General features: G+C 46.8%; 2 protein-coding genes and 1 non-coding gene across 9 annotated transcripts; all 3 read right to left on the minus strand.

Moving 5' to 3' along the window:
- Positions 1-396: 396 nt before the first annotated feature.
- tcaim (T cell activation inhibitor, mitochondrial) lies at positions 397-45,557 on the minus strand. 6 transcript variants are annotated; one of them, XM_070888993.1, is made up of 13 exons: positions 45,224-45,555; positions 34,064-34,315; positions 33,670-33,825; positions 33,045-33,369; positions 29,374-29,506; positions 23,817-23,958; positions 21,729-21,978; positions 20,401-20,523; positions 16,379-16,476; positions 9,065-9,156; positions 7,956-8,188; positions 5,708-5,839; positions 397-854 (listed from the first exon to the last, which is right to left on the minus strand). In XM_070888993.1, the coding sequence occupies exons 5-13, from the start codon at positions 29,467-29,469 to the stop codon at positions 632-634; spliced, it is 1,389 nt and encodes a 462-aa protein (XP_070745094.1). In that variant the 5' UTR covers positions 29,470-29,506; positions 33,045-33,369; positions 33,670-33,825; positions 34,064-34,315; positions 45,224-45,555; the 3' UTR covers positions 397-631. The 6 variants fall into 6 exon arrangements, with proteins under 6 accessions (XP_070745094.1, XP_070745099.1, XP_070745088.1 ...); XM_070888998.1 differs by lacking the exon at positions 34,064-34,315 and having other exon boundaries at positions 33,218-33,369; XM_070888987.1 differs by lacking the exon at positions 34,064-34,315 and having other exon boundaries at positions 33,060-33,369.
- Positions 28,662-28,822, minus strand: LOC139278527 (U1 spliceosomal RNA). The gene has a single exon (XR_011596291.1). It is a non-coding gene; the product is annotated as a U1 spliceosomal RNA (small nuclear RNA).
- A 1,618-nt stretch (positions 45,558-47,175) lies between the features above and the next one.
- Positions 47,176-81,737, minus strand: LOC139272910 (zinc transporter ZIP6-like). Of its 2 annotated transcripts, XM_070889023.1 has the most exons (11): positions 81,671-81,704; positions 80,255-80,309; positions 71,814-72,583; positions 70,084-70,252; positions 67,214-67,395; positions 63,731-63,901; positions 55,468-55,579; positions 54,359-54,742; positions 52,677-52,757; positions 51,740-51,930; positions 47,176-49,518 (listed from the first exon to the last, which is right to left on the minus strand). In XM_070889023.1, the coding sequence occupies exons 3-11, from the start codon at positions 72,579-72,581 to the stop codon at positions 49,366-49,368; spliced, it is 2,211 nt and encodes a 736-aa protein (XP_070745124.1). In that variant the 5' UTR covers positions 72,582-72,583; positions 80,255-80,309; positions 81,671-81,704; the 3' UTR covers positions 47,176-49,365. The 2 variants fall into 2 exon arrangements, with proteins under 2 accessions (XP_070745124.1, XP_070745115.1); XM_070889014.1 differs by lacking the exon at positions 80,255-80,309 and having other exon boundaries at positions 81,671-81,737.
- Between the last annotated feature and the right edge of the window lie 43,203 nt (positions 81,738-124,940).

Below are 124,940 nucleotides of genomic sequence, written 5' to 3' on the forward strand. Positions count from 1 at the left end.
CCCTAGAAGGACAAGGGCAGCAGGTTCATGGGAACATCATCACCTTCAAGTTACCCTCCAAGTCACACAACATCCTGACTTGGAAACATATCACCATTCCTTCATTGTCACTGGACCAAAATGACGGATCAGCACTGTGGGAGTACTTCATCACAAGGACTGCAGAGGCTCACCACCATCTTATAAAACGCAATAAGGAATGGGCAATAAATGCGGCCCTTGCCAGCGCACCCACATCCCAGGAATTAATTTTTTAAATCAGCACTGGCATAGACTAGTTGGGCTGAATTGCCTGTTTCTGTGTTGTAAATTCTCTGTAAATAAGTAGCAAGAACGCCAATAAAGCACCAGGTAGAAATGAGAGATGGATGAAGGAACTGGTGGGACCGCTCACACTTCGAGTTGGAGACTTATATATACATATAATTTTAATTGACACAAATTGAAATACAGTTTTCTTCTGGCAAGTGGGCTTTCCCAGTCCTGGATGTGAGCTACAGTTCCAAAAACACGCAGACACCCGGCCTCACACACGGGTTAGCTTCACGCAGTCACGCGGTACTGCCCTGTTCCAGCAGAGACTGCGAGGAATGTCAATGTTCCAGTCTCCTTTTCCCATTCCTCCCATTCACTATTTCCAGTCCCAGGGGATGCACAAGTCACCGTCCTGCAACACCGAATAAAAGTGTGATATACACAGGTGCATCCCTTGTAACTCGCTGATGTGGCCTTCAAGCAGTCTTTGACAGCACGTCACCATTTGTTGATTGGATACACTGGACTCCTTGTACAGTCTTTTGAGGCCAAACCTCTCTGTGCAACGGATGTTCAGTTTTTCCTGTTCCACTTCCAATCTAATAGGATAAAACAAAAATCCATTAAATTCTGGAGTAAAACATTGGGCCGGTTCTTGATAGAAAAATAATGCAGTGTTACGACGCATGCCGTTATTAATGCGCAAATCGGCCAACAACTTCAGGGGTTTAAGAGATACGCCGTGAGTTGTAAATCTCTGGAACTTGCTGGTCGATTTACTGTTTGCTTCGCACAAACGGCATCTCACCCTTAGCCTCCCTGTTATTTTAATCTCATTGGCTAAGGAGGTTAAGACTGTTGGTCCCGTCGTTCACTGAGGTCGCAGATACCCGGTTGCCCTCGCCGCGCTGGTATCAGCTCAAAAGTTACGCCGCAAAAGATCGTCGAGCTGAAGGGTGCAGGAAAAGCTCTAACTAATGGGGTCCCATCAAGATTATCATAGAAACTTACAGCACAGAAGGAGGCCATTAGGCTGTTGTGCCTGTGCTGGCTCTTAGAAAGAGCAGTCGTGCTTAGTCCCACATCCCCACATTTTATCCGTAACCCAGTAAGTTCCTCATCCTCGAGTACCTGTCCAACTCCCGTATAACATTATTTATGGAATCAGCTTCCACCACTTTTTCAGGTACAGCGTTCCAGAGCCCAACAACTCTCTGAGTGAAAAAATGTCTCCTCATCTCCAATGTTCCTTTAAACTGCACGGCCGCTCAGTAATGGGAGAGGTCCCACGCAGGCCCCTCACCAGCCTTTACGTTGTGAATACCGCGCATGCGCAGAAATTTAAGGGGATCATGCATTAAAAGAAACAGGTTGTGCAGAACAAAGTGCAGCTTACATTGCTCATCTCCCATCTTGATCGTTTGCCAAAGATTTTAAATCTATGACCTCTGGTTAATGACCCACTCGCCAGAGGAAATCATTTTTCTCCATCTACTCTATCAAAATTTCTCATCATCTTGAAAACCTCAATTATATCACCTCAACCTTCTCTGTTCCAAGGAGAACAGTCATAACCATTCCAATCTCTACTCATAACTGAGGTCCATCATTCCTGGATTTGGAATTTGGGCGATATGATGATTTTATTACACAATTATTTTACTATCTTTTTGCTATAGCCAGTAAATCCCTCTATTGTGCCCACAATAACTGTTGATGCCCATGAACTACAAGCAATTTGGAATTCATAAATGTTGGCCACCCTTAAGTTGGCCCAGTCAATGGTACTTTAGTCTTGTGTTGTGTAGGATTACAGGTCAAGGATTTAAAATAAAATGAAGATCCTATCAGGTATTGTTCTTCTTTACTGTATCCTTCAAGCACATAATTACATCATCCGACCGTACCCCATAGATCTCAAAATACACCCCCAACAATACAGGACCGCAATACAACCTGGGTCACATACACTGGCCTTGAAACAAAAGCGTTCACAAACACATCTTAAACAATAACAACTTGCATTTATATAATACCAGTAGCATCTTAAAATGTCCCAAGATGCTTTGCAGTAGCATTATCAAACAAAATTTGACACCAAACCAGATAAGGAGATATCAGGACAAGTGACCAAAAGCTTGATCAAAGGGGTAGGTTTTTAAGGAGCGCCTTAAAGGAGGAGGAGGTTAGAGAGGAGAGGTTTAGAGAGGGAATTCCAGAGCTTAGGGCCTAGGCAGCTGAAAGCATGGTCGTCATAGGTGGAACGATTAAATTAGATGATACACAAGAGGCCAGAATTAGAGGAGTGCAAAGGTCTTGGAGGATTGCAAGGCTGAAGGAGGTTACAGAGATAGGAAGGGGAGAGGCCTTGGAGGGATTTGAAAATAACGCTAAGAATTTTAAAATTGAGGCGCTGACAGATGGTCAGCCAATGTAGGTCAACGAGCACAGGGGGTGATGGGTGATCGGGACCTGCTGCAAGTTAGGATACAGGTTGCCGAGTTTTGGATGGGCTAAACTTTACGGAGGGTGGAGGATGGGAGGCCAGCCAGGAGAGTGTTGGAATAGTCGAGTCTGGAGTTAACATAGAAACATAGAAAATAGGTGCAGGAGCAGGCCATTCGGCCCTTTGAGCCTGCACCACCATTCAATATGATCATAAATGATCATGCAACTTCAGTACCCCATTCCTGCTTTCTCTCCATACCCCTTGATCCCTTTAGCTGTAAGAGCCACATCTAACTCCCTCTTGAATATATCTAACAAACTGGTCTCAACAACACTCTGCCGTAGAGAATTCCACAGGTTCACAATTCTCTGAGTGAAGAGTTTCTCCTCATCTTGGTCCTAAGTGGCTTACCCCTTATCCTTAGACTGTGACCCCTGGTTCTGGACTTCCCCAACATCAGGAACATTCTTCCTGCATCTAACCTGTCCAATCCCGTCAGAATTTTATATGTTTCTATGAGATTCCCTCTCATTCTAAATTCCAGTGAATATAAGCTGAGTCGATCCAGTCTTTCTTCATATGTCAGTCCTGCCATTCCGGGAATCAGTCTGGTGAACTTTCGCTGCACTCCCTCAATAGCAAGAATGTCCTTCCTCAGATTAGGAGACCAAAACTGCACACAATGCTCAAGGTGAGGCCTCACCAAGGCCCTGTACAACTGCAGTAAGACCTCCCTGCTCCTAAACTCAAATCCCCTCATTATGAAGGCCAGCATGCTATTTGCTTTCTTTACTGCCTGCTGTAACTGCATGCCAACCTTCAATGACTGATGTACCATGACACCAAGATCTCGTTGCACCACCCCTTTTACTAATCTGTCACCATTCAGATAATAATCTGCCTTCCTGTTTTTGCCACCAAAGTGGATAACCTCACACTTATCCACTTCGAAAAAAACAAAGTATTTGTTCAATTGGTCTGCCATTTCCTTGTTCCCCATTATGAATTCACCTGATTCTGACTGCAAGGGACCTACATTAGTCTTCACTAATCTTTGTCTCTTCACATATCTAAAGAAGCTTTTGCAGTCAGTTTTTATGTTCCCTGCAAGCTTACTCTCATACTCTATTTCCCCCCCCTAATTGAACCCTTATTCCTCCTCTGCTGAATTCTAAATTTCTTCCAGTCCTCAGGCTTACTGCTTTTTCGGGCAAATTTATATGCCTCTTCCTTGGATTTAACACCTTCCCTAATTTCCCTTGTTAGACACAGTTGAGCCAGCTTCCCTGTTATATTCTTACGCCTCACAGGGATGTACAATTGTTGTAGTTCATCCACGTGATATTTAAATGTCTGCAATTGCCTATCCACTGTCAACCCTTTAAGTATCATTCTCCAGTCTATCCTAGCCAATTCACGTCTCATACCATCGAAGTTTCCTTTCTTTAAGTTCAGGACCCTAGTCTCTGAATTAACTGTGTCACTCTCCATCTTAATGAAGAATTCTACCCTATTATGGTCACTCCTCCCCAAGGGGCCCCGCACGGCCAGATTGCTAATTAATCCTCTCTCGTTACACAACATCCAGTCTAGGATGGCCTGCTCTCTTGTTGGTTCTTCGACATATTGGTCTAGAAAACATCCCTTATACACTCCAGGAAATCCTCCTCCACAGTATTGCTACCAGTTTGGTTAGCCCAATCAATATGTAGATTAAAGTCACCCATGATAACTGCTGTACCCTTATTGCACGGGTCCCTAATTTCCTGTTTGATGCCATCACCAACCTCCCTACTACTGTTTGGTGGTCTATACACAACTCCCACTAACGTTTTCTGCCCTTTGGTGTTTCGCAGCTCTACCCATATAGATTCCACATCATCCACGTTAATGTCCTTCCTTACTATTGCGTTAATCTCCTCTTTAACCAGTAAGGATATCCCACCTCATTTTCCTTCCTGTCTGTCCTTCCTGAATATTGAATACCTCTGGATGTTGAGTTCCCAGCCTAGGTTACCTTGGAGCCATGTCCAGGCATGGATGGGGGTTTCAGCAGCAGAGAAGCTGAGGCAGAGTGGGGCGATGTTACAGAGGTGGAAGTAGGCACTCAAAAAAGCAACTGTGCATCTAAGTTTATTGATAGAGTTATTTTTATGATCTCCTTATGTTAGAAACAGTATGTTTATGACTCTTATTGTTTGCCCAAAGGACCACTTGAAACCATTGTTAGTGAGTGTGAGTAGGTAACACATGCAATCTTGTAACAAATACAAATTCATTACGCCCTGCAGATTTCTCAATCACCTTGTAAATGAATCTTGCTTTTGCCAAAGTACTGTATACAATGAGTGACAGCAATAATTCATTATCTGCTGCAGGATTGAGAAAATCTGCTAATTCAGCATCGATCAATGTTTCTGTGATATACAAATTAAAGTTTCCTTTTTGGGAGTACAAAACTAGGAGCCATAAATTTAAGACAGTCACTAATAAATTTAATAGGGAATTGAGGAGAAACCTCTTCACCCAGAGAGTGGTGAGAATGTGAAACTCGCTACCACAAGGAGTAGTTGAAGCGAATAGTAGATGCATTTAAGGGGAAGCTAGATAAGCATATTAGAGAGAAAGGATTAGAAGCATATGTTGATAGGGTGAGATGAAGTAAGGGTGAGAGGAGACTCTTGTGGAGCATAGACACCGGCATGGACCAGTTGGGCTGAATGGGCAGTTTCTGTGCTGTAAGTCTACGTAATTCTTTGTAAATTAATAAACAGGTTTCACACTTCTACTCTAATGAAAATAACATGTTTTGTTATGAACACAATTAAAATTGATTCACCGTAGTTTCCCAATACTTCACTGAATTAGTCTAATATGCAAAAGACATGCAAACAAGCAGTGCGTAAAAGCAGTGTCCTGTTTACATATGCCCGCTGCACTGGATTGGCTTCAGTTGCCGCCCTCTCATATGCCACGTAAACCAGATAAGAATCTGTTACTTACTCCTCCTCTCTTCTCAGGTAAGTCCTGGCTGTTTGTGCGTGGGCCAGAATAAACCATTGCAAGGCAGTGGGGTCGCACGTGATAGGCATACTCAGCTGGCCCGCTTTAAGGAGGCAGGGAGCAGAAGAGTCTCTGAAATGACAAAACAAAATCCTGTTAGCACATGCAATCGTTTCAAAGAATGGAGGAGCTGGAAGGAGAAGTAAAACCGTGTAACGCCCTTCGCAACCTCACGACGTCCCAAATTGCTATTACAGCGAATTAAGTACGTTTTTGAAGTGTAGCCACTGTTGTAATGTAGGAAACGTAGCAGCCAATTTGCACACAGCAAGTTCCCACGGACAGCAATGAGATGATGACCAGATAATCTGTTTTAGTGATGTTGATCGAAGGATAAATATTGGCCAGGACACCGAGGAGAACTCCCCTGCTCTTCTTTGAAATAGGATCTTTTATGTCCAACTCTCCTGCCTGTTAAACACCTCTCCCAAGTTTCGATTCCATTGACTACATGAAAAGATCGCTGGATAGAGATTGAGGGTAACATGACTGATTTTTCTCTCCTTTGCCAAAAAAGTATTGGGCCATGGATCAAACCTGGGGCCTATAAGTGTCAGCCATTGCTCAGTGGGTAGCACTCTTGCCTGTTAGTCAGAAACTTGAGCACATAATCTAGGCTGACACTCCCGGTGCAGTACTGAGGGAGTGCTGTTTGAGGTGCTGTCTTTCAGATGAGATGTTAAACTGAGGCCGTCTTTCGGATGAGACGTTAAATCGAGGCCCCATCTACCTTCTCAGTTGGATGTAAAAGATCCCATGGCACTATTCGAAGAAGAGCAAGGGAGTACTCCCTGGTGTCCTGACCAATATTTATCCCTCAACCGACATAACAAAAACAGATTATCTGGTCATTATCATATTGTTGTTTGTGGGAGTTTGCTGCCGCGTTTCCTACATTACAACAGTGACTACACTTCAATGGCTGTAAAACGCTTTGAGACGACCTGAGGTCATGAAAGATGCTATATAAATGCAAGTCTTTCTTTCTTTGTAATCTGCATGGCTATATCCCACATTGGAAACTGCGATTACAAATTGAGCTACTTAGGATATTTAAACATCAGTGTGTGAAACTAAACACAGAACAAGTGTTTGCTTTTCTTGTAAGAAGTTTCCGACCGGTGGAAGACAAGTTATCGGTTAGATAAACTAAACAAGCCTGGAGCTAAATGCAACATAAAGATCAAAGGACTGATTGGCCCCAATTATAGATTGGACTCCCCCCTTATAATATGGTCAGCCAAATCACCAATGGATCGTCCAGAGATTCCCCTTACCTTCTCTTCCCCAAACACACAAGAACCACATTCTACTGTGCTGCCATCGAGGAGTCCAATATACTAAGTGTACAGAATTAACTTGCAGCCAGCCACTTATAGATTGGGGGGAAAAGTTCCTGATTTAATGGGAAGGGGATAGAGTTGAAGTGCTGCTGGAGATGGACCCAACTGATAGGAGAGAGAGATGGGCTTTCCTCATTCCTATCTTGTGTCCTTATACTGCACATTATATACTGCTATAACCCTCAGATATATCTGCACTCCTCCAATTCTGGCCTCTTGAGCATTCCTGATTTTAATCGCTTCACATTGGTAACCGTACCTTCAGCTGCCGAGGCCCTAAGTTCTGGAATTCCTTCCCTAAACCTCTCTGCCTCTCTTTTCTCCTTTAAGACATTCCTTAAAGCCTACCTCTTTGATTAAGCTTTTAGTCATCTACCCTAATATCTCCTTATGTGGCTCAGTGTCAAATTTTACATAATAACACTCCTGTGAGGAGCCTTGGGATGTTTTACTATGTTAAAGGCGCTATAAAGCCACAACTTGTTGTTGTTACATCGGGGCTGAATGTGCAGAAACTCAGAGAGTTGCCCCTGCTGAGAAGGAAAAGGCACGATAGGAAGATAATTACAATAATCTGCAGGAGTCCTGCAGAAACACAAAGATAGTTTGAGTTCAATGCCTTGCTCTCATGTCTGCCCGATACTGCTTTATAGATCATCAAGATGGACCTGGCATAGGTGAGTTAGCTGGTGGGGTGGGTTTCGCATTCTGGGGTACTGTCAGGACCCTGGTTACAGCATTCCCATCTCCCTGTACAAGGGAACATTTTACGAGAGCTCGAGCAGCTTCACGTACATCTTTCAGTCACCCGTCGACCAGAGATAACTATTTTTGCAATCACTCACTTTTCTAGAATAATTTGCAGTCCTTTTAGACTCCGTGGGTGAAACAAAGGTCGACTGACGACCAAACTCTGATGAAAGGCCTTTAACATCCTGTAATAATCCTCTAGCATCATCGCTGGCTGCAGGTCTTCGTCATAAATTAACTCTACGTCTCCCAGAAGATAGCTGATCCTCTCTTCCAACATGGAAAGGTGGCTGTGAAGATCATAGTAGGTGGGCAACCTCTCCAACAGCTTCAAGTAATAACAGATTAAACATTTACTGCACTAATACTTGGTGCGTAACTCACACCGTAAACACTTTACAGATGCCTTTGTAACCTCCAGACTTGTCTATTCCAACGCACTCTTGGCTGGCCTCCCACCTTCCACTCTCTGCAAACTTCAGCTCGTCCAAAACTCGCACCAAGTCCCGCTCACTCATCACCCCTGTGCTCACTGACCTACATTGGCTCCCAGTCCAGCAACACATCGATTTTAAAATTCTCATCCTCGTGTTCAAATCCCTCCATGGCCTCGCCCCTCCCTATCTGTAACCTCCTCCAGCCCTATAACCCTCAGATCTTTGCGCTCCTCTAATTCTGGCCCCTTACACAGCCCGATTTTCATAACTCCATCATTGGCGGCCGTGCCTTCAGCTGCCTAGGCCCTAAGCTCTGGAATTCCCTCTCTAAACCTCTCCGCCTCTCTCTCTTTCCTCCTTCAAGATACTCCTTAAAATCTACCTCTTTGACCAAGCTTTTAGTCACCTACCCCAGTATTTCTATGTGGCTCGGTAACAAATTTTTGCCTGATAACCCTTCTCTGAAGCTCCTTGGGACGTTTTACTACATTAAAGGCACTACAAAAATGCAAGCTGTTACTTTTATCCCACAAACAGCAATGAGATGAAAGACCAGATCATCTGTTTTTTTAACGTCGGTTGGAGGACAGTATACTGTGAGTACACCCCACTGATGGTGAATTCCAGATCCTGCCAGTGCATTCTCTGACCACGAGCAAGACTAAAACGCTGACCAGATAAAACGATGTAATCATTTATGTCAATATATTGAACAATAAATGAACGCACTATCCTAAAATGTTTTCTTTACTATTTGTTTGACTTACTTTTGTCCAGTGATGATGGACATCTACTGTTCCCAGCATAATCTGTCCCGCAGCATTCATCCCTGAGTGATCAGCAAAGATTAGCGTGCATCCTGTGAAGAAAGCAGCCAAACCCAGGAAAAGAAATAAAAGGTTTGCTTCAACATTCATAATGTAGAAAATACATCACAGACTTTCATTTTCGATTGGTCAGATCCCATCTGGCGTATTGAGTTCTGGGAATGGCACCTCAGGAAGGATTATACTGGCCTTGGAGAGGGTGCAACGCAGATTCTCCACAATGGTACTGGGCTTTAAAAAGTTAAATTATGAGGACGGGTTGCATAGACTAGGCTTGTATTCCCTTGAGTTTAGAAGTTTAAGGGGTGATGAAGTATTTAAGATGATTAAAAGAGTTGATAGGGTAGATAGAGAAAAACTATTTCCTGTGGTGGGAGAGTCCAGAACAAGGGGACACAACCTTAAAATGAGAGCTAGGCCATTCAGGGATGATAAGAACTTTAAGAACATAAGAATTAGGAGCAGGAGTAGGCTGATCTTCGACCTCAACTCTACTTTCCTGCCCGATCCCCATATTCCTTGAATCCCCTAGAGTCCAAAAATCATTCTATCTCTATATAAATACAAGTTCTTTCCTTCTTCCCTTCTCAGCATTGAATATATTCAACGACTCAGCATTCACAGCTCTCTGGGGCAGGGAATTCCAAAGATTCACAACCCTCTAAGTGAAGAAATTCCTCCTCATCTCAGTCTTAAATGGCCGACCACTTATCCTGAGACTATGCCCCCGAGTTCTCGACTCTCCAGCCAGGGAAAACATCTACCCCGTCAATCCCCCTCAGAATCCTACCTGTTTCAATGAGATCACCTCTCATTCTTCTAAACTCCAGAGAGTATAGGCCCAATCTACTCAATCTCTCCTCATAGAACATAAGAAATAGGAGCAGGAATAGGCCATTTGGCCCCTTGAGCCTGCTCCGCCATTTAATAAGATCTTGGCTGATCTGATCATGGACTCAGCTCCACTTCCCTGCCCACTCCCCATAACTCTTTATTCCTTTATTGCTCAAAAATCTGTCTACCTCCGCGTTAAATATATTCAATGACCCAACCTCCACAGCTCTCTGGGGCAGAGAATTCCATAGATTTACAACCCTCTGAGAGAAGAAATTCCTCCTCATCTCAGTTTTAAATGGTCGGCCCCTTATTCTGAGACTGTGCCTCATAGGACAATCCTCTCATCCCAGGGATCAATCTAGTGAGCCTTCATTGCTCCACCTCTAAGGCATGTATGTCCTTTCTCAGATAAGGAGACCAAAATTGTACAGTACTCCAGGTGTGGTCTCACCAAAACCCTGAACAATTGTAGTAAGACTTCCTTACTCTTGTACTCCAACTGCCTTGTAATAAAGGCCAACATGCCATTTGCCTTCCTGATTGCTTGCTGTACCTGCCTGCTAGCATTCTGTGCTTCCTGTACGGACACCTAAACATCTCTGAACAACATGATGTCAGGAAACACTTCTTCACACAAAGGGTAGTGGAAATCTGGGCTCTCTCCCCCAAAAAGCTGTGGGTACTGGGGGGTCAATTGAAATTTTCAAGGCTGAGTTTGACATATATTTGTTGGGTAAGGGTATCGAGGGATATGAAGCTAAAGCAGCTAAATGGAGCTGAGGTACAGATCAAATGGTGGAACGGGCTCGAGGGGTTGAATGGCCTCTTGTTCCTCTTACAAAACAAAATTGATATAGCGTGCAGAAGAAAAGTTTATGAGAAAGGTAGGAAGCATGGTGAAGTAACACTTCAAATATTTTAGACAGTGGATACCACTGAGAAAATTAGACGTGGAAGGAGAAATTATAGCTTCAGGACAGTTTAGTGGAACAAAGGACAAAGCTGTGGCGAGGCAAAGGGAGCCAGCGATAGTCCATGTGGGAATTAATGATACTGGGAAGAACCAATATGAGATACTCAAAAATAGGCTTAGGCATAACTCAGAATGCCACAATTTATCTTTCAATTTCCAGTTAAGATGGCTAAGCCTATTGCTTCCACTGGTTGTCGAGTTAGTAATGAGAGCACAAATTTAAGATCATCGCATAAAAGGGGAGATTAGAAGAAACTACTTTACACACAAGGTGGTTAGAATGAGCAATTCTCTGCCACAACCCATTGTTAAATTAGCGTCCATCAATTCTTTTGAAAGGGAATTTGGAAAACTGCTTGAAAAAGAATATTGAAAGGTATGGGAGTGCACAGGAGTGCGAGATTAGACAAGAACTCATTGAATGGCGGTGCAGGCTCGAAGGGCCGAATGGCCTACTCCTGCACCTATTTTCTATGTTTCTAGATGGCACTAGTGCAGCAATCATGGGCCAAATGGCCTCTTTCTGTGCTGTGATGTTCTTTGATTCAATGCAATCTCCTGTAACATGCAGAAAAAGAGAAAAACCCAGTGCCAATTAGAGGGAAAAAAACTGAGAAATGCCTCTATGACCCCCTTGGGCGATCAAAATTAGTCCAGGAGACCACACTGGCCCTGATTTACAGTACAGGATACCCCCCGGCCTCTCGTACGAGGTGATCTCAGCCCCAGACACTTGTTTGTTAGTGGTAGGGAGTTGTTTTTGGCTGCAGGTAGCTGGCTGGCTGGCTGGATGAGTGCCAGTGGAAACGTCTTAGGATTCAGGTGGTCCTGTACCTTCTCATGCTGGATTTTAAGATTTCAACCTGTGCCCTGCCCAATGGTGCAGTGGCTGTTGGTTCTGCCCATGCCCCAACATATCTCTTGTTTAGAACCGCTCCAGTCAGGTTTCCAGCTTTGCCATAGCACTGAAACAGCCCTTATCATAGCTTGGAATCATAGAATCTCACAGCACAGAAGGCAGCTATTCGGCCCAGCGTGTCTGCACTGGCTCTTTGAAAAAGCCATCCAATTTGTTCTACTCTCCTGCTCTATCCCCCATAGCCCTGCAAATGTTTCCTTTTCAAGTATTTATCCGATTCTCTTTTGAAAGTTACTACTGAATCTGCTTCCACCGGCCTTTCAGGTGGTGTGTTCCAGATCATAACAACTCGCTGCATAAAAAAGTTTCTTCATGTCACCTCTGGTTCTTTTGCCAATCACCTTAAATCTGTGTCCTCTGGTTACCAACCAGTTTCGCTTTATTTACTCTATCAAAACCGTTCATGATTTTGAATACCTCTATCAAATCTCCCTTTAACCTTGTCAGCTCTATCAAAGTCACAACTGACATCCTGCGTGGCCATGATAAACTATCCCTCCACATCCTTCTCCACCTGTCTGCAGCCATTGGCACGGTTGACCACACCATGCTCCTCCAATGCCCCTTCTCTGTGATCCAGCTGGATGAGACTGCCCTCACTTGGTTCTATTCTTATCTATTCCAGTCATAGCCATCTCCAGCTGCTGGAGGCTTTTTCAACACGTGAGGGCAGACCTCTGGGCAGCAATCCAGGGATGCCCTGTTGTAACAGCACTCCCCAACTAACATCACCAGCAAGCTCAAGACGGACAAGAGAGCACGTTGCAAATTGGAGCCTAAGTCCTCTCCAACAGCATCTGAGCATTCACTAGGGATACGAGGCCTGATAACTCTGTCACTGCAGGTGCTTTCGGGCTTGCCACATGCTGTGGGTCTGCTGAGCAGTCATGCGCTGCTCCATAGTCACGGGCAGTGGACTCCTCCACAGTCACTGCCAGGCCTTGTAGGGGCTTGCCGCTGATTTAACGACAAGAGGATATGCCGGTACTATAGATAGCATCCATTTGAAATCAAAACTAGAAAATGTCGATGCCAGCATCTGCAGAAAGAGGACCAAATCCAAAGCGGCTGGGGAATGAGATGAGGGAAGCCTCCAGCCATCAGGTTCCTGCTCTGCCCCACCCCCCACCTGCTCCCCACCACTCCCCCACCTGCTCCCCCCACCCCCTAAAACCTGCTCCCCACACCCCCCCCAAAACCTGCTCCCCAAACCCCCCCACCCCCAAAACCTGCTCTCCACACCCCCCCACCTGCTCCCCACCCCCCACCCCAGAACCTGCTCCCCAAACCCCCACCACCTGCTCCCCACAACCCCCCCAAAACCTGCTCTCCACACACCCCCCACCTGCTCCCCACACCCCCCCCAAAACCTGCTCCCCACACCCCCCCCAAAACCTGCTCCCCAAACCGCCCCCCCACCTGCTCCCCACACCCCCCACCCCCAAAACCTGCTCCCCAACCTCCCCCCCACCTGCTCCTGCCCCCCCACCTGCTCCCCACGTCCCCCCAGCTGCTCCCCAACCCCCCCCACCTGCTCCCCAAACCCCCCCCACCTGCTCCCCACACCCCCCACCCCCAAAACCTGCTCCCCAAACCCCCCCACCTGCTCCCCACACCCCTCACCCCCAAAACCTGCTCCCCAACACCCCCCACCTGCTCCTGCCCCCCCCACCTGCTCCCCAACCCCCCCCCACCTGCTCCCCACCCCCCCCCCCAAAACCTGCTCCCCAAACCTCCCCCACCTGCTCTCCACACACCCCCCCCAAAACCTGCTCCACAAACCCCCCCACCTGCTCCCCACACCTCCCACCCCCAAAACCTGCTCTCCAAACCCCCCCCACCTGCTCCCCACACCCCCCACCCCCAAAACCTGCTCTCCAAACCCCCCCAAAACCTGCTCCCCAAACCCCCCCCACCTGCTCCCCACACCCCCACCCCCAAAACCTGCTCCCCAAACCCCCCCCAAAACCTGCTCCCCAAACCCCCCCCACCTGCTCCCCACAATCCCCACCCCCAAAACCTGCTCCCCAAACCCACCCCAAAACCTGCTCCCCAACACCCCCCCCCACCTGCTCCCCACACCCCCCACCCCCAAAACCTGCTCCCCAACCCCCCCACCCACCTGCTCCCCAAACTCCCCCCCACCTGCTCACCAAACCCCCCCACACGTGCTCCTGCCCCCCAACCTGCTCCCCAAACCCCCCCCAACCTGCTCCCCAAACCCCCCCCACCTGCTCCCCAAACCCCCCCACCTGCTCCCCACACCCCCCACCCCCAAAACCTGCTCCACAACCCCCCCACACCTGCTCCCCAAACCCCTCCCCTAACCTGCTCCCCAAACCCCCCCCACCTGCTCCCCAAACCCCCCCACACCTGCTCCTGCCCCCCAATCTGCTCCCCAAAACCCCCCAACCTGCTCCCCAAACCCCCCCCCACCTGCTCCCCAAACCCCCCCCACCTGCTCCCCAAACCCCCCCACCTGCTCCCCAAACCCCCCCCCCACCTGTTCCCCAAACCCCCCCACCTGCTCCCCAAACCCCCCCACACCTGCTCCTGCTCCCCAAACCCCCCCTCACCTGCTCCCCACAGCCCCCCACCTGCTCCCCAAACCCCCCCCCCACCTGCTCCTCACAGCCCCCCCACCTGCTCCCCAAACCCCCCCCCCACCTGCTCCCCACAGACCCCCCACCTGCTCCCCAAACCCCCCCCCCACCTGCTCCCCACAGACCCCCCACCTGCTCCCCAAACCCCCCCCCACCTGCTCCCCAAACCCCCCCACCTGCTCCCCACAGCCCCCCCACCTGCTCCCCACAGCCCCCCCACCTGATCCCCAAACCCCCCCCACTTGCTCCTGCCCCCCCATCTGCTCCCCAAACCCCCCCCCCAACTGCTCCCCAAACCCCCCCACCTGCTCCCCACAGACCCCCCACCTGCTCCCCAAACCCCCCCCCCCACCTGCTCCCCACAGCCCCCCCATCTGCTCCCCACAGCCCCCCCAACTGATCCCCAAACCCCCCCCCACTTGCTCCTGCCCCCCCATCTGCTCCCCAAACCCCCCCCCGCCTGCTCCCCAAACCTACCCAACCTGCTGCCCACACCCCCCAACCTGCTCCTGCCCCCCCCCCCACAGCCCCCCAGCCTGCTCCCCACACCCCCCAAACCTGCTCCTCCCCCCAAACCTGCTCCTCCCCCCCACCTGCTCTGTCCACACCATCTGCTCAACCTTCCAAGTGAATCCCGTTGGGTAAATATACTTGTTCTACAGCTTGCAATGGAAAGAGTGAGTGATGCCATGAGGTACTGCCTTCCTCAGTGTCACTGGAACCGAGTCTGCTTGTTGGGGATTCACTTCCAGTCACCAAATGATAAAATGATGCACCACATAAGGAGGCCATACAACCCATCGTGTCTGTGCCAGCTCTTTGAGAGAGCTATCCAATTAGTCCCACTCTCCTGCTCTTTCCCCACAACCCTGCAAATTTCTCCTTTTCAAGAAGAGGAAGATATGTTTAAATACCAGGTGCAAGACTCCCCTTCAAACAGAGCATATAAAGCAAGCAATATATGTTAGAATGGTGTGCTGGTATGTGTCTGAGCGAGTGATTGAGAGAGAGAGGGAAGATAGTAATAGGAGAAGGCCTTGCCGAACCCTCGGGCCTATTTTTCCATTCAATTAGATCATGACTGATCTGCACCTCAACTCCAAGGACCCGCCTTTGCTCCATATCCCTCGATATCCTTACCCAACACATATCTATCGATCTCAGTCTTGAAACTCCAACTGACCCCCAGAATCCATAGCCGTTTTAGGGGAAGAGAGCTCTTGATTTCCACTACCCTTGGCTCTAATTTTAAGATTACATCCCCTTATTCTGGACTCCCCCACCAAAGAAAATAGTTTATTAAATTCTACAAGAACAGACTGGATTCAAAACCCAAAGCCCCGTGGGCAAAGTAACATCGTGCGACGTCATTAAACTGAACAGCGTCAATGGAATATGGTTCAACATGGTGTGCGGAATGAGTTTTGTGTTTGGTTTCACTTGTGTGCCATTTATCTTTTGAGAGCAAGTGTTTATAAAACTGCAACAATTTGCATTTATATAGCGCCTTTAACGTAGTAAACATCCCAAAGGGACTTCACAGGAGTGTTATCAGATAAAGTTTGACACCAAACAACACAAGGTGATATTAGGACAGATGACCAAAGAGTATGGTTTTAAGGAGCGCCTTAAAGGAGGAAATAGAGATGAAACATAAGAAAAAGGAGCAGGAGTAGGCCATTCAGCCCTTCGAGCCTGCTCTGCCATTTGGGATGTCCAGCATGCTATCCTTATCCTCTAATCTAGAGAGGCCGAGAGATTTAGGTAGGGAATTCTAGAGGTTAGGGCCCAGGCAGCTGAAGGCATGGCCGCCAATGGTGGAGCAATTGAAACTGGGGATGCTTAAGAAGCTAGAATTAAGGGAGCGCAGAGATCTCAAGAGGGTTGTAGGGCTGGAGGAGATCATAGAGAAAAAGACAAACCTTGGATATTGTGCAATATTGGAGAGTTCTGCCGGGCAAAACGCGCCAGGCTGTGCAGCTGGCTACAACGGTAAGCTACTCCCCAACTTTTCTGCCACCTAAACCAAGAACAAAATTAAAATCAACGTAACCGTGCTAGATTTCAGTGTGCTAACGAGGATCAAGAAATATTCCTAAAACATGTTGGAACCCAATGTGATAAATAAAATTCATACAAATATTCTCGCATGTACAATATAGTGTCAGTGGGTAACACTCTCACCTCTGAGTCAGAAGGTTGTGGGTTCAAGTCCCATTCCAGAGACTTGAGCACACAAATCTAGGCTGACATTCCAGTGCAGTGCTGAGGGAGCGCTGCACTGTCAGAAGTGCCGTCTTTCGGATGAGACGTTAAACCCAGGCCCCGTCTGTCCTTTCGTGTGGATGTAACAGATCCCAATACACTATTTTGAAGGAGTTCTGCCCGGTGTCCTGGGACCAATATTTATCCCTCAGTCAACATCACAAAAAACAGATTACCTGGTCATTATCACATTACTATTTGTGGGAGCTTGCTGTGCGCAAATTGGCAGCCACGTTTCTCGTGTTATAACAGTGACTACACTTCGAAAATACTTCATTGACTGTAAAGCACTTATGACATCCTGAGGTTGTGAAAAGCGCTATATAAATGCAAGTTCTTTCCTTTTTTTAAAATTTATTTACCCTGACTGTACCTGGATTTATTTGTTTGGCTATCTACGAACTCAGACCATTAACGATTTTGTTCTGGATTTTACTGCTGCAATGAAAGAGCAGCTAAAATACCAGTCACCGGGACTAATCTGACAGACATCATTTTGAGCAAAACCTCGAGTGATGTTTAGTAAATGTGTGGGATTTACTGCTTGTGGTAACAACAACTTGTATTTATACAGCACCTTTAATGGAGTAGCTTCACAGGTGCATTATCAGATGAAGATTGGACACCGAGCTACAGAAGGAGATATTAGGGAAGGTGACCAAAAGCTTTGTCAAAGAGGTAAGTTTTAAGGAGCGAATTAAAAGAGGAAAGAGAGGTGGAGAGGCGGGGAGGTTTAGGGAGGGAACTCCAGAGCTTAGGGCCGAGGCAGTTGAAGGCACGGCCACCAATGGTGGGGCGATTAAAATCGGGGATGTGCAAGCGGCCAGAATTGGAGGAGCACAGAGATCTCGGAGGTTTTTGGGGATGGAGAAGGTTACAGACATGGAGGGGCGAGGCCATGGGCGGATTTGAAAACAAGGATCAGAATCTTAAAATTGAGTCACTGCTGGACTGGGAGCCAATGTTGGTCAGCGAGCACAGGGATGATGGGTGAGCGGGATTTGTTGCGCGTTAGTACACGGGCAACAGTTTTGGGTGAGCTCAAGTTTATGGAAGGTGGAAGATGGAAGACCAGCCAGGAGAGCGTTGGAATAGTCGAGTCTGGAGGTAATGAAAGCATGGGATGAAAGTTTCAACAGCAGATGGAGGGTGAGAAAGTTGGATCTCTAACCAGCGTACTAAGCTTAAATAAAGGAGACTATGAAGGTATGAGGGCAGAGTTGGCTAAAGTGGACTGGGAAACTAGATTAAAGTGTAGGACGGTTGATGAACAGTGGTGTACATTTTAGGAGATATTTCAAAACTCTCAAGAAAAATATATTCCAGTGAGGAGGAAAGGGTGTAAGAGAAAAGATAGCCATCAGTGGCTAACTAAAGAAATAAAGGACAGTATCCAATTAAAAACAAGGGCATACAAAGTGGCCAAAACTAGTGGGAGGACAGAAGACTGGGAAGCTTTTAAAAGCCAGCAAAGAACGACTAAAAAAATGATTAAGAAAGGGACGATAGACTATGAAAGTAAACTAGCACAAAATATAAAAACAGATAGCAAGAGTTTCTATAGGTATATAAAAAGGAAAAGGATGGCTAAAGTAAATGTTGGTCTCCTAGAGGACAAGACCGGGGAATTAGTAATGGGGAACAGGGAGATGGCAGAAACTCTGAACAAATATTTTGTATCAGTCTTTACGGTAGAGGACACTAACAATATTCCAACAATGGATAGTCTAGGCGCTACAGGGGGGAGGAACTTAACACAATCACAATCACTAAGGAGGTGGTACTCAGTAAGATAATGGGACTAAAAGCAGATAAATCCCCTGGACCTGATGGCTTGCATCCTAGGGTCTTAAGAGAAGTGGCGGCAGGGATTGTGGATGCATTGGTTGTAATTTACCAAAATTCCCTGGATTCTGGGGAGGTCCCAGCAGATTGGAAAACTGCAAATGTAATGCCCCTATTTAAAAAAGGAGGCAGACAAAAAGCAGGAAACTATAGACTAGTTAGGAAAATGTTGGAGTCCATTATTAAAAGAGCAGTAGCAGGACATTTGGAAAAGCAAAATTCGGTCAGGCAGAGTCAGCATGGATTTATGAAGGAGAAGTCATGTTTGACAAATTTGCTGGAGTTCTTTGAGGAGGTAATAAACAGGGTGGATAAAGGGGAACCAGTGGATGTGGTGTATTTGGACATCCAGAAGGCATTTGACAAGGTGTCACATAAAAGGTTCACAAGGTAAAAGTTCACGGGGTTGGGGGTAATATAGTAGCATGGATAGAGGATTGGTTAACTAACAGAAAACAGAGAGTCGGGATAAATGGTTCATTCTCTGTTTGGCAACCAGTAACTAGTGGGATGCCGCAGGGATCAGTGCTGGGACCCCAACTATTTACAATCTATATTAATGACTTGGAAGAAAGGACTGACTGTAACGTAGCCAAGTTTGCTGACAATACAAAGATGGGAGGAAAAGCAATGTGTGAGGAGGACACAAAAAATCTGCAAGAGGACATAGACAGGCTAAGTGAGTGGGCAAGAATTTGGCAGATGGAGTATAATGTTGGAAAGTGTGAGGTCATGCACCTTGGCAGAAAAAATCAAAGAGTAAGTTATTATTTAAATGGAGAAAGATTGCAAAGTGCCATAGTACAGCGGGACCTGGGGGTACTTGTTCATGAAACACAAAAGAATAGTATGAGGTACAGCAAGTGATCAGGAAGGCCAATGGTATCTTGGCCTTTATTGCAAAGGGGATGGAGTATAAAAGCAGGGAAGTCTTGCTACAGTTATACAGGGTATTGGTGAGGCCACACCTGGAATACTGCGTGCAGTTTTGGTTTCCATATTTACGAAAGGATATACTCGCTTTGGAGGCCGTTCAGAGAAGGTTCACTAGGTTGATTCCGGGGATGAGGGGGTTGACTTATGAGGCAAGGTTGAGTAGGTTGGGCCTCTACTCATTAGAATTCAGAAGAATGAGAGGTGATCTTATCGAAACGTATAAAATTATGAGGGGGCTCGACAAGGTAGATGCAGAGAGGATGTTTCCACTGATGGGGGAAACTAGAATTAGAGGACCTGATCTTAGAATAAGGGGCTACCCATTTAAAACAGAGATGAGGAGAAATTTCTTCTCTCAGAGGGCAGGAATTTGCTGCCTCAGAGAGCTGTGGAAGTTGGGACATTGAATAAATTTAAGACGGAAATAGACAGTTTCTTAAACGATAAGGGGATATAGGGTTATGGGGAGAGGGCGGGGAAGTGGAGCTGAGTCCATGATCAGATAAGCCATGATGTTGAATGGTGGAGCAGGCTCGAGGGGCCGTATGGCCTATTCCTGTTCCTATTTCTTATGTTCTTATGAGCTGAGGCAGTGGCGAAGACGGACGATGTTACGGAGATGGAAGTAGGTGGTTTTGGTGATGGAGAAGCTATGGGGTCAGAAGCTCTGCCGAGGTTGCGAATGGTCTGGTTCAACTTCGAGCCTGGCAAGTATTATCAATCGAACCTGCTGAAGAGATGGCCAAAAACACTGGGTGGAAACACTTTTACAGCTCACTCCTCTGACTCAGGATACAAAGCAATACCCTACTACTTAATGTTATGAAGATTCATTTAAAACTCTACAAATGATACACACTGATTTCTTGCATATTTTGATTCCTTTTAGCACCAGTACCTGATATCGGTTATTTCCAATTGCTGACATTGTTCCATTTTTAAGCGATTGAGTTCATCCCGCAGTGGAATACTGGCACTTAACTTCTCTGAGGCAACAGATCCATTTTTATGCAACCACGATCTGCAAAGTGATTATCAATATCAGTGGGTCAGTATTCCTGTCCTAATAGCATCACTCGTCTCCTCAAAGCTCATCCAGTCATTTGAAAATTAAAAACCATACAGCTGAAATAATCTTCTAATTCTGACCAAGTAAAGTTTAGGATTGCCCACCTCTACTGCAACATAAATTTCAGCTGACCACTAATCCAGCTCCACCAACCCTGTACAAGCACACATTTCACAATGTTACCAGGAGTAAATATATTCAGTACAATGACTGCTGATAACTTTATTCACAAAGTATAGAAATCTATGAATATTTTCCAATTTGCTTTTTCACTTCACAAAATGGGCAGAATAGCCTAACTTGGACAAGTCTAAAGTTATGAGAATTTCACTGCCTGAAAGGGTGGTGGAAGCAGATTCAACAGTAACTTTCAAATGGCAACTGGATATATTCTTGAAAAGGAAATACTGCAGGACTATGAGGAAAGAGCAGGGGGAGTTAAGACTAATTGGATAGCTCTTTCAAAGAGCCTGCACAGGCTCAATGGCCAAATGGCCTCCTTCTGTGCTGTCTGATTTCAAAAACATAGATATCGTTTTCCTTGCAGCCTGATCCATTAATTTTCAAGAACAGAGTAGTTAACTGGCAGCTAATAAGAAAGACTGTATATAGTGCCTTTCACGACCTCAGGACGTCCCAAATCGATTTACAGCCACTTTTGAGTTGTAGTCACTGTTGTAGGAAATGTGGCAGCCAATTTATGCACAGCAAGCTCCCACAAACAGCAATGTGATAATGACCAGATAATCTGTTTTAGTGATGTTGGTTGAGGGATATATATTGGCCAGGACACCAGAGAGAACTCCCCTTCTCTTCAAAAGAGTGCCATGGGATCTTTTACGTCAACCTGTTAGTGCAGGTGGGGCCTCGGTTTAATGTCTCATCTGAAAGACGGCACCTCCGACAGTGCAGCACTCGCTCAGTACTGCACTGGAGTGTCAGCGTAGATTAGGCGCTCAAGTCTCTGGAGTGGGACTTGAACCCATGACCTTCGAACTCAAAGACGGGAGTGTGACCCACTGAGCCACGGCTGGCACTTAGATGATTAGTTCAATGTTAACGATGTAATTACCCAGAACTACTTCTCACCAGTGCAATAATCACAGCTATTCACACGACTTAACTCCTGTAAAGTAGGAAGGAACAGTTTCTTGTACCGGAGTATAGGTTCCATACGGCGAGTGCAGTCTAGCTCTTCCTCTGGATCCCTGTAGCCAGTGAAGGCGTAGTAGGTCTTATCCCACCGGATAGGCCTGCTCAATGGAGTGCTCCCATTTTGATGATTCAGGCCCATGTCAACCTGTGAGTCCTGGACATGCTCAGTGGATAAATTGCAGGATTTCAAGATATTTACAACTGTACTGAGAAGGTCCTTGGTCTGGAGGGTGAAACTGACTGCTCGAAACCCTGAAACAAACAGTTGTTTTAATTGTTTCAGCTTAGTGTATCAGAAGAGGAAAATAAATGTTCATTAAACTTGTTTTCTGCATAAAGCAAACTTACTGCGATACAATGTGAGCACAGAAAGAGGCCATTTGGGCCCATTGTGCCTGTGCCAGCTCTTTAATAGAGCGATTCATTTGTCCCACTCCCCCGCTCTTTCCTCACAGCCCTGCAAATTTTTCAAGTATTTAGCCAGTTCTCTTTTGAAAGTTACTATTGAATCAGCTTCCACCACCCTTTCAGGCAGAGCATTCCAGATTACAACTGATGCACACAGAGAGGAAAAAAATCAACAATAAACTAGTGTTAGATAGCTAAAGCTGTGCTGCTACAATCACTCATTCACGCACTTCAAAAGTTCTGCAATTTGGTAGATCTCAAGGTAGTACACCCACATCCAGTAGAACAACAACAATCTAGCACCTTTAACGGTAAAACAGGAGCATTATCAAACAAAATTTGACTGAGCCACATAAGGAAATATCAAATCAGGTGACCAAAAGCTTGGTCAAAGAGGTAAATTTTAAGGAGCCTCTTAAAGAAGGAAAGAGAAGTAGAGAGGTGGAGAGGTTTAGAGAAGAAATTCTAGAGCTTAGGTCCCAGGCAGCTGAAGGCACGGCCGCCAATGGTGGAGCGATTAAAACCGGAGATGAGTGTAGAGATCTCTGAGAGTTGTAGAGCTGGAGGGGGTTACAGAGATAGGGAGGGGCGAGGTCTTGGAGGGATTTGAAAACAAAGATGAGAATTTTTAAATTGAAGCGTTGTCGGACCGAGAGCCAATGTAGGCCGACAAGCAGACTAACACGGTAATGCACCTCTCAGACTGCCAGTGACCCACTGCAAGGCAGTAAAGCACTTGCACATCACTACATCACTGTCACTGCTCTGCCGTCTCCCAGATTATACATCTCCGGTCTCCTGCCCCAGAGGAAGATACATAACTGCTGTAAACCATAGAAAATAGTAAATATGTAGTAGGATGGGCTAAGCATGAGAATAGAAAACATAATGAGTTTGGATTTAATGGCTTCAGCATCTTTAGTAAGCAAATAGTGTCCTGCTATAACAATAATGAAACAGGCTACTGTACATCAAAATGCAATTAAAAATAATGGCTTGAACCCTCACCCATGCTTTGTTACCTCTAGACTTGTCTATTGCTCTCTTGGCCGGTCTCCCATCTTCCACCCTCCGTAAACTTGTGCTTATCCAAATCTCTGCTGCCCGTATCCTAACTCGCATCAAGTCCCATTCACCCATCACCCCTAAGCTCGCTGACCCACATTAGCACCCAGTCCAGCAACGTCTCAATTTTAAAATCCTCATCCTTGTTTTCAAATCCCTTCATGTCCTCGCCCCTCCCTTTCTCTGTAGCCTCCTCCAGACCTACAACCTTCCGAGATCTCTGCACTCCTCCAACTCTTGCACATTCCTCATTTTAATCGTCCACCATTGGCAGCCATGCCTTCAACTGCCCGGGCCCTAAGCTGTGGATTTCCTTCCCTAAACCTCTCTGCCTCTCCCCCTCTTTTAAGATGCTCCTTAAAACCTAACTCACCTGTCCTGATACCTCCTTCTGTGGCTTGGTGTCAAAAATGTTTTTAATTAGATCGTTCCTGTGAAGTGCCATTGGGACATTTTGTGATGTTAAATGCGCTATATAAATGTAAGTTGTTGTTATTGTTGTTGAACTACAGTATATTGCAGAAAGTATCTGCCCTAAAATTTTGAATAACCCAGTTTAGTCACGTCAAGAAGAGTAACATTAGTGCGTGCAGCTCCCGCTGAAACATCACCCCCACCTGAAGCATTTACACATGGCTGGGGAGCGTTTGTATCTCTGACGTAGAAGGTGAGCTGGGTTGGGTGAAGGGGTCTGTGCCCGGGTCTCTGCATGCACTCCAAGTAGCTATTTAACCTCTTGAGGGAATTTTCATTCACTTCCTGCAAAAGCAAAACAATACGAGAAATACACGGATACTTTCTTACAGCTGTTTGCAGGAATCAGTCGAAAGCGCTTTGCGTCTGAATCATAGAATAGTACAGCACAGAAGGAGACCATTCAGCCCATCGAGTCTGCACCAGCTCTTTCGAAGTCTGACTCAAAGGATTCTATTGGTGGGACAATGGAAACTGATAGATGTACTTAAGCTGTTCCAATCATCATTAAATGCTGCTGTAGCCAGTACATCATTGTACTTTTATCTTACTAAATCTGGGATAAAGTATTTGACAAATTAAAACCCTCATCTCCAACTTGGATAAAGGCTCCACACAGACCATCACCATCCTTCACCACACATAAATGCCAAGGAATGACAAGACAACATGATCTTTGTCAGGACGTGTGATCAGCCCAGTCTGCATTTGATCAAATAGGATTCAAATCTCTCCATGTAGACCAGATTGAACTTGGGCTGCTTTCCATTGTTGTCTTTCACTTTGCTCATCCAAACAGTGTCACTGGTCATAGAGATTAACTCGAAGATAAAACTATGATCAAATTATCTCCCAATCTGAAACAAGATACACTGCAATAAAAATTAATCATTTCTGTCCATATTTCTGTCCTGGGCTTCTTAGAACATAAGAACATAGAATTAGGAACAGTAGTAGGCCATCTAGCCCCTCGAGCCTGCTACGCCATTCAACAAGATCATGGCTGATCTGGCCGTGGACTCAGCTCCACTTACCCGCCCGCTCTCCATAACCCTTAATTCCCTTATTTGTTAAAAATCTATCTATCTGTGACTTGAATACATTCAATGAGCTCACCTCAACTGCTTCCTTGGGCAGAGAATTCCACAGATTCACAACCCTCTGGGAGAAGAAATTCCTTCTCAACTCGGTTTTAAATTGGCTCCCCCGTATTTTGAGGCTGTATCCCCCAGTTCTAGTCTCCCCGACCAGTGGAAACAACCTCTCTGCCTCTATCTTGTCTATCCCTTTCATTATTTTAAATGTCTCTATAAGATCACCCCTCATCCGTCTGAACTCCAATGAGTAAAGACCCAGGCTACTCAATCTATCATCATAAGGTAACCCCCTCATCTCCGGAATCAACCTAGTGAATCGTCTCTGTACCCCCTCCAAAGCCAGTATATCCTTCCTTAAGGCGACCAAAACTGCACGCAGTACTCCAGGTGCGGCCTCACCAATACCCTATACAGTTGCAGAAGGACCTCCCTGCTTTTGTACTCCATCCCTCTCGCAATGAAGGCCAACATTCCATTCGCCTTCCTGATTACCTGCTGCACCTGCAAACTAACTTTTTGGGATTCATGCACAAGGACCCCCAGGTCCCTCTGCACCGCAGCATGTTGTAATTTCTCCCCATTCAAATAGTATTCCCTTTTTTGTTTTTTTTCCCAAGGTGGATGACCTCACACTTTCCGATATTTTATTCCATCTGCCAAACCTTAGCCCATTCGCTTAACCTATCTAAATCTCTTTGCAGCCTCTCTGTGTCCTCTACACAACCCGCTTTCCCACTAATCTTTGTGTCATCTGCAAATTTTGTTACACTACACTCTGTCCCCTCTTCCAGGTCATCTATGTATATTGTAAACAGTTGTGGTCCCAGCACCGATCCCTGTGGCACACCACTAACCACCGATTTCCAACCCGAAAAGGACCCATTTATCCCGACTCTCTGCTTTCTGTTAGCCAGCCAATTCTCTATCCATGCTAATACATTTCCACTGACCCCGCATACCTTTATCTTCTGCAGTAACCTTTTGTGTGGCACCTTATCGAATGCCTTTTGAAAATCTAAATACACCACATCCATCGGTACACCTCTATCCACCATGCTCGTTATATCCTCAAAGAATTCCAGTAAATTAGTTAAACATGATTTCCCCTTCATGAATCCATGTTGCGTCTGCTTGATTGCACTATTCCTATCTAGATGACCCGCTATTTCTTCCTTAATGATAGTTTCAAGCATTTTCCCCACTACAGATGTTAAACTAACCGGCCTATAGTTACCTGGCTTTTGTCTGCCCGCTTTTTTAAACAGAGGCGTTACATTAGCTGTTTTCCAATCCGCTGGTACCTCCCCAGAGTCCAGAGAATGTTGGCAGATTATAACGAATGCGTCTGTTATAACTGCCGCCATCTCTTTTAATACCCTGGGATGCATTTCATCAGGACCAGGGGACTTGTCTACCTTGAGTCCCATTAGCCTGTCCAGCACTACCCCCCTAGTGATAGTGATTGTCTCCAGGTCCTCCCTTCCCACATTCCTGTGACCAGCAATTTCTGGCATGGTTTCTGTGTCTTCCACTGTGAAGACCGAAGCAAAATAATTGTTTAAGGTTTCAGCCATTTCCACATTTCCCATTATTAAATTCCCCTTCTCATCTTCTAAGGGACCAACATTTACTTTAGTCACTCTTTTCCGTTTTATATATCTGTAAAAGCTTTTACTATCTGTTTTTATGTTTTGCGCAAGTTTACCTTCATAATCTATCTTTCCTTTCTTTATTGCTTTCTTACGTCATTCTTTGCTGTCGTTTAAAATTTTCCCAATCTTCTATTTTCCCACTTACCTTGGCCACCTTATACGCATTGGTTTTTAATTTGATACTCTCCTTAATTTCCCTGGTTATCCACGGCTGGTTATCCCTTCCCTTACCGCCCTTCTTTTTCATTGGAATATATTTTTGTTGAGCACTATGAAAGAGCTCCTTGAAAGTCCTCCACTGTTCCTCAATTGTGCCACCGTTTAGTCTGTGTTTCCAGTCTACTTTAGCCAACTCTGCCCTCATCCCACTGTACTCCCCTTTGTTTAAGCATAGTATGCTCGTTTGAGCCACTACTTCCTCACCCTCAATCTGTATTACAAATTCAACCATACTGTGATCACTCATTCCGAGAGGATCTTTTACTAGGAGATCGTTTATTATTCCTGTCTCATTACACAGGACCAGATCTAAGATAGCTTGCTCCCTTTAGGTTCTGTAACATACTGTTCTAAGAAACAATCCCGTATGCATTCTATGAATTCCTCCTCCAGGCTACCATGTGCGATTTGAGTTGACCAATCGATATGTAGGTTAAAATCCCTCATGATTACTGCCGTTCCTTTTTCACATGCCTCCATTATTTCCTTGATTATTGCCCACCCCACCATGAAGTTATTATTTGGGGGCCCACCCAGTGACTTTTTCCCCTTACTATCTCTAATCTCCACCCACAATGATTCAACATTTTGTTCATTAGAGCCAATATCATCTTTCACAACTGCTCTGATATCATCCTTTATTAACAGAGCTACCCCACCTCCTTTCCCTTCTTGTCTATCTTTCCGAATCGTCAGATACCCCTGTATGTTTAATTCCCAGTCTTGGCCATCCTGCAACCACGTTTCTGTAATGGCCACCAAATCATACCCATTTGTAATGATTTGTGCCGTCAACTCATTTACTTTACTTTGAATGCTGCGTGCGTTTAGGTAGTGTTTTAATAATAGTTTTTAATCCATGATTTTTAGTTTTGACCCCTCCTGCAGCCCCTTTACATTCAGTGGCCCTTTTTGTTTTTTGCCTTGGGTTTCTCTGCCCTCCACTTTTACTCATCTCCTTTCTGTCTTTTGCTTTTGTCTCCTTTTTGTTTCCCTCTGTCTCCCTGCATTGGTTCCCATCCCCCTGCCATATTAGTTTAACTCCCCCCCAACAGCACGAGCAAACACTCCCCCTAGGGCATTGGTTCCCATCCCCCTGCCACATTAGTTTAACTCCTCACCAACAGCACTAGCAAACACTCCCCCGCGGACATAGGTTCCCATCCCCCTGCCACATTAGTTTAACTCCTCACCAACAGCACTAGCAAACACTCCCCCGCGGACATAGGTTCCCATCCCCCTGCCATATTAGTTTAACTCCTCCAGCAGATTCAATAGTAATGTTCAAAAGGGAATTGGATAAATACTTGAAGGGGGGAAATTTGCAGGACTACGGGAAGAGAGCAGGGGAAGTGGGACTTTCAAAGAGCCGGCACAGGCACGATGGGCCGAATGGGCTCTTTCTGTGCTGTAAGATTCTATGATTGCTCTCAAACACAGGAGGCAGCTGCTCACCTGAGAGAGCAGTCCGACGTGGAACAATAAAATACGTATAGATGAGATAGATTATCACTCACAGACATACAAGAGAAACTTGAAGCACATGCAGTAGTTGCAGACCTGCCCAGAAGGATCAAAAAGGCACAGAGCTAGAACATGCCTGTGTAGCTTAAAGGAAAACCAAAGGTACATGCATTCCATCTGAAACAGCAACAGCATTTGGCTCATCAAGGCTGTACCGGCTCTTTGAAAGAGCTATCCAATTAATCCCACTCCCCTGCTCTTTTCCCATAGCCCTGCAAATTTTTCCTTTTTAAGTATTCATCCAATTCCCTTTTGAAAGTTATTATTGAATCTGCTTTCACTAATCTTTCAGGCAGTGCATTCCAGATTATAACAACTCGCTGTGGAAAACAACATTCTCCTCATCTCCCCTCTGGTCCCTTTGACAATTATCTTGAATCTGTATCCTCTGTTTACTGGGCCTCCTGCCACTGGAAACAGTTTCTACCCATTTACTTTATCAAAAACCTTCATAATTTTAAACACCTCTATTAAATCTGCCCTTAACCTTCTCTGCTCTGAGGAAAACAGCTTCTCTAAACTCGCCACAAATTTTGCAGTCGAATATCCCGCATTTGGGGACATCGCAGGAGTCAGCACACCCCAAGTGCAATGGGCTAGCCTCAGCCTGGGAGCACCCGCTGGGTGATCAGGGTTACTCCCCTGCCAGGTAAGCCACATAACTGAAGTCCTGCATCCCTGGTACCATTCTGAAAAGAATTTGCTTTTCTATAGCGCCTCTGATGGCCTCAGGACATCCCAAAGTGTTTACAGCCAATGAAGTACTTTTTTGAAGTGTAGTCATTGTTGTAAAGTAGGAAACATGGCAGCCAATTTGTGCACAGCAAGCTCCCACAAATAGCAATGTACCGATAATCTATTTTAGTGATGTTGGTTGAAGGATAAGTATTGGCCAGGACACCGGGAGAACACTCCTGCTCTTCTTCGAATAGTGCCGTGGGATCCACCTGAGAGGGCAGACGGGGCTTCGGTTTTACATCTCATCTGAAAGACGGCACCTCCGGCAGTGCAACACTCCCTCAGCACTGCACTGGAGTGTCAACCTAGAATTTTGTGCTCAAGGTCTCTGGAGTGGGACTTGAACCCACTGACGCAGAGGTGAGAGTGCTACACACTGAGCCACGGCTGACATCAGATTCTGGTAAACCTCTCCAAGGCGTTATTTATTTTTCAAACTCAGAAAGCTTGCCCAGTGCATCAGTACCTACCCTCTCTCTCGGATACTGGCCAAAGAAGTCTGGGTGTACAGCAAAGTAGAATGGTCTCAGTGCATTCACCGCCTCAGCCGCTGATAACGTTCTCATTTGGCAAATCTGTTGGTTGCCTCTTCCTACACAGAACCTGTTGTATAAAATGAAACGATTTGATCATTAACAGTGAATAGATTTCTATTACATCGTAAGATGTTTTCTCAATTTAGCCTGTGCAGTGGGTTGGACGACAACCCTAAGAATTTCTACAAACCATCTACAAGATGCACTGCAACAATTCACCAAGGCTTCTTTGACAACACTTCCCAAACCCATGACCTCTACCGTCTTGAAGGACAAGGGCAGCAGGCACGTGGGAACACCATCACCTCCAAGTTCACCTCCAAGTCACACACCATCCTGACTTGGAAATATATCGGCCATTCCTTCATCGTCACTGGGTTAAAATCCTGGAACTTTCTACCTGGCAATACTGTGGGAGTGCCTTCACTACATGGACTGCAGCGGTTCAAGAAAGCGAGTCACCACCACCTTCTCAAGGGCAATTAGGGATAGGCAATAAATGCTGCCCTTGCCAGTGACGCCCAGATCCCATGAATGAATTTTAAAAATTCTCAATGAAACTGATACCTCGGGTGGTATTTGGGGCAGTGGGAATAGTCACCACATTGTGCAAAGGACCAGAAATAGATAATCACATGAGGGAGAAAGGAGTAGAAGGTTATTCTGATAGGGTGAGATGAAGTAGGGTGGGAGGAGGCTGGTGTAGAGCATGAACATCAGCATGGACTAGTTGGGCTGAAAGACTGGTTTCTATGGGCCCGAAATTAACGGACATATCTCCCCCTAACCGCCCAAAAAATGCGATTTTGGTGAAAAAACACCTACATTCCAGCGACATACCGCTCGGCGGAATAGTCATCATTGACATACCGCCGAGCGGTATGCACACCGTCCGCCATGCAGAACCGCCCGCATACCGCCCAAAAAGTCCAATTTTCATGGCATACCACCAGAGCTGCATACCGTCCTGGAAAAGGTGGTTATATGCGGTTATGTGGGCGGGAATGGGCGGAGTGCTTGGAGCCGCCATTTTGAAATCGTAAACAGTCAGCTAAAGTAGCACCTCTGTATTTCTGAGCTGAACAGTGGCTTTACAGTGCAACTTACTGTGGAAAATGTATTTTTATTGGTACTGAGTAACTTATTAAGATCAAAGGCATTTTAGTTTTTTTTTCATTGAAAAATATTTTGAAGATTTAAAAAGAATGTGGCCTGTACTATCTCTGCCTGTATTGCTGACTACCTGTCTAATGGAGGATGGGCAGGTACTGTAGTACCTGCACATGCTCCAATCACCGACCTGGACCTTGACTCTCCTGTTCCAGCATGTGCTGCTCCCAAGAGAGGCGTGAGTCGGGGGCCAGAAGAGGCGAGGGCCCAGGGGCAGCACGGCCAGCCCACACTGCGATATGTGTGCGCACTAGGTCATTGCAGCAGAGCTGGTCTCCAGTCGTCTTGGTTAATCCTTGTTACTGGACCAAGACCTAGCTCTGTCAAGCCCGTGTGGCGGCTGGTGTGCAACGGTCACCACACGTTAAAAAAAAATCCAAGCACAGGCATCTTCCACCCTTCAAGATTTAGTTTGGACCTGGAATTTTAGGTCCATCATTGAAACACCTGTGAACTTTTTGACGTGGAAGCAAGTCATCCTCGGTTCAAGGGACTGCCTATGGTGATGATGATGATGATAATGGAGAATCCAGATGTAAGAAGGTTTATTGAGCAGAGTTATCAGGGTAATGGAGGACATCGCAGACTGATGTGGAGGAGGCCTTACCCGCAGAGGATTTTCAGGGAGAAGCGCTCATACTTGGACCTGACCGATCCACAGTGTGTTCGAAGGATGCACTTCCGAAGAGATCAATGAGATTTGCCAGCTCATTAAGGCAGACCTAAAACCCAGTACCACCAACATTACTGCACTCTCTGCGGCACTTTCCTTTTATGCATGTGGCTCTTTTCAGGCATCAGCTGGGGTCATATGCTGTATTTCTCAGTATGCTACTCATCAGTGCATTCGACAGGTAACCGAAGCACTGTATGCACGCCGGATGGAATTTATAAATTTCCCAATGACCAGGGAGGCACAGAGTGACAGGGCTTTGGGATTTGCACGCATTGCCGGCTTCCCCAAGGTACAGGGTGCTGTTGGCTGTACCCATATTGCCCTGTGAGCACCATTACAGGAGGCGGAGGTGTACCAAAACCGTAAGGGATTTCACTCCCTCAACGTGCAGCTCGTATGCGACCATACACAACGCATAATGGCAGTGAATGCCAACTTTCCAGGGAGCATCCATGATGTGCACATCTTACATGAGAGCACTGTGTCTGACCTGTTGAAGTATGAGCCTCAAGGTAAATGCTGGATGCTGGAGGACAAAGGGTACGGCCTCGCCACCTGGCACTTGACCCCCCCCTGCGGAACCCTCAGACAGAAGCTGAGCAACAATATAGTAAGAGCCATATAGCCACACGTAATATTATCGAAAAGACAATTGTAGCGCTGAAGCAGCACTTTTTGATGCTTAGACCATTCGGGTGGCAGGTTGCAGTATCTCGCTCAGCAGGTTGCTCAGTTCACAGTGGTGTGCTGCATGTGGCATAATTTAGCAATCATGCGGGGACAGAAATTGCCACAGGGGACTGCGGGACCACCTGAGAAGAGAGTGCAGGAGCTGGAGGAGGAAGAAGAGGATAATGAAGGGGAGGATGAGGAGGAGGAGCTTCCAGATGAACCCATGGCACCCCCCCTCCCCCCCCGCAACACCACAACAGAGGGCACGCGGAGCGTATGCCACTGCAAAATTGTTACGTCCACAGCTCATAAATGAACGTTTTTGCTTGAATGTGGAGAGCTGCTTTTTGGGACCCTGATGATCGTTACCCCTAAAGTTTGACACTGTACAAGAGTGCTTAAATTCAGTTCAAACCTTTATGTAAAAATCTCAAAAATATATAACAATTTTGAAACTTTGTAAAACTTATAACTATAAAACTGTTAACAACTTTAACAAAAATTTAACAACTTGAATAAACTTTTAAAAATCAAATTTGAATTATTAAATGAACAAGTACAAGAAAAGACCCTTTACTGTCCTCGACCTCGACCTCGACCGCGTGCTACAACACCCTTGGGACTATTCCCTCCTTCCACTTTCCCACTGCCTGAGCCTGGATCTCCCCGTGGTAGTACCAAGCCGACGTGCAGCACCGCACCTCGCGTTCTGTTGCTGTCATTGGTGGTCAGACATTGCAGGCGCATTAAATGGGGCCTCAGGAGAAACTCGTGATGTAGAAGGCACGGCTTCAGGGCTGGAGGATGCTGTCAGTTCCCCACTCTGAGGTGCTGTCGACCTGACTACTATGACACAGGGGAGTTCCGCGCCATGTTCCGATCCCGTCAATTGCCTCATGGCTTCGACGGAATCGGCGGTTCGCTCCATCGTGGTGATTAGATGCGACATATCCTCCACTCTGATAGAGCCGCCATGTTTGCGGCTATCGTAGCCATGGCCTTGAGCAGCTCTCGACCTATGTTGACGCTGCCCTGTGACAGACACACCATGTCCTGGTACACGCCTATCTGTTGTGCAGCAACCGACCTTTTCTGCACCAACCTCTGTCGCTGCGGCAAAGGCGCTGCAACACTGGGGGCGCGTTGCTGCACATGGCTTGGTCCCGCAGAATCAGAGGAGCCATGGGGGAATCCCCTGAATAAAGACTTGGTGGTGAAGAATGTTCCAGCTGGTGTATCTTCCTCCGTCTACACCCCCACCTCCACCTCCAACGGCTCCAAGATCAGCGGCTCTTCCTCTTCATCATCTCTGCCAGTGGTGAAGTCGGGAGAGGGCTGGGCGATGCCAGAGGTAGATGCAGTGGGTCTCTTGTCTGGTCTCTCTCTGGAGATGTGGTCTGAATCGACCGAGTCTGGAAGTACATAACAACATTTAAAAATGCTTGGCACCAGGGGAGGGGTCAGGGTTACATGAGTACATAGTACAGTGACTTAGCGCAGTCTTATTTAAATGTCCACCTCTGCTGTATTACATATCGCAGACAGATAATACACATATGCACTGTGTTACATACCCCCAACATTGCAGTACATCACATGAGGCCAACATTACAGTGCAATAAACTTACATTATATCAGGCCAACATTACAGTTACAGTTATGTCACATGACATGAGAGGACCGCAACATAGACTGGATTGTATTCAACTTACTATCCTGTGTGAGTGGGTCAGCTCCGATGACGGTGGTGGCACGGTTGCTATCCCCAACCAGGGACAGGGCACAGATCTCGATTTCAGTCAAAGGCTCTTGGGTTGTGGGTCCTCCCGCCGTACGCCGCTGATCGGCTGCTATTGCAGATGTCTCTTCTGCAGAAAGTGAAGTAAATGAAAGTAAACATCTTCAATCCATTTACCATCGCAGACACACAGGGTCACACACACACACACAATTAAAATACTGCGTTGATCCACTTGGCATTGCCTGAAAGCACGAATACATCGGCATAACCTTAAGATAAATAACATCATCTGTGTGACACTTGGAGATTTACATGGCACATGGTACATGGTACATGGCGGGTGCATAAATAAAATCATTACTTACTCTTGCGACCCTCACCAGGTCGTTCCACCTCTGACAGCACCTTTCCCCGGTGCGTACCGTGGTACTTGTGGAGGACACAGCCTCTCTGATCTCGTCCCATATCCTATCGTACTCCTTTGGGGGGGGGCGGGGGGCTTTCCACAACCACCCTTCGTTAGCTCGGAGTACCTCTCTGTGATATTCTCGAGAAGGGCCGGTAACTCCGTTTCGTCAAAGGCAGGCGTCCTCAACCTCCCGTTCTTTTCGACGTTCCTACGCTTTGACATTTATTTTAACATCTCCATTATATTTATGTGGTTATGATTTTTGTTTTGTAAAATATGTCTTATTATTGTTCAAACTGTAGAATTATGATGTTATGAATATTTTTTAACTCTGCAATGTGTTTTTAAAGTAACTGACCATCGACTAGCTTGCTGCTCCTTCTCACTCTCTCTCCCTCGACTTCAACTCACTGCACATGCACAGGGGACCCCTAACCCCGAAATCGCAGGTAAAACGCTTCTGTGAAAAAAATGGAGAAAAAGAATTGCGCGTGCGCAGTTCAGTGCCGCATCATCCATCGAAGAGAAAGTCGATCTGGATCAACGACTATGTTATTTACTGCCTGCTGCAGACCGCTGACATAAAAAAATCTACCAATTTTGTCCTCTTCGGTCTCGGCACACCGGCGGTTTGAAAAGACGCACCGCCGGCTTACTGCCGAGAAATGGGCAGACCTTATGTATTGACCAATTTCGGGCCCTATATAATCTATGTAAACACCGGTGGGTTGGAGATCCTGGATAGAATCTCGTCAGGGATGTGTGATATACCCAAGGGTGTTAAATGGAATTAGGAAATCAAATCTACAAGTGCTGACAGCCATTGAGACGAACTCAATAATTACAGGCAAGACCCTAAAATTAATTGCAAACAATTCAACGGGGTATTGATCTACATGAAAAAACAAATCAGGTTAGCAACAGGCCCGTGAGTCTAACACCAGTAACTGGCACAATCCATCATGAAGACAAAACTAGGAAGATTATACCATGTATGAAAATGGAAATCAACACTTCAGGAGCATATTCTTGACTTTTGTTATTTGTGGACCTGGTTTCTCGCTGGTAACTTTGGCTTTGTGGTGATGGCACCATCTGTGTGGCAATCTCTTTATCCAAACCTGAGCCAATAGGGTGCTAGGATATATTTATAGGACAATTGACTGAGAGACAAAGCATATTATTTTGTCCTTCTACAAGACCTTGGTCAGGCCTCAGTTAAAATACTGTGTTCACATGGTGGATGATATTGAGGCTTTGGAAAAGGTGCAGAGAAGGACCACAAGATTAATTCTGAGTTAGAAGCATCTTAGTTATCAAGGTAGGCTAAAAGAGATGGGCCTCTGCACTTTAGAGAAGCATAGACTTAGGAGGTGATTTGATTGAGATTTATAAAATGATGAAGGGATTAGATTGTGTTCAGTTGACAGTTTGTTGCAATTACATAGATTAGGGAGGACCAGGAGTCACAACTTTAAGTTGTATGAGACCAGATCTAGGTTAGATGTCAGGAGGTGGTTCTTTTCCCAGATAATAGCAGACCTCTGGAACAAGCTACTGTTTCGTGTGGTGGATGCAGACTCGCTGAATTCCTTCAAGCGAGAGCTGGACCTGTTTCTGGCTGGGGTGGAGATTATCTCTTACAGAAGGTAGGTACTGCATAGAATGATCCAGGTTAGAGTAATCGCCTTGACTAGTTTCGATCTCCTAGATGAGTCGTAGAAGAATTTCCTAGATATCCCCAGCCCACAAATTGGCCTGGGATTTTGCCTCTCCCAGGAGATGACATGCTTTTTGGGTGGGGAGTGGATGTATTGTGAAGGTATCACAATTGTGTGGGACAGGCCTGATAGACCAGAGGGTCTTTACCTGTCCATCATTGTTCATATGTCGTATGAAACCCAAGACTGATAGAGAGAGCGAGTGAGCAAGACAGTTGATGCTTCTGTACTTATAGAGAGGAACAGCCTTCAAGCACAATGCCGAGACCCCATTCGAGAGCTTTCTTCCCAGTGACATGCACTGGACTTTTCAGACTCCAGCACAGACGGAATGCTGAAGCCCACTTGAGGTGGCAGTTTGGCAGTTGGTCATTCCAGTATGTTATTGAAAAATGTTCCACTGCGCACCCCTCTCTTCTCAAACCTTGAACTCAGCTCTCGGTCCAGACCCTTGATAGTGAACCTCTAACCTGTAAAGTGTTTGTGATTACATTTTAGGTCAAACCTGAGGCCGGTCTACCTCATGATTTTCCATACTGGCTATTTAGCCTCTCTCTACATCCCAATTGACTTTAAATCAAAATTTCACAAAATACTCCAGCTCATTCTTTCCGAGGACTTCAAAACTGTGGAACTCATGAACCCTGTCTCCAGGGGGTAACAGTGGGGTCAGAGGGTAATAGTTGGGTCAGGGGTAATAGTGAGGACAGGGGGTAATCGCGGAGTCCGGGCGTAATCTCGGAGTCAGGGGGTAATCGCGGAGTCAGGGGGTAATAGTGGAGTCAGGGGGTAATCGTGGGATATGGGGTAATAGTGGAGTCGGGGGTAATCGCGCAGTCTGGGGGTAATCGCAGAGTCAGGGAGTAATCGCAGAGTCAGGGGGTAATCATGGGGTATGGGGTAATAGTGGAGTCAGGGGGTAATTGTGGGGTATGAGGTAATAGTGGAGTCAGGGGTAATAGTGGAGTCAGGGGGTAATCGCGGAGTCGGGATAATCGCGCAGTCAGGGGGTAATCGCAGAGTCGGGGTAATCGCAGTCAGGGGGTAATCGCGCAGTCAGGGGGTAATCGCGGAGTCAGGGGGTAATCATGGGGTATGGGGTAATAGTGGAGTCGGGGTAATCGCAGAGTCAGGGGGTAATCGCGGAGTCAGGGGGTAATCGCGGAGTCAGGGGGTAATCATGGGGTATGGGGTAATAGTGGAGTCAGGGGGTAATTGTGGGGTATGAGGTAATAGTGGAGTCAGGGGGTAATCGCAGAGTCGGGGTAATCGCAGTCAGGGGGTAATCGCGGAGTCAGGGGGTAATCGCGGAGTCAGGGGGTAATCATGGGGTAATAGTGGAGTCGGGGGGTAATCGTGGAGTCAGGGGGTAATCGCAGAGTCAGGGGGTAATCGCGGAGTCGGGGTAATCGCGCAGTCAGGGGATAATCGTGGGGTATGGGGTAATAGTGGAGTCAGGGGGTAATTGTGGGGTATGAGGTAATAGTGGAGTCAGGGGGTAATCGCGGAGTTGGGGTAATCGCAGTCAGGGGATAATCATGGGGTATGGGGTAACAGTGGAGTCAGGGGGTAATCGCAGAGTCGGGATAATCGCGCAGTCAGGGGGTAATCGCAGAGTCGGGGTAATCGCAGTCAGGGGGTAATCGCGGAGTCAGGGGGTAATCATGGGGTATGGGGTAATAGTGGAGTCGGGGTAATCGCAGAGTCAGGGGGTAATCGCGGAGTCAGGGGGTAATCGTGAGGTATGGGGTAATAGTGGAGTCAGGGAGTAATCGCAGAGTCAGGGGGTAATCACAGAGTCAGGGGGTAATCACGGAGTCAGGGGGTAATCGTGGGGTATGGGGTAATAGTGGAGTCAGGGGGTAATCGCGGAGTCGGGGTAATCGCGGAGTCGGGGTAATCGCGGAGTCGGGGTAATCGCAGAGTCAGGGGGTAATCGCAGAGTCGGGGTAATCGCAGAGTCAGGGGGTAATCGCGGAGTCGGGGTAATCGCGGAGTCAGGGGGTAATCGCAGAGTCGGGGTAATCGCAGAGTCGGGGGTAATCGCAGAGTCAGGGGGTAATCGCGGAGTCGGGGTAATCGCGGAGTCGGGGTAATCGCGGAGTCGGGGTAATCGCGGAGTCGGGGTAATCGCAGAGTCAGGGGGTAATCGCGGAGTCGGGGTAATCGCGGAGTCGGGGTAATCGCGGAGTCGGGGTAATCGCAGAGTCAGGGGGTAATCGCAGAGTCAGGGGGTAATCGCGGAGTCAGGGGGTAATCGCGGAGTCGGGGTAATCGCGGAGTCGGGGTAATCGCGGAGTCGGGGTAATCGCGGAGTCGGGGTAATCGCAGAGTCAGGGGGTAATCGCAGAGTCGGGGTAATCGCAGAGTCAGGGGGTAATCGCAGAGTTGGGGGTAATCGCAGAGTCAGGGGGTAATCGCGGAGTCGGGGTAATCGCGGAGTCGGGGTAATCGCGGAGTCAGGGGGTAATCGCGGAGTCGGGGTAATCGCGGAGTCGGGGTAATCGCGGAGTCAGGGGGTAATCGCAGAGTCAGGGGGTAATCGTGGGGTATGGGTTAATAGTGGAGTCAGGGGGTAATCGCAGAGTCAGGGGGTAATCGTGGGGTATGGGGTAATAGTGGAGTCAGGGGGTAATCGCGCAGTCAGGGGGTAATCGTGGGGTATGGGGTAATAGTGGAGTCAGGGGGTAATCGCGCAGTCAGGGGGTAATCGCGCAGTCAGGGGGTAATCGTGGGGTATGGGGTAATAATGGAGTCAGGGGGTAATCGCAGAGTCAGGGGGTAATCGTGGGGTATGGGGTAATAGTGGAGTCAGGGGGTAATCGCGCAGTAAGGGGGTAATCGCAGAGTCAGGAGGTAGCAGTGAGAGAGTGGAATCAGTGACTTCAGTGGAGTGTGATTTGAGCACAGTGAAGGCATCTGTTGCTGAGAGTTGAGACTGAGGGAGTTGGGCTGTGGGAGTTGGAATTACTTTTTTTGTCTGTTCCTTCTGCTGCTTCTTTTTTTTGTGCTTTCTTTGTAGATTCCTTGGAAAAATAAGGATGGCGAACCCCGGGTCCCAAAGGAAAGGACGACTCCAATGTGAGGTCTGCACCATGCACACCTTTAAGGTATCGTTACAAAGGATGTCAAAGTGAAGCATTGTGGGACCTTCACTTGCAGTAAATTTGTCCAGATTTTGTCTCCACAGCATGAGATCGTTTCCCTTAAGGAGAGGATTGAGCAATTGATGCTCTTGGTGTACTTTGACGACTTCCTGACTGTGACAAAAAGTAAGTCTTTATTGTCCGATATTGATAGCACCAGATCCCATACCACTTTGGATTCCCTTATTATTTCAAACAGGTATGCCCGGCTTTGTGATTTGGATAACACAACAGGCAGCAAGGTCAGCACCAGTGACACCGAACCTCAATGCTCACATCAGCATCTTGAAAAAGATAAGGGGAAGGCTGCAAAGTCCAAGAGGATGTCGTTTGAACAGCCAAGGAAGAGCAAGAGGCAAGAGGCAATCCTCATTGGGGACTCCATCATCAGGCACACAGACAGCACCCTATGTAGAGGTAAGGCTCTGTCGAGAGCAGTCTTCTATTTTCTAGGGGCCAAGGTCCAAGATCTCCAGTATTGTATGGATAAACTGATGAAAGGTGAGTGTAAAGATACTGTAGTAGGTTTACATATTGAAACTAACGATATAATGGATAGAAGCCACTTGTTTTTCAGGATTCCTACAAGAGCCTTATAGATGTCCTTCAGCAAAGGGATGAAAGGGTAGTAGTCTCCAGGCTGTTACCGGTCACGTCCAGGTCGATGGAGGGAACTAGCCAAATCGTGGGATTCAACATCGGGCTTCAGTACCTCTGCAAAAAGAAGTTTCACTTCATTGATAATTGGGAGGCGTTCGCTGGACAAGGTAAGTTATTTAGGAGGGACGGCCTCCATCTTAACTTCATGGGAGCAAAAAGGCTGACAGAGGGTGTTGAGCATACTTTCAGAAAGCATTTAAATTAATTCAGCTAGGGGATAGTGTTGATAAGTTCAAAGTTAGGCTTACTGCAGGTGATATCTATATAGATGCTAAGCATGAAGATGAACCAGGTAGGAAGCAAATAAGAATTAATAACTTTAAGAAATTAGATGGGAGACTTTTAAATTGCTTTTATGTAAATACAAGGAATGTTAGAAGCAAATTGTTAGAATTACAATCCTATGTTGTGTTGAAGAATTTAAACGTATTATGTATTTCTGAGACATGGCTAGATGGCAATGAAGGCACAGAAATTCACCTAAAGGGCTACAAGGGTTTCAGAAAAGATAGGGTAGGTCAAAGGGGAGGTGGGGTTGCAATTTTTATCAGTTAGACTCTAACAGCTAGAGAGAGACTTGATATTGCCTCATCAGGCTCAGCTGAAGCTATCTGGGTTCAAGTGGACCAAGCTCACGGGCAGGGACTAATTATTGATAATTGTTATAGGCCCCAGGTCAGACACTTGAACGTGATGAATTATTATGGAAACAGATCGCTGATGCTTTTAATATAAAATGTCATCTTTGTTCAGTGGGTGATTTTAATTTTCCTGGCAGTCAGTGGCACGATGGTTTAGCTGCTGTTGTTGTAGGAAGTGCAGCTGAAAAGTTTATTGAAAATAGTCAATACTGTTTCCTGACTCAACATGTTAATGAAGTAACTAGGGAAAATCATATATTGGATCTGGTGTTTAGTAGTGAGCCTGACCTCGTATCAGGCCTCCATTGAGAGTCAGAGAACTATCAAAGACTGTACTGGGCCACTGAAGGGAGCTCAAGAACAGGCTACAAATGATTCACTGAGTATGGCGGAAATATTAAATGAGTACTTTGCATTAGTATTCACCCTTGAAGATGATGCTCGAATATTAGAATTTAATAATACTAGTTTTATCAGCAACATTAATATAGATAAGCATATTGTTTTAGAAAGAATTAAGAACTTAAAAAAAGGTAGAGCAGCCGGGCCGGATGATATGCACCCAATGATTCCCCAGGAGATGGGACATGTGCAGTGCGAACCCCTGGCCTGTATGTTTAATAGCTCACTGCACCCTGGAATGGTTCCTACAGATTGGAAGGAGGCTAATGTAGTCCCCATTTTTAAAAAAGTGACAAGGCAGACCCAGGTAACTATAGGCCCATCAGTTTAACATCAGTAATAGGTAAGATGCTTGAATCATAAGGGATACAATATATGAATATGAATACTTGGATAGGGAGGGACATATTACATAAGAACATAAGAAATAGGAGCAGGAGTAGGCCATACGGCCCCTCGAGCCTGCTACGCCATTCAATAAGATCATGGCTGATCTGATCATGGACTCAGCTCCACTTCCCTGCCCGCTCCCCATAACCCCTTATCGTTGTAAGAAACTCTCTATTTCTGTCTTAAATTTATTCAATGTCCCAGCTTCCACAGCTCTCTGAGGCTGTAAATTCCACAGATTTACAACTCTCAGAGAAGAAATGTCTCATCTCTGTTTTAAATGGGCGGCCCCTTATTCTAAGATCATGCCCTTTCGTTCTAGTCTCCCCTATCAGTGGAAATATCCTCTCTGCATCCACCTTGTCAAGCCCCCTCATAATCTTATACGTTTCGATAAGATCACCTCTCATTCTTCTGAATTCCAATGAGTAGAGGCACAATCTACTCAACCTTTCCTCATAAGTCAACCCCCTCATCCCCGGAATCAACCCAGTGAACTTTCTCGGAACTGCCTCCAAAGCAAGTATATCCTTTCGTAAATATGGAAACCAAAACTGCACGCAGTATTCCAGGTGTGGCCTCACCAATACCTTATATAGCTGTAGCTTTCATACTTCATCCCCTTTGCAATAAAGGCCAAGATACTTCCTGATCACTTGCTGTACCTGCATACTATTCTTTTGTGTTTCATGCACAAGTACCCCCAGGTATTAGCGTATGTATTAGGGACACCCAACATGGATTCATAAAAAAGAGATCATGTCTCACAAATCTAATTGTATTTTTTGAAAAAAGTTACAAAGTTGGTGGATGAGGGAAGCCCAGTAGACATTGTCTACTTAGGTTTCCAAAAAGCTTTTGACAAGGTACCACATAAGAGGCTTCTCTATAAGATCGGAGCCTCTGGTATTAGCGGAAATATATCAAGCAGGATTCAGAACTCATCATCATAGGCAGTCTCTCGAAGCGAGGATGACTTGCTTCCATGCCAAAAAGGGATGAGTTCACAGGCGTTTCAATAAAGGACCTAATGTTCCAGATCCAGAACTACATTGTGAAGGGTGGAAGATGCCTGTGCGTGGATTTTTTTAATGTGTGGTGACCGTTGCACACCAGTCACCACACAGGCTTGACAGAGCTAGGTCTTGGTCCAGTGGCAAGGATTACCCAAGACTAACTGGAGACCAGCTCTGCTACAGAGACCAAGCGCGCACACATATTGCATTGTGGGCTGGCCCGTGCTTCCCCTGGGCCCTCGCCTCTCCTGGGCCCTGGTCATTTCCTTCTACGGACCTTTGCTGCTCCTTCGCCCCTCCTGCTGTGCCTGCCCAAACTGCAATCAGCGACCTGGCTTCGTAGCCGTCGCCCTCCTGCAGCCGCACGCTGCTCCCTCTAATGGCCCCGGCCTGCTGATGGTCCTGCAGGCCGGGACCGAGCCGATTTCCGGGCCGGGCCGCTGCACAGAACTGGCTGGCAAGAAGCAGGCAAAGAGTAGTTATACATGGATTTGGATCTGTTTGGAGACCGGTCACCAGTGGTGTCCTGCAGGGATCAGTGTTGCTTTTAACTATTTTTATTATTCATCTTGATTGGATTCAGGGCTCGGCGGCACAATTTGAAAATTTGCAGATGATACCAAGATCTGTGCGAGTGCTAGAACTGTAGAAGAGGCTCGTCTGATTCAGGCAGATCTTAATGTGTTGGGAGATTGGAATCAAGACTGGAAAATTATGTTTAACTTAGATAAATGCAGTGTTATGTATGTGGGCAAGGCAAATTCTCAACATTCATACACCCTCCGGGAAAAGGCATTAAAGATGGTGGAGATAGAAAGAGATTTGGGCATTCTGGTGCCTCCAACCTTAAAGGTACATGAGCAGAGTGGATAAGGAGGAACCAGTGGATGTGGTGTATTTGGATTTCCAGAAGGCATTTGATAAGGTGCCACATAAGAGGTTACTGCACAAGATAAAAGCTCACGGGATTGGGATAATTTATTAGCATGGATAGAGGATTGGCTAACAGAAAACAGAGAGTCGGGATAAATGGGTCATTTTTCGGTTGGTAAACAGTGACTAGTGGGGTGCTGCAGGGATCGGTGCTGGGTCCTCAACTATTTACAATCTATATTAATGACTTGGATGAAGGGACCGAGTGTAATGTAGCCAAGTTTGCTGATGATAAAAAAGATGGGAAAGCAAATTGTGAGGAAGACAATCTACAATGGGATATAGACAGGCTAAGTGAGTGGGCAAAAATTTGGCAGATGGAGTATAATGTGGGAAAATGTGAGGTTATCCACTTTGGCAGAAATAATAGAAAAGCAAATTATAACTTAAATGGAGAAAAATTGCAAAGTGCTGCAGTACAGAGAGACCTGCGGGTCCTTGTGCATGAAACACAAAAAGTTAGTATGCAGGTACAGCAAGTAATCCGGAAGGCAAATGGAATGTTGGCCTTTATTGCAAGGGCGATAGAGTATAAAAGCAGAGAGGTCCTGCTACAACTGTACAGGGTATTGGTGAGGCCACACTTGGAGTACTGCATACAGTTTTGGTCTCTGTATTTAAGGAAAGATATACTTGCATGGGAAGCTGTTCAGAGAAGGTTCACAAGGTTGATTCCAGAGATGAAAGGGTTGACTTATGAGGATAGGTTGAGTAGGTTGACCTATACATATTGGAGTTCAGAAGAATGAGAGATGATCTTATTGAAACTTATAAGATAATGAGGGGGCTCGACAATGTGGATGCAGAGAGGATATTTCCGCTCATAGGGAAAACTAAAACTAAGGGACATAGTCTTAGAATAAGGGGCTGCCCATTTAAAACTGAGATGAGGAGAAATTTCTTCTCTCAGAGTTGTAAATCTATGGAATTCTCTGCCCCAGAGAGCTGTGGAGGCTGGGTCATTGAATATATTTAAGGCGGAGATAGACAGATTTTTGAGTGATAAGGGAGTAAAGGGTTATGGGGAGCGGGCAGGGAAGTGGAGCTGAGTCCATGATCAGATCAGCCATGATCTTATTGAATGGTGGAGCAGGCTCGAGGGGCCAAATGGGCTACTCCTGCTCCTATTTCTTCTGTTCTTGTGTTCTAATGCCATTCAGCGATAGCTAGAGCAAATAGGGTGTTGGGGTGTATCCACAGAACAATTGAGTATAAGATGAGGCATACTGTTTTGTTCTTGTACAAGGCATTAGTCAGGCCGCAGTTGGAATACTGTGTCCAGTTCTGGTCTCCTCACATGTTGGATGATAGTGAGGCTCTGGAAAGGGTGCAGAAAAGAGCCACTGGACTAATTTCAAGTCTAAAGCATCTTCGTTATCAAGATAGGTTAAAAGAGTTGAGACTCTATACCTTAGAGCAACTTAGACTTAGGGGGGATCTGATTGAGGTTTATAAGATAATGAAGGGAAGAGACGGTGTTCCAGTTGACAGTTTATTTCAATTAAATAGGTTAGGCAGAACCTGAGGTTACAAATTTAAGTTGTATAGGGCTAGATCTAGGTTAGATGCCAGGAGGTGGTTCTTTCCCCAGAGAATAGCAGACCTCTGGAACAAGCTGCCGTTTCATGTGGTGGATGCAGACTCGCTAAGTTCCTTTAAGCAAAAGCTGGATTTGGTTCCGGCTGCGGCGGAGCTTAATTCCTACAGAAGGTAGGTACTGCAGGGAATTTAATGGCCTGAGTGATCTCCCGTACTAGTTTCGATCGCCGAGGTGGGTTGGAGAGGAATTTCCCAGATTTTTTCCCCCCCAAATTGGCCTGGGTTTTTTAATCTGTTTTTTGCCTCTCCCAGGAGATAGAAACATAGAAAATAGGTGCACGTGTATGCCATTCGGCCCTTCGAGCCTGCACCATCATTTAATATCATAACTGATCATGTAACTTCAGTACCCCATTCCTGATTTCGAGTGGGATGGAGTGTATATGTTGCAATATACAAGGTATAACCATTGTGTGGGACAGGCTTGATGGACCAGATGGCCTTTACTTGTCGGTCCTTGCTTGTATGTCTGTAGGACAGGGGAGGGAGTCACACTAACCATTGAGCCCCGCCCCTGGCCCGCGCGGTGGCGGCAGTGGTTGTGACGCCTGTCAGTGCCCGGTAAGCGCGGCCCCGCGGCGGGAGCGAGCGAGCGAGCGCGCTCTCACCTGCCCAACGCCCGGAGCTGCCGGAGCAGCGGCTCCCCGCGGATCATCAGCCGCCCGGCTCCGGTTCACCCCGCTCCCCGTCCCGCCGTCTCAAGCGGTCATTGCGCAGAGCAATCCACCCCAGACCAGTCGATCCCAGGCCACAGCAATCCACCCCAGGCCACAGCAATCCACCCCAGACCGGTCGATCCCAGGCCACAGCAATCCACCCCAGACCAGTCGATCCCAGGCCACAGCAATCCACCCCAGACCAGTCGATCCCAGGCCACAGCAATCCACCCCAGACAAGACCTGAACAATCGAACCTAGGCATCATCATCTTAAGCAGTCCCTCGGAATCGAGGAAGACTTGCTTTCACTTTTAACATGAATCCTTTGGTGGCTGAACAGTCCAATACAAGAACCACAGACTCTGTCACAGGTGGGACAGATAGACGTTGAGGGAAGGAGTGGGTGGGACAGGTTTGCCGCACGCTCTTTCCACTGCCTGTACTTGATTTCTACATGCTCTCGGTGATGAGACTCGATGTGCTCAGCGCCCTCCCAGATGCACTTCCTCCACTTAGGGCGGTCTTTGGCCAGGGAATCCCAGGTGTCAGTGAGAATGGGTTGGGACGGTCTTGGGCCTGGGCTGGAGGCGGCGAAGGTTGAACAGCTTCCCACTGGTTCTGTAGTTTAGTTCCACTCCAGCGGGGAGCTTGTTGACTGTGAGGTGGAGCATGGCAGCGAGGAAGATTGAGAAGAGGGTTGGGGCGATGATGCAGCCCTGTTTGACCCCGGTCCGGACATGCATTGGGTCTGTGATGGATCTATTGGTAAGGATCACGGCTTGCATGTCGTTGTGGAACAGGCAGAGGATGGTGCCGAACTTTTGGGGGCATCCAAAACGGAGGACGCTCCATAGACCCTCGCGGTTGACAGTATCAAAGGCCTTTGTAAGGTTGAAGGCGGCCATGTATAAGGGCTGGCGCTGTTCCCTGCATTTTTCCTGCAGCTATCGCGCTGCAAAAGTCATGTCCATTGTGCCTTAGAGGGGACGAAATCTGCACTGTGACTCCGGGAGGAGCTCCTCGGCCACGGGGAGAAGACGGTTGAGGAGAACTCTAGCGACAGCTTTCCCAGTGAATGATAGCAGGTAGATTTCTCTGTAGTTGCCGCAGTCGGACTGGTCCCCTTTTTTAAACCTAGGCACACTGATAATAAAAGCAGAGTTTTACAGAAAAGAAAGTGCCGGCTCTTCGAAAGAACTATTCACCTCAACCCATACCCCTGCCCTTTCCCCATTTATATACTATTAAAAACTGTGAATGTTCGCAGGTCCACTGGCCGCCTACCTGTAAGTGACGCTGCAAGGGTCAGATTGAGAGCCATTAATTACAGAAGAACTGAACTAATATTACATATCAATCCCACGGTACGAATTATAGGATATCAATTTCATAGAATGTTGCACCATCTATGACTGCCTACCTAATGTTCCTTTTCTAATTCTTCCACACTAGCTGAGAGTTAGATTCAGAATTTATTTCACATTTCCCCTCCTCTCCCCCTCTCATCAGGTGTCAACCATGGGTCAAAGCTAGCACTCGGTGACTTTTAAGTTTTCGTACATTATAACAGTGACTACACTTGAAAAGTACTTCATTGGATGTAAAACACTTTGGGACGTCCTGAGGTCGCGAAAGGTGCTGTGGAAATGCAAGTCTTTCTTTCAAACAGAAGTTTGTGGGTCTTGAGCACATAATCTAGGCTGACATTCACAGGGATTAGAGGTCATCAATATCAATCCGAATTGTAACTATTTCAATCTAAAAATCTGTAAACTTCTGCCGTTTTTAATCATATAAAAATGAGACAAAGCAGCTTTAAAATAATTGCATAGTAAGCTTCAGAAACAAAGCTGTCTATTTAAGAACTCACAACGCTGAATATAAACATAGCAAGAACAGAAGTCTACAACGCAACACTTTATTGCTCAAAAGTAACAACATTTACTCCATGTAACCGTATACAACTTCTGCTCCTTCATTACCAGGGACATATACAAAACAAACCCCCAGTATTTTTAAGCTCCCTCACAGTAGTTTATTCAACATACAGCCTTATCTAAAAGGTGAAAATGATACAAGGAAGATTTCATACACAGAAAAAAACATGACAGTCCAGTCCTTGCCAGTAACATACATTCGTTTTAAATATAACCCCAAATTTCATTTGCAAATCATAGAATGTATGATTTATGGTAAGTTTAATTGTATTTCCCCACCTTCTACTATTATCTATTACATAGACAAAATAAAATGGAATGCATCATTCCACTGCAGTATGTGTGTGAACACTTCTGTTGTATATGGATTATAAATACTTATAACAAAGGAATGTTTGTATGTTTGTAATAATTAAGTTGTAAACCTTCATTTTTCATAACATTAATATTTTACTTTAAAAAAAAAATAGCTGTCAAGTGTTCTGAACCAGAGTCCAGCTTGTAACAACACATCTGTAAATACAGGCTGCATTGCATCTTGCAACACATCTGTAAATACAGACTGCAGTGCATCTTGTAACAATATATCTAATACAGACTGCAGTGCATTTTGTAACAATAAATCTAAATACAGACTGCATTCCAGCTTGTAACACTAATTTCAACATTAAATCTTGAAGGGAGACCCTGTGCATCTTTCATGCTGCATTCTGAAAGGACAACAACGCGATCACTAATTTTTGCTATTCTATTTTCTACAGAATGTGGCTGAGCAATAAGCTTTTCCTTCAAAATTTGCAACATTTTCTTTTACAACATTGGTCTGGAATTTTACACTCCCAGATTTTGTTCCATAAATAAAATATCATATCCAATTACATGGTTCTAAAAATTGGTATTTCTTTTAGGCACCGAATGTCTCCCGTTAGGGGAACTTTGAATAAGAGCTAAACATTAAAAAAAATGTACATTTAATTTAGGAAAAACAAACACCAATAAGTAAAGGCCATAAGAGCCAAATGGTCTCCTTCTGTGCTGTATTATTCTATAAGGTAAAAGTTCAAATCACAGTTTGGCACCATTAGCAACATAACATGTCTTCTCTTGGAACAGTCGTATTATGTTTCTTTATATATATTAAGAGCAAAATGGTTTCACTAATATGAATTCCAGTAATAATGAGTGAGCCACTGTCTTTCCAAGTGCAGCAATCACTGGGGTAATTGCTGACCTTTAGACATTTTGCCTATGATGAATTACCCTTTCTAGTCAACCACTGTTTTAATTGAAAAGTACACAGCTGCCGTTAGAATTTGCAACTGAGTTAACCAAAGGAATAAATCCTTGACTACACTAGTGAAAAGTAAACAAAAGTCAAGAACCAAGTTATATAAACAAGTGGAGGGCCTGTGGTATTGCAAAGAAAACAGAAGTTCCCCTGTAACTATCTCTATTTCTCGCCTTATTCATTTTTTGTGCCTCTTTTTGTGTTTCTATCTTCCACTCTATTTGGCTCTCAGTTTCCCGCATGGTTATCGCTGTTCCCACATCACTGACTCTTCAGATTCTGTAAGACAACTGTTCACCAATCAGTTTCCCTGTACCCATCTCTCTTATATATCTCACATGTCACTTAACTGATGTATTAAATTGTACATTTTAATGTTTTCAGAAGTGGAGAGAATGTAGCAAAATGGACCTGGTTCCATCTCTCGGCCAGGTGGAGAGAGGCTGAGTTAGAAATATAGAAGGTGGGAAATCTCACAGCCAACTTCGGTCACATGTCTGTCCTCTGTGTTCCTGCTGTCCTCCCAGTTGTAACTGATAATGTGTCTCGCTTTAAGGTACTGGTCCCAGTTTGACCTTGATTAGGTTGAAGATATCAGTTAGTATAAGAACATGCACGGTTGTAAGAAAAACTGGGGCTTGAGTTGTGGGCTGGGAAGGATTAGCCTGGACTGGGAGAAAGCTGGGGCTTTGGCCTGGACTGAGAGGAAGCACAGATGTAGATTTAGGCAGCTGCTGGGAGGGAACTATCACAGATCATGGTGTCATATCATTACCATGGACCAATCAGCCTATTATTACAATTAGCAGAATAGATATGAATTTAGTACTTAAGAGTACATACAGGCTTCAGACGCAAGCAAAATCATCACAGTCTTACAACTGACAAAAATTTATGTTCAAATACAGCAATAAGCAGCATGATGCCAAACCCCAGAAGCATTCCAGCATTCTGCAAAAGGAAGTATGCCCCATGGCTGTAGTCATGGTCACCAGCATCACTGTGAAGCATTTCAGGAACCTACAGGAATAAATCGGAAGGCAGGCAGTTATTCATTTTTATATTACAGTTACGCTGTAGTTCAAAGCAGTGCGAGATGCTGACCCTTGTTTGGAACCTAATGAAGAGTTATTATTCCGTCCGGACATAATGGTCATGGTTACACAAATGAAGGTTGGGACAGTGCCAACATGGAACAGGCACCAGGCCCTGGTGGCTTGCACCCTAGGGAAGTCAGGGAGGAATTAGCAAAGACTCTGATCCAATGTTCCCTTTAAGCTGTGCGGAATTTTGAATGGGCCGTGTGGCTCAAAAATAATTATAGGGAACACAATCACAATCTTTCAAATCCTTGGATATGAATGTTGTGCCAGAGGACTGGAGGGAGAATGGGATAAACTGTGTAACTATAGACTAATCAGCTCAACATCAGCAGTGGACTACAACATGGATTAAAATTAATGCTCACCTGGAAAGATGCAAGGTAATTAAGGCTAGCCAGTAATGGATTTGTGAATGGCAAGTTATGTCTGACAAATTTAATAATGTCTTTTGAAAAGAATAACAGTGTACTGACAGAGGAAATGCAGAGAATATTGTATAGGGATTTTAAAAAAAAAGACATTTGATAAGGGACTGACAGTGGGCACACTCTACTCATAGAATGATACAGCACAGGAGGCCATTTGGCCCATCATGCCTGTGCCGGCTCTTTGAAAGAGCTATCCAATTAGTCCCACTTCCTTGGCCTTTCCCCATAACCCTGACAGAATAATTCTACTATTGAATAAATTTAAGACAGAAATAGATCGTTTCTTAACCGATAAGGGAATAAGGGATTATGGGGAGCGGCAGGGAAGTGGACCTGAGTTCATGATCGGATCAGCCATGATCTTATTAAATGGCGGAGCAGGCTCGAGGGGCCGTATGGCCTACTCCTGCTCCTATTTCTTATGTTCTTATAATTATAATTATTTATTCAATGAAATTGAAATTGTATAGAAAAAACTGAGGTGCTGGTTTATCAAAACTGCCTAATTGAAAATAATAGAGAATTTTTTGAGCAAAAAAGCAACTTTATATGAACAGAAGCAGAGTGTAGTCTTAAAACAGGTGAGGGAACCCACAAGGGGGAAGGAACGATTGAATCTGCTCCAAACTAATGGGAATGCGATAATAAGCCAAGTTGAATTAAGGGGATTTTGGAGGTCGATTGATGAGTGAGGACAGAACCAATAATAAAAGTTATTCAGAAATTGAGATTCAAAACCAGCCTTCAAGGGCATGAAATGCATCAAAGGAATAAAAGGGGAAAAATAATTTAAATAAAAAGACTGGGTGGGAAAAGAGATTGTTTAAGGACACATTGTTTACATCGCAAAAACAAGCCCAGAATCAAACAGGAGAATAAAATCAATATGGATGAAAAAGGATATCACAGAAGGTATTAGGGGAAAAAGGTCTATAACATTTTTAAAAGTACAGGGAAGGGACAGGATAGAGAGAATCAAACAAACAGAAAAAGGGCAAGTAATAGATAACAGTGGAAAACATAATGAACAATAAAACATTATTTTGATACATCAGAAGCAATGAGAGGTGCAGAGGGACATCAGACATTTTATCAGCAGCGGCGGCAGTGCCTGAGGTGCCTGAAATGGTAGAATTATTGAAGAAAAGACTGGCATTTATATAACAAACAAACTAGCAATGCTCTAGAAATATATCTGATAACAATATTCCATAAACATACTGGGTAACGATACTTATAAATACATCGTGTTAACAATGCTCTACAAACCTTGTATTGGAAACCATAGAAAATCTATGTTACAGTGAATAGATTATTGTCAGTATGTCCTTTCAGAGTTTGTACAACAGGTCCGATAGATGCCACTGTATACTTGTTTTTCTCTAATTCTGGCCTCTTGAGCATCCTCGATTTCAATCGCTCCACCATTGGCGGCCATGCCTTCAGCTACCGGGACCCTAAGCTCTGGAGTTCCCTCTCTAAACCTCTCCTTCCTCCTTTAAGGCGCTCCTTAAAACCTACTTTTGACCAAGCTTTTGGTCACCTGTCCTAATATCTTCTTATGTGGCTCAGTGTCACATTTTGTTTGATAACGCTCTTGCAAAGCACCTTGGGATATTTTACTACGCTAAAGGTGCTATATAAATGCAAGTTGTTGTAACAGTCAATAAAGAGAAGTTGTATTAAAAAGGTGATGTGGGATATACGTACCATATCAACCAGGGCCACGTACAAGAACAGACCGGCAGTAACAGCAAAGATCCACGTGGAGACATTTTCAGCATAATGGCCAATGGCCGTGCCAGTTATCATGCCCAGGTATCCCAACAATGCAGATAGGACATTGTACAGAATAGCTTGCTTGACTGTCATTCCAGCCTTCAACAACACAGCAAAATCACCTGCATACAGAGATAGTGTGAAGCATTTTGCAAATCAATTTTCAAACTTCAGTGCTTTCTAATTTTGCTACTTTACATTATAAGCTCCACTTCCATACTGTGTTACGCATTGACCCTAGTGTGCAACCTTGTTGTCTTGCAAGCAGCTAACTTGCATCTCAATAAGTTAACCGTGGCTCAGTGGGTGACACTCGCGCCTCCGAGTCAGAAAGTTGTGGGTTTAAGTCCCACTCCAGAGACTGCAGCACAAAATCTAAGCAGACTCTCCAATGCAGTACTGAGGGAGTGCTGCACTATCGGAGGTGCCGTCTTTTGGATAAGACGTCAAATCAAGGCTCCGTCTGCTCTCTCAGATAGATGTAAAAGATGCCATGGCACTATTTCAAAGAAGAGCAGGGGCGTTCTCCCCAGTGTCCTGGCTAATATTTATCATTCAATCAACATCAATGAAAAACACATTATCTGGCCATTTATCACATTGCTGTGTGTGGGAGCTTGCTGTGCACAAATTGACTACCACTTTTCCTATATTACAAGTGACTATACTTCAAAAAGTGCTTTGGGACATTCTGCGGTCATGGAGATTAGATAGACATGATAAGATACAGGACTATGTGAAGAGATCAATGCAATTAAATTATCTTGGCACTACTGGTAGAAACACGATGGAGTAAATGGCCCCCTTCTGTGCTGTAAAGTTCTGGGGTCCAATGAATGTGCCTGTGTAGATTTTGCTTTACACTTACCCAGTTCATGTGGCAATTCGTGACAGAATACAGCAACAGATGTACTCAATCCACTGGACAAGCCACCAGTAAAAGCAGCTCCTAAATACAAGATTGAAATATTATGCTGCGGTTTAAAAAATGAAAGTAAATTTAAATGCATGGAGCTGAACGTAAAATATGCATATCAATGTAGATTATGTCGAAATTAAATAAAATTATTCTAATCACCCAAAATGAATTTTTTTGTGCAATTGATTCGCATCTTTTTAAAATCAAGTTAGTTTCTCGCCTCAAGATCAGATGCATTCAAAGTAGAGTCAAACTGCAATGGCTGGAAGAAGTATTTAACAGTGTAGAAGCTGCTGTTCCCGAATGTTTCCAATGGCTGATGGGTAGCTAACCAGAGGGCACAGATTTAAAAGGTGATTGGCAAAAGAACCATAGATGACATGAGGAAATTTTTTTTAATGTACGAGTGGTTAGGATTTGGAATGCACTACCTGATAGGGTGGTGGAAACAGATTCAGTTGTAGCCTTCTAAAGGGAATTGCATAAATACTTGGAGAAAAAATTGCAGGGATATGGGGATAGAGCAGGGAGTGGGACTAACGGGATTGCTCGTCAAAACAGCCGGTGCAGACTCAATGGGCTGAATGGCTTCCTTCTGTGCTGTACTATTCTATGAATACCATATCCAGTTCTCACACTCTGCACAACACTGTGCTGCAGACTTTCTGCATCAGGATGGGGTGGGGGAGAGAAGTGCTTGAAGGGCACGAGACTTCGTTTGAATGCTGAAAATTATACAAAGGGGAACAGCAATTTAGATGTGAATTTGTAGGTTTCAAATCACTTAGATTTCCATTCACTTTTTTTTTAAAAAGAGCCTTTCAACCAGAGGTGCGGCCTTTAGTGTCCTGTGAGCCTGCACCTCAAAATCCATCTGCTCTTCCACACACCGAGCCTATTTTCATTCAGAGTATAATTACTGCTAAATACATCACCTCACTTTACCCAGAGAATAGTTTAGGTAAATAGCATAGATGCATTTAAGGGGAACCTAGATAAACAAGAGGGAGAAAGGAATAGAAGGATATGCTGATAGGGAGAGATGAAGTAAGATGGGAGGCGGCTCGTGTGGAGCATAAATACCAGTATGGACCTGTTGGGTTGAATGGCCTGTTTCTGTGCTGTAAATGTTTAGTGTCAATTTTCATATATTTCAACAATTCTACCTTGAACTCCACAGCATCATAACACGGAGAAAAACATATGACAAAACTTTTATTTTTTTAAACTCAGCATGTTATGATCTGGAATGCACTGTCTGAAAGGATGTTGGAAGCAGATTCAACAGTAACTTTCAAAAGAGAATTGGATAAATACTTGAAGGGAAAAACATTGCAGCGCTACAGGGAAGTGGGACTGATTGGATAATTCTTTCAAAGAGCCGACACAGCACGATGGACTGAATGGTCTCCTTCTGTGCCGTACCATTCTGTAATTCTATTCTATATTTATCTTGCTTGCGCAAAATTAGTTATGTAAAAAGCAAACCAAACCCCATGCTGAATGAATTCTACTTCCCGATCATTTTAAACGTTCAACTTGCCAGCATCTGCTACATTTCTATCACATTACAGTGCTAGTAGTTTACTGTATTTTAATACTGTTTTTTTAATGAGTGCAAAAGGTCTCACCAATGGCTAAACCATCACTAAAGTTATGGAGTCCGTCGCCCATTATCACCATCCAAGCCAGGGTTGCAATTCCTGCATCCTTCAGCTCCTCCTGGAAGTAGTAGTGGCCGTGACTATGGGGGTGGTGGTTCTGATGGTGATGGTGATGCAGAATGTGATGGTAGTGGTGGTGGTGGTGATGGGAATCATCGGCGTTGCCTATGGTGTCATGGAAATGAGAGTGGCACTTGTTCTCACATCCCCTGGGCACGTACGTGTTGTAATTCCCTTCAGGGTGAGCGTGGGCGATCATAATTTCTTGTTCTGGAGTCAGTGAGTTTTGACTATGATCTAGCGATTGAAGATTTGATCGATCCTTAGATTCAACCAGAGAATCATCCAGATCTGTGAATTAAAAAAAAAATCCAACATTTAAAAAAGGCACATTAAAAAAAACCAAAACGGCAAAAAAAGAAACATTTAAGAAAGATTTCATTACAACTCTGAGTACCATAGGAGGCATCATTTAAAAATAAAAGAAACATTTAACATAAGACAATTTTTTTTTTTAAATAGGAGGAATTATATACAAGCCAACCTACAAAAAAATAGCTGCTTTCAATGAAAATCGGGAGATGTGTAACAGGTGGCTGAATCAGTATCGTCCGTTTTACACTTTCACCCAAAGTCAAAATGAGTCCCCTTATTTTTAAAACCTTGGGTCTTATTCATTGAATGTTATTTTAGGTGCTCACTACAGTTTGTGTCTATTTCTCCACCTGCCACCATCTGCTTTGTTCACACCTGCCTTCAATTTATTCTCTTCGCCAACCCCCCACCCCCCATGCTCCACCCCCTTCTATTACAGTATGTGTAACTTCGAACTAAAGTTACATCGTATCTTCCAGTTTCAGTAGATGCACCTTATGTGCAAACGTGTATGCCCAGGAAAAATCAAATGCATGAAGATTTTTGCTCCAATCCCAGCAAATGTTAGAAAACTATTGACAAAACACACGCCTGCTAAAATCAACATACCAAGAGTCACGCGCAGGGCAACACTGATTCCAGCTTCCGAAGAAAAAGTGCAAGATATGCTTAATGTGCCAGTGATCCAGTCGATGACTTACCAGCAAATTGTTTTAGCTCTGGGGTTTCATCCTTGGATAACTGCTGCGATTCCTGGGGTTCCATATTTCTATCAATATCTACCTCTTGGTCTTCTTGGCTTGACTTTTTTTGCTGTTAAAATAAATTGCATTTCAAACAATGCATACTGAAACTGGAATTTCCAAAGCTAGGAAATATTGCTGTGTAAACTTGAGGGGAGAAAAACCCAATTAAAATAACACAAAGTTAAGGGCAGCTAAAGGAAAATTGGAAAGTCTAATATTTCAGTTTGTTAGTTACCAAGAAGCAGTCTTAATATCAAGCCAATTGAAATTGACATCAAATATAATTCAAAGCACAGACATACATAACAAAAATCTGCAAACTCTCTAACGTGAATAGTTAAAACATTTAGATTTATAAATATTTGAAGGTCTTTCTCATTCTTTAAAAGCAGATAAGCTCCATGTACAAATGAATAAGCAGTCTAAAGAAGGCTATTATCACAGACAGTGATATTAACAGGGGAAACTATGAATGGGTAGGTCACTCCCTATAATCTGAACCTTACATTCACCCAGTGAAGTCTTCTTAACCTGATGTGCTTGATATTTATGGTGACCAACTAATCTCCCAGACAAAATGCCAATGTAATACGTACACACAAAATGGCAATGTAATATGTACAGCACAACCACCTTGAGTTTTTCCTTTAAGAGTGTAAGTCCCTTCGGTATTGTACAGATTAGATACCTTCCACCATCAAGAAGATACTTGTATTCTATTATGCCCAATCACAAAGGCTCAATTTAAAATAGAACTCATTCATGTTGTTATCTGCCACCCACTGGTCCAGGCTGTGCAAGATAGATGGGAAGATTTCTCTGACTGCTTGCCCACTATTTGCACCGAGGTGATCGTTGGACACCAACACACAGTGTCTACCAGTTCACTGGATGACTTCCAGCTCCAATTGAATTTTTGTTTCCATTTTGATTTCAGCTGGTTATTCTTGTTAACTTGGTTAGTTACATTAAAACTAGTCTGAGTGGACTATTTTTCTCTTCTGTACTTTTAATAGTGACACCCTTTTAAAGGAATACCCATGCTTTTGGTAGGATTCCCACAATTCCAATTCCCATTGGCCTCGCCATGTTGGGACCCTTTCATATTATCTGATTTGTCTGTTAGGGTACTTCTGTTAGCTTGTTTTGTTTAAATACAGGCCGTCTGGGCCATTTCATTTTAGAATTTCAGTGGGTCACCCCTTTAAGTGGTGGCAGTTGGTACTTTTCCTAATCTAACCAGTCGACCTTAAAATAGCGCCTTTCATAAGTACATAACAAATAGGAGCAGGAGTAGGCCATTCGGCCCTTCAAGCCTGCTCCGCCATTCAATAAGATCATCTTCAAACTCAACTCCACCTCCCACCCTTTCCCCATATCCCTTGGTTCCCTTAGAAACAGAGAAAATAGATGCAGGAGTAGGCCATTCAGTCCTTCGAGCCTGCACCACCATTCAATATGATCATGGCTGATCATGCAACTTTAGTACCCCATTCCTGCTTTCTCTCCATACCCCTTGATCCCTTTAGCCGTAAGGGCCACATCGAACTCCCTTTTGAATATACCTAACGAACTGGCCTCAACAACTTTCTGTGGGTAGAGAATTCCACATGCTCACAACTCTGAGTGAAGAAGTTTCTCATCTCGGTCCTAAATGGCTTACCCCTTATCCTTACACTGTGACCCATGATTCTGGACTTCCCCAACTTCGGGAACATACTTCCTGCATCTAACCTGTCCAATCCCATCAGAATTTGAAATGTTTCTATGAGATCCCCTCTCATTCTTCTAAATTCCAGTGAATATAAGCCTAGTCGATCCAGTCTTCCTTCATGTGTCAGTACTGTCATCCCGGGAATCAGTCTGGTGAACCTTCGCTGCACTCCCTCAATAGCAAGAATGTCCTTCCTCAAATTAGGAGACCAAAATTGTACACAATATTCAAGATGTGGCCTTACCAAGGTCCTGTACAACTGCAGTAAGACCTCCCTGCTCCTATACTCAGATCCTCTCGCTATGAAGGCCAACATACCATTTGCCTAGTATCCAAAAATCTATTGATCTCGGTCTTGAATATACTCAATGACTCAGCATCCATAGCCCTTTGTGGTAGAGAATTCCAAAGCTTCACAACCCTTCGAGTGCAGAAATTTCTCTTCATCTCAGTCCTAAATGGCTGACTCCTTATCCTGAGACTGTGACCCCCTAGTTCTAGACTCCCCAGCCAGAGGAAATATCTTCCCAGCATCTACACTGTCAAGCCCCTTATCTTTTGTTATCAGCCATCCACAGGTTCAGTATGTGGAAGATTGTCTTCAATTTCTTGCTTATACTTCTGTTGTGTATGCAATAACTGTTAGACTGAGTACTGTTTAACTCCAAGATGTATGACCTAGGCTCTGCTTTAAGTCCCAAAGTGCATATATACAAAATGGCTGACCTTTTATACTTGGGCTGCACACACGTGCGTGTAGTCTAACGGCCTCCAACAGTGACACCATCTAGCGGCTAGTGATCCCAAAAGTACATACATGACAATATTCCCCCCCGAGATATTAACACAGTCTTTTACAAATTGAGACGGTCTGGTGTTTTATGCTCCCGGGTTGACAGTCTCAGTTCAACTCCAGCCTTGGGTGAGTGTTGAGTCTGTTGTGACCGGTGGCTGGGTGGCTGACCTGGTGGGGGTGGCAATGGCCATGTCAGGGATTGAAAGTCCATTTTCATTGAACATGTCAGTGATTGAATGTCCCGATTCACTGATAACCAATGAATCCTCTGTTGAATGGGGGTAGGTAGGTTGGTTGGTCGTCGATTGTCTCTTCCTCCGACTGTTCCGGTTTGTCTGATCCATATGTTTCCTGCATGTTTGCCCATTTTTGAGCTCGACAATGAATACTCTGTTGCCCTCCTTGGCCATGACAGTACCAGCGATCCACTTGGGACCCTGACCATAATTCAGAACATATACAGGATCATTTACAGAAATATCGCGTGACACAGCTGCGCGATCGTGATACCCTTGCTGCCTTTGTCTTCTATATTCAACGTGATTATTCAAGTCAGGGTGTACAAGAGATAGCTTGGTCTTAAGACCTCTCTTCATCGTTAGTTCAGCAGGCGAGACCCCGGTAAGTGTGTGTGGTCTTGTCCTGTAACTCAGCAGTATGCATGACAGGCAGGTCTGCAGTGACCCTTGGGTTACTCGCTTCATACTCTGCTTTATGATTGGGACAGCATATTCTGCTTGTCCATTGGATGCAGATTTGAACAGTGCTGACCTTACATGCTTGATACCATTGAGTTTCATGAATTCTTGAAACTGGTGAAGCACGATCTGTTGTCGCTAACAACGATGTCAGGCAGACCATGTGGCGCGAACATGACACTGAGATTCTCAATGGTAGCTGTGGATGTGCTGGATGAAATGATTATACACTCTATCCACTTCAAATATGCATCTACCACAACTAAAAACATCTTCCCCAGGAAGGGACCTGCAAAGTCTATGTGGATCCTGGACCATGGTTTGGACGGCCACAATCACAGACTCAGCAGCGATTCCGCTGGTGCTTTGCTGAGCTGCATGCAAGCGTTGCACTGATGCAAACATGATTCCAGCTCAGAGTCAATTCCCGGCCACCATACGAGACCTGGCGATGGCTTTCATCATTACAATGCTGGGATGTGTGCTATGTAGCTTACGTACAAATTTCTCTCTCCCTTTCTTGGGCATAACAACATGATTGCCCCACAGTATACAATCCGACTGAATAGACAGTTTGTCTTTGCGACGAATGTAAGGTTTGGTCTCCTCGCACATTTGCTTAGGTATGGCAGACCAATCAACTTTGAGGTTGCAACTCTTCACCAACAATAAAATCGGGTCCTGGCTGGTCCAGGTCTTAACTTGTTGAGCCCTGACGGGAGTTCCTTCACTCTCAAAAGCATCCATAACAACAGGTCCGCCGGTTGTGGCATTTCCACCTCCGGTGTCGGCAACGGCAGACAGCTCAAACCATTGGCACAATTCTCGGTGCCAGGTCGATGGCGTATGACATAATCCTAAGCGGATAATGTCAGCGTCCACCTCTGGATGTGGGATGAAGCATTAGTATTGATAGCTTTGCTTTCAGAGAACAGTGAAATGAGTGGCTTGTGATCTGTCTCCAGTTCAAACCGAAGACCAAACAGGTACTGATGCATCTTTTTAACCCCATACACACAGGCTAGTGCTTCTTTCTCCACCATGCTGTACGCTCTTTCCGCTTTAGACAAACTTTTTGAAGCATACGTGACTGGTTGAAGTTTACCCGACTCATTAGCTTGTTGGAGTACACAACCAATTCCATATGACAAAGCATCACAGGCCAATAATAAACATTTACATGGGTCATAATGTACCAGCAGCTTGTTAGAGCAAAGCAGATTAGTGGCTTTCTCAAAAGCTCTGACGCACCCCACACCCAGTTGTCGCCTTTTCTTAGCAGCATGTGCAGTGGTTCTAATAAGATGCTCAATTTAGGTAGAAAGCTACCGAAGTAGTTGAGTAGACCCAGGAACGAACACAGCTCCATCACATTCTGCGGCTTGGGTGCATTCTTGATGGCCTTGGTTTTCACGTCTGTGGGCCTGATGCTGTCAGCAGCAATTGTCCTCCCCAGGAAATCGACCTCCGGTGCCATGAAGACGCACTTTGAACGTTTAAGTCCGAGTCCCACTTTGTCCAGACGATATAGAACCTCTTCCAGGTTGTTCAGATATTCCTCGGAGTCACGACCTGTGATCAGGATATCATCTTGGAACACGACGGTTCTGGGAACGGACTTCAGTAGACTCTCCATGTTTCTCTGAAATATTGCTGCAGCCGAGCGAATTCCAAAAGGGCACCTGTGATAATATGCATGTTAATGCACATAAGTCTCTTTGACGTCTCGACCAGCTCCTGTGTCATGTAGGCCGACGTCAAGTCCAGTTTGGTGAACAACGTCCCCCCGGCTAGCGTTGCAGCCTTCGGTAACAGGTACTGATCCTGTTTCAAAACCCTGTTGATTGTAGCCTTGTAGTCTGCATAGATTCTGACTGTGCCATCACTTTTCAGCATAGGAACAATGGGGCTGGCCCATTCATTAAATTCAACCGGTGATATGATCCCTTCACGATGGAATCTGTCCAGTTCAATTTCGACCTTTTCCCTCATTATATACGGAACCGCCCGAGCTTTATGATGGACGGGTCTTGCATCTGAGTCCACATGCATCTGCACCTTGGCTTCCGCGACATTGCCGATGCCTGGTTTGAACAGCGAGAGGAACTTGCTCAGTGCTCAGGCACATGTATCCTTCTCCGACAACGCCTTGACGTCGTTCCAATCGCATCTGATTTTTTCAAGCCAGTTCCTGCCGAACAGTGTTTGGCCATTGCCTGGGACAATCTATAGCGGTAACTCGTGAACAGCACTGTCATACGACACTTTAATTGTGGTACTGCCAATCACCGTTATGAGTTCCTTGGTGTACGTGTGCAACTTGGCATTAGAAACATAGAAAATAGGTGCAGGAGTAAGCCATTCGGCCCTTCGAGCCTGCACCACCATTCAATAAGATCATGGCTGATCATTCCCTCAGTACTCCTTTCCTGCTTTCTCTCCATACCCCTTGATCCCCTTAGCTGTAAGGGCCATATCTAACTCCCTCTTGAATTGACTGGACTCAGCCTGGGCCTCACAGCCTTAGTATCACACAGCTTGTCGAATGCCCTCTGGCTCATTATCAATTGACTCGCCCCCATGTCCAGTTCCATCAATACCGGCACCCCATTAAATTTCACGTTAATCATTATCGGTTTGCTCTTAGTTAGGAACGAGTACACTTCCTCTTCTGGTATCTCAGATTGCGTATCTGGATCTGCGCTAGTCTGACCATCACCTTCCACGTGGTGTGTCGCAACACGCTTGCTCAACTGCGGACACTTGCGCTGGAGATGCCCCATTCTCAGACAGCCTTTGCAACTATATTGCTTAAATCGGCACTGCTGGTCCCCCACAACGCCAACACAGAGAAATCGGATGCATTCCCACTCTTTTCGCGTACGCAGTCGGGTAGGCCCTGCCATGTGCCGCTCTGCCGAACGCAGAATCAATCATATTTACAGTACTTGCCAAGTTTTGATTTTTCACTGATATCTGCTTTAGACTTCTATCCGTTGTCATGCATGACTGAGCGATCGTGATGGCCCTGTTCAAGTCCAACGTCTCCACCGCCAGTAGTTTACGTAGGATCACCTCATGGTTGATGCAGATTACAAAGAAGTCCCGCAGCATGTCTGCCAACACAGACCTGAACTTACACGGTCCCGCTAGAAGTCTCAGGTCGGCAACGAATTTGCCGTATTCTGGCCCTCTGAGCGAACGTGCGTGTAAAATCTGTATATCGAGATGATGATGCCTTCGTCTGGCTTAAGGTGGTCCTGTACCAGTGTACACAATTCTTCATATGTCTTCTCTGTTGGACTCACAGGCAGGAGTAGATTCTTTATCAGACCATAAATTTTTGTACCGCAAACCGTGAGGAACACCGCCCGGCGCCAATCTGCGTCGCCGACCTCCTCCATTTTGTTGGCCATGAAGAACTGGCTCAAACGACTCACAAAGTCTGCCCAATCTTCTCCTTCCACGAATCACTCCAACAATCCAATTGTGCTCATTTTTGCATGCAAAGGTTCTTGTTGCCTCGTCGCCAAATGTTGTGTATGCAATAACTGTTAAACTGAGTACTGTTTAACTCCACGAGGTATGACCTTGGCTCTGCTTTAAGGCCCAAAGTGACTAATATACAAAATGGCTGGCCTTTTATACATGGGCTGTACACACGTGCGTGCAGCCCAATGGCCTCCAACAGTGACACCATCTAGTGGCTAGTGATCCCAAAAGTACATACATGACAATTTCAAGAGTATATTTTCACCCAGGTGACCTTTGAAAACCAACATGTGATAGATTCTGGTGCACTGGATGACTTATGGGACTAATGGGCACCACATGGAACTTTTGAATTGGTTACTTCAGACTTGACCATTCTGATTTTGTGTTGTTATTTTAGTCACTTTGTTTAGTTCAATAAAATCTGTTTGAGTGGGGCAAACCCAACTAGAAATGTTGTTGGCGTTTCCCCTTTAAAGCACGGATACCTCAGACAGAATCTTATTCATCAGCCTCAGAAAGCCAGCTCCCAGGTTAGTTATCAGTTTCTAGCATTGATCACTAAGACCTTTGCTATTCTCTTCATCACCTCTTGCCTAGAACAGCTTTAGGAATTCTACACAAATACTGTCTGCGCATCGGAGAGGACCTTTGGCTTAGAGGTAACATTTCCTACTTTTAGGTCAGGGGGTGAAGGGTTTGAGCCCTGCTCCAAGCAATCCCCAGCAAGTGGGGACTAAATAAATCCCTAAATCTCAGGTTAACATCCAGCGGGGGACTTGCATCCATACTCCGAAGATAAAAACTGTGAGAAAGGTAAACTATCTCAGCTACTCTTCCCTGCTAAATTGCTCAAGAATCATGTGAGACTTGAGTTAGGCCCTGCCCAACACAATGGATGGATTGTCGGCACTTGCCCCGCTTCCATTAGACAACACAGTGCAGCGCTCACTTCCTCTCAAAACCTCCCAACTGAGTAGCCCACCCCATCAGCACCTCGGTGCAAATTATATAGAATCACAGAAGGAGGTCATTCGGCCCATCGTGAAAGAGCTATCCAATTAATCCCACTCCACTACTCTTTACACATAACCCTGTAAATGTTTTCCCTTCAACTATTTATCGAATTCTCTTTTGAAAGTTACTATTGAATTTGCTTCCACCGCCCTTTCAGGCAGTGCATTCCAGATCACAACAACTCGCTGCGTAAAAGAAGTTTCCTCATGTCACCTCTGGTTCATTTGCCAATTGCATTAAACGACCCTTCCGCCACTGGAAACAGTTTCTCCTTAATTGCTCTTTTATCATCTAACCATCAGCGAGAAGCAAATTACAATGAAGGCCGCCACACAAAATTTCACTTTCTTGTTCAGAGATCCAAAAGTAAGAGTCAGGATCAGCGTGCTGAACACTCAAACGAATTACCAGTGTACTAAACTTTTATTTATCAATTGAACTATCATTTATCATCGTAAAAAGCTTCCTTAGTTAGGAACACATGGCCCTACTAGTTCTTACCTTCTTTTTATCTTTGTACAGTTTAATTAATGTTATAAGATGTTCGATAAGAAACATAAAGTAAAGGCCACCAAGAGCAGTGAGACCTTTCCACACAGAATCCAAATGATCATGATCTTCTGGAGCATGATCGTGCTGCTCAGCACTGTGATGATGATGAATGCTTTGTGACTGTAAAGTAAGAACATAAACATTTTAATTATTATTTTGGAGCAGGAAACGACCATTAAGTCCAACATGCCTCCTCTTTTGTCCCATTTTTGAGCATCGCTGGCAAGGCTGACATTTATTGTCCATCCCTAGTTGCCTCTTGAGAAGACGGTAGTGAGCTGCCTTCTTGAACTGCTGCAGTCCGCGGTGAAGATACTCCCACAGTGCTGTTAGGTACGATGATCCAGGATTTTGACCCCTTCCTGGAACAAGTACCCTTCCCCAAGTCTCCATTGTTCTAGTGCGAGTCTCAATAGTGAAAGAAAAGACTTACATTTATATAGCACCAAATCATGTCTCAGGATGTCATAAAGTGCTTTACATACAACAAATTACATTGAAGTGCAGTCACCCATGCTATACCGGCGTCAAACTATGGGAGAGCTCCCCTGCTCCTCTTTAAAATAGTGTTGTGGGATCATTCACGACCACCAGAGAGGAAAAATGGGATCTTGGTTTATTTACATCTCATTTCAAAGACGGTGCCTCCGAAGTGTAGTGCTCCCTCAGTACTGCGCTGGAGTTCGAGAGGATTTCATCATTAGATGGACATAGTCCCAAATGGTTTGTTACCTCCCAGGTACCAAGGGAATGGACACAGTGGGACATGTGGAAAAAATGGAGAGATGAGGATATATCTCACATTGGAATCAAAGACGAGGGAAGAGCAGGATGGAAGAAGTGAAATGCTACACGACAAAGCAGGACCTCTAGGGTAGAAATCTGAACAACATCTTGTATTTATATAGCACCTTTAACGTAGTAAAACGCCCAAAGGGGCTTCACGGGAGCGTTATCAAAGAAACTTTGCCAACGAGTCCTATAAGAGGTGACCAAAAGCTTGGTCAAAGAGGTAGGTTTTAAAGAGCATCTTAAAGGAGGAGGGAGAGGTAGGATGGTAGAGTTTAGGGAGGGAATTCCAGATTTTAGGGCCTTGAAACAGATGCTTACCTGTACAAAATAAAGGCAAACTCGGAGACTTGTCACCGATTGCAGAAGAGACCTTGATTAGAACAGAGGTGGACCTATCCCATCTGGGTACAGATAAGGTGTAACCCTGTAGATGGCGTGAAACATGAGGGGAGAGAAACTAACCATGGGTATCTCTGGTGCTGTCTCAACAGGTCAGGAGTGGGGTGGTGGGGGTGGGGGGGGATTGGAGCAAGAGCTTGGTAGTCAATTGAGGAACTGTGCAAAGGAACCAGTGCAGTTTTTATGGGTACATAAAATGTGGGTCTTATCGTTACAATCCCTAGGTCATGCTATCGCTTAACAACAACTTCTATTTTATAAAACGCTTTTAACGTAGTAAGGCGCTTCACAGGAGTGTTATAAGACAAAACAAATCAATTTGACACCGAGCTACATAAGAAGAAATTACAGCAAATGACCAAAAGCTTGGTCAAAGAGGTAGGTTTTAAGGAGCGTCTTAAAAGGAGGAAAGAGAGATAGAGAGGCAGAGAGGTTTAGGGAGGGAGTTCCAGAGCTTAGGGCCTAAGCAGCTGAAGGCACAGCCACCGATGGTTGAGCAGTTATAATCAGGGATGCTCAAGGCAGAATTTGAGGAGCGCAGATATCTCAGGGGGTTGTGAGGGCGAAGGAGATTATAGGGAGGGGTGAGGCCATGGAGGGATTTGTAAATGAGATTGAGAATTCTGAAATCGAGGCGTTGCTTAACCAGGAGCCAATGTAGGTCAGTGAGCACTGGGATGATGGGCTAACGAGACTTGGTGCGAGTTAGGACACAGGCTGCGGAGTTTTGGATGACCTCAAGTTTACATAGGGTAGAATGTGGGAGACCAGTCAGGAGTGCGCTGGAGTAGTCAAGTTTAGAGGTAACAAAGAAATCAATGAGGGTTTCAGCAGCAGATGAGCTGAGGTAGGGGCAGAGATGGGCAATGTTGCAGAGAAGGAAATAGCGGTTTTAGTTAATCCACGGATATGTGGCCAGAAGCTCATTTCAGGTTCAAATATGACACCTAGGCTGCAAACAGTCTGGTTCAGCCTCAGCCAGATGCTAGGGAGAGTAATGGGAGTCAGTGGCTAGGGAACGCAGTTTGTGGCGGGGACCAAAGACAATGGCTTCGGTCTTCCCAACATTTAACTGGAGAAAATTTCTGCTCATCCGATACTGGATGTCGGACAAGCAGTCTGACAATTTAGAGACCGTGGAGGGGTCAAGAGAAGTCGTGGTGAGGTAGAGATGGGTGTCGTCAGCATACTTGTGGAAACTGACGCTGTGTTTTTGGATGATGTCGTCAAGGGGCAGCATATAGATGAGAAATAGGAGGGGGTCAAGGATAGATCCATGGGGGACACCAGAGGTAATGATGCGGGGGTGGGAAGAGAAGCCAGTGCAGGTGATTCTCTGGCTACAATTAGATAAGAATGGAACCCGGCGAGTGCAGTCCCACCCAGCTGGACGGTGGTGGAGAGGTGTTGGAGAAGGATGGAGTGGTCAACTGTGTCAAAGGCTGCAGACAGGTTGAGAAGGACGAGGAGGGATAGTTTACCTTTGTCACAGTCACAAAGGATGTCATTTGTGACTTTGATGAGAGCCGTTTCGGTACTGTGGCAGGGGCGGATACCAGATTGAAGGGATTCAAACATGGAGTTCTGGGAAAGATGGGCACGGATTTGGGAGGCGACAACACATTGAAGGAGTTTGGAAAGGAAAGGGAGGTTGGAGATGGGGCGGTAGCTTGCAAACACAGTGGGGTCAAGGGTTGTTTGTTTGAGGAGAGGGGTGATGATGGCAGATTTGAAGGAGATGGGAACAGTACCCGAGGAGAGAGAACCGTTAACAATGTCAGCTAACCTGGGAGCCAGAAAAGGAAGCTGGGTGGTCAGCAGTTTCGTTTAACTAGTTATTAGGCAGGAAAGGTAAACTTCAGGTTGTAGGGGACACAAGGTCCACTTGTAAGAGTGGCTGGTGACTCTGAACCAGAGATCGTATCTAGTGCAAACATGAAATTTATAATGTATTTCTTTTTTTAAATTATTTTAATGGACAATAGCATCTCCACTAGCTTTGCTCATGTTCCCAGTATCACAACAAATATTGACAAGAAAATAGTTCACAGGATGCAAACAGATCACTTTAAAGCAACACATTTTCTTGGGAACATTGCAAGCAGCTAGTTGGAAGTGTTGGTCACATGCTTCCAACGGAGCAATCAGATCAGTAAATTAAGACACAGTCTCATTACGTAGTGTGCATGAACTAAGGCAAAACACTTATGAAAAAAGATTTCATTTACAGATGGTACTTACATGTGGCAAGAGATGTAAAAACGCATCCCCACTAAGTGTTCCGACGGCTAAAGCAACCAAGAATGTCAAGAGAAACTTGAAGAATGTCTTATTCATTAAGGGCATGAAAATTATACCCAACAGGGACAGCAGACTGATGACAGTAACAGACACAAAGCCTCCGATCCAAGCTGTTGCAGAACCTAGATTTCCAAAATATTTCAATTAGGTTTAATATTAGATTTACCAGACAATTTCCGATCCTCCCCTTCTCTCCCCATCAAGATTGCGTCTCAAGAAGCAGTGGATAAAACATTACTATAAGCCATGAAGCTCTCTTTCACCCCACTGCTCCAAGTTCCAATATTGAGCAGCAGGCTTCAGTTTTTGTTGAAAAAATAGTTTAATATTATGTGCTACACACTTTACAGGTGAAATAGGTTCTCCTGACAACTGATCTGTGACATCAATGCTATCCTCAATACAGAAAGGGAAATTCTTTAAGTTGTTAGCACTTTCATGTTAAAATTTAGGATTTAATTTGATCAAATGTGCCTCAGCCCCTGAACAGGCCGGGGCTTGTTTCTCTAGAAAAGAGAACATAAGAAATAGGAGTAGGAGTAGGCCATTTGGCTCCTCGAGCCCGCTCCACCATTCAATAAGATCTTCCCTGCCTGCTCCCCATAACCCTTGACTCCCTTATCGTTCAATAACTCTGTCTATCTCCACCTTAAATATATTCAATGACCCAGCCTCCACAGCTCTCTGGGGTAAGAGAAGACTGAGGGGGTGACCTGACAGAGGTCTTTTCAAATTATAAAAGGATTTGATAGGGTAGACATAGAGAACGTGTTTCCACTTGTGGTAGAGACTAGAATTAGGAGCCCTAAATACCAAGATAGTCACTAATAAATCCAATAGGGAATTCAGGAGAAACTTCTTTACCCAGAGAGTGGTTAGAATGTGGAACTCGCCACCACAAGGAGTGGTTGAGGCGAGCAGCATAGATGCATTTAAGGGGAAGTTAGATAAACACATGAGAGAGAAAGGAACAGAAGGATAAGTTGATAGGGTGAGATGAAGAGGGGTGAGAGGAGGTTCGTGTGGAGCATCAACACGGACATGGACCTACTGGGCCGAAATGGGCTGATTCTGGTGTAAATACTTTATAATTTTGTTAAAACAACTTGGCCTAAATTTCCTCCTCTAACCAGATGTTTGGGAAGATAATCCAGCCTTTTTATTGGGCATGGTACATTAAAAGTTGTTAAATCAAGCTGAAAGGTAAAGGGTAAATATCTGTCTGGAGGACAAACACTCACAACAAAAGGATAATTTCTGACATTTAAAAAATATATATATATCATTACTTGTTGCACCTGTAATGAAAGTGCCCCAATAAAAGCATGTCATTGAACCACACTGCTTCGTTCTGCGACATCCCAGACCCCTGGGAATGCAATCCCAGAACCAAGAGAACAAAGATCGTCTGTTAACAGCTGCAGCTAAGAAAGGTCAGGGTGCCAAGGCGGGAGTGAATGGGCCGGATTGTCTGCAGACATAAGGAATGTCAGGAGGGGTTCTTGAGGAACCAGTTGTAATTGGCATTGTGATTGCAGAGAGGAAAAACGGAGTATCTTTCCCAACAGCCGTTGCCGTCTAGTTGGAATCTGACAGCGACCGTTTCCTTGTCTGCGTTGATAAAGCTGTGATCCTTGGTTTCATAAATAGAGGCAGAGTACAAAAGCAAGGAAGTTATGCTCAACCTTTCTTAAACATTGGTTAGGCCTCAGTTGGAGTATTGTGTCCAATTCTGGGCACCACACTTTAGGAAGGATGTCCTAAAGGCCTTGGAGAGGGAGCAGCAGATTTACTGGAATGTTACCAGGGATGAGGGACTTCAGTTATGTGGAGAGACTGGAGAAGCTGGGGTTGTTCTCCTTACAGCAGAGAGGGTTAAGATGGGATTTGATAGAGGTGTTTAAAATCATGAACAGTTTTGATAATAAATAAGGTGAAACTGTTTCCAGTGGCAGGAGGGTCAGTAACCAGAGGAGACAAGATTTTTTTTAATTGGCAAAAGTTGTTGTTACGATCTGGAATGCACAGCCTGAAAGAGCGGTGGAAGCAGATTCATTAATAACTTTCAAAAGGGAATTGGATAAATACTTGAAGGAAAAACAATTGCTGGGCTATGGGTAAAGAGCAGGGGAGTGGGACTAACCTGCAGGCCCCGATGTGCGAGGAACCATCTGCATCAGATCGGGGCCATAAAAAGAGCGGAGGTACGGAGGCACGACAAGGTACACACGAGCTGGTTCAGGAGGGCGCGACTTGGAAGAGGGCGACTAGATTGGTTGTCACCAAAATGCAGATCGCTGATTGCAGTGTGAGCAGGTATAGCAGGAGAGGTGACAAACAGCAGAGGAGCGCCCAGAGACTGTAGAGCGACGTGATCGGGGCCCAGGAGAAGCGTGAGTTCGGGCCCAGAACAGGCGAGGGCCCAGGGATAGCAAGGGCCAACCCACACTGCGATATGTGCACTTACTAGGTCTGTGCAACAGAGCTGGTCTCCAGTCGTCTTGGTTAATCCTTGCCACTGGAGCCACCACACGTTAAAAAAATCCACGCACAGGCATCTTCCACCCTTCAATATGTAGTTCGGGACTGGAATAGCAGGTCCTTCATTGAAATACCTATGAACTCATCCCTTTTTGGTGTGGAAGCAAGTCATTCTCGATACGAAGGACTGCCTAAGATGGGACTAACTGGATCGCTCTTTCAAAGAGTCGGCACAGGCACAATAGGCTGAATGACCTTCTTCTGTGGTGTATCATTTTATGATAGATTGCATATATTAGACATGTATATTATGTAATAAAATGACCCACCTGTCTCAATGGAGTACATTGAGTGTTTCTCGCCAGTATCATGTGTGATGCAAGCCTTGCTCTCGATCTGATCTAGGAGTGCAGGGCAAAGGTAGCTGAACAGCTCGGCATTGAGGGTCGTATGTGGTCGCATCCCATGGGCCGTAAGTAACTTGTCTGCATTCAGGCACTGCAGTGGTACAGAAATCAAAGGCCCATTTGACCAACGCAATCATCCTGCTTTTCCTCCCACCCGAACAACTGTACAACCCACAATTTTAAAGTTGGATACCTTTACAGAGGGAGACAACAGAACGGACTCTTGCATTGTATGTGCACCATCACGGATCCTCAATGCCTCCAGGGGCAGCCCGTCCGCACTAAATGTAGGAATATTGAATCTCAGCTGGAAAGGATCTCTGACTATCCACTCTGCAGCAGAGAGGATAATGAGGGGTTTCTGGATGGTATGCTCCAGAACATGGTCACTCAGTCACCATTTCAGTCATGATGCTCGGCCCATCGTGGAATGGGGCAGGCTTGATGGACCAGCTGGTCTTTTGCTGCCCATCAATTGTGTATGTTGGCAAGAGGCTGGGCTGGACAGTTCAGGGCACAGGCATAGTGTAGAAAGTGAAAGTGTAGGGAGTAACCATCTACAGGGAGAATGGGGGAGCCCTGGATACCTTTACTGCTACTCACTCATTTTATCCTCCCTCCCGGTGTCCTGGCCAATATTTATCCCTCAATCAACATAACAAAAAAAGATTAGCTGGTCGTTATCACATTGCTGTCTGTGAGAGCTTGCTGTGCACAAGTTGGCTGCTGCGTTTCCCACATTACAACAGTGACTACACTCCAAAAGTATTTTGTTGGCTGTAAAGCGCTTGGAGATGTCCAGTGGTCATGAAAGGCGCTATATAAATCCAAGACTTTATTTATTTATGGTTAAGCAAGGTACAGAAACCCATCGCTTGGTTTAACAATCTCCAAACCAAACAACTAAGAAATCTAGAGATGAAGCTTCTCAGTCTGGCTGATAGAGTGTGCATTTTCTCCCTTTAGGATGTAGCCTGACCTGCTGTATTTTACCTCCACACTGGACTATTCCAACTCTCTCCTGGCCGGCTCCCCATCTTCCACCCTCCATAAACTTCAGCTCATCCAAAACTCTGCTGCCCATATCCTAACTCGTCCCAAATCCCGTTCACCCCCTGTGCTCGCTGATCTATGTTGGCTCCCGGTTAAGCAAAACCTTGATTTTAAAATTCTCATCCTCGTTTTCAAATCTCTAAATGGTTTCACCCTGTCCCTATCTCTATAACCTCCTCCAGCCCTACAAGCCTCCAAGATCTCTGCGCTCCTCTAATTCTGGCCTCTTGCACACCCCCAATTTCCATCACCCCACCATTGGCGGCCATGCCTTCAACTGCCTTGGCCCTAAGCTCCGGAATTCCCTCCTTAAACCTCTCCCTCATCCTTTACTAGATTTGTTAAAACCAGGCTATGTTACTCCCAGTATTTTTTTTTAAATTTAAAAATGTACTTTGACTAAGCTTTTGGCCACCTGTCCTAACATGTGGCTCGGTGTGAAATTTTGTTTGGCTACACTACTGGTATGTTTTACTATGTTAAAGGCGCTAAATAAATGCAAGTTGTTGCTGTAGGTCAACTGAGCCAAGAGGCAAAAACCATCGATAAGTTGACGACAGCCTCTTGCCAGGTGTGCAGCAAGTGAAATGTGATCTTACCTCCTCTCCTTTGAAGTCTTTATCGGTATGGTTCTCAAGTGGATTATTTCTTCTCTGAACTTCTTTAAGATCCTTGTGAGTAGAATAATCAGCCGGCGTATGACCAACTATATTGGTGCTGTAACTATCTGTCGTGACAAGTTGAGCTTTGACCCCGTCCATCAGATAGGCACCTGCCGTAGCTGGAATTGCGCTCGGAGGACTGCGTGCTGGCCTCGTGTGTCTTCTGCTTCCAGATTTATCTCCAGCAGAGATGACTGACTGTGGAGTTGTGTTTGGTGTGCGTTGCACTTCCCCACCAGAGAGATCGGTGTGTTTTGAAACATTCTCAGTCTCTTTTGGAGTGGTTTGCAAACCAATTCTCAACCGAATATGCCGGCACTCAGGACAGCAGTGGTGATGAACGGTTTCTTCTGCCGATACCGCATGCTTCTTCGAGGCATGGTCAAAATGCCTGTGTTTAGTTCTCAGCAGTCGGAGTCCACCGACTCCAATATTGCACAAGAGCTTCTCTAACCCCTCCACTGTCAGGGTGCCGTTTTCTCCATACTGGTCAAAAAGTTTGTGCAGATAGTACTTTTGCTCAAACACCGCCTTGTATCTGTCCATACTTGCGGTGGTTGCATCTGGCAAAAGTGGGTGACCATGCTCACCGACTGCCGTGCATTCGGTAGCGTGGTCAGCACGGCCACAGCATCCATTCCAAAAGAAAATCACCAGACAGGTCAAGAAAAATCTGAGAGGTGGATACATTTCTGCTGGAGCCATTCCTGTCAACAAAAAAAAAACAGTAGTTTATGCACACGGACTTCAAAGGACTATTTGAAGTTTACACACAAAGGGTGGTAGAAGTTTGGAACACTCTTCCACAAACAGCAATTGATGCTAGGTCAACTGTTAACAAAAATCTATCAATCTCAGATTTAAAATTAACCAAAGGGGTAAGGTATTTGCCATTCGGTCACAGATCAGTCATGACCCCATTGAATGGCGAAAGAGGCTGGCGGGGTTAAATGACCTCCTTCTGTTCCTATATTTGCGAACACTACATGAATAGAGAAGCAGTTTTACTGAAACGGACTTCACTGTTTTCTGACGTGTTCAGTTCCAGTTCTTCTGGAGTTCCAATCCTTCAGACTACCCCTTTCCCATTCATTCTGTAATGAGACCATAGTAATGTTCAGAGAAACATAGAAAATAGGTGCAGGAGTAGGTCAGTCGGCCCTTCGAGCCTGCATCGCCATTCAATGAGTTCAAGGTTGAACATGCAACTTCAGTACCCCATTCCTGCTTTCTCGCCATACCCCTTGATCCCCCTAGTAATAAGGACTACATCTAACTTCTTTTTGAATATATTTAGTGAATTGGCCTCAACAACTTTCTGTGGTAGAGAATGCCACAGGTTCACCACTCTCTGGGTGAAGAAGTTTCTCCTCATCTCGGTCCTAAAATGGCTTACCCCTTATCCTTAGACTGTGACCCCTGGTTCTGGACTTCCCCAACATTGGGAACATTCTTCCTGTATCTAACCTGTCCAAACCCGTCAGAATTTTAAACGTTTCTATGAGATCCCCTCTCATTCTTCTGAACTCCAGTGAATACAAGCCCAGTTGATCCAGTCTTTCTTGATATGTCAGTCCCACCATCCCGGGAATCAGTCTGGTGAACCTTCGCTGCACTCCCTCAATAGCAAGAATGTCCTTCCTCAAGTTAGGAGACCAAAACTGTACTCCAGGTGTGGCCTCATCAAGGCCCTGTACAACTGTAGTAACACCTCCCTGCCCCTGTACTCAAAACCCCTCGCTATGAAGGCCAACATGCCATTTGCTTTCTTAACCGCCAGCTGTACCTGCATGCCAACCTTCAATGACTGATGTACCATGACACCCAGGTCTCGTTGCACCTTCCCTTTTCCTAATCTGTCACCATTCAGATAATAGTTTGTGTCACTGTTTTTACCACCAAAGTGGATAACCTCACATTTATCCACATTATACTTCATCTGCCATGCATTTGCCCACTCACCTAACCTAGCCAAGTCACTCTGCAGCCTCATAGCATCCTCCTCGCAGCTCACACTGCCACCCAACTTCGTGTCATCCGCAAATTTGGAGATACTACATTTAATCCCCTCGTCTAAATCATTAATGTACAATGTAAACAGCTGGGGCCCCAGCACAGAACCTTGCGGTACCCCATTAGTCACTGCCTGCCATTTTGAAAAGTACCCATTTACTCCTACTCTTTGCTTCCTGTCTGCCAACCAGTTCTCAATCCATGTCAGCACACTACCCCCAATCCCATGTGCTTTAACTTTGCACATTAATCTCTTGTGTGGGACCTTGTTGAAAGCCTTCTGAAAGTCCAAATACACCACATCAACTGGTTCTCCCTTGTCCACTCTACTAGAAACATCCTCAAAAAATTCCAGAAGATTTGTCAAGCATGATTTCCCTTTCCAAGCTGACTTGGACCTATCATGTCACCTCTTTCCAAATGCGCTGCTATGACATCCTTAATAATTGATTCCATCATTTTACCCACTACCGATGTCAGGCTGACCGGTCTATAATTCCGTTTTCTCTCTCCCTCATTTTTTTTTAAAGTGGGGTTACATTGGCTACCCTCCACTCCATAGGAACTGATCCAGAGTCTATCGAATGTTGGAAAATGACTGTCAATGCATCCGCTATTTCCAAGGCCACCTCCTTAAGTACTCTGGGATGCAGACCATCAGGCCCTGGGGATTTACGGCCTTCAATCCCATCAATTTCCCCAACACAATTTCCAGACTAATAAGGATTTCCCTCAGTTCCTCCTTCTTACTAGACCCTCTGACCCCTTTTATATCTGGAAGGTTGTTTGTGTCCTCCTTAGTGAATACCGAACCAAAGTACTTGTTCAATTGGTCTGCCATTTCTTTGTTCCCCGTTATGACTTCCCCAGATTCTGACTGCAGGGGACCTACGTTTGTCTTTACTAACCTTTTTCTCTTTACATATCTATAGAAGCTTTTGCAGTCAGTTTTAATGTTCCCCGCAAGCTTTCTCTCGTACTCTCTTGCTATTGAATTCTTGCTATTGAGGGAGTGCAGCGAAGGTTCACCAGACTGATTCCCGGGATGGTGGGACTGATCTATCAAGAAACACTGGATCAACTGGGCTTGTATTCACTGGAGTTCAGAAGAATGAGAGGGGACCTCATAGAAACGTTTAAAATTCTGACGGGTTTAGACAGGTTGGATGCAGGAAGAATGATCCCAATGTTGGGGAAGTCCAGAACCAGGGGTCACAGTCTAAGGGTAAGGGGTAAGCCATTTAGGACCGAGATGAGGAGAAACTTCTTCACCCAGAGAATTCTCTACCACAGAAAGTAGTTGAGGCCAATTCACTAAATATATTCAAAAGGGAGTTAGATGAAGTCCTTACTACTAGGGGGATCAAGGGGTATGGCGAGAAAGCAGGAATGGGGTACTGAAGTTGCATGTTCAACCATTAACTCATTGAATGGCGGTGCAGGCTAGAAGGGCCGAATGGCCTACTCCTGCACCTATTTTCTATGTTTCTATGTTTCTATTTTCCCTGCCCTAATCAAACCCTTTGTCCTCCTCTGCTGTGTTCTAAATTTCTCCCAGTCCCCGGGTTTGCTACTATTTCTGGCCAATTTGTATGCCACTTCCTTGGCTTTAATACTATCCCTGATTTTCCTTGATAGCCACGGTTGAGCCACCTTCCCTTTTTTATTTTTATGCCAGACAGGGATGTACAATTGTTGTAGTTCATCCATGCGGTCTCTAAATGTCTGCCATTGCCCATCCACTGTCAACCCCTTAAGTATCATTCGCCAATCTATCCTAGCCAATTCACGCCTCATACCTTCAAAGTTACCCTTCTTTAAGTTCTGGACCATGGTCTCTGAATTAACTGTTTCATTTTCCATCCTAATGTAGAATTCCACCATCTTATGGTCACTCTTCCCCAAGAGGCCTCACACAACGAGATTGCTAATTAATCCTCTCATTACACAACACCCAGTCTAAGATTGCCTCCCCCCTAGTTGGTTCCTCGGCATATTGGTCTAGAAAACCAGTCCTTATGCACTCCAGGAAATCCTCCTCCACCGTATTGCTTCCAGTTTGGTTAGCATATGCATATTAAAGTCACCCATGATAACTGCTGCATCTTTATTGCATGCACCCCTAATTTCCTGTTTGATGCCCTCCCCACCCTCACTACTACTGTTTGGTGGTCTGTACACAACTCCCACTAACTTTTTTTGCCCTTTGGTGTTCTGCAGCTCTACCCATATAGGGCCCAAGTTTCCACAAGAAAAAAAACGGGCGCCCCTCCGAGCTGGGTGCCCGTTTTTCGCGCCTAAAAAAATCCTCGGTAGTCTGCACCTACTTACAGGTCCTCTGGCCCTTAGCGCAGTCAGCACGAGCTGTGGGGGGGCGGAGCCAGGTCCCGGCGCTGAAAACAGGGCCGGGACCTCTGCACATGCGCGCTACAGTCGGCACGCAAGTGCAGTAGCTCCAGGCGCCGAACTGTGTGGGAGGGGCCCGAAGCACGCAGCCCCTAGCCCTGGCCCAATGGCCTCACTGGGGCTCCTCCCACGGCCAGCTCCTGCTCCCCGCTTGACCAGACCTGACACTCGCTCTCTGCGCCCTCCCCCCCCCCGCCACCGACCAGACCCGACCCGACACCCGCTCCCCACCCCTGACGACCCGAGACCCGAGACCCGCTCCCCCCCCTCCGACCCGCTCCACCCCCGCCCTGAGACCCGACACCCGCTTCCCCCTCCCCCCCCGCACCGACTCGAGACCCGCGCTCCTGTTCCCCGACCCGACGCCCCCCCATCTCTCTCTCTCTCTCTCTCTCTCTCTCTCTCTCTCTCCCCCTCTCTCCCTCCCTCCCTCCCCCTCCCCCTCCCCCTCCCGCTCAGCGGCACGAACGGCTGAAGCACTTTCACACAGGTAGGAAGATGGTTTATTTAATCTTTTCGTGGCTTATAAATGTTTATTCAGGTTGGATTTATTTGTATAATATTTGTAGAAGTATAAATAAGGATTTATTGTCGAATTTAATGAGTTCCCTTCCCCCTGGACGCCTAATTTGTAACCTGCACCTGATTTTTTAATGTGTAGAACAGGTTTTTTCAGTTCTACAAAAATCTTCACTTGCTCCATTCTACTTTAGTTTGGAGTACATTTTCACTGTGGAAACTTTCAAATCAGGCGTCAGTGGCCGGACACACCCCCTTTTGAAGAAAAAATTCTGTTCTAAACTCGAACTGTTCTACCTGACTAGAACTGCAGAAAAAAAAATGTGGAGAATTGCGATTTCTAAAATAGTCCGTTCTCCACCAGTTGCTCCTAAAAATCAAGCGCGAATCATGTGGAAACTTGGGCCCATAGATTCCACATCATCCAAGTTAATGTCCTTCCTAACTATTGCATTAATCTCTTCTTTAACCAGCAATGCTACCCCACCTCCTTTTCCTTTTATTCTATCCTTCCTGAATGTTGAATACCCTTGGATGTTGTGTTCCCAGCCCTGATCATCCTGGAGCCACGTCTCTGTAATTCCAATCACATCATATCTGTTAACATCTATTCGCACAGTTAATTCATCCACCTTATTACGGATACTCCTTGCATTAAGACACAAAGCCTTCAGGCTTGTTTTTTTAACACCCTTTGTCCTTTTAGAATTATGATGTATTGTGGCCCTTTTTGTATCTTGCCTTTGTTTACTCGGCCTTCCACTATTGCTTTTTACCTTTCTACCATCTGTTTCTGACTCCATATTACTTTGCCCTGTCTTGCTGCATAGGTTCCCATCCCCCTGCCATATTAGTTTAAACACTTCCAAACTACATTAGCAAATGTTACCCCCAGGACATCAGTTCCAGTCCTGCCCAAGTGCAGACCGTCCCTCTTGTACAGGTCCCACTTCCCCCAGAACTGGTTCCAATGTCCCAGGAATTTGAATCCCTCCCTCTTGCACCACTGCTCAAGCCACGTATTTATTCTAAATATCATGCTCCCTCTACTCTGATTAGCACGTGGCACTGGTAGCAATCCAGAGATTACTACCTTTGAGGTCCTACTTTTTAATTTAACTCCTAGCTCCTTAAATTCAGCTTGTAGGACCTCTTCCCGCTTCTTACCTATATCGTTGGTACCTACATGTACAACGACAACTGGCTGTTCACCCTCCCTCTCCAGAATGCTCTGCAGCCGCTCCGAGACATCCTTGACCCTTGCACCAGGGAGGCAACATACCATCCTGGAGTCTGGGTTGCGGCCGCAGAAACTCCTATCTATTCCCCTTACAATAGAGTCCCCTATCACTATAGCTCTCCCACTCTTTTTCCCGCCCTTCTGTGCAGCAGAGCCACCCATGGTGCCATGAACCTGGCTGCTGGTACCTTCCCCTGGTAAGTCATCGCCCCCAACAGTATCCAAAACGGTATATCTGTTTTGGAGGGAGGTGACCGCAGGGGACTCCTGCACTACCTTCCTGCTCTTGCCTTGTCTCTTGGTCACCCATTCACTATCTGTCCTAATCCTTACCTGTGGTGTGACCAATCATATTAAAGGGGCTTGTAAATTTCACATTAGGATTTCATAGGATTATAATTCACTCAATTTTAGTTATTTACACAGAGTATTTCTAAAAAACTTTACAAAATATCCAGCCTCACACCAACATGGTTGATTTTTAACTGCCCTCTGAAATGGCCGGGCGAGTCACTCAGTCAAACCGCTACCAGCGTTTCAAGAACAACCCCATTCTTAAGAGCAACTAGGGATGGGCAATAAATGTCAGCCATGCCAGCGACACCCACATCTCAAGAATAAATCCCCACAACCACAAAAATGGGTATTGCTCTTGTATTTAAATAATTGTGGTTCCACGGCACTATTTTGAAGAACAGCAGGGAAGTTCTCCCCGGTGTCCTGGCCAATATTTATCCCTCAACCAACATCACTAAAAACAGATTGTCTGGTCATTATTACATTACTGTTTGTGGGAGCTTGTGCGCAAATTGGCTGCCACGTTTACTACATTACAACACTTCAAAATTACTTCATTGGCTGGTAAAGCGCTTTGAAACGCCCGAGGTTGCGAAAGGCGCTGTATAAATGCTAGTCTTTTTTTTCTTTCATTCTATTCCGCCCTTCCTGACCCCCAAGCTTTAATCCTTAACTTCACCCTCAGCTCCCAATCTCCCCGACACTCTACCATCCCCAACATGCACTCCTCCCCTTCCTATCCACCTGTACTCCAGTATCTCCAAACTTTTGCCCCACAATATTCCCTTCTGTCCCAACATTATCCTCTTGCCTCTCACTCACTAAAACACTCCATCCGTGCAGTTACTGAGAGGTACTCTTCTCCCCTTACCCCCATTGCAACTTCCCAATCACCCCCACTGTTCCATATTCTCCTCTGTCCCCTAAATCCCACCTTTAGCCCCTTGCCTCAACATTCCCGAAAAGGTTCTATTGCTCCTTCTATCCACCTTAAAAAAGGAGGCAGACAGAAAGCAGAAAACTATAGACCAGTTAGCCTAATATCTGTCATTGGGAAAATGCTGGAGTCCATTATTAAGGAAGCAGTAGCAAGATATTTGGAAAAGCATAATTCAATCAAGCAGAGTCAGCATGGTTTTATGAAAGGGAAATCATGTTTGACAAATTTGCTGGAGTTCTTTGAGCATGGTGGATAAGGGGGAAACCAGTGGATGTGATGTATTTGGATTTCCAGAAGGCATTCGATAAGGTGCCACATAAAAGGTTACTGCACAAGATTAAGAAGTCACGGTGTTGGGGGTAATATATTAGCATGGACAGACGATTAGCTAATTAACAGAAAACAGAGAGTCGGGATAAATGGGTCATTTTCCGGTTGACAAACAGTAACTAGTGGGGTGCCGCAGGGATCGATGCTGGGGCCTCAACTATTTACAATCTATATTAATGACTTGGATGAAGGGACCGAGTGTAATGTAGCCAAGTTTGCTGATGATACGAAGATGGGTGGGAAAGCAAACTGTGAGGACATAAAAAATCTGCAAAGGGATATAGACAGGCTAAGTGAGTGGGCAAAAATTTGGCAGATGGAGTATAATGTGGGAAAATGTGAGGTTATCCACTTTGGCAGAAAAAATAGAAAAGATTATCATTTAAATGGAGAAAAATTGCAAAGTGCTTCAGTACAGAAGGACCTGGGGGTCTTTGTGCATGAAACACAAAAAGTTAGTATGCAGGTACAGCAAGTAATCAGGAAGGCAAATGGAATGATGGCCTTTATTGCAAGGGGGCTGGAGTATAAAAGCAGAGAAGTCCTGCTACACCTGTACAGGGTATTGGTGAGGCCACACCTGGAGTACTGTGTGCAGTTTTGGTCTCCGTATTTAAGGAAGGATATACTTGCATTGGAGGCTGTTCAGAGAAGTTCACTTGGTTGATTCCGGAGATGAGGGGGTTGACTGTGGAAGAAAGGTTGAGTAAGTTGGGTCTATACTCATTGGAGTTCAAAAGAATGAGAGGTGATCTTATCGAAACATTTAAGATGATGAGAGGGCTGGACAAGTTGGATGCAGAAAATATATTTCCACTCATAGAGGAAACTAAAACTAGGGTGCATAGTCCCAGATCTGTGGAATTCTCTGCCCAAGAGAGCTGTGGAGGCTGGGCCATTGAATATATTTAAGGCGGAGACAGACAGATTTTTGAGCAATCTGGGAATAAAGGGTTATGGGGAGCGGGCAGGGAAGTGGAACTGAGCCCATGATCAGATCAGCCATGATCTTATTAAATGGCAGCGCAGGCTCGAGGTTTCAAATGGCCTGCTCCTGCTTCGTGTTCTAGTATTCAATGCTCCTTTCCACCAATACTCCCTCACCCCCATACATCCTCACTCCCAATACTCCCCAAATCACTTCAACCCCATACTCCCTCGCCCTCGCTTCCCCCACCCCCAAATAGCTCCTCACCCACCCAACACCCTCACCCCTACCCGCAGTACCCCCTGCCCACAGTACACCCTCACACCCCGCCCCCCCAGTAACCAGCCCACAGCACGCCTCCAGTACTCCCTCAACCCCTCGCTCCCAGTAACCCCTCACACACACCCCCCCCCATAACCCGCCCACAGTACCCCCTCACCCTCCCCCAGTACTCCCTCAACCCCCCGCCCCCAATACCCCCCCCCACCTCCAGTACTCCCTCAACCCCCCACCTCCAGTACCCCCCCACCTCCAGTACTCCCTCAACCACCCCCCCCATAACCCGCCCACAGTACCCCCTCACCCTCCCCCAGTACTCCCTCAACCCCCCGCCCCCAATACCCCCCCCACCTCCAGTACTCCCTCAACCCCCCACCTCCAGTACTCCCTCAACCCCCCCCCCCAGTAACCCGCCCACAGTACCCCCCCCCCCAGTAACCCGCCCACAGTACCCCCTCACCCAGCACTCCCTCAACCCCCCCGCCCTCAGTACCCACTGCCCTCAGTACCCCCTCACACCCTGCCCCCCCAGTAACCCGCCCACAGTACCCTCACCCTCCCTCAGCACTCCCTCAACCCTCAGTACTCCCTCAACCCCCACGCCCTCAGTACCCACTGCCCTCAGTACCCCCTCACACCCTGTCCCCCGACAATGGGAGCCGCAGACTGAGGCCCGCGCTCCCGGTGCTGAGCCTGAAACCGAGGAACCTGGGCGGCCGGACCGGACTGGACCCAGCACCGGGAGCGCGGGCGGCGAAACATCGGGCTATCGGGCTATCGGGCTACAGAACGGCGCCGAACCAAACGACGAATCGACTGAAAAGACTAATGGACGGACTCACCGACTAATCGACCGACTGACCGGCACGCGCCACAGAGCCGCCAACGGGCGCGGCTCGGCAGCGGCAACTGGTGGCCACAGCCTGCAACAGCAGGGAGACCCGTCTCTATCCACAAAGCAAGATGCATCAATCGTTCTCCACTCTATACCCCATGCATTTTGCAACAACAACTTGCATTTATATACGATGCAGTGCATTATATAGCGTGCAGTACATTGTTACATTATAGTCTACAGGGTGCCATACAACATATCATCATCATCATAGACGGTCCCTCGAAGTGAGGATGACTTGCGTCCACGCAAAAATAAGGATGAATTCACAGGTGTTTCAATGAAGGACCCGAACTACATCCTGAAGGGTGGAAGATGCCTGTGCGTGTATTTTTTCAACGTGGGGTGACCGTTGCACCCCAGCCACCACACGGGCTTGGTCCAGTGGCAAGGATTACCCAAGATGACCGGAGACCAGCTCTGCTGCACAACCTAGTGCGCACACATATCGCAGTGTGGGCTGGGCCCGAGCTCACGTCCCTCTACAGTCTCTCACCGCTCCTTCGCCCCGACCTCGCCACTGCTGCTGTATCTGCCCATGCTCCAATCACTGACCTGGACCTTGATGACATCACTGCGCTGCCGTCGCGTTTCTGCACCAGCTCGCGCTGCTCCCTGTAGTACTATGCCGCCACGCTGCTCCCGAGGTCTCCACGCCGCTCCTTTTATGGCCCCGACCTACCACTGGTGTTCTCACGCAGGTCGGGGCCTCCACGCATACAACACATACAACATGTACAACATAGAGAGTACTGTGCATTGTATATAATATTCCATAGGGCGCAGTGCATCATGTAGGGTGTAGTGCATTGTAAACTACATTCCACCGGGTCCAGTGCAATATATAGGGTGCAGTGCATTATATAAGAACATACAAACGGCCCCTCAAGCCTGCTCCACCATTCAATACGATCATGGCCGATCCGATCAGGAATTCAGGTCCACTTTCCTGCCCGCTCCCAATAACCCCATATTCCCTTATCGGTTAAGAAACTGTCTATCTCTGTCTTAAATTTATTCATTGACCCAGCTTCCACAACTCTCTGAGGCAGCGAATTACACAAATTTACAACCCTCTGAGAGAAGAAATTCCTCCTCATCTCGGTTTTAAATGGGCGGCCCCTTATTCTAAGATTATGCCCTCTAGTTCTAGTCTCCGCTATCAGTGGAAACATCCTCTCTTCATCCATCTTGTCAAACCCCCTCATAATCTTATATGTTTCGATAAGATTACCTCTCATTCTTCTGAATTCCAATGAGTAGAGGCCCAACCTATTCAACCTTTCCTCATAAGTCAACCCCCTCATCTCCAGAATCAACCTAGTGAACCTTCTCTGAACTGCCTCCAAAGCAAGTATATTCGTTCTTAAATATGGAAACCAAAACTGTGCACAGTATTTCAGGTGTGGCCTCACCAATACCCTGTATAACTGTAGCAAGACTTCCCTGCTTTTATACTCCATCCCCTTTGCAATAAAGGCCCAGGGCTAGACTTTCCAATATTTTTGCATCATTAATGTCCATTTTAACGCTGAGATGAGGTATAATGCCCAGATATCGCTCATTTAGCAACAAAATGGAAACTAACGCCCATGTATCACTCACTTATCGTCCAGCGTAACTTTCGGCATGTAGTTAACACCGAGAATTAATAATACCGGCTACATACTTTTTTTGTCATAAAGATCAGAATAGGCAAAACTAACTGTTGTGTATGTAAACATTACCAATGTATAAGACTTGCCACCAAGGGGCGCACCTGTGGGAGACCCAAGGGTCACCTGCACACCCTGGGCAAGCAGGTATAAAAGGCAATCTACCATGCTGCCTCCTCACTCTGGAGTTACAATAAAGAGACCAAGATCACAACAGCTTGAGCTTAAGATATACAGTCTTGTGGAGTTATTCTAAACGTAACAATTGGTGACGAGTAACAGATCACGAACTGCAATTGGTATTCTTGAGAGATTTGTTGAGGGTGATAATTGGGAAGCCTTCATTGAGCATCTTGACCAGTACTTCATGGCCAACGAGCTGGAAAAGGAAGACACCGCGATCAAGCGCAGGGCGATTCTCCTCACCGTTTGCGGGTCCACGATATATGGCCTCATCAAAAATTTGCTAGCACCGACAAAACCAATGGACATGACCTATGAAGAGTTGTGCACGCTAGTTCGGGAACACCTCAAGCCGAAGGAGAGCACCTCGATGGCCAGGTATCGCTTTTATATGCACCACCGCTCCGAGGGCCAGGATGTGATGAGCTATGTCGCCGACCTAAGACGCCTTGCGGGGCCGTGCGGCATTTGCTGGATTTTTGGGGGACGTGTTGCGGGACTTTATTGTGCTGGGAATCGGCCACGAGGTCATTCTTCGCAAACTGCTGTCTGCCGAATCTCTAGATCTGAGCAAGGCCATCACGATAGCCCAGGCTTTCATGTCCACGAACGATAACACTAAACAGATATCATTGCAGCATCGGAACTCACTGGCATAAAATAATGCCTTCAGCAGGCAGAACTGTACATGGCAGGGCCTACACGCCCGCAGAGGCCAGACCTAGGATGACTCAGGGTTTGCCGTGGGGCGTGAATGCGAATCCATTAGCATCATTTTGGCGCTGTGGGGGTAATCATCGAGCCCATCAATGTCGATTCAAGCACTACATGTGCAAGGGCTGTGGCGCAACGGGGAACCTCCAGCGAATGTGCAGACATGCTGCGATTCACCACGTGGCAGAGTCGGCAGAAGATGACCGATCCGGCGCGGATCATACTGAACAAGTAAGGGAGGCAACTCAACCCAAAGCAAAAGCCCTCCGATAATGTTAAAAGTCAAATTAAACGGCATTCCAGTTTCCATGGAATTGGACACGGGGGCGAGTCAGTCAATTATGAGCCAGAAGGCTTTTGAGAAACTGTGGGGCAACAAGGCACAAAGGCCAAAACTAAGTCAGATCCACACCAAGCTGCGCACTGACACCAAAGAGTTCATACCAGTCATTGGCAGTGCGGCAGTGAAGGTATCGTACGATGGAGCTGTGCATGATTTACCACTATGGATTGTACCAGGCGATGGCCCAACACTGTTCAGCAGAAGCTGGCTAGGGAAGATCCGATGGAACTGGGGCGACATCAAAGCACTGTCTTCGGAGGATGACGACTCGTGCGCCCAAGTGCTGAACAAATTCCCGTCGTTATTTGAGCCAGGCATCAGCAACGTCACAGGCGCCAAAGTGCAGATCCATCTAGTCCCTGATGCACGACCCATTCATCACAAGGCCCGAGCGGTTCCATATATGATGCGAGAGAAAGTCAAGATCGAGCTGGACAGACTTCAACGAGGGGGGAACATATCGCCAGTCGAGTTCAACGAGTGGGCCAGTCCAATCGTTCCATGTTGAAGAGCAATGGGACTGTCAGAATCTGCGGCGCCTACAAGGTAACGATCAACCGAGTCTCGTTACAGGACCAGTACCCACTACCCAAAGCGGATGAACTGTTTGCATCGCTAGCAGGGGGGAAGTCGTTCACCAAGCTGGATCTAACCTCTGCTTACATGACACAGGAGTTGGCTGAACCTTTGTAAAAATTGACGTGCATCAACACGCATAGAGGACTGTTCATATACCACAGATGTCCCTTTGGGATTCGTTCTGTGGCGGCCATCTTCCAGAGGAACATGGAGAGTCTGCTGAAATCGGTTCTGCGCACCGTGGTGTTCCAAGACGACACTTTGATCACTGGCTGCAACACCATCGAACACTTGCACAACCTGGAAGAGGTTCTCAAGCGACTGGATAGAGTGGGACTCAGGTTGAAACACTCCAAGTGTGTTTTCCTGATGCCAGAGGTCGAATTTCTAGAGAGAAAGATTGCGGTGGACGGCATCAGACCCACGAACTCCAAGACGGAGGCCATCAAGAATGCACCCAGACCACAGAATGTGATGGAGCTGCGTTCGTTCCTGGGACTCCTCAACTATTTGATAACTTTCTGCCAGGGTTGAGCACTCTGCTGGAATCATTGCATTTATTGCTATGCAATGGTTTGGGGTAAAGCTCAAGAGACAGCTTTTAACAAGGCCAGAAACCTGCTATGTTCTAACAAGTTACTTGTATTGTATGACCCATGTAAACATTTAGTACTAGCTTGTGATGCATCTTCGTATATGGTCGGTTGTGTGTTACAGCAAGCCAATGGGTCAGGCAAACTGCAACCGGTTGCATATGCGTCCAGAATCTTATCTAAGGCTGAAAGAGCCTACAGTATGGTTGAAAAAGAAGCAATAGCATGCATATACGGGGTTAAGAAAATGCACCAATACCCATTTGGGCTCCGGTTTGAGCTCGAAACCAACCACCTCATTTCATTGTTCTCAGAAAGCAAAGGTATCAACACCAATGGGCACTAACGTTATCTGCGTAAGATTATGTAATCCGCCACAGACCAGGCACTGAGAACTGTGTGGAAAGATGTTCCTAGTAGCAGTGGATGCTTACTCTAAATGGATTGAATTTATAATAATGTCATCATGTACGTCCACTGCCACCATTGAAAGCCTCCGGGCCATGTTCACCACTCATGGTTTGCCCGACGCCCTTGTTAGTGACAATGGACCATGTTTCACCAGCTCAGAATCCAACGAGTTCATGACCTGCAATGGCATCAAGCATGTCAGATCTGCATCGTTTAAGCCCGCATCCAATGGTCAAGTGGAACGGGCAGTCCAAACCATCAAGCAGAGCTTGAAATGCGTGACAGGTGGTTCCCTGCAGACCCAGCTATTTCGGATTTTGCTCAGCTACTGCATGCGACCCTACTCGCTTACCGGGGATTCCCCTGCAGAATTGCTAATGAAGAGAGCACTCAAAACCAGGCTCTCCTTAGTCCACCCGGATCTCAATGATCATGTAGAAACCCGGCGCCACCGGCATAACGCGTACCACGATCGCGCGGCTGTATCACGTGACATTGAAGTTAATGACCTTGTGTTTGTTCTTAATTAAGGTCATAGTCCCAAATGGGTTGCTGGCACTGTGTTAGCCAAGGAGGGGAATAGAGTGCTTGTTGTCAAACTTTTGAACGGACAAACGTGCAGAAAACACTTGGATCAGACTAAACTGCGGTTCACTGATAACCAAGAACAGTTTGAAGATAGGACATTACCATCATTGATCCACCCACACACACCCAACCAGCAATCGACCTCACCGTCAACCATGAGGATGAACCCACCATGCCCGACAGTCCGATCAGACCAGCCGCACTGCAGCGCAGCAATGATCCAACCAACTCACCCATGCCAGGACTTCAACTCAGGCAATCAACCCGGGAACGCAGAGCCCCGGATCGCCTCAACTTGTAAATAACTTGTACATAAGATTTTGGGGGGAATGATGTTACGTATGCAAACATTACCATGTGTAAGACTTGCCACCAGAGGGCGCATCTGTGGGAGACCCAGGGGTCACCTGCACACCCTGGGCAAGCAGGTATAAAAGGCAGACTACCATGCTGCCTCCTCACTCTGGAGTTACAATAAAGAGACCAAAGTCACAACAGTTTGAACTTAAGATATACAGTCTTGTGGAGTTACTCTAAACGTAACACTAACACCCATAATATCGCCGAGCGTTACTTTCGGCACCTCGCCCACATATCGCCGAAAATATCGCTCGCCGAAAATAAATGTTGAGAAAAAGTCGCTCTCACCTGAACTAAACCCAGCAGTACGGATGCCATTTTGTAAATCGGGGGTAGGTTCATGTAAAAGGCTACTTCAACTTCTGGGGAGTTTCGATGTACTGTGGAGATATTTTAAAGTGATTTGTACATCTGATCAAACATTTTATCATATTGTGGACGATTTGAATTTATTTTAGGTGTTTTCATATGTTGGAGGGAATTTGTAGCCATTAATTATTTTTATAAACTGTGTATAAACATGTACAGCCTACTGAATGGTCCACTTTAAATCTACCAGCTTACGTGCGCCCATGTGATGTACGTCCTGCCATTCTATACATGAGTGAATTGTGTGCCAGATCACGGCCATATAAGGCAATGCTACGCTACAAGATGAATTGATTGGATGATGTTGGGAGGCGATGACGTCCCCAGGGATATAATTGTAAACAGAAGGCCACGCTCGAGGAGAAAGTGGGAACGAGATTGCGGAATCTCTGTCTCTTCTCCCAGAGCGCTCTGAATAATAAACTGTGTACTTTTTTTTACCGTGCATGGACTCGAAGTGGGTTTTATTGCCCAACAAATTGGCGCTGCGAGCAGGGTGAATTTGGGTTACTTCAGGTCGCCCGACCGGTGGAGGAGGACGAGTAGTCAAAAGTTTGACCGTCCATCAAATTAGGCCGTGGAAAAAGTGGCTCCGGAGCCCCGATTCACCAAAGAACGGACGTGCATGAATGGTGAGAAATCACAGTCATGCCGCGGGTTATAAATTAAGTTTGTCATCTTAAGTCACACAGGTCAGAGATACCAAGGGTCGTGTGTAAAACAAAGGAAGAAGATCGTAGTGAGTCGCGGAGGCCATTTTGACGAATCGCAAGTGTGATAGAACACGTCTGACGATAGAGACTGCAAGTCCGTCTGGTAGGAGTGAGTAATACCGGGCGTACCTCTGACAGTCGTGAGACCGTGACGTGGGACTACGATGACCGGTAAGGAAACGGAGTGGGGCCCCCTGGGGTCCCTCACCAGATTATACATGACCGAAAGGAAGGGAAGAGTGGATAGAATGCAAAAGGAGGGCTGGGCCCCGACGCAAAATGTAAAAGACCAGCGAGAATGGTGGGAGACACAAAAACAGAAGAAAACCAAAAAGGTAGGGGTCCTATTGGTGTATCATCTGGTTAAATTAACTGAAGTAGTGGAGGAAGTAAAAGACAAACTAGCCGCCAGAACTAGACAGATACGGGAACTGGAAAAACAATTTGAGATCCACGGCCCGCCACCGGTTCTTAAGTTATAATATAGCTGCAGGTGGGGTGGAAGGAGAAGGGTCTCCCGAGTACGATGAGGGGGTTGGTCCGACCGCCCCACCAGAAGGTGAAGACTCGGATACGGAGGAAGTGAAGGCAGCACCTCTAAAACGAGGGGGTACGGCGGCAACCCCCACTTCCCGATATAATGCCTTTACCCCAGCGGAAAAACAGATTATAGTGACTGAGTTAGGGCCCTTAAAGCCGAGATCGAATAATAAGGCTTTCTGGACAAAATTAGATACGTTATGGGAGTTACATGATCTACACCCCTTGAGATATTCACGGCATAGTACGTGCCAATTGTCCACGAGACAAGTGGAGCAATATACAGGGAAATGGGATGATGAATGGGGGATGGGCAACGGCAGTGGCTCTGATCGCGGATTGAGCGGCACAGACTGCTGCCTTTGCCCCTTTTAAAGCTGTGGTACAAACTGCCCGAGGCAACTCCCAGGTTAATTGGGGAAGGATAATGACCTGTAAGCAAAGGAAAGGTGAGGGGAGTAGTGAGTTCGGGGAGCAATTATTCGCGTCCTATAAGGAATCGTCTGGGCAGTTAGATCCCCAGATGGCTGATGCAGCATTTATCCAGATGTATAAAGACGGGTTGTCCACCAAACATCAAGCCGTGATAAAATTAGGAGTAATGACCCATAACATATACAACGAAGTGGTCCGCTGGGCATGTTCAGTGGACGCACAGGACCCGGAGAACAAATGGTGGCAGTAAAGCAGGAAAGGGTGGCAGCGGGGGCTGGGCCAAAAGGCAGTGGAGTGTGTTTCCAGCGTGGGAAAATGGGGCACATGGTGAAAGACTGCCGATCAGCCAAGACGTGCAACTACTGTGACAAAAGAGGCCACATAGAGGAGAAGTGTTGGAAAAAGGAAAGGGACGCGGCAGGCGACGGATCCGCTTTGCAGGACAAAATAGGAAAGGAAGAGTATAAACATTTTCTGGAAAACCTAAAAATAAAAGGGACTCACTGACGGACGGCGGCCCCAGCACGTGAGCAGAATGACGAGCGGATGTTCGTGTCTGCACTAGTAGTGAAATGCTAGTGGACACCGGAGCCGCCATATCAATCACTAACCTATCCCTACCTTTAACGCGACACAGGATTAGTATAATAGGACTAGGGGGAGGACGGATACCGGCGTTCAAGGGTGAACTGCAGGTTGTAGAATTGGAAAATAAATTCATGTTAGCCCAGTTTTGGGTGTGTAAAAACAAAAAAAAAGGACTATTCTGGGAATAGATTTGATAAGGGAATTTAAATTATGAATAGACACTGGACAGAACAAAATAATTTGGCCGGAAGCGGATGGGCGTAAGACCAATTCGCTCGCGCCCTTACGCAACGTCGTGAAGATAGGCAGCGTCAACAACCATTGGTCCGAGATTGGAAACAAGAGCGGGGGAGTACGGAGTCATATGCGAGGCCCTAGAAATGGTCTGGGCCAGAACGAAGCAGGCCACGGGCCTCGTTAATATGACGCTGATTAACATCCCAGGGCCCAAGCACAAGGCACACAGGCAATACCTGATAAAACCAGAGGCAGCAGATGCGGTATCGAAAATCGTACTTGACCTGGCAAGAAAGGGAATAATTAGAGAGACGGAGAGCACCACGAACTCCCCAGTGTGGCCAGTCATGAAACTTGACGGGTCATACCAGCTTACTATAGATTATACAGCCTTGAACAAGGTTACTCCAAAACTACACCCCATAGTGGCAAGTCCGGCTACCATTTTAAATGGCCTAAGCCCACAACATAAGATATTTACGGTACTAGATATCGCGAATGGATTCTGGTCCCTACCCCTCGACCAAGAGTCGCAAGAGAAGTTTGCCTTCACGGTGGGAGAGAGACAGTATACGTGGACGAGACTGCCCCAGGGGTTTCACAATAGTCCGGCGATATTTCACAGAGCTATGAGCTCCATACTAAAATCCGTAGACTTGGCACTTTACCGTAGCACTATGCTACAGTACGTGGATGATTTGCTGATAGCCTCAGAGGACCATGAAGGTTACTGGGCAGCGCTCATATCGGTTTTGGAGACGTTAGAAAAGAGAGGATTTAAGGTAAATCCCGTTAAGGCTCAAATCGGTAAGGAAATTGTAACCTACCTGGGACAGGAGATATCCTAAGGGGTCAGAACCATCCCCAACGACCGAAAGGTAGCAATACAGATGATGCCCCGACCGGTTTCGGTGCGAGGGGTCAGAAAAGTACTGGGGCTATTCAACTACAGTAGGAATTTTATCCCTGATTTTGCAAAACTGGCCGAACCGATTCAGAGATTGGTAAAGGGCGGCAGGCCCGCAACTGATCCTATAGAGTGGGAAAAGGAACAGGAAGAGGCCTATAAGCTGCTCAAATAAGCCCTGGTGTCCACCCCAGGGTTGGGACTACCCGACACCACAAAACCATTCCACATTTATTGTGAGAATGAGGGAGGATTCTACGCGGCGGTGGTAACACAACAACATGGGGATCAGAAGCAGCCAGTTGCATATTACTCCATGCAGCAGACCCCCGTGGTGTCTGGGCTGTCAAGATGTATGGCAGCCCTTGATTGCGCCACTTGGGCGGTGAGGGTTAGCGAGCCTACCGTTATGACCGGGGACATTGTCTTGCATACCAAACACATTTTAGTGGCGATGCTGAACACCGGAAAACTGAGGTCGGTTTCCAATATGCGCCGAGCCCGCTGGGAGGCCATCTTATTGCCAGTAGATCAGTCAGTGGTAATTACCAGGGACACAGGAGGAAACCCAGCAGAAGGCCTCCTGGGGGCAGGAGAGCCGCATCAGTGTGAGGAAGTGGATAGTGAAAATATAGAAGGCCGCCTGGGAGACGAACCCCTAATTGGGGCACAGATGACCCTCTACGTTGATGGGTCTAGAAAGTATGTTGAAGGAACACCACGGACCGGGTGGGCCGTGGTAAATGGTCAGTTACAAACCGTGGCATCTGGTAGATTAGCTGGGGGCTCTCGGCCCAGGTTGCTGAGATTGTGGCCCTTACCGAGGGGCAAGACTGTTAATATCTATACAGATAGTCGCTACGCGTTTGGAGTTGTACATGATTACATGATAGCATGGGGACGCAGGGGGTTCGTCACAACAGGGGGAGAGCCCATCCGACATCAGGGAAGAGTCCAGGCTCTACTGCATGCAGCCGAAGGGCCACTACCAGCTGCTGTGATAAAAATAAAGGCTCACCAGAGGGTACAAAGCCGGGAGCAGGGAGGTAATCAGGCGGCCGGCGCCGCCGCCCAGCGAGCGTTGGAGCAAGACGTGGAAGAAAGGACTGAGGAGGTGGGGAGCTTAATGAGGGATGAAGTGGATATAGTCAGGTTACACACCGATGTTTCACTGGAGGAACAGGAGGCATGGAAGGCCAAGGGCAGGGCACCTAGTATAGATTTGGTGTGGAGAAAGGGTGGAAAAGTCATAGCCCCAAACTGCATTAAACAAACCTTGCTGGAATTACACCATGGAGTGACCCATGTGGGCAGGGGACCCACGATGGAGTTGCTCACAAAGGATTGGTGGTGGTCTGGAATGGGGCGGGATATAGCCAAACACTGTCAGCGCTGTATCACGTGTGCACAACATAACCCCGGTAAGCCAATTAAGATATGAGTGGCACACCAGCCAAGACCCCGAGGGCCATGGGAAAACATATAAATAGATTTCATCGGACCACTGCCTGACTCACGGGGGAAACGATATTGCTTAGTGGTAATAGGCCAGTTCACCCGATGGGTGGAAGCTTACCCAACAAGGAACTGTACGGCCACTACGGTAGCTAGAATTCTGACGGAAGAAATAATCCCTAGGTGGGGGGTGCCGTTACAGATAGACTCGGACCAAGGCACCCACTTCATGGGGAAGGTAGTAAAGGCCGTATGTTAACTAATGGGGATAAAACAGAAATTCCATATACCGTACCACCCCCAAAGCTCAGGAATGGTAGAACGGATGAATCGAACCCTTAAGATAACGATCGCAAAAGCAATCCGAGAGACAGGGACCACATGGGTTGATGTGTGACCCATCATCCTGATGAAACTAAGGGCAGTCCCTAATAGAACAACGGGCTTATCATCGTATGAGTTAATGACGGGAAAGGCGATGCAACTCCCAGAAGGAATTTTTACGGGAGGGGCGGATGTAGGACCTCTAAGGGATAGAATTAGGAGATATATATTAGAAATGAGTAATGGTCTCCAGGAAATGAGGAAACAGACCAGAGAAAGGCAGACTCAATGCGATAAGAAACTGGAGGCCATCGCCTTCCCGGACGTACCTCAGGCAGGGACCCGTGTGATGGTGAAAGTTCTACCAGGAAAACCCGGGTTCGCCTCGAAGTGGGTAGGACCATATGAGGTTATGATTAGTGGAAATACGTGTGCCTGTATTGATGTCAGAGGGAAAGGGCAATGGAAACATTGGATCCAGCTTAAAATTTTTGAGCCTGCCACTTAATGAAAGTACCTATCTACCTACAGGTCGTTGACAACTCTTCAAGCAAGATAGAATGGTCATTTTGCCTTTGAGTAATTGTTAACATAGAGTAATAAGATGAAATTGTATGCCACGATCTGTGTGATAACTTCAGTCTGTATTGCATGCGTCTCGGCGGTGAAGAGGCAGACACGAGAGCTCCACATCAATACATTCCTGTATATGTCCTACATTTATGCAAAGAATAGTAATGTCTCTAGTTGTTGGCTATGTACCCACATTCCCATATACAGTCAGGGAGGAATCCCTCTAAGGCCAGTTCCCTTGAATATCTCGGAAGTGGCAGAGTGGGTGATGAGACAAAATGGGACAGGGGATGTGAATGACACCTGAAACCAAAAGGGAGATAAAGAAAGGTGGGTGTCAGCTGGGTACTCCTTGGATAGATTTAAGGGATGGTACCAGCCGGAATATAATAAGTCAGTGCATCCCCCGTGTTTGGTCTTGACCAAACACCTCGGGATTCGGAAGACCCACGGCTGACATTTGTCTGACCAGAACTCATACTGGTGATGGACCAGTCTTTGAAGCAGGACGTAGCAATTGCACACAATACTTTAACTTGACAGAATGGGACGTGACAGTTGGGGAATCAACTCCCCAGGGGTTCTTCCAGCTAAGAGATTTGAAGGATCAGACAAGTGGTCAGAACTGGGGTAGTCCCGCAATTAGGTGGCGACGGGGATTGAGAGTGTAAAGTCCTGTCCCCTCAGTACAGATTCACACAAGGCAGGTAGTGAAGTCAAGGTCACTCTGGACCTGCACCTTTATTTCACATCTCTGGAATGCTGCACTTGCCTGAGACCTGTCCTTATATACCTGTCTCTTGCAAGTGCACCCCTGGTGGTAAGGTAGGCTGGTGGTTACAGGTCATATCTTATTACAGTCATGTATAGCATGTTAGGATACAGTTATATATAATAATGTAAGATACATGACATCACCCTCCCCCAAGGTCTTATTGTTTTTATAGGTTCAGTCTCTCAGGTGGTCTACGCTCTCACGTGGAGCGTCTGAGTTGTGGTTCAGTTGTTTGCCTTGGTGTCTGTTTTTCTTTGGGTGTGGTTGCTGGTATCTCACCTGGGCTGTCTGTTTCGATTGGTGTGATTGTTGTTGACTTGCCTGGGCTGTCTTTTGGGATTGCCCTTTCCTCAGGTTGTTCCCTCTGTCTGTCCACCAGGTGTGGTGCGAGTTCCACGTTGTAGTCTGCCTCTGGTTCCGCAGTGTTGTTGGTAAATCTGCTTTTGACTTAGTCTACATGCCTCCGGCAGGTTTTGCCATCGTCCATTTGTACTACCAGTACCCTGTTTCCTTCCTTGCCCATTACTGTTCCTGCAAGTCATTTGGGACCCCTGCCATAGTTTAGTACAAACACTTTGTCCCCTATCTCATTCCATCTCCCCCTCGAATTTCTGTCATGGTACTCAGTCAGCTTACGGCGCTTTGCCTCAACGATTTCGTGCATGTCTGGGAGGATTAATGAGAGCCTTGTTTTTAAAGTCCTTTTCATCAACAGTTGCGTGGGGGGGAATCCCAGTCAGTGAGTGCGGACGAGATCTGTATGCCAGCAGCAGTCGCGACAGGTGACCCTGCAGCGTGGGACCTTGGATTTTAAGCATGCCTTGTTTAATGATTTGCACTGCTCTCTCCGCCTGGCCGTTGGAGGCCGGCTTGAACGGTACCGTCTTGACGTGATTTATGCCGTGGTCAATTATAAAGTCTTGGAATTCTACGCTGGTTTAGCACAGACTATTGTCACTGACCAATATGTCAGGGATTCCGTGAGTTGCAAATATGGTTGCGAGGCTCTCCACAGTGGTGGAGGTTGTGCTCGAGTTTAAAATGGTGCATTCGAACCACTTTGAAAATGCATCTACAACTACGAGGAACATTTTGCCCATGAATGGGCCCGCATAGTCTACGTGCACCGGCGACCACGGTTTGGTAGGCCAGGGCCAGGAGCTCAGTGGAGCCTCCCTGGGAGCATTGCTGAGTTGGGCACAAATGGTGCACCTTCGGAAGCAGAGCTCCAAGTCCGGGTCAATATCAGGCCACCAGACGTGGGTCTGGCTATCATGAGAACGATCCCCGGGTGCTCGCGGTGGAGCTCCCGGACAAATGCCTCTCTGCCTCGCAGAGGCATGACTACTCGGCTGCCCCACATCAGGCAGTCTGCTTGTAGTGATAGCTCATACATGCGCCTGTGAAAGGGTTTTAATTCCTCGGGGCAGGCATCGCGAGCCTCTGCCCAGTCACCGGTTAGGACTCATCTTTTTACTAAGGATAACGTGGGGTCGCTGGCCGTCCAGGCTCTGATTTGGCGAGCCGTCATGGGCGAATCTGTGGACTCAAAGGCATTGATTGCCATGACTATCTCACAGTTGTCTGTGCCTGGTCTGTGCCTTATTGTGTAGTCGTAGGACGCCAGCATGAGTGCCCACCGTTGAATTCGCGCCAAGGCGTTGGTGTTTATTGCCTTGCTCTCGGATAGGAGGGACATGAGGGGCTTGTGGTCGATTTCTAACACGAACTTGGCCCCGAAAAGGTATTGATACATCTTTTTGATACCGTACATGTACGCGGGCGTCTCCTTCTCTACCATTCCGTACCCGCGCTCCGCCCGCGAAAGTGACCTGGAGGCATAAGCTATGGGTTGTAATTTGCCCGCACTATTGACATGTTGCAAAATGCACCCGACCCCATACGCTGACGCATCGCATATGAGAACTAGCTTTTTACCTGGGTCAAAGAAAGTCAAAACACTGTTGGAACACAGAAGGTTGTGTGCCTTATTGAAGGCCCGTTCCTGGGCGTCCCCCCAAAACCAATCGCACCCCTTCCTGAGTAGCACGTGGAGAGGCTCCAGCAGCGTGCTTAAGTTCTGCATAAAGTTCCCAAAGTAATTGAGTAGCTCGAGAAAGGCGCGCAGTTCTGAGACATTCCGCGGCCTGGGTACCAGGCGAATTGCTTCTGTTTTGGACTCTGTTGGGCGGATTCCATCAGCGGCAATCCTTCTGCCCAAAAATTCAACCTCGGTGCGAGAAACAGGCACTTGGATTTCTTGACTCGTAGGCCTACCCGATCCAACAGCTTTAGTACTTCCTCCAAATTACGGAGATGGGAGTCGGTGTCCCTGCCCGTGATGATTATGTCGTCTTGAAATACAACCGTCCCCGGGATGGACTTGAGCAGACTCTCCATGTTGCGCTGGAATATGGCAGCTGCCGACCTAATGCCGAATGGGCATCGATTGTACATGAAAAGGCCTCGATGTGTGTTGATGGTTGTGAGTAGCTTCGATTCCTCGGTTAATTATTGCGTCATATAAGCAGATGTGAGGTCTAATTTTGAGAAAAGTTTACCTCCAGCCAATGTGGCAAATAAGTCCTCTGCTCTGGACAGCGGGTACTGGTCCTGTAGGGAGACTCTGTTTATGGTAGATTTGTAGTCCCCACAGATTCGCACGGATCCATCAGGCTTCATCACTGGGACGATGGGACTTGCCCAGTCGCTAAATTCCACAGGTGATACAATGCCTTCCCGCAGAAGCCCGTCTAGTTCGTGTTCAATCTTTTCTCTCATCACATAGGGTACAACTCTGGCCTTGTGATGGACCGGTCTAGCATCCTGTGTGATGTAGATTTTGACTTTGGCCCCTTTGAAAGTGCCCACACCTGGCTGAAAGAGATGTTCAAATCACTTTATAACTGTTGAGCAGGAGGTCCGTTCCTCTAATGACATGGCATGGACATCATTCCATTTCCAGTTTAGTTTTGCCAGCCAGCTTCTCCCCATCAGTGCTGGGGGGTCTCCGGGGACAATCCACAGGGGAAGTCGGTTCAGTGTCCCTTTGTGTGTGACAGAGAGCATGGCGCTGCCAAGGACTGGTATGATTTCTTTGGTCTAGGTCCTTAGTGTGGTGTCGATCCTTGTGAGTTTTGGTCTGTCTCTTTTATGCGGCCACAGTTGTACAAATTGTTGAGTGCCCATGAGAGATTGACTTGCTCCCATATCCAGCTCCATGTTGACAGATATCCCGTTGAGTAGGACCCTCATCATTATAGGAGGCGTCCTGTTGCAGGAGCAGCGGCCATTGATCGTGTTGACCCTCTGGACAGCGGTGTACAGTCCCCACCATCTTCTGGTCAGCTTTCCGACCCATCCGATTCGGAAACCAGCCGAGCTGCCGTTTTTTTGCACATGCGGGCCAAATGCCCTGTATATTCACAATTTCTGCAAACAGCCTGCTGAAATCGACATCCCCTTGACGAGTGCCCACCCCCACACCTCCAGCACAGACCTGTTCTATTGTTTAAAGTGTTCCCAAAGAATGAGCTGCATCTGGCTGATCTCTCTTGAGCTTCTCTCAGTTTGTAGTTGATTGCTCGCATTGTGGTTGATGAGGTGTGAACGGCCGTTCCTGTGGCCCTTGATGGCTTCTGCCTGCTGTCGAGAGCCTGTTCTCCCGGTTTTGTCTGTGTGTGGGGGTAGCAGCTTGTTTCGTGCTGTGAACTTCTTGTTCTGATATTTCGTTCGTTGTCGTACCTGCATTGTAAATCAACCTCGTTTCTTCTTCCCCTACCAAGAACGTCTGTGCAACCAGTGCTGCTGCCTCTAAGGTCAGGTTCTTGGTCTCTGTGAGCTTTCGGAATATGCCTGCGTGGCCTATTCCTTCAATGAAAAAGTCTCTCAGCATTTCTCTCCTCAGTTCATCGGAGAACTCACATAAACTAGCCAACCTCCGAAATTCCGCCACAAAGTCGGGTATGCCCTGGCCCACACAGCGTCTGTAATTGTAGAAACTGTGTCTGGCCATGTGTAGGCTGCTCGCTGGCTTCAGGTGGTCACTTACCAGTGTGCTTAATTCTTCAAACGACTTGCTTGCTGGTTTCTTGGGTGCCAACAGATCCTTCATTAAAGCGTATGTTTTCGAGCCACAGCTGGTCAAGAGATGGGCTCTTCTCTTGTCTGCCTTATCGTCACCTAACCAGTCTTTGGTTACAAAGCTTTGCTGGAGCCTTTCTATAAAGTCCTCCCAATTGTCTCCCACATTGTACTTTTCATCTGATCCGTTGTTCGCCATTCTGTGGATTCTGTAATCCCGTAACTCGTCGCCACTGTAAAGTCCTGTCCCCTCAGTACAGATTCACACGAGGCATGTAGTGAAGTCAAGGTCACTCTGGACCTGCACCTTTATTTCACAGCTCTGGAATGCTGCACTTGCCTGAGACCTGTCCTTATATACCTGTCTCTTGCAAGTGCACCCCTGATGGTAAGGTATGCTGGTGGTTACAGGTCATATCTTATTATAGTCATGTATAGCATGTTAGGATACAGTTATATATAATAATGTAAGATACATGACACAGAGAGAGATTGAGATCAAACCTAACTGCATACAATGGTATCTATTTTGTGTGTGGACATAAAGCCTACCCCTGGTTACCCCAGGATTGGATGGGATCCTGCTATTTAGGATATGTGGTACCCTTTATACAGCGAGCACATACCCTAGCAGAAGTACATGCTTCCAGCCGGCAAAAACGAGACCTCACTTCTGCCGAGAGGTTCTTTGGGGTACTCTTAGCACCGGTTGGAGTAGGATTAACTGTGGACGAGCTACGAAGGATAGAGAAAGTACTGGAGCAGACAGCCAATGTCACGGCCGACGCTCTGGAAGGTATTACGACGGAAATGGTGGCAATACGAACCACGGTACTACAAAACCGTGTGGCATTAGACTATGTCTTGGCAGAAAGCGGGGGCACTTGCGCTCTGATAGGAGCTGAGTGCTGTACGTACATCCCTGATAACTCTGAAGATATAACTAATTTAGCAGAACACATAAATAAGGAGGTGGAAGAGCTGAAATCCACTGACAACCGGTTTGGTTGGTTGGGGAGCTGGATGTCAGGCCTCGGACAGAGCATTGTACAAGGATTAGTACTATTTGCAGGAATATGTATCGCCATATACATTGCTGGTATGATAATTAAGATGTGTATGTCAAACTTGTGTATAACGGCTTCAGTGTCCTCGGCAACACACGCTAACGCTACCGGCATCTCCCGACCAACTCCAGTTCCTGCCTCGGAGTATCAGAAACTACAGCACCGTGCACAACGATACCATCAGCGACACCAACACTGGATGAATCAGTCCGGCTGTGATTTGTGGCTGCTCTTTTCCGCATGGTATGGGAAAATATCAAAAGGAGGGACTGTTGGAGGGAATTTGTAGCCATTAATTATTTTTATAAACTGTGTATAAACATGTACAGCCTACTGAATGGTCCACTTTAAATCTACCAACTTACGTGCACCCATGTGATGTACATCCTGCCGTTCTATACATGAGTGAATTGTGTGCCAGATCACGGCCATATAAGGCAATGCTACGCTACAACATGAATTGATTGGAGGATGTAGGGAGGCGATGACGTCCCCAGGGATATAATTGTAAACAGAAGGCCACGCTCAAGGAGAAGGTGGGAATGAGGTTGCGGAATCTCTGTCTCTTCTCCCAGAGCGCTCTGAATAATAAACTGTGTACTTTATGGGGAGCGGGCAGGTAAGTGGAGCTGAGTCCACGGCCAGATCAGCCATGATCTTGTTGAATGGCGGAGCAGGCTTGAGGGGCTAGATGGCCTACTCCTGTTCCTAATTCTTATGTTCTTTTGTTATGTTCTTATGTTCTTATGTACTTTTTTTTACCGTGTATGGACTCAAAGTGGGTTTTATTCCCCAACACATAGGAAAATGTATTGTTTGTGAACAATAGATATAATACTGATTGTTCTCAGCCTATCTTGATGATTACGCACATGCTGCAGGCTAGAGATGGCAGAAGGTATAGTCAAGAGCATCATGTGCCCAATCAAAGAGGTGGCAAACTGCTGAGGAGGACGAGAACTTACACCCCAGAGAAGCGCTCTTACCTGAACTTGTCCGATAACACGAGTCTTAGGAGACTGCGATCTGGAAAGAGGTTATCAGTGAGATATGCCAGCCCATCAGTGGAGATCTGCAGCCTGCCAGTACCATCAGAACCGCACTGTCCATTGAGATCAAGGTCACTGAGGCATTTGCCTTCTACGCATCGGGTTCCTTTCAGACCTCAGCTGGCGATATTTGCGCTATAGCTCAGCATGCCACACATTGCTGCATTTGACAGGTGACTGAAGCCCATTACGTATGCAGGAGGGATTTGATCATCTTCCCTATGACCAGGGAGGCACAGACTGAGAGGACTCTAGGATTCTCCAGAATTGCAAACTTCCCCAAGGTGCAGGGAGCAATAGACTGTATGCACTTCGTGATGCAGGCACCTTTTCAGGATGCTGAGGTTTTCAGGAACCACAAGGGATTCCACTCCCTGAATGTCCAACTGGTTGTCGACCACCAGCAAATTATAATGGCAGTGAATGCTAACTTTCCGGGCAGCATCCATGATGCTCACATCCTGTGTGAGAGCACTGTATCTGACTTGTTTAACATTCAGCCACCAGGTCAATGCTGGATGCTTGGTGACAAAGGATATAGCCTCGCCACCTGGCTGATGACCCCCCTGCGTGACATCCACACTGAAGCCGAGAGGCGATACAACGAGAGCCACAGAGCCACTCGCAATATCGTGCAGAAAACCATTGGAGTGCTTAAGCAGCATTTTAGATGCCTGGACCACTCAAGAGATGAGTTACAGGTAGCTCAACTCATGGTGGTGTGCTACATGCTGCATAACTTAGCTATCAGGAAGGGACAAGAATTGTCAGAAGGGACTGCCGGTCCACCTCAGGAGAGAGAGGAAGTGGAGGATGAGGAGGTGGACGCTGACCTCGGGGCAGACAATCAGGCTGATGATGAAACCATGCTCCCGCCCCCCTCTAGACCACAGGAAAGGGCCCGTGGTGGCTACATAGCTGCAAGACTCTTACGTCAGCAGCTCATAAATGAGCGCTTTGCTTGAAATAATGTTGGTGGTATTTACAAAGCTGCAAGACTGCTGTGTCTGCAGCTCATACATGAATGGTGTGCATTACCTTGGTGACAGTTAAAGTTTAAGTTGATTCAAGTGACATTGAATTATCCCCTTTCATGTTAAGGAATCACCAGTGTGTAATGGTGCAGCTATCTGAGACAATGCGCAACAAGGTTATGTGAAACAAAAAACATTTAATGAGAACATTTGTATAAAATCATAATTATAACTGTAAAAAACACCCCATCCCACAACAAATTTATATCATTCATTAAAGTTTTAACATTTCAAACAAAACTTCATAAACATAGAACACAAATGCAAAAAAACAAGGTACCCCCCTCCCCCTTCCCCCAAACCTCCCAACAAAATAGCAACAACATAAAGATACTGTGACCAATACAGCTCCTGCGGCTATGCACCTCACTTTCCTTTCCCCCCCCTGCCCCACTTCTCCTCCCCACTTCTACCCCTTCCCCTTCCCCTCCCGACTCCAAGCCGCCTTGCCGAAGAGCTCCTCAGGCGCTGCTTCATTGGGGGGAATGACAGCAGATCCGCTGGTTGGCCAGATACTGGAGAGGATGGTCCCGAGGTGGGAATGTCCTCTGAGCCAGAAGCAAGACCTTCCTCCTGGCTCACATGTGTCGTTGGCAATGGGGGTGCGGCACCGTGGGGTACAGTGCTGCGCTCCAGGACCACTGGTAGTCCTCTGGCGCCAGTGTTCCTGGCTATCACCTCCACAGCACGTACTCGGTCATGGTGGTGGACATGCTGGCCAGCTGTTGGGCTATACCCCCCCATTGTCTGGAGGATCTGCTGACCTATGTCAAAACTCCTGTCAAGCGTACCATGTCCCTGCTCAGATCTGCTGCTCGTGGAGCAGTCCTGCTGCATCGAACCTACCTCTGCGGGGTCGACGCCATTATGGAGACACTTGGGGTGCCCTGCGGCAAGATGCTTGGGCCCGCTACCTCCACGGTGGAGGAGGACATGGCCACAGAAGCACTAGATGTCATCGGTGTTGCATAGATGATGGACCTTGTTGATGTAGGCTCCTCAAAGTCGGCACTGTCATCAGTGGAGAAGGCAGCCTGCAGCTCCACGGGCGAGATTCGAAGCTCCTCACCACCAGATTGATGATCCCCCGGCGAGTCCGGCGCCAAACCCGCAGCTTCTGGGCTCGGTGGTGTCGCCTGGGGCCATGCTGCTGACTGAGCTACAAAACACAAATGAGGTTATTAGAGGAGAAGGGGGTGCTTGGGTCACAAGGTGATTCAAACACTACACACAGCATATGCACAACAAAAGCACTACCACTATCAAAATCATCACAAACATCACATTTCATGACCATGATCAAATTCTGCATTACAATGATTTTCATGAGGCCATCATTAGTTAGATAACACTTTTATCAATCATCTATCATATATTACTGTTCGGATATGAGTGGGTGTGGCATCTATTGGGCTAGATTTTCCATTATTTTGGCATGCAAAGCGTCCACTTAACGTCCATTTTAACGCTGAAATGAGGTGCAACACCCATATATCACCCATTTAGCCACAAAATGGAAACTGACGCCCATTTTTTGGACACTTATCGCCGATCGTTACTTTCGGCATGTATGTAACGCCGGGAAAAAATAATACCGCTCGCCCACTCTTTTTGGGTGGAATCATCAGAATGGGCGAAACCAACGTCCATAATATCGCCCAGCGTTACTTTCCGCACATAATTAATGGCGAGATTCAATAATACCGACCACCCACTCTTTTTTTGTCGCAAAGATCAAATTTGCCGAAACTAACGCCCAGGAGTTCGCCCAGTGTCACTTTCACCACCTCGCACACATCTCACACACAATATCCCTCGCCCAAAACACCGCTCTGAAAAAGTGGAACTGTTCTGAACAAATCACAGCGGTGTGGGCGCCATTTTTCAAATCACAGGTCACTTCATTGAAAAGGCTGCTTCAACTTTGGGGGAATTTGGATTGACTCTGGAGTTCTTCTCAGGTGAAGTGACCATCTGAGCAGACATCTTTTCAGACTGTGGACAATTGGGTTTTACTGGAGGTTTTTTTTCGTGTTGAAATTTATTGCTTCTGAACAATCGGCATTATACTTTTATTGGAATGGGACCAGACATTTCTCAGCCTACATCGATTACTATGCAGGTGATGCAGAGTGCTAATGGCACAACATCTAATGCACAGCATTATGTGCCCAATTTAAGAATTGCCAGACTGAGGAGGAGGTCCAGACCATACACACCCCACACTTACAGGGAGAAGCGGTCTTACCTCGACATATCCAAGAACATCTGCCTTCGGAGACCACGCTTCTACAAAGTGATCACTGAAATATGCCAGCTCTTCAGGGCAGATCTGCAGCCTGCCAGCATCTTCAGGACATCACTGTCCGTCAAGATCAAGGTCACCACGGCACTGTCGTTCTACGCGTCCGATTCCTTTCGATCCTCCGCGGTCGACATTTCCCCTCTGTCTCAGCATGCCACACATCGCTGCATTAGACAGGTCACGGAGGCCCTGCACGCATGTAGGATGGACTTTATCAGCTTCCCCATGACCATGGAGGTTCAGACTGACAAGGCTGGAGCATTCTACCGCATTGCTAAGTTCCCCAAGGTGCAGGGAGCAATACAGTGTACTCACATCGCCATGCGGGCATCTTCTCAGGACCCAGAGTTTTTTCACAACAGAAAAGAATTTCACTCCCTGAAGGTCCAACTAGTTGTCGACCACAACCAGATAATAAACAGTGAATGCCAAATGTCTGGGCAGCTTCGATGAGGCTCACATCCTGCGTGAGAGCGCTGTCTCTGATATGTTTAACAGTCAGCCACAAGGTCAATGCTGGATGCTTGGTGATAACCAATATGTCTTGGCCATCTGGCTGATGACCCACTGCGTGACACCCATACAGAGGCCATACACACGCAATGTGGTCCAGAAAACAATTAGTGTGCTTAAGCAGCACTTTAGATGCCTGGAGCACTCAGGATGGGAGCTACAATACAACCTTGAACAAGTAGCTCAAATCGTGATCGTGTGCTCCATGCTGCACAACCTGGCTATCAGGAGGGGACAAGAATTGCTAGAAGGGACTGATGGTCCACCTCAGGAGAGAGAGAAAGAGGAGGATGAGGGGCTAAACGCCGATCTCGGGTCAGACAATCAGGCTGACTATACAACCATGCCCACGCCCTCCTCCAGACCACAGGAAAGGGCCCGTGGTGGCTACATAGCTGCAAGACTCTTACGTCAGGAGTTCATAAATGAGCGATTTGCCTGAAAGAACATTGCTGTAATTTACAAAGCTGACACACTGCTGTGTGTGTGTAGCTCAGACATCAATGGTGGGAATCACCTTGGTGCCAGTTAAAGTTTAAGTTGATTCAAGTTAAGTGTAATTATACCCTTTCATATTAAGCAATCACCGGTGTGTAATGGTGCAGCTATCTGAAACAATGCACACCAAGATTATGTTGAATAAAAAACATTTAATACGACCATTGGTCTGAAATCATAAGTATCACCGGCAAAAACATCCCATCCCCACACCACTTTTTCGACCATTGACATAAATCAAATGGTCAACATGTCCAGCAACACAGAATACAAAGGCAAATCAGGAGGGGGGCCCCTCCCCTTTTACATTACAACAAATTACATACACCCAGATGGAGATATAACAAAGCCATCACCTGCGGACATTCACCTCACTTTCCTTCCCCCTCCCCTTCTTCTCCCCACCTCTACCCCTTCCCCTCCTCACTCCACGCCGCCTGGCCGAGGAGCTCCTCAGACAGTGCCTCATTGGGGGGGGAATGAAGGCAGAGGCGGTGATTGCACAGGTACGGGGGCGGGGGTTGCCGAGGTGGGAACATTCTCAGATCCAGAAGTAGGATCTTGCTCCTGCCTCTCATCTGTCATTGGCACTGGGGGTGCGGAACCTAGGGGTGGAGTGCCGCGCTCCGGGACCACTGGGAGGCCTGTACCAGCAGTGTTCCTGGCTATCGCCTCCAGGGCCTCCACCATCGGCGAAACGTACTCAGTCCTGGTGCCGGAGATGCTGGCCAGCTGTCGGGATATTCCCCCCATTGCTTTGAGGATCTGGTCACCTATGTCTACAATCCTCCTGGACAACTTTACCATTTCTCCACTCTCATCTGGCGCTCGTGGACCAGACCTGCTGCGTCCACGGATCCTCCGTGGGATCGGCGCCGTCCTGGGGACAAATGGGATGGCCGGTGGCGAGGTGCTTGGGCCCGGTACCTCCAGAGTGGAGGCGGGAATGGCTGGAAGAGCACTAGATGGCCTTGGGGTGGAATGCCTTCTGGAGCCTGGCGATGCAGATTCCTCAAAGTCCGTGCTCTCATCCGTGGAGGACAGACCCAGCGTATTGACGGGCGAGAATCGGAGCTCCTCAGCACCAGATGTAGGATCATCCACCGAGTCTGGCCCCGTGACCCCACCTTCTGGCCTCTGTGGTCTGACCTTGGGACGCGCTGCTGGCTGAGCTGCAAAACACAAATGAGGTTATTAGAGGAGAAGTGGGTGCTAGGGTCACAAGGTGAGTCCAGCTCTCCACACAGCATATGTACGACAAAAGCACCACCGCTCTCAAAATCATCACAGACATCACATTTCATAACCATCAACACATTGTGCATGGCAATGATTCTCATGAGGCTAGCATTATTTATAGGACAATTTTAGAAACCATCTATCATATATTATTGTTCGGATATGAGTGGGTGATTTTAGATCACGCAATGGTGTACTTTACTCACATGGCATCACTTCAGGGTCTGCAGCTGCCTGCGTGGTCGTCCGGGAGTGCCACCCGACGAGTGTGAGCACCCACTCATCCATGTCAGTGATGTCACTGGTGACTAGTGGCCTCCCTCCCGCTCGCCTCTGCTTGGACCTAATCGTCGATAGCTTCTTCTGTAAAAGGTAACAGGACGACATGGCATGAGATCATTGTGTGATATCATTGCTAGGTACTGTCACAGAGACTGATACAACACATAACCGACAGATGTAATCATGATTATTGTTATGTACTTAACCCCTGGTAACCTGTATCACACCACCACCAAAGGGCCTCCCTGTTGGAGTCCCAAGGGATCCCAGCATCCCTTGGGAGCACTGTATATAAGCAGACCACCCACGAGGTACCTGCACTCTGGAGTCTTATTAAAGGAGCTAAGGTCACACTTACTCATTGCTCACAGTACTCAGTTTCATCCCTTATTATGAGCATATCAATTATTATGATAATTATCATTCTTTACCTAAAGACGTGCACCGTGACCACAGGCTTTGAGTACAATATTCCTGGTAAAAGTGAAAGACCTCACATCTGATGATAGTCACTCATGACTCTTACAAATCAAATTATATAAATATATAAGTGTAATGTCTGTAAGCTTGTAATGTTTGTAGTTCCACACTATGGATGTGGACGTATTGTGTACTGCAATGGCACAGTTAATAATTAAACAGAACCAGGCAGATTTCTGGAGGCTTCCGAGAGAGCTGCCTGCCATGTAGGAAGCTGTGTGTGCTTGTGCTCTGTGAATATATCACATTTGGCGGCGAGATGGGATTTTTCGGATGATTTAAAGCTTAAATTTTGTTGGGAAGGATTCAGCCAGCCGACAGAGAGACTTTGGAAGTTTCTGTCTTTGGAAAAAGCTACAAAATTCAAGTGATAAAGTTAAATTTGTAAATATGGGAAAAAAAATACGTCTATATCCTGTGTTATGTATAAAAATGAAAGTTATGTATGATGTTTGTTATAATAATTTCTTCAGTAAGGAGGGAGAAGTGTAATGTCTGTAAGCTTGTAATGTTTGTAGCTCCACACTATGGATGTGGATGTATTGTGTACTGCAATTGCACAGTTAATAATTAAACAGAACCAGGCAGATTTCCGGAGGCTTCCGTGAGAGCTGCCTGCCATGTAGGAAGCTGTGTGTGCTTGTGCTCTGTGAACATATCACAATAAGTACATGTAAATAAATGTTATACTTACTCTTGCGGATCCAAGAAGGTCGTTCCATCGCTTGCGGCACTGGTTGCCCTCACGCACCTCGTTGGTTGCCAATGAGACCACCTCTGCTATCAGCCCATATCTTCTGGTAGGCCTTTGGGGTGAGAATCCCACGCCCTCCCTGTGTCACATTACCCCAGCATGACTCGATCTCCTGCAGAAGGGAGGCATTTGCCTCATCTGAGAAGCTCCTCGCTCTTTTGCATCCACCAGTGTGCTCCTCTCTCACCTCACTGCTCTCGCCAGCATCAGTCTCCACAGCGTGCTGTGTCACCTCTTCGTCTCCCTCCATTATAGGCATCAAATTCAGGAAAATATCTGGCTGCTAACAGCTAAGTTTTTTGGCACAATTTGCGATAAAGCTCAAAACTCTCCTTCCTTCCTCCCAATGCAGCCACACCTCACTCACACATGCCTTCATTCCCTCTCAGCTCCCTCTCTCTCTGTCTCCTCTTATGCACATGTCCTGCACATGCACAGGTCTACAACCACAAGAAACATTTTATCCAAGAATGGCACTGCATAGTCGATGTGTACCCTGGACCACGGTTTGGATGGCCAAGACCATAAACTTAGCGGCGTCTCCCTGGGTACATTGCTTAACTGCAAGCATGAATTACATCTGTGAATGCAGGACTCTAAGTCCGCATTGATACCAGGCTACCACACGTGGGATCTGGCTATCGCTTTCATCATTATGATGCCAGGGTGGGTACTGTGGAGGTCATTGATGAAGGTGTCTCTGTCCTTCTTGGGAACCACTACACAATTGCCCCACAGAAGGCAGTCTGCCTGTATAGACATTTCATCTTTGCGTCGCTGGAACGGCTTTATCTCTTCCTGCATTTTCACTGGGACACTGGACCAGCTCCCGTGAAACACACAGCTTTTGACTAGGGATAATAAGGGGTCCTGGCTCATCCAGGTTTTGATCTGCCGGGCAGTGAAGGGTGATTGCTCACTCTTAAATGCTTCCATAACCATGGCTAAATTTGTGGGCTGCGCCATTTCCACCCCTATGGTGGGCAATGGCAGCCTATTGAGGGCATCGGCACAGTTTTCTGTGCCTGGCCTGTGGCGGATGGCGTAGTTGTATGCAGACAACGTGAGCGCCCATCTCTGGATGTGGGCCGATGCGTTTGTATTTATCCCTTTACTCTCAGAACACAGGGCTATTAGTGGCTTGTGGTCAGTTTCCAATTCGAATTTTAGCCCAAACAGGTATTGATGCATTTTCTTTACCCCATAGACACACACTAATGCTTCTTTCTCAATCATGCTGTAGGCTCTCTCAGCCTTAGACAGACTCCTGGATGCATAAGCAACCGGTTGCAGTTACCCGAAATCATTAGCCTGTTGCAATACACACCCGGTGCAATATGACGACACATCACATGCAAATACCAAACGCTTACATGGATCATACAACACAAGCAATTTGTTTGAGCATAACAATTTTCTCACTTTTACAAAGGCATTTTCTTGCCCCAAACCCATTCGTCCCCTTTTCATAGTAAGACATGCAGTGGTTCTAACAGTTTGCTGAGACCTGGTAAGAAGTTACCAAAGTAGTTCAGGAGTCCCAGAAACGACCACAGCTCCGCTTGATGGTGGACTCTGAGACATCTGCGGACGTGCAGCTGCAGGTATGTATGACCTGTCCTACACGTTGCAATTTGAAAACAACATCACTTTGTTCACAGTACTTGTAGCAGCACTTGTGTGCTGAGAGATTTGCTTAGTATTGTCACTGGTGGCAATGAACGCCTGGGCTATCACTATGGCCTTATTCAAGGTTGGGGTCTGTATAGTCAAACGTTTGCGAAATATGGTTTTGTGGCCAATGCCAAGTATGAAGAAGTCTCTGAGCATGTGCTCCAAATGTCCTTCAAGTTCGCAATGTCCAGCAAGCTCTGTGGCCTCAGTGCGTTCTCGGTTGCCTCCATCTTTGCGTTGGTGGGCCTGATGCCATCCGTCGCAATCCTCCTTCTCAAGAACTCTACTTCAGGCGCCAGGAAAACGCACTTCGAGCATTTTAACCTGAGCCCCACACGGTTGAGTCGACTAAGAACCTCCTCCAGGTTAAGCAGATGCTCAGCTGTGTCCCAACCTGTGACCAAGATGTCTTCCTGGAAGACCACAGTGTGCAGAACCGACTTCAGTAAGCTTTCCCTGTTTGTCTGGAATATTGCCGCCGCTGATCGAATTCCAAACTGGCATCTGTTATAAATAAAAAGACCTTTATGCGTTTTGATGCAGTTGAGGCCCTTTGCTGATTCCTCCAGTTCCTGCGTCATGTAGGCTGAAGTCAGTTCCAGCTTTGTGAACGTCTTTCCTCCCGCCAGTGTTGCAAAGAGGTCATCGACCTTTGGTAGTGGATTGGTCCTGCAGAGAGAAATGATTGATAGTTACTTTGTAATCGCCACAGCTTCTGATAGTGCCGTCTCCCTTGAGGACAGGAACGATCGGGTTGGTCCACTCGTTGAACTTGATCGGTGAAATGATGCCCTCACGTTGCAGCCGGTTTAGCTCAATCTCTATCCTTTCTCTCATCATGTACGGTACTGCTCTCACCTTGTGATGGATGGGTCGCGCCCCCGGAATTAGGTGGATCTTCACTTTTGCTACTTGGAATTTCCCAATGCCTGGTTCGAACAGCGAAGGGAACTTGTTTAAGACCTGGGCACACGAAGTGTCATCAGCGGACGAGAGCGCTCGGACGTCGTCCCAGTTCCAGCGTATCTTTCTCAGCCAGCTCCTGCCGAGCAGCGTGGGACCATCGCCCGGTACCACCCAGAGTCGTAGCTTGTGCACCGCTCCATTGTAGGAGACCTTTACAGTAGCACTGCCAATTACGTGAATCAGTTCTTTCGTGTAAGTTCTTAGTTTCAAATGAATGGGAGTTAAGATTGGCCTTGAGGACTTGTTGCACCACAGTCTTTCGAAAGTCTTTTTGCCCATGATAGACTGGCTCATGCCTGTTTCCAGTCCCATTGTCACCGGGAGTCCATTTAGTTCAACATTGAGCATTATCGGGGGAAAATTCGTGGTGAATGTATGCACTCCATGTACCTCTGCCTCCTCGGTCTGAGGATCTGGTTCACCGTGATCCTCGTGGATCTGTCCTCCTCTGCAACATGGTGGTTTGCAGGTTTAACAGGATTAGCAGCTCACCTGCACATACATCGGAGGTGTCCCATTGTTCCACAGCGCTTGTAAACATACCCTTTGAATCAACATGAATGGAAATGATGATCACCCCCGCAGCGCCAACAAGGTGTTAATGGCCTTGCATTCATCACCCTTGATGGTGGACTCTGAGACATCTGTGGACGTGCAGCTGCAGGCATGTGTGACCTGCCCTGTATGTTGCGATTCGAAAACAACATCACTTTGTAGCAGCACTTGTGTGCTGAGAGATTTGTTTAGTATTGTCACTGGTGGCAATGAATGCCTGGGCTATCACTATGGCCGTACTCAAGGTTGGGGTTTCTACAGTCAAAAGTTGGCGAAGTTTGGTTTCGTGGTCAATGCCAAGTACGAAGAAGTCTCTGAGCATGTGCTCCAAATGTCCTTCAAATTCGCAATTTCCTGCAAGGCGTCTAAGCTCGGCGACATAACTCACCACTTCCTGACCTTCAGACCTTTTGTAGGTGTAGAACCGGTACTTCGCCATCAGAACCCTTTCCTTCGGGTTCAAATGCTCTCGGACCAGTGTGCACAAATCATCATATGATTTCTCCATGAGTTTCGCAAGAGTGAGCAGAATCTTCATGAGGCCATACGTTGGTGCCCCACAGACGGTGAGGAGGATCGCCCTTCGATTGGTAGCGTTCTCGTCCCCATCTAGCTCGTTGGCCACGAAGTATTGGTCGAGTTGCTCCACAAAAGTTTCTCAATCATCTCCCTCCAAGAATTTCTCCAGGATGCCCACTGTTCTTTGGGTTCGCTTATCTGTATCTCGTCGCCAGTTGTTATGTATGGAGAAAGAGCCAGACTGAACACTGTGAGCGCAAAGTAACGTGTGACCGTAGTCTTTAATTGAAGATCTCCAGAATGCCTCTCCAACCTGTGAGGCCTCCTTAAATACCTGTGCTCTCAAGGGATTATGGGATCTCTTGGGGCTCCAGGGGATGAGCCCTCCGGTGGCTGTACAGAGTAAATACAAGTTTACATATATATCAGTTAATATAGATTGTAATTTTATATTTCCTGCACAAGTACCCCAGGTCCCGCTGTACTGTAGCACTTTGCAATCTCTCTCCATTTAAATAATAACCTGCTCTTTGATTTTTTTCCTGCCAAAGTGCATGACCTCACACTTTCCAACTATACTCCATCTGCCAAATTTTTGACCACTCACTTAGCCTGTCTATGTCCTTTGGCAGATTTTTTGTGTGCTCCTCACCCATTGCTTTTCCTCCCATCTTTGTATCGTCAGCAAACTTGGCTACATTATACTCAGTCCCTTGTTCTAAGTCATGAATATCGATTGTAAATAGTTGTGGTCCCAGCACTGATCCCTGCGGCACACCACTGGTTACTGATTGCCAATCCAAGAATGAACCATTTATCCCAACTCTCTGTTTTCTATTAGTTAGCCTATCCTCTATCCATGCTAATATATTACCTCCAACCCGTGAACTTTTATCTTGGGCAGTAACCTTTTATGTGGCACCTTGTCAAATGCCTTCTGGAAGTCGAAATACACCATATCCACTGGTTCCCCTTTATCCACTCTGCTCGTTACATCCTGAAAGAATTCCAGCAAATTTGTCAAACATTTGACTTCCCCTTCATAAATCCATGCTGACTCTGCCTGACCGAATTTTGCTTTCCAAATGTCCTGCTACTGCTTCTTTAATAATGGACTCCAACATTTTCCCAACCACAGATGTTAGGCTAACTGGTCTATAGCTTCCTGCTTTTTGTCTGCCTCCTTTTTTAAAGAGGGGTGTTACAGTTGCAGTTTTCAAAGAATCCAGGGAATTTTGGTAAATTACAACCAATGCATCCACAATCCCTACCGCTACTTCTCTTAAGCTCCTATGATGCAAGCCATCAGGTCCAGGGGATTTATCTGCCTTTAGATCCATTATCTTACTGAGTACCAGCTCCTTAGTGATTGTAATTGTGTTAAGTTCCTCCCTCCTATAGCCCCTTGACTATCCACTGTTGGGATATTGTTAGTGTCCTCTACCGTAAAGACTGATACAAAATATTTGTTCAGAGTTTCTGCCATCTCCACGTTTCCCATTACTAATTCCCCGGTCTCGTCCTCCGAGGGATCAACATTTACTCTAGCCACTCTTTTCCTTTTCATATACCGATAGAAACTCTTGCTATCTGTTTTTATATTTCGTGCTAGTTTACTTTCATAGCCTATCTTCCCTTTCTTAATCATTTATACAGTATTTCTTTGCTAGCTTTTAAATGCCGCCCAATCTTCTGTCCTCCCACTAGTTTTGGCCACATTGTATGCCCTTGTTTTTAATTGGATATTGATACGCTCATAATAAAGGATGAAACTGAATACTGTGAGCAATGAATAAGTGTGACCATAGCTCCTTTAATAAGACTTCAGAGTGCAGGTACCTCGTAGGTGGTCTGCTTATATACAGTGCTCCCAAGGGATGCTGGGATCCCTTGGGACTCCAACAGGTAGGCCCTCTGGTGGTGTGATACAGGTTACCAGGGGTTAAATATATAACATCATTCCCTCGTAAAGTTAATAGTACACTTAGTTGAGACGACCTGGGGCATTTCGCTCCCTTGTCGATCGTCTCGGTACAAATGCTGGTGTGGGTGGGTTGGTCAGTTCTTCACTGGGCTGCTGGGCAGCCGGCCTTGCCGGGCTGTTGGGGATGGTGAGTTCGGTTTCGTGGTCAACTATGATGTCGGTTGCCACTTGTGTGTGTGTTGGACGGTCAAAGTTGGTGGTGTCTTCTTCAGGTTGTTCATAGCTGTTGGTGAACCGCAATTCGATTTGATCCAAATGTTTTCTGCACGTTAGTCCATTGGCCAATTTGACCTGAAACACCCTACTCCCTTCTTTGGCTATGACCGTGCTAGCGAGCCATTTGGGACCATGTCCATAATTGAGTACAAACACAGGATCATTGACCTCAATATCATGTGACAAATTTGCCCGCTCATGGTACAACTTTGTTGATGCTGCCTGCCCTCCATGTGATCATGGAGATCAGGGTGGACAAGAGAGAGCCTTGTTTTGAGTGCCCTTTTCATGAGCAGCTCGGCTGGGGGAAGCCCGGTGAGCGAGTGGGGTCTGGTGCGGTAGCTGAGCAGCACTCGGGACAGCCGAATCTGCAGAGAGCCTTCCGATACACATTTCAAGCTTTGCTTGATGGTCGGAACTGCCCGTCTGCCTGGCCATTGGATGCGGACTTGCACGGGCCAGATGTGACGTGTTTGATCCCATTGCGGGTCATGAATTCCTTGAATTCAGCACTGGTGAAACACGGCCCATTGTCGCTGACTAGGACATCAGGCAGGCCGTGTGTGGCAAACATGGCTCGTAGGCTTTCGATTGTGGCTGTGGACGTGCTTACAGACATTATTACACATTCAATCCATTTTGAATAAACATGCACAACCACCAAGGACATTTTGCCTAGAAATGGGCCCACATAGTCCACGTGGATCCTCGACCACGGTTTGGAGGGCCACAACCACAAACTTAACGGTGCCTCTCTGGGTACATTGCTCAGCTGAGAGCAAGTGTTGCACTGGCGCATGCATGACTTTAAATCTGAGTCGATGCCGGGCCACCAAACAAGTATTGGTGCATTATTTTACCCCGTAAACGCACGCCAGAGTTTCTTTTTCAATCATGCTGTAGCCCCTTTCGGCCTTGGACAGAATCCTGGATGCGTAAGCGACCGGTTGCAAAACCCCCGATTCATTAGCCTGTTGTAACACACACCCGACCCTGTATGACGACGCATCGCAAGCTAGCACTAATCGTTTACATAGATTATACAGGACAAGCAGTTTGTTTGAACATAACAGATTTCTGGCCTTCTCAAAGGCAGCCTCTTGTGATTTCCACATACCCAGTTGTCTCCCTTGTGCATTAGCACAAGTTGGGGTTCTAGCAAGGTGCTTAATCCGGGTAGCAAATTACCAAAATAGTTGAGGAGTTCCAGGAATGACTGCAGCTCTATCACGTTCTGTGGTCTCGGCACGTTCTTGATGGCCTCCGTCTTGGCGATTGTGGGTCTGATGCCGTCTGCTGCGATTCTTCTTCCCAAGAACTCGACCTCCGGCGCCAGGAAAACACACTTCGAGTGTTTTAACCTGAGTCCCAAGCGATCCAACTGACTAAGAACCTCTTCCAGATTCTTCAAGTGCTCAATGGTGTCCCGACCTGTAACCAGTATATCCGTCTTGGAAAACCACGGTGCGAGGGACAGACTGTAGCAGACTCTCCATGTTCCGTTGGAAGTTTGCTGTGGCTGACTGAATCCCGAACGGGCATCTGTTATAGATGAACAGACCTTTGTACATGTTGATGCAGGTGAGGCCTTTCGAAAATTCCTCCAGCTCCTGCGTCATGTAGGCCGAGGTCAGGTCCAACTTGGTGCATGTCTTCCCTCCAGCCAGGGTCGCAAATAGGTCGCCTGCCTTGGGTAGTGGGTACTGGTCCTGTAGCGAAAAATGGTTCATCGTTACTTTATAGTCCCCACAAATTCTGACTGTGCCGTCGCCTTTAAGTACCGGGACAATTGGACTGGCCCACTCATTGAATTTCACCGGCGCGATGATGCCTTCTCGCTGCAGCCTGTTCAGCTCAATTTCCACTTTCTCACGCATCATATACGGTACCGCCCGTGCCTTGTGGTGGATGTGTCGCGTACCGGGAACCAACTGGATCTGCACTTTCATCCCCGAGAAACTTCCAATGCCTGGCTCGAACAACGATGGATATCTGCTCAGAACCTGGGCACATGAGGCGTCATTGATGGACGAAAGCGCTCGGATGTCGTTCCAGTTCCAGCGGATTTTTCCCAGCCAGCTTCTGCCAAACATTCCCTGGCACAATCCACAATGGGAGTTCGTGCACTGCTCCATCATAGGAGACTTTGACTTCTGCACTGCCAATTACAGGGATCAGTTCCTTGGTGTAAGTTCGTAGCTTGGTGTGAATGGGGTTGAGCTTGGGACTGTGTGCCTTGTTGCACCACAGCCTGTCGAAGGCCTTTTTGCTCATTATGGACTTGCTCGCACCAGTGTCCAGTTCCATGGATACTGGAATTCCGTTCAGTTCAACTTTCAACATTATTTGTGGACATTTTGTGAAGGTGTGTACCCCGTACACTTCTGCCTCCTCGGTTCAAGTTTCCAATTCAGCCTGATCCACAGTGGATAGATCTTCCTCTGCAACGTGGTGGTTGAAGAGTTTGCAGGGTTTGCAGCTTGCCTGCACACTCACTGGAGGTGTTCCATTGTTCTGTAGCTGTTGCACAAATAGTGCTTAAAGCGGCATTGATGGGCCCAATGATCATCTCCACAATGCCAACAGGGTTTTAACTGCCTCGCATTAACGATTGATGGCGGACTCTGGGTCATCTGAGGTCGTGCAGCAGCCGGCGTGTACGGTCTGCCATATATATTCCTGCTCGCAAATGATGTTACTTTATGCACAGTACTGGCCAAAACCTCTTTATGCTGCGAAATTTGTTTGGTGTTATCGTTGGTGGACATAAGTGCCTGGCTTTGCTCAGGTTCGGAGTTTCAACAGTCAATAGTTTGCGAAGGATTACCTCATGGCCAATGCCAAGCACAAAAAAGTCTCTTAGCATTTTGTCATGTATCTTACACTATTATATATAACTGTATCTTAACATGCTACACATGAGTGTAATAAGATATGACCTGTAACCACCAGCATACCTTACCACCAGGGGTGCACTTGCAAGAGACAATAGTGCGGGCAAATTACAACCCATAGCTTATGCCTCCAGGGCACGTTCGCGGGCGGAGCACGGGTACGGAATGGTAGAGAAGGAGGCGCTCGCGTGCGTGTACGGTGTCAAAAAGATGCACCAATACCTTTTCGGGGCCAAGTTCGCGTTAGAAACCGACCACAAGCCCTTCATGTCCCTCCTATCCGAGAGCAAAGCAATAAACGCCAACGCCTCGGCGTGAATTCAACGGTGGGAACTCATACTGGCGTCCTACAACTATACCATAAGGCACAGATTCAGCAGGCTACCCCTGGCGACCACGGAAGGGTCAGACGAACAGGACTGTGAGATAATCATGGCAATCAATGCCTTTGAGTCCACAGGTTCTCCCATGATGGCTCGCCAAATCAGAGCCTGGACGGCCAGTGACCCCACGTTATCCTTAGTAAAAAGGTGAGTCCTAACCAGTGACTGGGCAGAGGCTCGCGATGCCTGCCCCGAGGAATTAAAACCCTTTCACAGGTGCATGCATGAGCTATCACTACAAGCAGAGTGCCTGATGTGGGGCAGCCGAGTAGTCATGCCTCTGCGAGGCAGAGAGGCATTCGTCCGGGAGCTCCACCGCGAGCACCCGGGGAGCGTTCTCATGAAGGCCATAGCCAGATCCCACGTCTGGTGGCCTGGTATTGACGCGGACTTGGAGCTCTGCGTCCGAAGGTGCACCATTTGTGCCCAACTCAGCAATTCCCCAGGGAGGCTCCACTGAGCCCCTGGCCCTTGCCTACCAAACCATGGTCGCGGGTGCACGTAGACTATGCGGGCCCATTCATGGGCAAAATGTTCCTCGTAGTTGTAGATGCATTTTCAAAGTGGATCGAATGCATCATTTTAAACTCGAGCACAACCTCCACCACTGTGGAGAGCCTCGCAACCATGTTTGCAACGCATGGAATCCCTGATGTATTGGTCAGTGACAATGGTCCATGCTTCACCAGCGCAGAATTCCAAGACTTTATAATTGATCACGGCATAAATCACGTCAAGATGGCACCGTTCAAGCCGGCCTCCAACGGCCAGGTGGAGAGAGCAGTGCAAATCATTAAACAAGGCATGCTTAAAATCCAAGGTCCCACGCTGCAGGGTTGCCTGTCGCGACTGCTGCTGGCAGACAGATCTCGTCCACGCTCACTGACTGGGATCCCCCCCACGCAACTGTTGATGAAAAGGACTTTAAAACAAGGCTCTCATTAATCCTCCCAGACGAAATCATTGATGCAAAGCGCCGTAAGCTGACTGAGTACCATGACAGAAATTCGAGGGGGAGATGGAATGAGATTGGGAACAAAATGTTTGTACTAAACTATGGCAGGGGTCCCAAATGGCTTGCAGGGACAGTAACAGGCAAGGAAGGAAACAGGCTACTGGTAGTACAAATGGACGATGGCAAAACCTGCCGGAGGCATGTAGACCAAGTCAAAAGCAGATTTACCAACAACACTGTGGAACCAGAGGCAGACTACAATGTGGAACTCGCACCACACCTGGTGGACAGACAGAGGGAACAACCTGAGGAAAGGGCAATCCCAACAGACAGCCCAGGCGAGTCAACAACAATTACACCAATCGAAACAGACAGCCCAAGCGAGATACCAGCAACCACACCCAAAGAAAAACAGACACCAAGGCAAACAACTGAACCACAACTCAGACGCTCCACGCGAGAGCGTAGACCACCTGAGAGACTGAACCTATAAAGACAATAAGACCTTGGGGGAGGGTGATGTCATGTATCTTACATTATTATATATAACTGTATCCTAACATACTATACATGACTGTAATAAGATATGACCTGTAACCACCAGCATACCTTACCACCAGGGGTGCACTTGCAAGAGACAGGTATATAAGGACAGGTCTCAGGCAAGTGCAGCATTCCAGAGCTGTGAAATAAAGGTGCAGGTCCAGAGTGACCTTGACTTCACTACATGCCTCATGTGAATCTGTAATGAGGGGACAGGACTTTACACATTTGTTCTAGGAATCCCTCAAATTCACAATGTTCTTTTGAGGCGAGGCGCCTTAGTTCGGCGATGTAGCTCGCCACTTCCTGGCCCTCCGACTGTTGACACATGTAGAACCGATACCTCGCTTTCTTTAGGATTTAGGTGCACCCGGACCAGTGTACACAATTCTTCATAGGATTTAGTTGTTGGTTTTACCGGAGCTAGAAGTTTCTTCATGAGGCTATAGATTGTTGCCCCACAGACGGTAAGGAGGATCACCCTTCGTTTGGCAGCATTCTTGTCCCCTTCCAGCTCATTGGAATGTTTGGTCGAGTCTCTCCACGAAGGCCTCCCAATCGTCCCCTTCTGAGAACTTCTCTAGGGTACCAACTGTTCTTTGCATTTTTGCGCGGTTGTTCGTTGTCTCGTCGTCAATTGATGCGCTCATAATAAAGGATGACATAGACATAGACATAGACATAGAAAATAGGTGCAGGAGTAGACCATTCGGCCCTTCGAGCCTGCACTTCCCATTAGCCATTCATTGAGTTCATGGCTGAACATGCAACTTCAGTACCCCATTCCTGCTTTCTCGCCATACCCCTTGATCCCCCTAGTAGTAAGGACAACATCTGACTCCTTTTTGAATATATTTAGTGAATTGGCCTCAACAACTTTCTGTGGTAGAGAATTCCACAGGTTCACCACTCTCTGGGTGAAGAAGTTTCTCCTCATCTCGGTCCTAAATGGCTTACCCCTTATCCTTAGACTGTGACCCCTGGCTCTGGACTTCCCCAACATTGGGGACATTCTTCCTGCATCTAACCTGTCTAAATCCGTCAGAATTTTAAACGTTTCTATGAGATCCCCTCTCATTCTTCTGAACTCCAGTGAATACAAGCCCAGTTGAGTACTGTGAGCAATGAGTAAGTGTGACCCTAGGTCACACTTAATAGAGAGTGCAGGTATCTTGTGGATGGTCTGCTTATATACAGTGCTTCCAAGGGATGCTGGGATCCCTTGAGACTCCAACAGGTAGGCCCTCTGGTGGTGGTGTGATACAGGTTACCAGGGATTAAATACATAACCGATATCGTCCTTTATTTCTTTAGTTAGCCACGGATGGCTCTTTTTTCTCTTGCACCCTTTCCTCCTCACTGGAATATATTTTTCTTGAGAGTTGTGAAATATCTCCTTTGATATCCTACACTTTAATCTATTTTCCCAGTCCACTTTAGCCAACTCTGCCCTCATACCTTCATAGTCTCCTTTATTTAAGCTTAGTACGCTGCTTAGAGATCCAACTTTCTCACCCTCCATCTGAATTTGAAATTCAATCATGCTATGATCACTCATTCCAAGGGGCTCCTTTATTACTAGGAGCTTGTTTATTAATCCTGTCTCATTACACAGGACCAGATCTGTTAAGTATACAAGAACTCCACGAGGCTGAGTATTGTGAGCTAAACTTAGTGTGTCCTTAGTCTTCTTCATTACAACTCCAGAGTGCCTAAACATGGCAGCCAACCTTTTATACTGGCCCTGCACATGTGTGCAGGTGACCATTAGGACTCCAACAGTCGTGCCGTCTGGTGGCAAGTATTACATAGTTACATACATAACATCATTCTCCCCCAAAGTCTTTGGGACAAGTTATATACAAGTTGAGGCGATTCTGAGCCCTTCGCTCCCTGGTTGATCATCTAAGTTCAAACCCTGGTGTGTGTGTGTTGGTCGGACCATTGCTGCACTGCACCGTGGCTGGTCTGACCGAACTTTCAGGAACGGTGGGTTTATCCTTGTGATTGACAGCGAGGTCGATTGCTGGTTGGGTGTGTGTTAGTGGATCGTCGATGGTGACGTCCTCTTCAAGTCGTTCCTGGTTGTCAGTAAATCGTAATTTGATCTGATCTAAATGCTTTCTGCACGCTTGGCCATTTAACAGTTTGATTATAAACACCCTATTACCTTCCTTGGCCAAAACAGTGCCAGCAACCCATTTAGGACCATGACCATAATTCAGGACAAACACAGGATCGTTTACATCAATGTCACGTGAAACAGCCGCGCGATCGTGGTACATGTTCTGCCGGTGTCGCTGGGTTTCCACGTGATCATTAAGATCCGGGTGGACTAGGGAGAGCCCGGTTTTGAGGGCTCTCGTCATTAACAATTCTGCCGGGGAAACCCCAGTAAGCGAGTGGGGTCGCGTCCGGTAACTGAGCAGAATGCGAGATAAGCAGGTCTGCAGAGAGCCGACCGTCACGCATTTTATGCTCTGCTTGATTGTTTGGACTGCCTGCTCTGCTTGACCGTTAGACGCGGGCTTAAACGGAGCAGACCTGACATGCTTGATGCCATTGAGGGTCATAAACTCGTTGAATTCTAAGTTGGTGAAACACGGTCCATTGTCGTTGACAAAGATGTCGGGCAAGTCATAGGTGGCGATCATGGCCCGGAGGCTTTCAATGGTGGCTGTGGACATGCTGGATGACTTGATTATGCATTCAATCCATTTGGAGTAAGCGTCCATTACTACTTAAAACATCGTTCCTAGAAAGGGGCCGGCAAAGTCTATGTAGATCCTGGACTACGGTTTGGAGGGCCATGACCACAGACTCAATGGAGCCTCCCTTGGTGCATTGCTCAGTTGTGAGCAAGTGTTGCACTGATGCACGCATGACTCCAAGTCCGAGTCAATGCCGGGCCACCAAACATGCGACCTGGTAATTGCGTTCATCATGACAATGCCTGGGTGGGTACTGTGTAGTTCGCGTATAAATGTTTCCTTGCCTTTTTTTGGCAAAATCACACAATTACCCCATAAGAGACAATCCGACTGGATGGACATTTCATCTTTGCATCGGTGAAACGCCTTAATTTCATCCTGCATTTCCCTGGGAACTGCCGGCCAGTTCCCATTTAAGACGCAACTCTTTACTAATGATAGCACAGGATCCTGGCTGGTCCAGGTCCTGATCTGGCGAGCCGTGACGGGTGACCCCTCGCTCATAAAAGCATCCATGACCAGTAGCAAGTCTGCGGGCTGCGCCATTTCAACCCCAGTGGTGGGTAATGGTAGCCGGCTGAGAGCATCGGCACAGTTTTCAGTGCCTGGTCTGTGGCGGACAACATAGTCATAGGCAGACAATGTTAGTGCCCATCTTTGGATGCGGGACGAAGCATTGGTGTTTATACCTTTGCTCTCTGAAAACAGTGAAATGAGCGGCTTGTGGTCAGTTTCAAGCTCAAACCGAAGTCCAAATAGGTAGTGGTGCATTTTCTTAACCCTATATACACATGCTAACACCTCTTTCTCGACCATACTATATGCTCTCTCAGCCTTAGACAGACTTCGAGACGCGTATGCAACCAGTTGGAGGTTGCCCGATACTTTGGGTTACTGCAACACACAGCTGACCCCATACGATGAGGCATCACAAGCTAGCACTAAACGTTTACATGGGTCATAGTGTACAAGTAACTTATTTGAACATAGCAGGTTCCTCAAGGCTGTGTCTTGAGATTTTCCCCAAACGCAGTCGTCACGCTTACGTAGCAACATGTGCAAAGACACTAACAACGTGTTCAACCCGGGTAGAAAGTTACCAAAATAGGAGTCCCAGGAACGAATACAGCTCCGACACATTCTGTGGTCAGGGTGCATTCTTGATGACCTCTGTTTTTGAGTCCGTGGGCCTGATGCCGTCTGCTGCAATCTTTCTCCCCAAAAATTCAACTTCTGGCGCCAGGAAAACACACTTTGAGCGTTTCAGCCTGAGTCCCACTCTGTCTAGGTGACTTAGAACCTCTTCCAGGTTGTGTAGGTGTTCGATAGTGTCACGACCGGTGATCAGGATGTCGTCTTGAAACACAACGGTGCGCAGAACAGATTTCAGCAAACTCTCCATGTTTCTCTGGAAAATGACTGCAGCCGAGCGAATCCCGAAAGGGCACCTGTGGTATGTAAACAGTCCTTTGTGTGTGTTGATGCACGTCAGTCTTTTCGAAGATTCAGCCAGCTCTTGTGTCATGTAGGCAGAGGTTAGATACAACTTGGTGAATGACTTCCCCCTGCTAACGTTACGAACAGGTCATCCACCTTGGGCAGTGGGTACTGGTCCTGTAGTTAGACTTGGTTAATCGTTACCTTGTAGTCTCCGCAGATTCTGATCGTGCCATCGCTTTTCAACACCGGAACAATCGGTCTGGCCCACTTGTTGAACTCGACTGGCAATATGATTCCTTGGCGTTGGAGTTTGTCCAGTTCAATCTCGACTTTCTCCCTCATCATGTATGGAACCGCCCGAGCCTTGTGAGGGACGGGCCGTGCATCAGGGCCTAGATGGACCTGTACCATGGCGCCTATGAAGTTGCCGATGCCTGGCTCGAATAGTGAGGGAAACATGCTCAGCACTTGAGCACACGAGGTGTCATCCACTGAAGATAGTGCTTTGATGTCGTTCCAATTCCATCTAATCTTTTCTAGCCAGCTCCATCATACGATACCTTCACTGCCGCACTTCCAATGACTAGTATGAGCTCTTTGGTGTAGGTATGCAGCTTTGCATTAATCGGGCTCAGTTTGGGCCTCTGTGCCTTATTGCCCCACAATTTCTCGAAAGCCTTCTGGCTCATTATTGACTGACTTGCACCCGTGTCCAACTCCGTGGATACTGGAGTTGTTATATATGTAAACATATAAGTACAATGTTTAACCACCAGAGGGCTCATCCCCTGGAGTCCCAATGGATCCCAAATCCCTTGGGAGCACAGATACATAAGGAGGCCTCACAGGCTGGAGAGGCACTTTGGAGATCTGTAATAAAGGAATACTGTCACACATTACTTTGAGCTTACAGCAGCTGGTCAGAATCTTTATTCAATAATAACAGGAACTCCATTTAATTTGACTTTCAGCATTATGGGCTCAAGTTTCAGCCTGAGTTGCTCCTATTTTTTTGGAGCAACTAGTTTCGAATGGAGCATCTTAGAAATTGCAATTCTCGGCATTTAGTTTGCTCCAGTTCTAGTGAGTTAGAATAGTTTCATTGTGGAACAGATTTGTTTTTTAAAGTCGGCGTGTCCAGCCACTTACGCCTGTTTTGCAAGTTTAGGCAACGAAAACTTACTCCAAACTAACTTAGAATGGAGTAAGTGTAGATTTTTGTACGCTCAGAAAAACCTTGTCTACACTTATAAATCAGGCATAGGGAACGAGAAATGTTGTGGGGGGCGGGGGGGAAGGGGGGTTTACAAACATTAAACACTTCACTTTTACAAATAAAGAGCCATCATCAATAATAAATGATAAATAAATCAATAAATCAACCAATAAAATCAAAAAAAACTAAAAAATTAAAAATTAAAAAATAATTAAAAATCAATCAATAAATAAAAAATTAAGTTTCTACTCACCGACTGCAACACTGGGAGCCCTCCAACAGCGTGCTGGGACGGGCCCCCCCCCCCCAGTGTCGCTCTCTCTCTGTCAGTGTCTCTCTCTCTCTCTCTCTCCATCAGTGTCTCTCGCTCTGTCAGTGTCTCTCTGTGTTTCTGACAGCGAGGGGAGGGGGGCGAGGGAGAGCGAGGAGGGGGGGAAGGGGGGAGGGAGTGAGAGAGGGGGGAGGGAGAGAGGAGCGGGAGGGGGAGAGGAGGCGGAGGGAGGGAGGGGGAGAGGAGGAGGGAGAGGGGGAGAGGAGGGGGAGGGAGGGGGAGAGGAGGAGGGGGAGGGAGGGGAGAAGAGACGGCGGGAGGGAGGGAGAGGGGGAGGGAGGGGGAGAGGAGAGGGAGGGGGAGGGAGGGAGGGGGGAGAGGAGGGGGAAGAGGAGAGGGGGGGAGAGGAAGGCTGAACGGGCCGCGCTGAAGACTTCGGGTGGGGCGGGCGGGCCCCAACGAGAACATAGAAGCCAGGCCCGGCCGCTGAAGACTTCTGGCAGGGCCCGCCCCCAGCAAGATGCCGGGCGGGCGGGTGGGCACCGCCGATGACGACGTGGAGGGGGGGAGAGGAGGAGGGGAGCATGAGCTGAACGGGGGGACAGGGGGGAGCAGGAGCTAAATGGGAGAGAGGGAGCGGGAACTAAATGGGAGGGAGGGAGGGGGGAATAGGAGCTAAATGGCGGGGGAGGGGTGGGGGGAGGAGGCCCGAGGCTGATCTTTGCCCTGGCTGCCCATTCGACCAGGGATAGGGGCGGCGTGCTTCGGGCCCCTCCCACACAGCCTCGGGGGCCTGGAGCTATTGCACATGTGCGCACACTCTAGCGCACATGTGCAGAGGTCCCGGCACTGTTTTCAGCGCCGGGACCTGGCTCCGCCCTCCACGCGTTCTGCTGCACTGCACCAAGGGGCTGGATCGACCAGACGGAGGGAAGAATACCAAAGTAAATAATAGGCGCCGTTTCTGTTCTAAAAAGTCGGTGCACCACACGGAGATGCGTCATTCTAACCCTGGGGCCCTATAGGAGGACTCTTGGTGGTGAAGGTATGTACCCCATACACTTCTTCCTCGGGTTGAGTTGCCTGTGCTGTGTGATCCGTGCCGAATCGATCAACCTCTGCCACTTGGTGTGTCGCAGCACGTTTGCACATTTGCTAGAGGTGCCCCATTGTTGCGCAGCCTTTGAATCGACATTGATGGGCCCGATGATTACCCCCGTAGCGCCAACACGGTGCTAATGGAT

Source organism: Pristiophorus japonicus, chromosome 1 (assembly GCF_044704955.1).
Source record: "Pristiophorus japonicus isolate sPriJap1 chromosome 1, sPriJap1.hap1, whole genome shotgun sequence".
Classification (NCBI taxonomy): Eukaryota; Metazoa; Chordata; class Chondrichthyes; family Pristiophoridae; genus Pristiophorus; species Pristiophorus japonicus.

Excerpts from the sequence above, each read along its gene's own strand:
- tcaim (XM_070888977.1), bottom strand. The coding sequence starts at position 45,270 with ATGATCCGCGGGGAGCCGCTGCTCCGGCAGCTCCGGGCGTTGGGCAG. Across the intron at positions 20,524-21,728 it reads CGTATGGAACCTATACTCCG|ATCGTGGTTGCATAAAAATG; the intron begins GTACAAGAAACT and ends ATCACTTTGCAG. Across the intron at positions 5,840-7,955 it reads CTGCAAATTATTCTAGAAAA|AGACTCTTCTGCTCCCTGCC; the intron begins GTGAGTGATTGC and ends TTGTCATTTCAG.
- LOC139272910 (XM_070889014.1), bottom strand. The coding sequence starts at position 72,581 with ATGGCTCCAGCAGAAATGTATCCACCTCTCAGATTTTTCTTGACCTGT. Across the intron at positions 63,902-67,213 it reads TTTTACATCTCTTGCCACAT|TCACAAAGCATTCATCATCA; the intron begins GTAAGTACCATC and ends CTTACTTTACAG. Across the intron at positions 51,931-52,676 it reads CGAATTGCCACATGAACTGG|GTGATTTTGCTGTGTTGTTG; the intron begins GTAAGTGTAAAG and ends CTCTGTATGCAG.